The sequence below is a fragment of the Echeneis naucrates genome, chromosome 13 (genome assembly GCF_900963305.1).
Source record: "Echeneis naucrates chromosome 13, fEcheNa1.1, whole genome shotgun sequence".
In the NCBI taxonomy this organism is placed as follows: Eukaryota; Metazoa; Chordata; class Actinopteri; order Carangiformes; family Echeneidae; genus Echeneis; species Echeneis naucrates.
The window spans coordinates 18,701,687-18,821,176 of record NC_042523.1 but is presented as its reverse complement, the minus strand read 5'-3'; the positions used below and the strand labels follow the sequence as shown (position 1 = coordinate 18,821,176).

General features: G+C 41.6%; 1 protein-coding gene across 2 annotated transcripts; it reads right to left on the bottom strand.

Moving 5' to 3' along the window:
• Positions 1 to 10,369: 10,369 nt before the first annotated feature.
• On the bottom strand, positions 10,370 to 113,800 carry dscamb (Down syndrome cell adhesion molecule b). 2 transcript variants are annotated; one of them, XM_029516940.1, is made up of 35 exons: positions 113,373 to 113,800; positions 97,684 to 98,001; positions 97,127 to 97,273; positions 50,093 to 50,239; positions 49,476 to 49,754; positions 49,036 to 49,311; positions 47,934 to 48,230; positions 46,659 to 46,931; positions 44,612 to 44,890; positions 44,293 to 44,412; positions 41,354 to 41,533; positions 32,868 to 33,064; positions 32,269 to 32,365; positions 31,789 to 31,917; positions 31,528 to 31,695; positions 30,796 to 30,866; positions 30,306 to 30,549; positions 29,534 to 29,680; positions 28,228 to 28,383; positions 27,866 to 27,999; positions 27,482 to 27,635; positions 26,980 to 27,097; positions 23,092 to 23,258; positions 22,574 to 22,672; positions 21,133 to 21,321; positions 20,652 to 20,942; positions 19,303 to 19,479; positions 18,986 to 19,016; positions 18,628 to 18,743; positions 18,370 to 18,519; positions 16,484 to 16,684; positions 15,809 to 16,111; positions 11,626 to 11,703; positions 11,296 to 11,460; positions 10,370 to 11,238 (listed from the first exon to the last, which is right to left on the bottom strand). In XM_029516940.1, exons 1-35 carry the CDS (start codon positions 113,413 to 113,415, stop codon positions 11,135 to 11,137), a joined length of 6,045 nt encoding a protein of 2,014 aa, XP_029372800.1. In that variant the 5' UTR covers positions 113,416 to 113,800; the 3' UTR covers positions 10,370 to 11,134. The 2 variants fall into 2 exon arrangements, with proteins under 2 accessions (XP_029372800.1, XP_029372801.1); XM_029516941.1 differs by lacking the exon at positions 113,373 to 113,800 and having other exon boundaries at positions 11,284 to 11,460; positions 16,484 to 16,695; positions 18,363 to 18,519; positions 97,684 to 97,994.
• Positions 113,801 to 119,490: the final 5,690 nt, after the last annotated feature.

Sequence of the window (119,490 nt, the reverse complement as noted above, 5' to 3'; positions counted from 1 at the left end):
AGTTATAACAGAAAATGTTAACGCTTCCACACATTTAAGCGAAAACATAACAATAAAACATTGAAACATACGGACTCCCTTCCCCACTTCTATGGCTTGCTCAAGATGATTTATCCGCCCCTGCCTCCATTACATCTCAAAAGTAAATATTGTGATAGTTAACTATACCACAAAATATTTTTTTTTCAGTGTGCTCTCCAACATCAGCATGCATGAGATGACATAAGAAACAACACCAGCACTTGCAAAGTTACTGCAGGATGAGGTATCACTGACTGAAGGTCTGAATTTCAAAGGAATAACATATGAGTACCATGGATCTATGTTCGCTGGGTTCCCCTGACAAAACCACATATTATGTGCTATTTGGACGAGCTAATATTTGGGATTGCTAGTGGCAAAGTTTTTTTTTTTAAGCCAACATTGTCTGTGAGTCATTCAATCACATTGATCTGCACTGAAAAATCTCAGCAACTACTGCACATGAAATTCGACATAGACATTAAAAGGTAACGCCTGTTCTTTAAAAATAAATGAATAGTTTGTTTTTTTGTTTTCTTTTTTAGTAACAACTAGAACAACCAGCACAAATCTCAGCACAGTACGAATCCTTCACACTAAACCGTATCAAAAGTTATCCGTCTGCTATCATTTTGAGGTTGACGTGTGTGACTTTTGGGTGTAATATCTTGAAAACATTGGCATGAATATTTCCTTCAGGCTTTTACAGTATATTCCCCGCAGGATGAAGTGAACAGTAATCTAATTTGGATGAAGTTATTTTACACTTTACAAAATCCTGAACGATGACAGGAATTTAAACGGTTAGAGGTTAAGATGGTCAGGATCATGACACACCATGTGAACTGTACTACCACATGGTCAGAGGTGAACTTTGCACTGCAGGAAACTGATCCTCAAGGGAGATCATCTTTGTAATCCTGAGAAGATTAAACTGCCAAGGCATGTGCACCCGATTCCTTCATATCCATATGGTTTACAGTGCAAAACAGAGCGATGAAGAAGAGCTTCAGCATCCATCGCAAGTCGTGCTTCGCCCTACATATTCCCATAAAATGTCTCAGTGAGTTCTGCTTCTGCTTTATTTTCCTGCTAAGAAATGAGCACACAGGAGGTTTTGTGCCACAGTTTTACTTCCTAAATGGCAACAGTGCAGTGACCTTTATATTTCCAGTGAAGGTCACAGTCTCATGGAAATAAAAGACTCACTGCAGCTGCTTGTTTATTTGCTTGCTTCCTTTATTTTCCACCCAGATGCCTGTTAAATAGGATCTTGCCATGTCATCCCGAGGCCCACAGAGAATAACAGTCTACCCTCTTATCGAGGCTCTGCTGTTTTGTTTTTGTTGTTGTGTTGTGACAGAATTTAAGTTGAAATTAACATGGATTTTTTTTTTTTTCTGATCTGTTATGATGATAAGCTTTTCTCTCTCTCCTCCTCCTCGATGAGAGGCAGAGTACGATGCTGACAGTGAAGTGTGTCATCACTTCTGGGTGTTCACAGGAATTCGTTTTTTTTTTGTTTTTTTTACATAGAAATTGGAGATAAGATTACATCATCATGGTCTCAAGACACAGCTGTTCTATTTTGAAGTCCATGTTTATGGATTTAAGTCACCAGAGACACCTTTCCTTATCCTCTAGGTACAACAAAACAGCACTCATACATCTAGTCAGAGTAAATACTCTGGGGGCATACTGGTCTATTTTTGGGATGGATATCAACCCCGTTGGAGATAAATATATGTTGATGCATGCAGTGAAACTGTGTTATGGCAATAATTTCCACATGCACTGAGAATAGGACTGTGAAATTCATTGCACAGCTTCTGTTCCACCAAAAGAGAAGAACATCAATTTGACTTCACAAGAAATCCTTAATTTCCTAATAACCGGAGGTGGCAGATGGCGTACTTTCTTTCAGAATCAATAAAAGCCACGTACAAGGAGCACCGGTTAGGGCCTCCGCTGTCAAAAGCGCCTTAGGCTTTCTATGTGCGGACTCCACAAGGAGTTGATGTTCCCTTGAGATTCACATTCATTTTTACATGACTGCATTACTTCACTACTGCAGATTTGTCTGCTGCACATTCAAGATGCCAATATCCTTTTCTAAAACATCCAAAAGGTGTTCTGCTGGATTCAGATGTGGTGACTGAGGAGGTCACTGAAGTTCAATAAGCTCACTGTCATGTTCAACAAGTTTCAGATGACATTCGCTTTGTAATTAGGCCATTATCCTGCTGGAAGTAACCATTAGAAGACAAGAAACTGAAGCCGTACCAGCTCTGCTGGCACCAACAATCCAAGGCCATGGTCAAAGTCAATCAGATCAAATATTTTCCTCTTTTCTGACCTCAACTGAAGCTCCTGACCTGATTCTGCATGATTGGCTTGTGGATTCATTAAATGAAAAATGTAGGTGTTCCTAGTAAATTGCTCGCTGAGCGTATAAAGCAGATGCTCATACACAGTTCCCCTACCACAGCAAACAAAGATGACTTTCTGAGTTTATAGTTTATTCAATTTCTATTTTCTTTTTTTTTTTTTTTTTACTCGTTTCTGCACATCACCAGAAATTAAAATTCACACACTGTGGATACTGATGGAAATGAACCATCCATGAGCTGAAGGAGTCTGGCACTTTTACACACTGCTGCACACAACCGCTTACATATGCATTTGAATGTGTTTTCTTGAAAATAAGTGTTTGTACAGATGCTATAGAAAAACGGAGACTGGCCGTCATGCGCATCCTTGAATTTTCTGCATCATGTGACTGGTTGGTTAGAGCTGTGAGTGTTTCCTGCAAGCCTATGCACAAATGGTCGATGAAGATGTGGAAAAAGACAATTCCACTGGATATGATGAGCTGATTCGTGAAATTAGCATTTGGCCATTACTTTTCTTTGACACAGATAGGAACTTGTACTAATCAAAATGTACAAGCGTGAGCCTGTGAGCTGAGGGTGAGGGAATTCACCGTCAAATATAACAGTCCTTCACATCATCATGCCCGATCAGTGAAAAGCTTGATTTGAGTTCAGATAGCATCAAATCACCCTCCTGTCTGTTGGCAAAATGCATCATTTATTTATACCGACTTTGTGCTTTTGTGTTGGTGCATGAAAGCAAAACTTGCTTTTCATGGCTGAGAACAAAGCAAAACATGCAAGTCTGAAAGACTGACTAAAACCTCATACATGCATCCTTTTTGCCTGAGGAGTCATGAAAATATACCTTTGTGCTGCTTCCCTCAAAAGAAGGAACTCAGACAGCAACAGAAGCTCTGTGTAATACTGTAGCAATGAAATAGCTCTGATACTTTTCAACCTAACTGTAATTGTCATAAATGCATAAAGACAGCACTTATATTAGCTGGCAAGTTGCCACAGAAGAGGCTAGACAGAAATATATATTTATATTCCATCCTGTTTTAAGCATTTAAGCAGAATTATGACAGATATATTCCTTCTGAATCTGACAAGGCAACACTTCCATTAAAACAGATGAATAAAAAGGAATGAATAGGTGGCACATTGCTGTGTATGAGGCCTCACTACTCACCCACATATGGATATAATGGGCAGCAAGTTCAGTCTGGAAACCAAACTACAGGTCATCCTGCGCAATCACACGCGTACATGGACACTATGCAGCACATTTATTATTAGTCACATCATTAAACCTGTTTACAGAAGGATTACTAGGCCAGAATAATCTCTGTGAAGTAAGGGAAGGAAGCCGATACTTTTTTTTTTTTTTGGTCCTGTTATTTTACCTGCTGAGCAATAATCTTTAATCCTGCGAACAGCTCATGGCATTTTCATCAGTAAGATCTTGAGCCTCAGGGTGAAGGTAATGTTCAGAAGCTCCTGAGTGCCATTGACCCATGGCTGTAAGTGCAGACACAGGAGAGATACAGATGTAGCTGCTTTAGTGCATAACGAGTGAGCAGTGTAAAGCCTGCAGAATAGGCAGATGATTCAAGGAGCGGGGTAAAGATCAGGTCACTTCCTCCTCTTCCTCAGTGGCTCTGGCTGGCAGGATGTTATATCAAAGAACAAATACAGATCAGAAGGACTTAACATCCTCAGTCAGATGCTGAGAGCTTCTGGGAGACGTTGCAGTAGTGGGAATATAAACATAAATGCTGCAAGGCGATAACATGATAGGTCAAAAGATCCTGAGCCAGAAGAACGAACCCCCAGCAAACACAAAGAAACCTTCGAGGGGCATTGCTTCGGTGTCAGCTCATTCTGTGAGAGATCCCAGCTGTTAAAAAAAGAATAATGATAATTTTCACTGTTTTCATCTTTCTGCCTTCTCATTCCGACACTGCTCATCGTGGAATTTATTTTCTCATCTTCATAGTTGGAACACTGTCCTAGAAACCTTACCCCCTGGCAGTACCGCTGCTCTACTAACCTTGTGATTGTGAAGTAACCCCAGAAACCAGCTGCTATTTTTACCTGCTGTTCTGCCTGTCTAATGAGACCTCACCTTCACAGCTACAAATCCCTTTTCGAAGAATTTTATTTTTTTTTTTTTTAAACTCATATAACTTCATGAAACCATATTCTTTCCTATGTGCCTCATGACAGTCTTTCATTCAAGCTTTTCATCTGTCTTTTATCCCAGCTTCATTAGAGGGAAAAACGTCATACAGAGCGAAATGTTCTGATAGAAGAGGATATGAGATAGAAGATCTCAAGGGCAGCACAGGTCCTTAGTGTTTTATTTAGCAGTTGTAGTTCTGAGGGGTTTCATTTTAACTGAAGGGTGCTTGTATCAACGTATTGAACTGTAATGATGGATTATTGTGTATTTTACAATTTTCAGGGCCTGTCAGGTCCACTGTAGTTCTACGTTTAGCTTTATATAGAAACCAAGACGCACATCATGTTTTCAGCGGGTCTTGCATAGTAAGAATAGTACAGGTGTCATCTTTCTCCAAATCCTTTCTTTTACTTAATATTTAATAAACAGACAAAAATCAAAGCGACAAAATTGAGCTTTTTGTGTCTGTTGCACAGCAACCGCTGCACAGAACATGCAGGAAGCCAGGAGGACTTAATTTTTTTGTATAATTAAAAATGTGTATTGATAAAAAAAAAGATGTTTCCATTATTTTTACTTTTGAATCAACCAACACATTGCTGAATATAATTTTAGGAGGTAAAACTGGGCCCTCCGAATTATATATTTGAAAGAGCACTGCAGTTTCAGGATTTTTGGACTACAATGAGGGACATGAAATATCATTTCCAGACAGTCTCCTATTTCCCTCCATCACTGATTAGAAAATACAACGCACAGTCACATAAGGACACAAATGACTGTTGAAAGAGTCCAAAGGAAAGTGCAGGTAAAATTGCATCCATCTCTATTGTTTTTATGGATGTAAAATTCTCATTAGCATTACAGCTGCAACACAACAGTTACAACTGCCTGGGGCTGATACTGTATTTTGATAGATTAAAACAAATAGCAACGGCGCAGGTAAGAGCTATTTGACCAAGCTGCTTTGGGAACTGCTACTGCTAATTATGTCAGAAGGATCGAAGAAACCACCTTCGGTTGTTGGTAGTAATTTCTTTTTTCTTCTCTTTATGTTTGATGGCTGCTGTTTCTGTAACGGCATCTTTTAGATGTTTTGCGTAATTCTGTTTAATTAATTAACCACTATGATTGCTACTGCCGTACAAATTTCTGAACGGAGTGTAATGTGTTATCTTATCCACCCGCTTTAACAGCTCAGGAGCTCAAACACGTCAAACACAATGAGCAAGAGAGCAGATCACTGAGCAGATAATGTGCAAAATCCATCTTTGTTGAATAATGAAATATAATGGTATGCCCGGAAAGATTGACTGCAATCTGGTTCGCTACTATTACAGTCCTGCTGGAAAGTCCAAAATGACAACAGGGCAGGTGACTTAATCTTTGAGAGACCAGCTTCAGTGGCTGCTTCTGATAAGTCTCTGTGTTGACAGCTGGAGTCCAAATCCGATCAGTTATGCGAGCAACACATAAATGAGGCAGTTGGTGGAAGCTTATCTAGAGCACATTACAATACCCGGAATGGACGAAGCATCTCCACTGAGATTCAAACCCCAGACACTGGTCAGATTAGTGCTCGGCTCCACACACGGCTTTATTAAAGATCAAAAGCTGACTCTTTATGTGGCCCGCTGCAATATTCCTCTGCAATACAAAGCATTCATTAGACTCCTGGTCTGTGCCCAACCATCTATGACCAATTACAAATATAATTAAAAGGCTTTTTGGACATCAGTCTCTCTTCATAAGGCTTTCTATCATTTAATTGTAGTCATTAACTTGGGACACATTTGCATGTTGTGTCAATCACAAAACAGATAAATGTATTTCTTGTGTAAAAGCGAGACGCGTTAGCAGCAGGGCTATGAAACGATTGCTTTGCTTTGCTTTAATTCCCACTAATTGCGAAATTTCAATCGATTCTAAGTGCAATTATTCCGATGTTTTATTGCGTGTTTAAAATTCGGTTATTTTGCATTTCATTTTTAACCACTGTACATGGACTGGGAATCAAACAAGGAAGGGCGAGGACGCAGAAAGGCCTTACACCTGGGAGTCGAACACAGAACCCCCCTCGCTGTGAGGAAACGGCACTAACCGCCGTGGCTCCGCTGCCTCGTGCAGCACATGAATGAAAAAGGAAGAAGAAATACTTCTCAAAGAAAAACGCACCGTTCAGAAGCGCGTCGGCGTCGTTCACCTCCATGACGTACACAACAGGTAGCTGCTGACGGATTGGCGACAAAGTAAGGGTGCCGCGAAGGGACAAAACAGCGGCAAACGACCCCCGCGTTTTCTCTGACAGCTCTTATTACTGGGAAAGGGAAAGAAAGGGCTTCTATCTTAATGATTTAGAGCCCAAACCATCACTTCTTCGTTTACAATGCAACAGTGGCTTTATTTTTCTGAACATTCATCAAATTAATTCCCAAATTAAATTTAAAACTGCATCAGCAATTTAAGAAGAAGGAGAAGAAGAAGAAAACCTAATTCATGTCATTATATAATCTGAATGTATTCGACACCATAACGGCTGTGAGTTTATCATGGGACGTGACTCCACCCTGGGCAGAAATACACAGAAAAAAAAAAAAAAATAATAAGTTGGTGGTGAAAACGTGTCAAGGGAAATAATTTTACAAGTCGGAAACACCTTGTCCTCTTCCAAGTCCTTCGCTGAGGACAAGGACAGGTGAGCTGCCAGATCAATACGGTGATGTGAGACAGACAGAGAGGGAGGTCAAAGCAGAGGAGAAAAATAATGGGTCTGAAAGAGAGGTAAACACAATGAAGCACGACGTCAAGGAAACGAAGGAGAGCCGTGCTCGTGCGGCCGCAGAGACAGAAGTCAGTCTGTGACTGATTAGGGGAGTGTTGTATGAACTCTGGGGGAAAGTCCTTCCGTTTTGTGCTCTCTAAATTGCCCTCCTGTCTGCTGCCAACTCTTCAGGCACCTCATTATGAACCACAGTCGGGAGAGCACTAGTCTATTTCTAACCTGCCTCTGTAAACTGACAGCGCTTGTCACGCACTGTGCTCAGTCAAAAGAAAAATGCTCATGAAAATCTTCCCAGTCTCAGATGAGAACTTTTCCCGGGTTATCATTTGGCTAAGATATAGATTGCTGATTAAATTTGAAAAAAAAAAAAAAATTAAAATCAGTATTTCCTTACATATCCACAATAGTTGCTGGTTAACAGCTTAAATAATAAGAAAGATAAATGGAGTGGGCGTGTCATTTAAATAATAATGTTAAATTGAAATTTAAATAGTTCAGTAGGAAAAATGGAAAAAAAAATGGAGGAGAACTCATAAAATACATATATCTATAGATATGTATAGATAGATAAAGGGATAAAAGATCCAATCATATCTGTAACCTGAAAATCAATGTAAACACAACGTGATGGCTCGTGTTGCTAACGGGGTACTTGAGCTCATCTGACAGAACTGTGGGGGCGAATTAGAAAGAGGAGGTTGGGGAGTACTAGACAATCTTATTAGACTTGGAAACTTCCCTTCCCCTAAAACCAGAGTTTCCCCTCTCTGGCTGCTTATCGCTTTGGGAGGTGTGATAATGGCTTGCAGCCAGGAGTCGCACACTAACACTCAAATCCTGCCTCTTCCTAATGTACGAGGGCAGCTGCAGAGTCATAAAGTATTCTCAGGGTGCAGGTGGGCCATCCATCTTCATTATGCTACCACACACCAGTGAGGGCAATGTACACCTTTATAAAAGATACCTCAATTATTTCTCCACCCACAGTCAATTTTGCCTCCAGTGCCACCATTTTCTTGGAATCTCTTTTTAATAAACACATTCAATTTTTCTGGTTCATCAGCAGGTCGACATCACATGTGTATTCAAACATGCAGAAAATGATTCTGGGGCAGTTTATCTTTAGCACTGGATAAAACAATGGATTATATGTTTTTGTTTTTGTTTTTTTTTCCTGCTGTACAACAGAAATACTTAAATCTGCATCAGTGGAGTTAATTTCCCTGAGGGCTACTATAGGACGTGTGTGTGTGTGTGTGTGTCCATATGCATATGTAAATACGTGCACGCAGTCTCGCTCCTTGCGGCTGCTGTCCCACCCACATTCACATTCTCTGGTTGCTGAGGCACTCAGCATGACAGTGTAAACCTGATCGACGTCCCAGTGTCAGCGCAGGTATGAATAATTCAGTGTGTCCAGGTTGGTGTTTTCCTGCAGACACACACAGGAAGACGCAGGCAGCAGGGGCCTGCTGGGTTGCCCTTGATGTCTCTCTCCAGGTTGTCACACACAGTTTTGGTGCTGAACCATCCCCTTTCCTCAACTAACTCCTTCACGGTAACAAATGGACTCAGTTCAGTGACTGCACAGCGCCATCTGTTGATCAGGCGCAGCTGCATCAACAACAACTTGTAAACACAATGTTTGTGCTGTGTCAAAGTTTTTCTTTAGCTTTTCATCTTGGTGTGTGGACACAGCCAGCAGGGTCGCAGAAATCCTCTCCTGCTAATTTTACTTTAGATGAAACCCATTTAAATAAGCTAGTAACTCATAGATATGAATAATCCTTCTTAGTAAAGATGAAAGAATTGTTTTTTTTGTGTATGTGTATTTGGGTGCTTGAGCTAGATTTGTGTAGTACCTCAAGAAATAATAAAATGTTCCCTCTACAGCGAAAGAAATAATAGTCTTAAATTTATCCCATCAAACAACTAATCTCTGAAGCTTTGGGCCAAGTATTTTTTTTATTTATTTTGATTAAAATTTAACCTAACTTCTTTTTTTTTTTTTGTATTGCACATAGCGTTCCAAGAAAAGTTTTTGTGTTGGAATTGCAAAGTGTGACATGGATGGTGAACCTCCCATAATGCAGCTCAGTTGCCTCTTTCATTCATATTTTCCTGCCCGACAAGCGCTTTTTGGGTCCAGTGTCGCTAGAAACAACACGGCGACAGCAACAGGATTATTTTCTGACTTGACAAAGCTCCTTCAAAGCCAACATCAGTAGCCCCCGTCATGATTAGTAGATTTATGATTTGCCATACTTACCATACTCCAACAAATTTGCCTTAGTAGAATAACACCACAAATTACACTTTTTGACGCTTGCGATGCTCAATCATTGACATTTTAGGTGCTGCATTTGGTGGTGGGATCTCACGTAATGAATATATTGGATTGTGCTTTCGGCCTTTTTAGCAGTTTGACCCTTTGACCACACAGTCTTCAGGACAGAAGGTCAACATTGTCTGACAGGTCACAGTGGGGAGCATTTCAGCACTTAAGTGTAGTTGTTTGTCAGCTCTATCAGGGTAATGAGATAAGATTAAAGTGAAACGTGTGAGGTGGAATGGAGGGGAAACAATGAGTTAAATGGAAAAAAAATGCACTGATGTACTTTGGCCCTAAACCACAATGAAAAAAGTGTCAAATCCAGTTTTCAGAAAGTTTTTTTGATGGTGACTGAAACCGCGAATAATCAGGTTTCAATTAGAAAAAAATATTACCAACCATGAAACCTGGGGTTTTTCTGTAAATGCCAGGTCTCTGTAAAAAGTATACGATAAAAATATATTGGTTATTTAAAACAGTCCAAAGGAGCGCAGAAAGAAAGGACAGGGAAGGAGGAGAGAAAAAGTTGAGAGCGTCTTGACACACATGAATCAGAGTCCGATGTGTGCAAACATGACTAAGGACTTTATTAACCAAATCATTTTCCCCGTAATATCCACAAATAAAAGTGATCTCTTTATATATATTCACATTGTATAATTTCATAGTGTGACAAAAATTCTCTCTTTTTTTTTTTTTTTTTTTTTTTGGGATTTCCAGCCATTCCTATTAATTGTCATTTGTTCAGTCGCCATGCAGTCATCAGAAAGGTTGAAAAACATTACGATTGGTCAGCATTGGCGGCCGTGTCTGGCATCACTCTTCTTCTCCTCTACTGGTTCTTCATAGTGCTAAAAACCCACTCGGTAAACCAACCACAGATTTCATCACACTGCGACAATAAAATAAAAATAAATTAAGAAAGCAATGTTCTTCTGCAGAGTGCTCCAGAGTCCTCCTCCCTTTCCCTTCTTGTTTTTTAGATATTTTCTGTTTTTATATAATAATAATAGTAATAGTAATAATGACTATAATTGTCCTTGATATAAATTCAATAGTATTTTTTCTCTTTCTCAAATTTAAATAAATCATTTTGGCAATCCTCATATGTTGTCACTTCAGAATAAAAGAATACTCAAGTACAAAATAAAAACTGTGAGAGAAAATTCATCAGAAGAGGAGCGAGGGGTGAGAGAATGAAATGAAGTGTGAAAGCAACAGATAAGAGCGACAGAGGAAAGAAAGAAAAGAGAGAAAGAAAGAAAGACAGACTCAAAGAAAAGCATCCACTTCAGACGCATGTCAGAAACGGCTCTATATACAACACTTTCTGTTGTGGAAAACTGTCCATCCTGTGCCTGCTGTCTGTCTCTTGTCCTTCCTCCTCCGGCGTCTGCAGTAGTCCTGTTGTCTGAAGCAGTCCATTGTGTGTCCCAGTGTTATACCAGAGTGTAAGACTTGGCATAGGGGTTGTTGCTCTGTTTCAGATGTCCTCTGGAGTCCAGCAGTGACTCCTGGGAGGTGCTGAGCTTGGTAGCCTGTGCTTGGGCAAGGTCACCTGAGGAGGTGACCTCTGCCCGGACCTCACCCCGGGCCTCACCCCTCTCCCGGACATCCCTGTGGGGGAGAGTGGAGGCAGTTCCTGGCTGCCACTGTTGCACCTCCCTTGGTGAGGGAACTTCCATGGGGGTGGGCTCCATGGGAGGTGGCCTCTTCAGGGTACGGCTCCTCTGGGGTTCCAGGCAGGTCTGGCCCATGGCTCCTCCTCCTCCTCCTCCACCTCGTGTTTCCCCTGTAGCACCTGCACCAACTCCACTTGCCCCTGCTCCTCCTCCTCCTCCTCCACCACCAACACCACCACCACCACCTCCTCCTCCTCCTCCTCCTCCTCCACTGCTGCTGCTGCCACTGCTGCTGCTGACTCCTCCACCTCGGGCTGCCAGTGGCACACCGCGGTTCAACAGGAAGTCCATACGGAGGTAAGGCGGCAAGTGGACCAGCTCTCCCCCTTGGAAGGAAGGCAAAGGACAGAAGCAGGTGTCAGTCAAAGCAGGGGCACATCGCAGTGTCTTCTCCATGCACAATAATATCACGTTGTTTTATAATAATCGCATTAGTTGATTTTTTTTTATTCGGCTTTTTATTGATACCTGAAAGAGACAAAAATTGCTGAACCAAGACAAAGAGTATAAAGACTACATGTCAGGTGATCATTTAGTTGTCTCTCTCTTTCTGAACATAATGTCCTTTGAGCAATTGTTGATGCAAAAAATACGATCATTTTATTTTATTGATTCAATTTTGAAAGGCAGCTTTTTTCTGCATGTAATTGACCATAACAAACAAAATTATTATTCATTTTAGAAAATGTATTATTTCTTTCAAAGAAATAATGCATATTTCTTTGAACAAAGAATATGATTGCGGCACCCACGTCACATTTGAAGAATTATCATAGGATGGATATTTTTTTTTTATTCTGCACAATCACTAATGAATTAACAACATATACTGGAAGACTATCAACAGCAAGGAGCATTTGTACAACAAAATCGCAAATGTGGTGAAATGATGATATTCACTCAATAGCAGTTCCTATACTGTATGTGCGTCCTGACTTGTCTCCACCAACTCCATCACTTCTCCTTCCACTTTAAATAACCGAATAGACAGCTAAACTATCTATATTTAATTCACATTCTCACTGTTACATTTGCTCAGCTCGGCCCTTCCTTGGAAAATGATTGGCATAACTATTATTTTAATAAAATACCAGTCTCCTCTAACAGTGAATCTATTTGAATTAATAATTGCTTTCTGTAAAAAAAAACAAAAACAAAAAAACAACAAAAAGCTGTGCAGGGCATAATCCAATAGGAAGCTGAATAGTACAGTGTTATCTTAATATCTATAATTATCAGGACCTGAAGCAAATATCTTTTCTTCAAGGCACAATGTCTCTAATATTCTGCACATGTGACTATTCTTAAACTCTCCAGCATGAAAACACAAAACTAATAAATACTGTAATTGAGTGATAAAGCGTGATTAAAAGCTGTCTCTTCAATCTCTCAATAATTGTGTGAGGTATTGGATAAGAGCGAGGGACAGGCACGGGGAGACACTTTGATTCGGCTCAATGAGTTAATAGTACCTCCACTGTAATTGTATCTCTTTTACTGCTTGGATTACATATTGAAATTAGCAAATTGGCCCATAAGAAAAGGGTGTTGAATTGCTAGATCCAGTGGGCTGCACTGGAGACAATTTGGTTTAGTGATGGCTGTAGGCTCCTTCCTCACATTCATCTTGAAAAGGTCCAGAGATCAACAGTTGTTTAGAGAAGTATGATTCATAGCTAAAATCAGTTTTCATTAAACGTTCTCTCTCCCACACGTGCCGACACACTCACATGTTCACAGCCCACACATGCACAGAGAAATGCAACTGTATGTAGACACACACACTTCCAGCCACTCAGTGTTAATGCCAGCCAAAGATAAGGCTTTCTCTGCAGATTATTTCCAACATGTAACATTAAAGAATGGATTTCTGGGTTCAACAGGGAAATGAATAATTTACTGTGTTTTATAATAAGCCCTATAAGTGCCAGCAAAGATGATGAATGGCTGGGGTTGTTAATTGAATTAAATATAGATTTAAGTGGTTCTGTGGGAGCTCATTAGAAATGTAGTTTGAAAATTCATCAGCCTGTAAATTGCAGAGCGTACAGTAATGAGACCAGAATTTAACAGCTACTCTGCCTCGCCATTAATCTGAACAAATGTCTGTTGCATCCTCGTCACAGTCCACTGTGTTGTGGAGGTTAATGGTTTAATATTTTCTGATGCACTTCTCTATGTTGTGCATGACGTTGAGTGACAGGCGCACACAGAAAATATTTATTCACTTACTGATCATAAGTAAGATTGTCTGTTGCTATTTAATTACCAGAACAAATTTTGAGGTCTACGTGTTTATACGTGCCAGCAAACATACTGTAATAGGACATAGGGCGATCTGCTGTTACTATATCATCCCACAGAATAAAAGCACAAACAGACAGACTCTGTTAGGTGAGGACAAGTAAAGTGAAATGAGATGAGAGAGTGAAAGAGAGAGAGATGAGCGAGAAGCTGTCTGGCTGCCTTCAACCTTTACGAAGGACCGGTGAGGTCAGCTCGGGTCACGTCCATGTAATAGAGACAGAGATGGGGTTGGAGTTGGGTCATGCGCCAGCTGTCAGTCAAACCGGGTTTGGATTTTAATGGACTGACTACGTTGAAATTACAAGTTTGGAGAGAACATTTTAATATCCTACTTTTAATAAAGTTTATAAAGGTGAAAAGTGATTGATAGTAATAACAGTGTTCTGAAAAACCGGGGAATGTCACTTTTCTGTACTACCTTTCCAGTTTTAAAACTACACTGTCGTTGTTCATCTGGTAGGCGCCTAACTGATGCTCCTGTAATAGGAAGTAAATCCCTGGAGCCTGCTTCCAAAAAAAGGGAAGCCATCCTATATGACATTTGGTTTTGAATTAAGGTGTTCAAGCGGCGGTGTGATATCGTTCGTCCAGCCCCAAAGTTTATCAGCCAACATTTTCATGTGTGGAAACAAATTGTTACAATAAAACTTAACATTGGCTAGAAACAGCTTATCATCACTTAAGCCATTAAATCCTGTGATTATAATATCTGTACATTCAACTATCCAACATTTTATCGGACAGCTTCAGGTTTGTGTGACTGCATACCTCTCAGAAAATCTTGTTCTTATTACAGTTAGCTGAAATATAGAGAATTTTACTTTTACTTTATGAATTTATACTGTTTGTGTTATGTAACGTCAAAACACAACTTTCTACATGCGATGACCTAGCAGGAAACTCTAGAGGCGATTCAACTGTAACAGACACCGGAGCCTAGCAGCCTAAGAGGCTGGGATTACACTGAACAGTCTCCACTGTGGCAGCAAAATGCTGTTTTGTACTGAGTGACAATAGCTTCAGGTTGGGCTGACAGATGGCCTTTAGCTGCCCTCTCTCCTTGGTGAACTTGCGATATGAGTCTGCCGTTCTGTGTACAAACGTTCAAAGCATAATGAGGCCGGAAACATTAGATGCAGATCTAATGGCTGCAACTCTTGTCTGGTCAAACCAAGTGTATGTTTCCACATGTCCACACATAAACACACACACACACACACACACACACACACACACACACAGGCAGGCAGACCTACATCTCTGGTGTTTGGACAGGACACCTCCAACAATGCTTATTATTAGTGTCCCCAGACACAGTATAACATGACAGGAGATGGAATGATGGATGCGGTGTGCACATGTATCAGGGAGACGGATGTCTTTTTAAATGCCTGTACTTTTGGTTTGGTCAGCAGAAATTCAGCATGCTCTGCCAGACCTTGTAATAGATCTGCAGGGCTAGTTGAAGGAGGAGAGGGTCAGGTAAGGTAAGACTACAACCTGAGAGGAGACCGCACAGGCAGCAAGTTTCCTCAACTTACTGATGCAAGGTATGAGTCAGAGACTCCATGTTGTTGGAAAATAACATAATTTACTCATAAGATGTTTTCTAATAATAAATGGCCTCTCTGGCGGTGGTAATGCAACTGCATTACATAATCCTAATCATGATGTGTGATGGGTTTGCTTATTGTGTTAAGGCTCTAAGGTTTGACAATACACAATGAGCAGCTTCTGCTCAAGTCCTACAGAGACACAAACTATACATCATATTTAGCAGCATATCTGCCAAGATGCCCTCCTGGATTAAAAGATGATGAAAGCTGAATTTGAGGGATCATTGAAAGAGAGACCTTCATAAACAACAAACTGTCTAACTGGTCTGAAATTGTTAATTAATTTAAATGAAATTATAAGACTATATATAGTGCACCTTTATAGTGTGTAAGTTCTAATACTACTACTGTTGCATTAGTAGTGAAACTAAATGTGACTAATCACAGATGGATAATTTTGTTCTCTGATGGGCGTTGGAGAAAGGGATCTCGAATTTTTTTTCCCCAGTATAACACACAGCTGAATCAGTGGGGTAAATGCTTCGTGTGGTAAATTGTACTTCCTCACCAGGTCTGTGTGCCTTGGGCACGGCCATGTTCATGACCCGGCTGACATCCTGAGGTTTGGGCGGTGAAGCGGTAAAGCGGCAGATGCCTGACTCAGATGGTGTGCTGGAAGTCAGGCTGTCGGTGTAATCGTTGGTCCCTGCTGTCATCTGCTCAGATGAGGTGTCAGAGATGAAGCACTCGGTGATGGTGAATTTGGCGTGGCGGAGCTGCTCTTCCATCTTTGCGTGCTCATAGGCTCTGGCCAGCTCCTCATAGGTGGAGGAAGCGCTCTCTGTTGATACCATACTGCTCCGCGCTCGATCTGATGATTACAAGTTAGATTGTGGTATAAATTGTGTGCAGTTTATTTTTTTTTTTTATGATTTTGGACTGTTTAAGTTTCATTTACAGGTTGATATGTTGTTGCTTTGTCTTGGATTCACACCCTGGAAGCTTCAGCCAAGAGTAAACCCAAAAATTGCACGTTTAAATGGAATCAGGGGGGAAAAAAGAAAACTGCAGCCAAAAATGTTTTGTTTTGCATAAAAGCCAATGTGAAGCTCTCACACTTGACATTCTCACAAAGGCAACATGATTTCTGTCACACTTCCAAACTTTTTAATCTAATTTCAAAAGAGGCTGTGCCGTTCCTGGCTAGGTGTGATGGCCACCATCTTCCCTGCTCTCCTCTTACCTGTGTCCTGTGAGGGACTAACACTGTAGCTGTCACTCTCCTTATCCACAGATCCAGTCGCACGTGGCGTGGGGAGTCTCCAGTCGGTGGTCAGGGTGTGTGAGGAGCTTGTGGGGTGTGGCCTGTTCAGGGTCCACTGGCTGGCATAGCGGCTCCGTGCTGCGGCAGGACCAGCTTTGGCAGTGCGTCTGGCAGTGGGATCTAGAAGGGACAGAGGGGAAAATTGTTTGTGAAGTGAGGAAATAAACAGAAAGTCTATTTCTGTTCTCTTAGTTTTTTTGTTTTTTTCTGTTAAAACACCCAGACACAACATTAAGTAGCTCTTTGGTCCGACCTTGTCTGATGAATTTGTTTTAATTCAATAGCTGCCAAATTAGGGAAAAAGGAGGTTTTTATATTTAGATTGGAACTCATTCAAGTATTCCGTGAATACATAGATGTTAGTAATTGCATTCCATTGGGAATTTGATAGTATAAATTGCATTCTGTCAAATGCATCTTTGTGAGAATTATGCTCATTTCAAACAGTCTCATTCATTTCCAAATTACTCATAACCCATAATTACCCATAATTCAGCATTGTACAGAATTGATATTGATACTGCCAATCAAACAAAGACATTGAATCCAATAGGGAGACTATTTGCCTTCACCAGCTGTGGTTAGATCTCTTGAGAGACACGGAACATTTTCATCTTTTATTGCAGGAAAAAGTTTACATTAAAGAGTTTACATTATTTTCTATCGTTCATGCAGTCAGAACACACTGATAATGCCAATAATTGTTGTTTTGGCCCATCACTGACCAAGAGTACATGATCAGTTGCATTACAGGGAGAAAAGCCTCTGATCCTGCCTATGTTGTGGCACAAATCTCCTTCTTCTGTGACCGCTGAACATTATCATCCATCTGGAGCTCAAACTGTCTACACATAGACATATAAATAGTATCATATTCAGCCTGACCCAGACAGGCTGCTGCTGTATGCACTGCTGGGCCAAATCAGAACAAGACCCTTTAGAAACAGCATGGATTAGATGCACAGAGAAGAATAGAGCTGGTAATTGTAGTAGGTCAGACATTTATTCCATCAGCAGGGATGGAGGGATGAAATGATGGAGGTGTTGGGTCAACAGTCGGGAGAAACACAGTGGCTGAGTCAGCAAAGCAAGTCCATGCCCCTCTGGCCACATTAAATGAACCATTCACATATGTCCGCTTGTGCTTTAATGCTTGTGTTTGAGAGAGAGATTGACCGAACAGAACATTTAAGCCATTAAGATAGGCTTCATGTCTTTCTTTACTATTAGTATGAAACTATATTAGCAAATCTTGAGGGCAGGATTAATCCAATATTTGCAGTGTATGAAGATAAATGATTTCACTGCATCATTAATCTGTGTGTATGTGCCCAAATCTCTATGTACATGTGTGCAGCGGCCCAACTGGCCAGTTGGAGCAGGGCAATCAGGTGAGGACGTGTCAAGAAAAAGCAGGGAAATTGCTTCTCTTCATCAGTTCTGCTCCAGTGGAGCCAGAAGCCCAGAGGTTGCCATGCAGAGCTACTGCTGGGTCTCTATAATCTCACTGCTGGAAGGCGGCTCACATGCCATACGATGGAGGTCTATGGTTAAATTAAGAGAAGGTGGAAAAGCTATTTGCCCTGCATGTACTTCGGATCAACGTGCAATTTATACTTTTATGGTACTCAGGAACATTTTCTTTGCAGTAAGATACATGGCCGCAGAGGGATTGAACAAAAGCTTTAGCCACAAAACACTTTCAACAGTATGTTAACATTAACATAAGCAGCAGCTAAGCAGTTAGGCAACAATGTTAGCAGTGAAGGAAATAAATGTTGAGCACTGACGGTGGTGGGACTCACTGGTTCCAGGCCTGGCATCGGACACATCCACCAATGGCCCGGTGGCCTGGGACAAAGACTGGTAGTGGACTGTGTGGGTCACTGTGGAGGATTTTTGCTTGTTGGTCTCTCCAAAGTCGTTGTCTGTCAACAGCACAGTGGACCTGTCATCTGTGAGTCAGAAAAGTAGAAAGAAGCAGAATAATGCAAGTCAGAAAAGAAAGAAGTCGTCATACAGTGCTTAACAATGAACACTAGGTTTCATTTTGAATGTCCCACCGATTGTCTCCATGGTGTCCCGCTCTTCGATGAGCAGCTGGGCTCTGGGGATGTCAATGTGCATTCTCAACGTCTGCTGCTGCTTGTTCACTGTGTCTGGCGTCCGTGTGTTCTTGCTGAGATTAATGAGAAAAATTCATGACTTTTCAGCTATGTGATTTTGCCTTGTATCGCAAAAATGCTAATTCAATCCCATTTAGGTTGATAAGGGGCCCTAAGTAGGCGAGAGGGACAGCATTTCCTGTGCGTAATATATTTGATTTTTACCGATAGGTGCTGTAACTCTTGGCTGCGCTGTGATTTATATCCAGTGCTTTAAGGAAAGTGGCGAGCATAAATTGAAATTAAGTGCACATACCTCATCAGCATTTCTGCCAGGCTTTTGGCATCTGTGAAGTCAGCAAAGACTTAGTTAATACAGTATAACAGTGTCATGGTTCGTACGATACAGCAGTTGAAATACATTATGATCAGTCCCCTCTTAGAAAAAAGAAAAGAAAGCATGTTGAGTTTGAAATGTCAACTTGGCTGTGTCTAGCCTGAGGAGATAAATACTTAAGTTTCTTAATCACAGATGTAAATCTCCCTAATCTGACTCAGCTGCACATGAACATGGAAAGATTTGAATTTCATCTGTGTGCTTTTGGAAAACCTGAAACAGACTCTACAACTCACCTCTGAGTCTCTTGAGCCTCTGCTCCCTTCGTCTCCTCTTTAGCACCATAAGCATGATGAAGACCAATACGGCCACCACAAGAATAGAGGTGATGGTCACCACCATCTTTAGACCGCCGCTGCCTGACATGTTGTCTGAGATGGGGTCTCCTGTTTTTAGCAGGGGAGGAATGGTGCCTTGAAGGGAATAAAAACACATTTGCTTTGTTAGGAATGAATGATCAGACTCCAAGGAGGCTTCATCTGAAAATTATTTCTCTGAAAGACAGTATGAGATTTTCAGGAAAAAATGCTTGGCAGTTAAATTCTGAAAACAGTTTTTTTTTTTTGCATGAATACTTTTTGTTTGCAGACCTGTGTAATTCTTGTACTCTAGCTATATGCATCAATTCAGAATTGAAATATAAATTTTTTCTGTGGTCAGTTTTGAAAAGTCTGTAGCTGATTGAGGTTGGGACACCGGGGTTGTTGGCAACTGTAATGAGCTGTTAGTCTGCTGGGCTACTGCTCAGCAGCAGAGATGAGCTATACAACCTCTGTGAAACTGACAATAGCGTCGACACACACACACACACACACTGCACATCCACTAACAATATCCTGACAGGCAGCTTACACGTCTCAGCAAAACCCTTCAAAGAAAATTAATGAGTAGTCTTCAGCGCACCACAGAGCTCTCACCACATCCTATCCTTCTTTAGAGCTTATGCCTTTCCTTTGTGTGTGACTGACGCAATCTGTAGCCTGTGGCAGATGAAGCTACAGCAGAGCCTGTGGAGCATCTGAACACCGTCCCAGTTTTCTTACACAGCTCAGGATACCTGTCAATTTGCTCAAAGGCCGATAAAAAGGCTGACAACTGTGTCCGATTCATAAATAATCTTAAGCACATAGTGTACTGCAGGCAGGTATACAAATTGGAAAAATGTGATGGTGAAATACTGTATTTCCACAGAGGAGCAGTAGAGGGCGCTCATGGTTTTAACTGTGGGTGTAATTATGCTATTGTTAAGAGCAACAGGAAAGTTTCCCAAAAACTTTCTTTATGGCCTACAAACAACTACTACTATTAATTTGAAACAGGTTAGAGCTTGTATCAAAGAACATTAAAAGATGAAGAAACTGGCCTCAAGACCTTGTCTGTTGTCTTTCTGCTCGTTTACTATTCCCTTTTGTTTTCTGTAGACTAAATTAAATTGTCATGTTTAGTTACATTTCACTTTGAAACTACATCTTATTACATTTTGACAAATTCCTACACGGCCCGTGTCAGTACCACTCGTTACTTTTAATCTATCCTGAATCCATGATCCTTGAAATCTGTGCAACTCTGTTCAATCCAAACTCACTTCCATCAGCATTAAGAGTAGCAAAGGTGATCCTCTTTTCTGCTGAGCCGGCGCTGTTGGTGACCTTCATCTGCAGTTCATACCAGGTTGCCTCCTGCAAGTCGTACAGGATGTAGCTCTTGGTCAGCGATGTGCGCTGGGCCGTAGTCCAGGTGGCCGAGTCCACCGCTCGGTACTCCAGTATGAATGAGGTGATTGGACAGCCACCATTGTTCCAGCCAACCAGGTTGAGCCTGGCCCTGGTGGAGTTGATGCTGGTGAAGAGTTCATGTTCTTTGGCAAACTGGGGTTCTGCAGGGAAGACGGGCAATAGAGTAAAACTACTACATTTTTTTAATGTAAAATAACTGCATAAGGATGTTTACCTTAATTTGTTCTATATTTTAGCATTTATGAGGTGTTTTGTAATAGAAATAAACTTTATGACAAGAAGGAGAACATGAGAACTCAGATAGTAGTTCTTAAGTGGGACGCTCTTTACCTTTCCCATGTGTCTTGGCTTCAATTATCTCACTAATGCGCCCTGGTCCCACTGCATTCTGGGCTGTAAGGGTGAATTTGTACCAGGTACCACACTTGAGGTTCTCCAGACGGTATGAGCGCTCACTCGGGCTGATCGGGAAACTGCCCCACTGTTCACTGTTGTCTTCAGAATACTGCAAGATGTAACCTGGGAGGGGAAGGGATAAATTGGGTAAGGAAAACATGGCCAAACAATTGTTCACATTATGTGTTTGCCCACTATTGGATGGGCAGTAAATACGGTTTTTATCTCTGTCGATAACCCTATTTGGATGCGATCACATTTGGATGTGAGAAAACATTTTGTGTGAAGCCTGAAGAGCGAATAACAGGAGTAAAAGTCGATACCAAAATTTTTGGCCCAGCAAAACTGTAATCCAACTAAATGCTGTTTACCAGATTACAACAATAAAATATTACTCTGATCTAAAACCATGATGTAATTATGAGTGAAAATGTATGCAAACAAAAATGTAAAGCAACAATCACAGATGACTGTCATCAATTTAAATCCATTAATCAAGGTAATGACACTTAAATGTTTGTTCAATTTTTGTAAATTCTTAGACAAGTCTTCCTTTCATATAATTTTAGCTGAAAAGTATATAAGTTACTTGTGGAAACCCTCATTATCTTTTACTTCTGCTAACAGCACTATGGTCATTAGTTAAGATTAGACTTGTCAGTAGGAGCACTAAATGAAAAGCCAGAACTCATTATCGTCATTAAGATGAATAAATTCATCCTCTGGCCAGCATTAATATTTGTTTCATGGGAGATTGAGCCAATAGTTATCCATTTATAGCTGTCTGGGCAAATGTGTTGTGGTGACAGTCTGAGAGCAGACTGACAGCGTTTCCATCCCCACAGCACGCCACCAGTCTCATTAAAAATATACAATTGTAAGATGAAGTGTGTGTATTTTGGTGATGGATGATGGCCTGAGCAAGGAAACAAAACAAATATCACAGAGAAGCAATCACGAGCAGCTTTTATGGTGACTACAACTCCAAAGAAAGGAGCTCCGTGATTAGAAGCAATGATAAATCGCCACAAATAGTCTCACTCTGATTGTGCTTTCTTTAAGATGGAGCACTTTAATCTCCCACTTAAACAGCCCTAATCTTCCCTGCTGCTTTTTAATCTACCCTTCAGGACTCGGGTATCCAACCTTACCGGCACTTAATGAGAAACAGGGACAAGAACAGACATGTTAGACCACAGTGAAGGAGGGTGTGACATTGCTTATCATAGGTAGGTGAGAGGAGGTGATTGTTTCTATATGAAAGGTAATGCATGTAGTTGAAACGTATTTGTCCACGTGTACGTCACCTGTAGCTGGAATGAAAATGTTCGCTGTGGTGTTACGAACTCATTTGTTGTACGTCTGTCGCACTCACCTCTGATTGAGCTCCCTCCGTTGTCTCCAGGTATCCATGACAATGTGATTGACGTGGTGGTCGTCTTGGTAACCGTGAGGCGAGGCTGGTCAGGAGGAACTGTGGATATGAGACACAAAAATTTCATTGCATGGTTGTGCGTACAGAGTTATGCTGGTAGCCAAAAAGAATGAAAATAGAAGGCCATTTATTACATAACCTGGGAGCTGCTCAGTCTACAAACACAAATAGTAAATGACGTGTTAATTTGACTGTACTTATTGCGCTGAGCTAGTAGAGCAGTACATGTAGGATGAGGTCAATTATTGCTCTAATCTCTCTCTGAGTCATTCTTAAAAAAACTAAACAAAACATAAAACACTAATATAACATTTTCCCCTCAAATTGCAGCTTCCTTAGAAAATTGCAGGATTTCACCGTGATATAGTTTCAAAGCTGTGGGAGTCTCACTGAGATATTTGAGCCTTGTTTTGCGTAACCATCAACTGTCCAGTATCTTCTGCGGTACGACAACTTGCCTTGGACCTGCAGGTTAAGTGTGATCTCATCGGACCCCCAGTTGTTGCTGGCCACACAGCTATAGTTGCCAGAATCCTCTGCCTTCACCGTGCGGATGATGAAGCTGCCATTGCTGTGCACGCTTCGGCGACCGTCCACCAGCACAGGGGTCGGAGTCCCATTGGTGCTGGAGGAAAAGAGACGATAAACTGAGATATTTCTGCAGGTGAAAACAATATGCTGTCTGAATGTGTGCCATCCCAGCTGTACTGAGCAGCGGTGGTGGACAGTGACAAAGTCAATTCACTTGAGTGCTGTACTTAAGCATAGTTTTTGAGTATCTGTACTTTACTTGAGTATTATTTTTGGGGGATACTTTTACTTTTTACTCCACTACATTTCTATCGATGCTCTCGTTACTAGTCGGCCATTACCCGTTCATTGTTTTTAATTGTAATCGTTTTTTTTTTTTTTTTTTTTGTAATCGTCCAGGTCAGAATATGGCCACGATGTGTAATCCTCATCCTACCTGGGATTAGGGTTAGGTGTAAAATGTCTATCACCAACTCAGCACGTAGCCATGTTGTGTTGCGTGTTTGTCCCTCTCTCCGGTGAATGGTGTGAGTAGTCACGCCAGAAGTATAGTCAGTGTGAAGAAACTCATAAAAGCACTGTGTTGTGATGTCTGAAGGATAAAATAAAATAAAAAAATAACTGAATGAAGCCGGTGTGTCAACCGATTTGGTTCCCCCTAAATTCCTGTTCCCCTTTACGCTGATTTACTGCTGAGTCGTGCGTAGTTGCTAAGTTACCGTGCGTACTTAAAGAAGAAACGCAAATAGAAACACAGCTGGGTGTACGGAAAGCGACATGGAACAAGCCAATGTGTAGGTTACTGGTATGGTATTTATTATATAACAAAATAAATTGAGAATGCATTTGTTCGGCCATTCATTGTCAATCTTTGTGTAAATGGATGCCAGCTAGCCTAGCTGTGCGAGAGTAGCCTACGTTAAGTAAACCTCACTGCCAGATCATTTACACTAGTTAGTCGCTTCGAAATGGACTGCTAGCTAACTAGTTAGCTAACTAGTTAGCATGCTCGACTGACGGATTGATGACATTATTTTTGACATATAACGTTACTATTGCTTCCCGTTCATTTGGAAACGGACAGAGCGCCTGGGAATGACACATTTCTGCTCCTCGGAAACACCCACCGGATAGTGTCCGTATGTTTCATAATTCACGAACTCGTTGAACACAAGTTTGTCCATTTTAAGAACATACACTCACATGACAAACGCTCATCTTGGCCTCCCGAATGTATCGACTTTGCGCCCTTTGGGAAACTGTGTTGGGAATTAGTTTATGTCCTGGGTTAGTTTCAAGTAAGGGCATGATTTATACGAAAGTCAATGATCCATTCACTGAACACTTCAAATATTTTCTCCCTGAAAGCCTACACATTATCTGTTATATCTTGCACGACATGCCCATAAAATAGGCTATAGGTCTACATAATGATCATTGATCGATCAACCAGTTAAACTGGAGCATATACACAAGAAAAATTCTGCAACAAAGCATGGTATTTATTTACTCATAAAAAAATTATGAACAAGTCAACAGGCGTGGACTCGGAGCTAGGAAGAAGAGGTCACGTGGGATGCTGGAGCCAATCGCAGCCCCCTCTGGGTGGCACGTCATCACGGTTAGGTCAGGTGACGTAAATGTGAAATGGTGAAGTAGCGCAAATGTTTGCTACAACTCGAGCAGCGCTGTGGCGCAGCGGTAACGCTGCCGCCCCGCACCTAGGTGGGAGGGGTTCGATTCCGATATGGGTTCGTACATTGTAAATGTACAATGTAATATTAATGTGTATGATGTAATGTAATGATGATTGTATGACTTAGTGTAACCCTAACTATATAAATGTAATGTATGTATGTAATGTGTATATATATGTAAAATATATATGAATATAAATGTAATGTATATGTATGTAATGGTCCATTCCCGGTGTGGGCACCTGAACGTGTCTACGGAGTTAATTGGTTGCGAGTAATGGACTGGGCTAATGCAGATACGGCGCCCCCCCAGGACCTAGGCCGAACCAGACCAGACCGGTCTGGCACCCCTCCAGGAACGGACCGAGACTAGACAGGATACGTCCACAGACTAGACCAGTAAAGCGAACAAGTCACCCACTGAGATGAACTATTTTAGTGAAAGATTATGTATATTAAATGTTATTGTTTGTTGTTATATGTTAATGTTAAATGTAAATTAAATGTTTTCTTGCTACCATCCCCCCACAACAAATGGTTTGGCCACCGATCCTTCGCTAAGCCCCGCCCCCATCGGTTACTGTTGCTATGCTAGCCTGTTGTCTGAAGTTCGGTAGGAAAATGTCCAAACCCGAGTTGCAGCATAATTTTGCTCTACTTCCCCATTTCACATTTACGTCACCTGACCTAATCGCGATGACGTACCACCCAGAGGGGGCTGCGATTGGCTCCAGCATCCCAAGTGACTTCTTAGCTCCGAGTCCACGCTTGTTGACTTGTTCATAATTTTTTATGAGTAAATAAATACCATGCTTTGTTGCAGAATTTTTCTTGTGTATATGCTACAGTTTAACTGGTTGATCGATCAATGATAATTATGTAGACCTATAGCCTATTTTATGGGCATGTCGTGCAAGAGATAACATATAATGTGTAGGCTTTCAGGGAAAAAATATTTGAAGTGTTCAGTGAATGGATCATTGACTTTCGTATAAATCATGCCCTTACTTGAAACTAACCCAGGACATAAACTAATTCCCAACACAGTTTCCCAAAGGGCGCAAAGTCGATACATTCGGGAGGCCAAGATGAGCGTTTGTCATGTGTGTATGTTCTTAAAATGGTAAACTTGTGTTCAACGAGTTCGTGAATTATGAAACATACGGACACTATCCTGTGGGTGTTTCCGAGGAGCAGAAATGTTTCATTCCCAGGCGCTCTGCCCGTTTCCAAATGAACGGTAAGCATTAGTGACGTTATACGTCAAAAATAATGTCATCAGTTCGTCAGTCTAGCATGCTAACCAGTTAGCTAACTAGTTAGCTAGCAGTCCATTTCGAAGTGACTAACTAGTGTATGCGATCTGGCAGTGAGGTTTACTTAACGTAGGCTACTCTCGCACAGCTAGGCTAGCTGGCGTCCATTTACACAAAGATTGACAATGAATGGCCGAACAAATAAATTCTCAATTTATTTTGTTATATAATAAATACCATACCAGTAACCTACACATTGGCTTGTTCCATTTTGCTTTCCGTACACCCAGCTGTGTTTCTATTTGTGTTTCTTCCTTAAGTACGCACGGTAACTTAGCAACTACGCACGACTCAGCAGTAAATCAGCGTTAGGGGAACAGGAACTTAGGGGGAACCAAATCGGTTGACACACCGGTCCATGTGTCCAATTACTCCGCCTCTCCTCTTCCGGGTGTGGGAAATTAGCCCGGACTGCTAGTTACCATGGTTACCAGCGTCCACGAGCCAAGCTAATAGCTAGCTACACTAGCATAAGCTGAGCTAGCTAACGTGCGGAGCCGCGACTCTGAACTCACTAATTCTCGTCTCCATTTTTTGCCGTCATCCTGAATCTATGACAAGAAGTAAAATCAAAAAAGGAGGCAAAGGAGGAACTGGACATGGAGCACATTAATCAAGGTGAATAGTAAAGACAGCAAGACGAGGTAACACACAGCTCAACCGGCACAGACCGGGCCACAGAAAACCGACGAAGCTACTTTTACTTGTATTGGAGTAATATTTGACAAGCAGTATCTGTACTTTTACTGAAATAGTTCGGTTGTGTACTCTGTCCACACTTGTTTTTGTGGGTGTAACTTACTTTCCTTTGAGCCACTTGATGGTGGGGGGAGGATCTCCAACAGCCTTGCATGGTAAAACAATATCTTTCATCCAGGGAGTGGTGACGGTTCCATTGAAGGTCAAAATCCTGGCTGGAGCTAAAAATAACACAACCACAAGAACATGAGACTCACTGGGTGCTGCTAATAGATGGTGATTTAGGCACAAGGTTACAAATTCATAAAAAGTCTCCTTGAAAAAACAAACAAACATGCATCATTCATTAGCGTATGATACATATCTTTGTTTTTTTGGTTAAAAGGGTGCCCTACATAGTTTGCGTACAAACTTAGGTTAGTGAATAATTTAGTTTTAACTATTTGTATCAAAAGCAATGTCCTTGTATTATTAATTAAGATTCAGTTGAGCAGTGATATGTCCTGGAAATTCTACATTAAACATAATATATTATATAAAAATATATATAAATATAAAAAAATATGAGCGGAAATTAGAAGCCCATCTTAGATATGATGATGCACCTTTGGCTAGAGGCTCCACTGTAATTTTCTCACTGTTGTTGCCGTGACCAGCAGCAGTCACAGCCACCACCCAGATACTGTACTGTCTGTTCCGAGCCAAGTTTGGGATCCGATAGAAATATACATCCGGAGACGCCTCAAACTCACTCATCACCTGTAAAGTGGAAAAAGGGGAAAGATTAATGTATCATTGGGCGATATCTTTGTTCAGAGTACAGACATGCAAAACGGCCCTCTTTCGTATACCGGGTTTAACCCAGAGCATCCTGTGGAGGCCTGAACGCACAGATTCAAGCTTAAGTGGTGTTTATGTTATCAAACCTCAGAATTCTTGGACTGACTCAGACAAATCTTGACAGTCTTGTGGAATACAAATGCTATTACCATCGGGTGCAGGTTAGAGCAGAAAACGATGTATTTCCTGATGATGCCGTTGAGTTTGAGAGGAGGCAGCCAGGAGACAAACACCACTGAACTGCTGGAGGCCGCAGCCTTCACCCCTGCTGGAGGACCAGGAACTAACGGAAAAGAAAACACGTCCGTATTCAGGGGCACACAAACATACAATGTGCAATGTGGTTTGGTGAAGAAAAGCACAGCTGATTAAAAATATGTTTTATGATTTCGATGAGATCATGACAAAATGTTCTTATCTTGACTTTACTGTTCAGTTTTAGTTCAGTGTTTTTTTTTCTTTGGCAACTGAACTGCACTGAATAGTGGAAATGGGATTATGTTTCATGTACCATCTTCTTTTGTGCGCACGTAGATCTGCTCACTCCGGACACCATCTCCAGCGTTGGTGAAGGCTAAGACCTGAATGCTGTAGTTGGTGTACTTCTCCAAGCCATCCAGCTCCAGGGACGGTTGATTCGTAGTCACATTCCTGATCTCTCCCAGTTCTAACATAAGAGGAGAGTCATGTTACAAAAATTAGGCACACTGTAATGATATGGTGCAGCTTACGTAGATAAATATGTATACTAATACCGACAACAATTCATTTAGCACCATAAAGAAATGGCAATTCTGGTCTCCTGTGATTGTTATTGATCTGAAATTTTGCTCAAAGTTGCCTCAAGTTCCCGTTAGGTACTGTTCACTGCTAATCTTAATTTCTCATCTCATTTTATCCGAAAGCTAATTTTCTTCAAGTCTTCTGAGAAAATCAACCAAAAATGTTTTGATTATACAGTATAGTTAATGTGTGTCGAGCACTGGTGTGCTTTATGTGTCCAGAACCAATAAAAGTGGCATCATGGGATTCCACTTTTCATTTTGCTCCAATTTTTGCTCTCCTTGCCTCCACCCTTTTTGTGTCCTGCCACTCAAAGCTGAGACAACGGTCTGGCTAGAGTTATTGCATTGTGAATTATTGATGGGACAAGCCAGACTGCAGGCCGGATCACTGCTATAAAGCATGGTATACATTCAAGGGAAAAACACAGCCACGAATACTCCCTCTGTGCAATGCAGACTTAGTATATTTATTGTTGATCAGCGTTTTCTCTCATATTGTAATTTGGTAAAAAAAAAATGTATGCAAATCATATAATCAATGTTGAATGATGAAAATCAGTATATACCTTTTAGATGGATACTGTTAAACTACCTGAGATCAAAAATGTATGTTTAAAGTGAAAATTATTGGGGTTTGAAAACTACATTGTGAGACAGGTGGGTGAAATCTGCAGTACACAGAGTTATGACTACAACTGTCTAAGGCCAGCTGCTGTCGGTCAATAATCAGGAAATAGCTGGGTACATCTAAAAATTCTGGGAAACATTTCATGAAAGAAGAAAATACGCACACACACACACAAAACATATCTTCAATTATTTAGATTAGAAAACCTCTGTAACATGCACAACAGCGCACAACAGCATGACAATACCACAGCCTCCCCTAGTGGATGAACCATAGCAACAAGCAATGGAAAACAAAAGACAAAATGAAAGACAAATCAGGTAACTTTCCATTATTGAATTAAATGGTAATTAGGCTGCACTGATCGAAAAATCATTAGTGTTTGAATGCTAAAATGCTGATACCTCCATCAGGCAGGTTGGCCCAGTAGATGACTCTGTAGCCCTGTAGGTTTCCATTGAGAGCCTCTCTGGGCAGCGGCATCCAGGACAGTGAGATGACCTCTGGAGACTTGGCCACAGCCAGCACATTTTCAGGAGGCCGTGATGGCACTACCCAAGACACAGCAGGAGAAAATATAAAAGGAGTTGAAGGTTTTTAAGTGGCACTACAAGGAATTGTTAAGTCAAGCACCTTCGTGTATCCAGAGTACACAAAAAGCTCAGTTTAGACATATGAACAATAAAACATCAGTTACACAGATTTTCTTGAGCAGTGAAAGAATCCCTTTTGTACAATCACTGCAACCTCTATCAAAGTTGCATCATGTTTTATAAATGATGAAAGCGACATCCCGAAACTCCTTGATGACTATTGCAAATAACACACATTGTATTTTCATGATGCAGACTGATCTAATGGAGGATATCATTAAAAAACAAAGAACAAAAATAACAATATCATCCAAAACAAAACAGTTCAACGTATTATTTTTGGATGAATGGGGTTGTTTTTAGAGGCGCAAAAACAAGGACTCGGCAGGGGGCATAAGATGACGTTCATCATATGATGTAGTTAAAATCACATCCAGTAGATGGTAGCCTTTACACAATAATGTGCCTAAAAGGCCAGGGTGTGATGTGTGTGTGTGTGTGTGTGTGTGTCTAAAATGGAGAAATGGACTTCAACACGTGTGTGATGCACGATATACCAAATCGATCCTCATCCTCTGCTTACCGTCCTCAAGAGTTTTGGTGACGACCTGCTGGGAGGACGGCCCTGTGCCTGCCCTGTTTGCAGCCTGCACCACCACACTGTACTGAGTAAACTTCTTCAGGTTGTCCAGCACAATGCTCTCCGTGGTGTCTCCTGTTGTGTCCACACTGATGATGCTGAACTGGTGGCTCCCACCGGGGCTGTACTCCCTGTAGCCCACCTGGTAGCCGCGGATCACACCGTTTTGCAGTTGCTTCTGAGGAGGCTGCAAAATGGGAAAGTGGTTAGTAAGCCTCGCAACTCATGACGTAAGGTTGCCATTTCTAGTCACATTTATCTGGCTGCAAAAATCTTTTATTTATTATTTGTTGAAATCCTCATTATCTTGCACATGTATTGTTGCTGTTGACAGCTAAAAAGAAAAAAAAAAAAACACCCCAAAAGAAAACAGTAGAATCTGGTGGTCTATCTCCTTCAGCGCCTCAGCTCATTTAAAACATGGGGACTGCACCTTCCATGAAACTTTGATGCTCTGCGGGGAGGTGGACTCCAGAGTGACATCTTGCGGCGGGCCATCAGGAGCTGTAACAAAGCACATCATTCACTATTACTGCACGCCTGTATTTAAATTGGAGATGATCTACCACAGAGGAAGCAACCCGTGTTTCATCTCTCTAGATTTCACAAGATGGTGCTATTGAGTTAAGAATACATTTTTACCTCACGCTCTTGCTCGTTTATGCACTTTACAGTTTCAACCTCAGCTTAGTAATGATTTCTTTGGGGGGGGGGCAACAAAAAAATGTGTTATCATCCACTTTAACCTTTAAAATTATGTTACAAATGATACATGTTTTATCTAATTGGAAGTTTATGACTTTATTTTAGCAATGAATCCAGTAAAATGGGCCAATTTAATGGCTGGTATGCCTGTGGGGGGATCAGTATGAGCAATAGAAGATAAGTGAAGACTGATAGAGCAGACTAATGGCAAGAATTGAACTGATGTGTTTTTCCTGGATATAAAACATGATGGCTTCTATTTAAAACAACCATAAAATAATTTTGTGAAAGAAACAGTTTGAGGATCAGGAGGTAATGGACACTAGATCCAAGAAATTCGTTTGACTATTTATACTTTGGAATATGAATATCACTCTATAATTATACCCTCTCATGTAAAATAGCGAGGCGGGAGGCTTTCCACAGGACTTCGTATCACCCTCAAGAGGAGCTCGCTAACCTGCTTCATCCGTAGTAATAGTGAGTTCGTTGCTGGGGTTGCTATTGCCGATGATGTTCTTGGCGACCATGCGGATGTTGTAAGTGGAGGAAGGGTGAAGGTCAATAATTGTGGCCTGGTTAAGCTGCGGTGACACATCTTTGGTTACCTGGGCTGATAGCCAAGAGGCTGGAAGAAACGATGAGAGAAAGTGGATAGATTGTCAGCACCTGATAACGTTTCTTATTTTTCTTTTCACTGTTTTTCAGAATTTGTGTCTACCTGATTTGTTCTTGCACTCTATATCATATCCTGTTATGGGGCTGTTGCCATCGAAGCCCATAGTCCAACGGAGAGCGATGGTGCGATCTTTAACCTCCCGGATCTCCACCTCTGGAGGGTCTGGTGGTTCTGAGGCAACATGTGGACACAGCAGAGGGTGTGAGAAACAGACAGAGAGAGAAGCAAAGCCGGACTCTGGAGTAATAGTCCTGAAATACCACTGGATGGAAGGCAGACCAGACAGATGTATCGCTTTTTTTTTCCCCATATCTGATTTCCCTGGTGAGATTTCATGAATAAGTCTACAAAGAGCGGGAGTCCCACTGTACAACAATTAAATTAATAAATGAATGACTTAAATAATAAATGACGGAAAGCTTTACTGCTCCCAGAGTGGATTTTGTCTTCCTGCGAAATTATCAACTGAGAAAGAAGCTCCCACCGTGGGCTGAGCTGAGTTTGAAGTGCGAGGGGGCTTACCTTGCACTGTCAGCTGTATGATGCCTCTGTCCTCGCCAAAGGAGTTGATGGCATGACAGGAGAAGAACCCTGAGTCCTCACGAACTGTAGGCATAATCTACAGAGACACACACCACATGCAACATCTTTCAACCGGTCAAAGAATGAGACTACCCATCAGAAATGTTACAACGTTGTATCATCCCGTGTAATTCTCAGCCAGTGTACTCAAGTCCATACTTTTCATCTTTTTACTAGAGATACAGCAGCAAAAGCAATGAACCTCCATCCTAAACCCTGTGGGACGCTTAACTACTCAATTATCTCAAGGCACATATTCCTTGCAATCTTACAATAATCCACTACACGTGTACTCATTCATACCGTGTTTAAATCACCATTAAATTTAACCAGAAGGTAGCGCTTTAATATTTCATGCTCCACTTGAATATTTTGTGAACGTATTTCAATCTGAGTAATTTTCTCTCCCCTTCCTCCCGCAGTCTTCCTCTTGCTCCGCTTTCATTCTCTCTGAACAGAGAGAAGTGATTCAAGTCTGCTGCTCTCCTCCAAAATTAGATTCAAGGGACATTTGATGTAAAGTGAAAGTGAGCACCCACCACCAGCGTAGAGATGACTTCGTCTGCCACCTCTTTGACGGTGACCACGTATCGGCTGGTCTCGGGGTTGATGATGCGTTCTTCTTTCTCCCAGCGCACCATGATGGGCTTCTCTCCATGAGCTATACAGCTCATCCTCTTTTCTTCGCCCTGTGTGGCCAGAGTGGTGTTGGGGTAGGAGGTGATCATGGCTGGGACTGGATGAGTGAGTGAGAATGGAGAGAAGAGGGGAAAATAATTATTCATAATTCATTTGAACTAATAGCGATTTTTTTTTTTTTTCCATTTTATGCAGATATGACGTATATGAAGATGCGGCATTAAAGCATTCTCTGTAAATCGGTCCTATCTTGAGGAAACCTGTTAGAGAAAATATTTTTCTCTGACAATTATGAGAACTATTCAAACCCTCCAGGGAAGTCATGTGTGAGTCTACGAGAGACCCGCATGACTTGATAACGGAGCTTCCAGGTAACTCTGTACCTGCTTTGATAACGACAGTGAACGGAAACTCGCTGCTATCTGAGGATGAGACGGAGGAACCGAAGAAGAAAGTAGTGACTCTTGACTGAACTCCCATCGGTCTGAGCATGGAGCCGGTCTGGCTCTATGCCGTAACCACACACCAGGCCCATTATGAACACATTTAGCCTGTCTGCGTGTGTGTGTGTGTGTGTGTGTTTGCCATTCAGCAAAGTGATTATGTTTTGAACGTCTCTCATCCAGGCTACTGACTAAGTCTGTACTCTTACTCACACTATTCTGTTACTCATTTACTTTTATTCTGTCCTTTTCTCTATAGTTCCATGAATCCATCTTCTGATTATAACACTCTCACAGACTTTCAGGTGCTATTCACAGAATAATGATCTATAAAGTGTGAAGCTCTGAATTGGATTATACCGTAATAACTTTTGCGGTTCTGAGCAGAATGAATGAATATACCAATCTTTATCAGTATGGACTTTATAGGCACCATCTTAATTATTTTTACAGATTCTATAATGTAGGTAATGTGAATGAGAGCCGGAGTGTAATGAAATTTATGCAAGAAAATGATCATGGATATCCATTCAAAGCTTCACACATGGAGCCCAGTACTTCTGTAGCAAAGTGATAAGTTTCATTATCATTTATTCTGCTGATTGGTTTTTCTGATTTAAAAAAAAAAAAAAAAACTTCATGATTTTATGTCCCCACTTGGTGTTTTATGTATAAATTGTCAGAATACAACGTAAAAACATCAATTGCCCAGAGAAGAGAAAAATCTACAGTCCAATACTTTAGGATATTCGTTTCATCACGAGCTTACCTTTTTTTTCTTTTGCGATAAATTGAATAAGCCTGCATTGATTGATGTTTTGGCTGCTTGGGGGCAATGGAATTATGTTGATATGGCAAATGTGTAAGCGGAGAGCTTCTTATTCACAGGGAAACGTTATTATTTATTTGATGTCATATTTGTGTCTACCTGATAAATGCGGGCATAATATTCACTCAGATTTGATTTCCTCCAGCTCATCAGGGAATTGTTTATTTCTTCAGCTGTTAAATGCTCCACTATGTTCACCAGCTAGTTGCTCACTCTGTATGTAGATTAATGTTTGGCCGATAGTGTACAGTGAGTTTTTAGAGCTTTTTCACCGAAAACAGCTTCCTGTTGAGAGTGAACTAAAACAATATAGAAAACAATCGGTTGAAAGATGCTAAAGTTCTCCGCAGAGCTTAAGAACTGCAGAGTCAGGCGATTCTCTGACAATTTCACACACGCACTTTGGAATGAGTTGCATTATTTATATAAAATATCGATTGCAGCACCATCAGATAGATATACATTTTTCTGTTAGAGACTAAGTGTTTTATCATCATTTACATTAGATGGGCCAGCTTTTCAGACTACATATTTATTCTGAGTTGTTGTTTTTTTTTTTTTTTGTAGGGTTAAACATGCTGCAGTAAACAATGTGTCAGTGGAAAGCACAGTAATGGCAGCTACATGTGGCAGATACCAGCAGCAACGGTTGGAGGCCCTCTCCTCCAAGAATAGATGCAACGAGTGTGCTCAAGTTACTGTGCGAATGTCTGCACACTCCTGAATAATGTGTCCGTGTGCATGTGTACGAGTGTTTTACTGTGAGTGCATATGTATGAAAGTGTGTGTATGAGCGAGGCTGTGTCTTGGGAAGCTAAGTGGGCGAGCACGGAGAGCAGAAAAGACTTGTGCTCATGACACATCTCAGCCACGCTACACGATGGAGGAGAGAGAGAGCATGTACCCCTGCAGCGCTAGCTATGATCCCTCTCTCTCTCCTTCGCTCTCTCACTCCATCTCCCTCCTCAGGCTCCCACCAGGACAGTGATGATTTAATGATGAGAGAGACCACTTTGATTATTCATACACAGCAGACAAGTCCGCTGGTCGTGCTGCTGTCTCACACAGACAGACTTGCATTCGAACATCTACAGACATGCACGAACAACAAAACACACACACACCCACATTCAGAGATGCACAGATAAAAACAAATATAGAGATAGTGGCCTAGCACATGTGTACTGTATGCAAGCGGAGACAGATTGGTGCGATTAAAAATCAGGGGGTTGAACATTCCTGCAAAAACTGAAGCAATGCCACACAGACGGGGTTTAGGTACACACATTTCCCTACACAAACAGAAAGAGTAGATAGATATCTCAGCAGATAACTAATCTACTAATTTAGTCATTTGTTTTGGCGCCACACAGGCACCAGATTTGGGAGGGGTGGGGGGGGTGGCAGGAAGGTTAATCAATTAAAGCCCTTAAACTCATGATGACTCACGTATTACATAGTCCTCATGTGAATGTCAATTTTCCCCAACATGGCTTTAATTGCCCTGATGTGCACCAAATTTTTCTAAATCAGGGGACACCATGAACGTCTATTCAGTATTTTGTGCCAGTCCATCCAACACGTCGTGTGATTACAGTGTTTTATCTCAATCGTGCCTTGGAAATATCTTTCTGTTGTTAGTAGTGTATCTGTGAAGCTTGTATTTGCCTATGATTTCACCCATGCTGCTGTGTCAGTGAGGCTCTGATTTGTACACTGTAAATTGAAAATCAAGCGCGTTAACAAGCGCACACAAACACAAATCCCTCTAGTCTCTGCACACAAATAACTAAACAAAAATACACACAGACTCCTTCAACATGATTCTCAGATTATTTTTTCCCCCCTCACAGTACATTTCCTCCTTTGAAGAAGCCAACAAAAATCAAAAGGGGGAACTGCTTGCATGTGTTTGCGTGCATGTACAGTTGTGCATGTTGGCCTATGTGCCTGCGTGGGTGCGAGTGTTTATATATGTGTGTGTGTGTGTGAGAGAGAGTGCGTGCACCCTCAACCCCCATCAAGCCTCGACATGATGGAATGTGTCAGACTTGGGACTGCCGACGTTTAAACCTCATTTCTCATTCACTCGCAGCCCGGCCCTCCCCTTCGCTCCCCACACCATCATCCCCTTTCCCACTGCGCCCGCGTAGGAAATCGCTGATTTATTTTGCATAGCAACTATGAATTTTAAGTGAGTCCTGTTAAGAGAGTCTCCTCAGCCCCTTCTCTAAATGTTATTGCTCCTTAACAGGGGCTATTTTCTCCATCTAAATCTGTGGTCTTGGCAGTGCAAGTTAGCATTGATGAAGCTTGTGTTTGCCCATTCAAAGACACAGAGAAAAGGGGACACAATGACAAACCACAAGGCTTTGTTTGTTTGTGTGTGTGTGTGTGTGCAAGCTTCTGCATGAAATCATGGATGCATCAGAAGATCCACCATTCATGTTTGTACACAAACACATGCTTTTGCATGTAGGTGTGTGCACAGTATTCTCTAGTATAAGATTATACATGTATGAGTACATTTGAATGCGCTTTGAAAGGTCACAATCTTACTGTGACCCTATGTGTGTGTGTGTGTGTGTATCTACAGTATGAATGAGGCATGTGAAGCAGACAGCAGTATTGAAAATGTTCGACAGCACTGTGTGTTAGTGGTCCAAGCTGAGGTGAGGCTACTCACCTGCTTCCTCATCTCATCTCATCTCATCTCTATGCATCTACCGTGCAGCGCTTGCAGGGCCCCAGGCTAAACCTATTCTTTTTGATAGCCCATAATTGCTGGGTTGATGTATATTTTTTAATATCCAGTGATATTACAGGGGCCTGGTAATAAAACATGGGTGGGTAGAGGAGAAAGTGTGAGTGGGAATAGGGGAGACAAGGGAGAACAAGAAAGAGAGGGAGGAGAAAGAGGGAACAAAGAGAGCAAGGTGCAGGGAGAAACAGAGGAAGGTATGACTCGGAGCAAAAAAGGTGGCCTTTTTGCCACTGAGCAGTGTGGAAAAGGTTTTATTCTCTCCCAGATTTGTCTTCAGAGGGAAGTAAACAGGCTAAATGCTGCATATAATGCAACAATAAGCATGATTTGTATCAACCACGGCCTCACAGACCAGTTTACTACGGAAACTGGAACTTCTCAACAACTAAAGCACTTCAAACAGGAACGGAATGAAAACAACTGGCCGTGCAATTTACGAGATGAAAACTATCTGGTATGACTGGCGATGAAAAATTTTTAAGTAAGTGCCAAATATGTTGGTATGTTAGTCAAGTTTGCAATTCTGTACAGCCCTAAATGTACTTTACAGTTCTACAATAACTGTAGCTCATTTACCAGACTAGAATACTTTTTTTTTTTAGATGTTTTTAAACAAGTAATTCCAGAGATAGAGAAAAGCAGCATCTCGTTTCTGAGACTATCAATTATGCCGAGTAAAAACAAACACTGTCACCATCAGATTTCAGGAAATAGCTAAAGAGTTAACAGTGACTCCAATAATGCTCGAATACAACGTTCCCCCTTACGTTTTCCTGCTAACTTGATTTAAAGTGACAGGTTAGCCCAGCGTGCAAACGCGTGGAGCTTGGGTTACTCTAATTCAAATACTTCTATCGGCCAATAGAGAGGAACATGCAACTGTTGCAGACTAAAAAGCAAAGCTGAGATATTAAATGGGTTTGGGTTGTAGAGTTAAGGTTAGGCTAAGCTGGACCGACATACTATTTAATCCTTTCAATTTTGTTCTTAGTTTTGGCGGGGGTAAATGAAAAACCCCGCCTTTCTGGCTGGTGAGCGTCCTTCTTACTGCAGCCCCATTCAGGCCTACAACTCAGCATGTAGTGAAAGTGAAGTTATTATTGGACAGCTGCCTCTCTAAGGAGGGGGCACGATCAAGATACAATACTTTTCTTATATTATATTAATAGATTAGTCAACTAAATGAACAGCAAATCTACCCAACAAACATTAAAAAGTGGTGCGTTAGATTGAATGGCTGATTACTTCAGATTAAGGAACACCTTACTGATCACCATATTGAGGCTTTATTAGAATCAAAAGCATCAAAAGCCAGAGAAATTCTCCTTTTAATGTGATGTATTATTTGGATATTCATCGAGTATTAAAACAATTTTGTTAATGGTCTGATTCAATGAGGCTGAACAACGACGATCTGTAAATGTTAAATAAATGTATACTTTGTTGTAGTAATGGGCGATTTAGACACTGAGGACACGCACAGCAGCCAGCAAACAAACAAGGGTATAAAAACTGAACAAATAATGCATTATTTATCTTTTCAATCTTTTCCTTATGGTTGGAAGAAACAAAGACAGAGCAAGAGTGCAAATAAAGCCAAGAAACATGCAGACTGCTCTTCCCTTGTGCCCTTTCGACGGCTTCTAATTGAAGTATTGACGGATTTAAATGAAGCAGAAATGCACTCAGGAGTTCTAGCATCTAATAACACACGTACACACACAAGCACACACAAGCACAGCATCATGCTGTGGTAGAAGTAGAAGAGCTAGACAAAAGTAGACATGACAACAGACATGAAAGTAGTAAAAAATACTTATAGTACATATGCCAACAAACAAATCACTGCTTAAAAATGGAGAGAAATGCATAATTATGCACAAGCACTGAGCTGCAGAGAAGATGGCATTGTTGAACTCAAGCAACAGTAATGGCCTCCCTTTTTCAAACCACTCATGCAAATAAGTACACTTTTACAGAAAGCATCTGGAGTGTAAGAGCACAGTTTGGGGTTTAAAGGGCATGAAATGTGATCGGTTGATGACTGACAGGCGTGCACCTGAGCCTGCATTGAATGTCTGAGCAGCCAAAGGCAGCAGAGAGAATCATCACAGGTCCAAAGAACTTAGCGCCACATTCTGAGAATTATTCTAGCTACGAAGCTGACAATGCCAATGCTAACTGAATCACAAATGACTGAGAAGTTTTAAATGACACCGTAAGAGAAATAATTCAGTAGTAAATGGTCAGAGTGGAAGAAGAAAATCGGACCCACAGCTCATGTGATTCTAATGATGCAATATGTGCATTTTGACTGACCCATTTCAAAGTAATACCGTGTGCTTGAGCTGTGTCTGTATAGCTTTCTGGAGATATGAACATGCTACCAAATCACTCAACCAGCTACCTAGTGTAAAAAAACCAAAAAAAAAAAAAAAAAAAACCCAAAACAAAAACAGAGCACTTTCCCTATAGTCATTAATTGAAAACCATTTATTATTTCCACTTGCTCATTTGGTTTTTTTCAAAACCATCATCAACTTTTTGGTAAGAAAAAAAAATATGTAAATGAAAACTGAATCATATAACAAAAAAAATTGATCTAAATAATAAAAAAGCTGTAAATAAGGTTATCATATTCCAGTTCATGTTAATTAAACTACCGTTTTACATTATTCAGCACTGAAGCATAAAGCAAAAGAAGGTACAAAGTACTTGGCTGCTCACATTATCGAAACACACACGGGGGTGTGAAAAGTGTGAGTGAAATAACTTATCTTCTTAATCTTAAACTGTTCGTACACACCGCAGTCACAACACCAGGTGTATACATTTACATTTCTGGTACTGTCGTCCTTCAGGGACATATCGGAGGAAAAAAAAAACAAAACACGTATGTGATGAGAGAGGACGGAAGGGAAGAAGAGCTGCATTGTAGTTCAATGCAACAAGAGCCGTGATTGGATTACCAATCTATATCATCTCACTGTAACCCGTTTATGGTAGGCCATCTCTTTGACTCTCAAAGAGACATATTAATATAATGGAGTCCAGGAGATAATGCACGAGTATATCATGAACAAATGAGCTCCAATTTATTACCCGTATTTTTCGTCATATGACAGAAGAGATCATGAGCTTCTTTAGTTTAAACAAATTGCGCAGAAATATATGTTTATATAAATAAATGTAGAGTTTGATGTGCAACTGAGAGTCGAATCCTCTGTAGACAGCCACAGAGTTTGTTCTCTACATGGCAGAAAACGGAGGCAAAAAAAAAAAAAAAAAAGGTTAGTACAGCCATAGGTCAACTTGCTGCATAGCAACTGGCTGCTACAGTCAGCAAGCTGACCTCCGAAAACACAAAGAACATGTTGGTCTCAGAGCATGCTGCTGTAGTGCTGACAGCTTCACACAGCGGTGCTTCGAAAGCCTTGTACACTGCGAGGCTTAATTACAGCGACATCTGAATATCCAAGACATGCTGCTGATGTTAATGATTAAAAAAATTTAAAATAAAAAAACAGGGGGGGGGGGGGGGGTTCTACAGCAAAAAAAAATTTGGGCTGCCCTCCCACAGAGAGGTTAGAGATTAAGGTTAGATAAACAACTTTGTGAAGACTTTAAAGTAAACTTCTACTGTTGTACCAAATCAGACTCATATTACAAGTTCAGGTGATTGAATTCATATTCTCATATGCAGCAGTAGCTTGGATTACAGTACTGATGACAGTAAACACAGAACCACATCTTTCTGAACTTTGGGTGTACACATACCAGACTTTGGGCAGGTGAGGTGACAGAAAAGAGTCACAGAGATAAAGAGGACTGCCCATCAGCAGGACTCCTCGTGCTCCAGTTTGATAACAGCGGTGAAGGGAAAATAAGGACATATCTAAGGACCATGAAAATGAGGAGGCACTCGCTGCTCGTAGCTCTGCAGGGTGGCTACAGTACATGCTAATGCTTACAGTAAGCAGGAGACCTGTAGTTGGTGACACTGAACAGTGTGCACATGCATACACACAAATACACACAGTGGAAGGAAGGAGGGCATGAGCTGTCTGCAGGGGGGTTTGTGCAGCAAACCACTCCATACTGTAACTCCGGGTCCTTCAGTGTTACAGGGAGCACAGGAATGAGTCCAACCTACTGCAACAGATCTCTAAGTGTCAAGTTTTAGCCATCCTCCCTTTTCATCTTTTGTAGCGCATCTTTAAATTTACCGAACGGAAAGACATGATCGTGACAATTCCGGTGTGTTTTGCTACATCTGGATATCCCTCTTTCACATCTGCTAAAATAAACATTGATTGCTGCCCATCAGCTGCTATTGACGCAGACTCTTACTTTTGACGGTGAGGTACATGGACTTGCTGACATCAGCTCCCACGTCGTTGCTGACCTTACACAGGTAGAAGCCGCTGTCATCCTCCAATACATGTTTGATCAGCAGCGAACCGTTGCTCAGCAGCTGGATGCGAGAGCCGCTGTTCAGGAGGATGGGCTGAAACTGGGGGACGCCGGCACCTGGGGAAAGAAGGGAGAGAAACGACAAAAGGAAGAGTGAGAGACAGAGCCACGGTGCATTTAAATAACGAGGGGAAAAAACATTAAGATATAATATCCGACTGTTTGTAAAGTTCACATATACATACAAATTTATACAGTTTGTATGTGGAAATACACAAAATGCCTAAATGTATGTCAAATTCAGTGGAGAAAATATGCAAACAAGATGACCTCTAGTTTACCAGTGTGGTCTGTGTGTGTGTGCATTCATTTAGACATGTCTCTGTGTTTGCTGATCTGATAACAAAGCCTGTCAGTTTTACAGAGGATTGGAAACATGTTTCTTTAAAACCAAACCTAAATCCTTAAACCACCAAACAGCTGCTGAGCTGAGTGAAGTGGACCAAGCTGATTCAGTCACAAGAGGCATAATGCCCATGTTTAACAAGACAGCAGATTGGTGCAGGGGAACAACGGGCCTAGCATGGCTGCTGGCCTTCAGTTGGCCAGCGAGAAGTTTGTTTCCTGCAGCTAGACAAGGATTTTTTCTGACTCTTCATTCCCCTATATCAGCTCTCCGGGTTTATTCTTTGCATTTTTTGCTGGTTGAATTAGGATCCGGGAGAACGTGTACACACACACACACACACACACACACACACAGATGGCCTTAAAACACATTTTGATGTGATCTAAGCCGAGGACAGACTCTTCCTAAAGGCATGGATTGGTCCGGTTTGAGAGCAAGCAGAGGAACACTTTGCATATATCTACCCACATTTCTCACAAGTCCAGTAAGAATGACATTTGAAGTCCATCACAGAAGCACTGTTAAAATGATTCAACTCCGCGTCTTTGACATCTTCTTGCTTGCTGCCTGCATGTAATTAATATCTGTCTTTGTTAATAGAAAATGAATTAATGTCTCTTTTCCTATTGTTATATAACTCTGCAATGGCTGCAGGAAATGTCACTGACACTGAATTGTAAGTCTACCGTCTTCCGATCCGTCTTCTCTTATCGTAATGAAAGCACTGTATTCCACCATGCTCATGTAGTATTAAACACGTGTGAACTGAGGCAGACGTTGCAATAGCTCGTGTTCAAGTTAGCGTGTAGAGATTAGGCCATTTAGTGAGCTGTGGGTTTTTGCTTTTTAATTAAAATGCAGTCAAGTGGCAGTGGCAAGCAAAGGGTCAAGTGGTGACTTTGTTCGTGCTCCCCTGGCTCGAAGAGGGAGGGCGAGAGAGCAAAATGTGTTCTTCCTTGAATTATGGATCTTGCATATCCAAACAGTGCGAGTCGTTATGCTAATAGCAGATGACCTTTACTTACTGTTCCATATCTCCCAGAGACACTCATCTGGCTCTAAGCTACTTCTGTTGCAGTAAAAGCATGCCAGATAGTCATTCTCCAGACAAACTGCACTCTGGTTTACAACAAATGAAATGATGGTTTCCACAGACACTTATCCTGGATACATATTTTCCAAGGGGGCGTCCACTGCCATTCTACTAACATGCCAAAAGGAAACACGGAAGATATGAAGTAAGTATATGTGACCAACGTGAAAAAACAAACAAAAAAAACAAAACACAAGGCCAAGTCACAGTCTGGCAAAGCGAACCATCTGGTGTTTTCCTCTGGATTGGAAAAGCTTGTTTCAGGGACTACAAGTTAGTTGACACACAGCTAAGCCTGTTCTCTCCATACTGATCAGGAATGGCCAGACAGTGCTCATTAGGCATGAGCCCTGCATGACACACACACACACACACACACACACACGCACGCACGCACGCACGCACGCACGCACGCACGCACGCACGCACGCACGCACGCACGCACGCACGCACGCACGCACGCACGCACGCACACAAATCGCATCAAAGGGTAAAGCGAAACAAACAAACAAACAAAAACAACAAAAAAAGCACAAATCAGATTCTTTCATTCCTTTGATCATGGGGCATAGTACACGTACACACACACACACGCAACACTCCTGATTGGTTGTTGTCCTTCTGTTGCTGAAGCTTTCATCCCTGGTTATATGGATGATGAAGCAAACACCTGGGGCCCCTCTTCATCTGCCCCTGCTCAAGTGGCTGAACTCACCTGCTGCCTTCCTGCCTGTCTGTCTGCTCTGCTCTGTCTGACTCCATATATCTGTCTTTTTGTGCGTTTTTTTTTTTTTTTGTTTTGGGTTTTTTTTTTTTTTTATATTATTGTCTGTCTTGCTCTAATGATGCAGCTGTAAACCCTGTAAGCCCCCAGCCAGTGTTTTCATTGCAGATGGCTGCATTTGTGCATGTGTGTGTGTGTGTGTGTGTGTGTGTGTACGCATTCACACAAACTGTAAGTGCTGGCTGTGGATAAAGCAAATAGAAGTCATTCACCTTAAAAACAATTCTACTGCCATATTAGCACTTGCCTTCAAACACAGCTGCTTTACGATACACAACCTAAGGTGTGGCCCAGCTAGCTGCGCACAATGCTGTACTGTCGGAGGCAAAATGATCTCTGCGTCTCTGTCGAACCCTAAAGACAGTTAAGTGATTGCAGTTTGTTGAGGTTTGCTGAGGTTAACTACAGCAAATAATCGTTGGCATGCTACATACAGAAAACGGTTGTTTCCAGCTTCATCCTGGTCACTGTTCTCTTATTTTGTGAGCTTGAACTGAAAAATGGGATTTGTTTTTAATTTATGATCAAGCTTCACTATTGCTTCTGGCAGCTCCACTTGAGGCAGGTAAGACACTTTCTGCTTATTTTACCTTTGGAGTGCTCCCATACAATGGTGGGCGGTGGGTAGCCTTCAGCGGAGCAGTTGAGAGTCACAGTTTTCCCATAGATCCCATCCTGATCTTCAGGCTGAACCACAAATTGAGGGGGGACTGTACCGAGACACAAACATGGACACAAGTGACATGCATGAAATCGAGTGGCTTATGTGGAGCACCAGCATGCAGTCAAGGACTAATTTGAGGAAGACATTTGAGATTGATTAAAATGAAAGTCAGTTGACATAATATGGATTGTATTCATCTACTCAACAGGTGCTGACATCCAGTCTGTTCCTCTCCGCTTACTCACCTCTAACGATGAGCTGACTCTGGTGCTCCACTGCGGCAGCCTCGTTGCGGGCGATGCAAGTGTAGTTGCCGTTGTGGTCGGGTGTCAGGTTGGAGATTCGCAGTGAGCTGGTGAAGTCGATGTTGTCCACTGTCACGCCAAGGCTGGCTGGGATTGGCCGTCCATCTTTCTGCCATGTGATGTCCAGTGGCCGGTCACCCGACATGACCACACAGGGGATGAAGACACGCTGACCGATGGTGAAACGCTGGAACTCGAATGGTTGGATGTAAGGAGGGACTAGAGACGTAAGCGGAAAAAAAGACAGAGAAACAAGGATTAAGTGTGATTTCAGTCTTGAGTTTCAAAGACCATCTTAATTCCCTGGATTTTGTGATGGGTGCTGTGTCCTTTTTTCAGACTACTCCTACAATCTAACCATCTCCTTTTAAAGAGGTCACTGAAGGAATATAGAATACCTGAATAGAGAAGAATTCTGCAATAAGTCCCCATCATTCTCAGACGGGAACATTTTGTTCTGTCTAAAAAGAAGATGCAAGTTTGCACAAACGCTGAGAAATAACTTTGAGAAAAAAGAAATAAATCTGACAGAACCTGAACACTTTCCGTCTGCCAATCAATGGTCATCTATTAATCTCACAATCTAAATATTTCCAGAACTGACATTCAATTTCAATCAAATTTAATCCATTTATCTAAAATCCTAATTGCAACAAGAGCTCGTACCCAGAAAAAAAAAAACAAGTGTTCAAAATCTACGTAGCTGCATAATACAATCACACAGTTTTACAATAAGATGTATTCAAATTGCCTGCGCTGTAGTCTCTGGGAAATCTCCAGTCATCACACAAGTCATCTGTAGTTGAGTGTCCAGTGAGTTCAAATAACTGTGAAATAAGCAGCACTTTAGCAGCTTATTTAATTCACAACAAAGTGGAGATAATGGACTCCAGGGATCCCCAAAGACACTTCCGCATTTTAAGCATGAGCAGGGTAAATTAACAAATGCACTCACTCACCATAGCACCACTGGGAAGTGTTGCTTTATATCATCTCTCTTTTCGTTCTCACTCTCTCTCACCCTCTACTTCCCTCGCTCCATGGAAAGGGTAATACAGTGACAACAATCTAACATACTGCACGGAGGCAGGGAAATGGGACATAATGGGGAAGCTCTTTTTGGTATTACCTATTACAGGCTGCAAGATCTCAATTGAGATCAGTCACTCAGCTCTTTAATATCACTGATGCAGTCATCGTAAACTACGCTGATGTACTGAGGAATATCAGGTAGATTAATTTAGTCTGGTGAGATCTATTTATACGCACATCTATCTTTCTGTGTGTGAGCGCGTGTATTTCATCTGACTAATTATGGGCTTTTCCAGCGGGGCCATGTTGAGATACACATGCAGGCAGGGGGTGCATCAGAATGAGCTTTGCATTTCCCGGTTTAAAGTTTCTGTCAAATTGAGCTTAATTATAACACAGAATATAGAAACCACTGAGTTTTCTTCATCAACAAATAACAGAAAGACAAAATTGGGACAGCATATCGAGAAATATGCTTATTTGCTCTCACGAGAAACATTCAATGAAAAGATTAGCGTAAGTCTCTGTTAGCTTAGCATAAAGACTGCAAACACAATGAGACACCCAGCATACATATATATATATATATATATATGTATATATATAAAAAGGTAATGGCAGTTGGGTGTTGCTTTTGCATCTGTTGAAAAGACAAACAAACTTGCAATTACTTCTTTGAGTCACTGATTTATAATGAGCAATGTAGCAATGAAATTTGATGCAAAGAATATGTAAACTAATATATGTGTCTGTCTCAAGCTGTGAACTAGAATAAACAATGGAAAAAAACTTTAAATGTAACAATAAGTTTAAATATTCATCTTCAGCAGTACATGAAAAAAAAAAAGAAAAAAAAAATTATTTCCAGCAAGTTTTTAAAGATTGTGCTCAAAATGCAATGGGTTAGGGTTAGATTTTGCAGAACACTCAGTCCAAACACATTAATGGGATTTACCTCTCACACGAACATGGACACTCTGAGAGTCCATCTTGTTGGGTTGCACCATCACCTTACAGTTATACTCGCCAGCGTCCACCTGCTGAACATTGCTCAGCTTCAGTGTGCCGTTGTTCTCAAAGGCTCGCTGTCGGTGGTTAAATGGGAGCAGGGCCGAGTTTTTGTACCATTTTATGGAGTAGTAAGGGTAGCCAATCACGCGGCAGTGAACAAAGGCATCCCGTCCAGCAATGGCTGTGATGTTTTTCATTGGACGAATGCTGGCGCGGCCTAAAAAGTGGCAGAGAATAAGAGAGGAGACTTATACAAAGACGTGTCACGGATGGTGGCGTTGACATAAAATCACAAGTGTGATTTGTGGAGTGGAATTATTCTATTTGTGTTGTTCTTGTAAATGAAATGGCACAATTTAGACTCATGACTTGACAAATATTATCAGCTCTTGGGAAACAGAGAACATTTCTCTCTTTTATCTCTCAACTTCACATATAGTATCTGCAAATATTAGTGAATCTGCTGCTTTAGGCTTTTGTGGTTTGTTTAACCAGATCTTCAGCTTAATTCTGAGTAGAGATTAAAGTTTGCAAACCACCTGAAGGAAAACAGTGTTTAAATGACACTGACACTCATAACTCAGCTGTAGCTGCTCACCCACTTAACTGTTGCACATCCTGCGTCTCATAAAATTGAAACAGGGTAATCACTTTAACATCTGATCGTGAAGAGCTGAATTGGCTGCTTGAGTAAATAAACGCAGATCCAGACACCCATGAACACACATACACAAGCAAACCACAGATACATTTACTCATGCAACGAAAAGAAAAATATTTTTCTTCTGGCTGTTTACAAACCAGCCCATTTTGGAACCAGAGATCCAGATATGCTTGTGTGCAGCAAACCAGGATAATTCATTTGGGCTAAAAATACAGGCACGTAGGAGAGGCGCAGTAGTAATTTGGAAAGAAAATGACGAAGCTGCAAAATCATACGAAGACCAGCGAAAGAGAAAATAATATATAAAATCGAACAGAAAAAAATCGAGGTCAAATCTATAACTGGAAAACAGCCTCGACAGAAATGTAAATGTTATTAAAAATAAAAACAAAACAAAAAACAACCCAATAACCAGCGCTCTTGTTCTGCCGATGCCAGACAGCTAACTGGGCAGAGAGACAGACAGACAGACACACGCGCACACACACACACACACACACACAGAAAGACAAGTATGTGTATTGTTGTTCTTGGAGGAGCTGATTTGACAAGCACCTCTTACGTTTATTCGAGCCTGGTGGTACACGACCCCGGCCGAGTTGCTGCATGTGCACCGGTACACCCCACCGTCCGTCACCTGGGTGTGCGTCACGTTCAGCTGGCTGACCACGTGGCCCTCGTGGGTTTCGTAGTGGCCCAGGTGATGATGGCTGTCTTTGATGACGGGGTCGTCGTCCAGCGACCAGGTGCACCTGGGGGGCGGCGTGCCCTTGACGTTGCAGACCAGGAAGACGGGCTCGTTTGGGTTCACCACCTTCTCGCTGAAGGAGGACAAGATCTTTGGAGTACCATCTGTATTGGAGGAGAAGGCAGAACATGGTAGGGGACAGAAACACAGTGGTGAATGAATTAAAATGAGACCGCATGGTGCAGGTGATCATCGGCCTAAGGACCAATTTTATTTTAATTTTATTTCCATGGCAGTCTTTCGTGTACTTGCTGTTGTTGCTTCCAACAGGATTTGTGAGTGCACTCTTTGCTCTCCGCTGTGTACTTTTCTCTTTTCCGGGATAATAATTACTCTAAGTATAAAACCAGTCAAGTAAATTAAAGGTTATGTGTTTTTTCAAGACTTCACCATTTTGTAGTTTATGTTTAATTTTTGACACTTTGCCAGAGCCACTATGTAGAAATGAAATGTAGATTTCATAATGAACTGAGATTCAGGAGCTTTCCTCACAGACGCAGAGGCCGGTTGGCTTTTGAAATGTCTGTGTCTGCCTGCTGCTTCTGCTGCTGCTCTCTGATAATCTAGGTCTGCTCCACATGATTATAGATTATCAATATCTTCTTTTTACAGCTCCCTGGCCACAGGAGACAGTTGCCTGAGCAACGCTGCCAAGGTAAGCCATTGCAATGCAAGAGTGTGTGTGCATGTGTTATGTGTTTGTGAAGTCTGGGATGATCATACTAATGGCAGACTAGAGCTGAGAGCCACAGCAGGATGCCATTAACACCTAAACCCAGTATTGATCTTCAAGGCCTGAGCCCGTCTGTGCTAACTCATTGATTATGCATAAGACAGCTACCACGGCGTAGCTTCTGGTCAGCATATGTGTGCGTGCTCCACCCTGCCAATGACATGGACACATTTTACCTTCAAGGATGACTTGTACAAAGTCCTGCGCAGACATCTTGCCCTTCCTGGCGAAGCACTGGTAGGCTCCACCGTCACTCTTCGACATTCCCTCCATGATGAGGTTCTCCCGGTTGAGCCCAGTAAAACGAACATTGTTTCCAGGGTAGATTATCTCTCCGTTGCGGTACCACGACAGCTCATACTCGTCCGAGCCACTCACGCTACAGGACAGAGACACCTTGCTACCCACGCTGCCTTTCACCTTCCGAGGGCTGACCACTGCCTTCAAGGGCTCTAAGTAATGTATAAAAAAATTGCAAAAATAAGAGAAACGCACTTTAATAAGGACTTCTCAGTGAGACAGAGAGGATAATACAGAGGACGGAAGACAGAAAAAGGAAACCTAGACTGGGTCTGACCCGATCTGACATCTGAGGTAAGGTAAGGTGAAGACTTACGTTTGACGTACAAGCGCCCCATGACCTCAGCATTGCCATAACTGTTCCAAACTTCACAAACATACGTCCCGGAGTCACTGGGCTGTGTGCTCTCTATCAGCAGCCCCGTGACAGTCTGGCGGAAACGGCTGTCTGGCTCCAAAGGGCTGTTGTCCTTAAGCCAGCGGTATTTGGGCGTTGGGTAGCCTGAAGCTTTGCAGGGCAGCTCCACCCGATGATTAATCATCACCTCACGGTGGTCAAACCCATCCAAGATGCCTGGCTCAGCATTGGTGGGGTCTGTAAGGAGCAGAGGATTTAGTGTTAATTAGTGGCAAGTGTTGCCAGGAGCTTGATAGTATAATCCAATATTGATTCTTGAGGTCAAGATTCAGTTCTATAAACTATATATTTTCTTATGTGAGGCAGAGCAGAGAAAAACAGACTGAGCTCCTTGAATTTCAGACAGGATTTTATTGTGAAAAAAGAAAATGTAAAAAGATACTACAACTTAATTCTTGTCTGTCAGTCAGCCAGTTATGTATGCACCATTTGGCTCATGTTTGAATGTTCAGTCAGTACAGAAGAAGCGATGCTTTCTGCAGATAGACTGATTCCAGTTCGAAGGCAATACTGACCTGACACAATGAGACGTGCGCTGTTGCTCTGGCGCGTCTCGCCCGTGTAGCGGTGGCGCGTGGTGCAGCGATAGTTATTCAGCCCATCCTCAGGCAGGACGTCCAGAATATACAAGGCTCCCGTGGATGTGATGAGATATCTTTGTCCTGAAGCAGATGACAAGAACAAGTGGAAACACATGAAAGGCCAGACTTGTGCAGTTATGTGAATATCAGAACTATTTCTCCAGTATAAAGAATTTATTCACTGCAGCACAACTGAAAGAAGGATTTCTTTGTCAGGTGCTGCTGAAAAATCTCAAGTTTCAAAGAAAAAAAACAAACAAAAAAAACTTTTCTAAGTTATTTCCTATTTCTACATGAGATTACTGAATTCTCTGGAGCAAAATGAATAAGTAATCATTTTTCTAATGTGAATAAGCAACAATAGAAGATATTTCAAAGAAAGAAAGATATGTACCACAGTTAACTCACAAATACTAGTTGGCTCAGTAAAATCTGTGCCACATAATGGGACACATAGTCCATATCTATAAATTTCAAAAATCAAATCTTTGACCTCCAACAGTTCGTGTTGTCTCTAACTTATTGCTATTGTGGAAACCACACTGGCGGCGATGTCTGGAATACAAAAGCCAATCTCTCTTTGGCTGTCACAGCCCGTTCTGTATGTACAGTAATATTATGTTAATTCTGCAGATCAAACCAGGCTGAGTGGGCTTGTCAACATCCATAAGGAATGAAACCTTCCTCTCTGCCATCACATGAATGCCCACATTCCCATGGGAGCAGATTGATGTCAAAACTGATCGAAAAAGCAATTTACAGGAGACTGTCTTCACTGTGCAGTGGTGGGCATGCTGAATCAGAGGCAGCAAAGGAAGCCTTTGAGACCGAAGGCTCTGGGGAATATCGACGGGGTCAAGAAGAAAAACAATGTACACCCCCGTTATGGGGTTAAGGAAAATACCGACACACATATTAGAGGTGGGGACGTTAAAAAGTGTTCATCGCCTCAGCATCTCTCCCTTCTGATTTTGTCATACGCCGTTCGTGTAAATAGAAAGCGTGAAAATATTCACAGCAAAAATATTTATATGTCATAACATCACACGACAAATATTTTCCTCCTTTTAAATTACCTGCTTGCTAATCTAATAAAAGAAGGTGTCTTGGCTGTGACATTATAGTTTGTAAGGTGCCATGTTTCATTAGAGATTATTTCCTGGAAGGGGTTTCTACTTCTTCTTGCGGGCGAGCTTGTATATGTGTGCCATTTGACTGACAGTCAAGAGAATGGAACATAATGTGTGTATTAATGTGAAGACTTGGCACTAAGTAATAACAATGATGAGGGAAACTAAGACAAAAACAAATTAAGGCCATGTACTTCTTGTGATAGAACATCAAGCTTGGGAAATACACGTGCGTTAAGATGTTTTGCAAATTATACAGTACCAGCGCGAATGACAGAAAGTGGCTTGTTATGAAGAATCTAACTTCTCTGGCCGTTTATGGGTCCTGGGTGACTGATTATGGTTACATTTTCACATTATTTTTGGACTGCTTAGATTAGCAAAAAAAAAAATGTAATTAAATAAAAAATTGCACTGTATATTTGATTTTGATTGCAGCCCATGTCTGAAGGCAGTCATATCAGCGATTTATCCAAAAGTAGAGCGAACTGGGGCTGAGTGGGAGCTGCTAAACCAGATTAGCGGTGGGTAATTCATTTAAGTTGAATCAGGGAAGCTGTGGGGTTTGCTGTGATTTTTCTCTAAAACGGAGTATAAAGCATGTATAGTATGTTTTAGTTTGTTGTTGTTGTTGTTGTTTTTTTTTTTAAATATATATATGATAAAAAACAGTTGGTGGTCTGCCAAATGAATGCAAGAATTAGCCAAAATCTGAAACGAATTTCACATATTTCTGTAAATTTCAAGTAGATTGGTGCAGTTTTAATATTCACTGCTGTGGGTGAGAAAGGCCTTCCAAATAGATGTTTTAAAATCCTGTCTAAAAAAAAATGCATGGGTCAGGGTTTCTCCTTTCTATGTAGGTTAACAAATCAGACGCCACGTTCCTTCGGTGACATAACATTATCCCCTATAGACCCGAGAGAAAAGAGCAGTTTGTCACAATATAATTGTGCTGTTGTCTCCACATTTGATGTTGTTGGGCTACAAGCAGAGATGTTTTAATGGTTACACAATCCAAAGCTATTAGTGTAAAACCTACTAACCCAGATATAATATGTTACACTATGATTAAAATCTGCATGTTTTAATATTCCATTTGAGACCAATTTCAATGAAAGACGCAAAGCATTTTTTAATATGCTTACATTTTATACATGCAGAGAAAAATCAACCTTGTGGGGTGAACAAAAGTGGGAGGGGGGGGGGCATACATTAAGAAAAAAATTGCACTGCTATTGTAGGCATTGACCTAGATAGGACCGACAACAGATTCCACGGATTTGATGTCCTGAAGGGGTTTCACTGGTTTACATACAGGGCTGTTAGATGGGCAACCAGCAAGTGGAATCCATAAAGAGAGGGAGGGAGGAAGGGTGTGACTGCGTGTAAGATTATGTGTGTGTGTGGGGATGCCGGCAGCCATGCATGCATGTCAGTATGCGAGACGATTGGTGGGAGGAAATCCTCTCAGAGGTTGAGGAGGCCAGATGAAAAAAAGAAGAAGAAGAAAAAACAAAACAAACCCCAATGTTTTCGCCTTTTAGCTCAATTTCCACAGAGGAGTTTATTTTTTTAATTTAATTTCAGCCCTTGCATGGCTTTGCATTTCGGCATAATTCGGTAATAAATGCTTCTTTGTATTAACCTGTTTTTTGCTACTGGTCACATGTGGCTTTTTTTGATCACTATAAAAAAAGAGAGAGACTGGGAATATTTCAGCAATAAATAACAATGTGAAGAAGGTGAAATCCCTGGAGACGACATATTACCACACTGCAACAAAAACAAAATTCAGACATCTCCTCAGAAGCTGTCCACTCCACACACTCACACTGCCTTGTTCCCTTTTTTCTCTCCTCCCATCTGGCTTCTCCATTTTGATTCTGTACTGGTCCTCTGAAATCTCACTGTGGAATCCATCTTGAGTGAGACAAAATGGTATTTCACTCCAGCCGCTGTGAGATGCTGCAATTTTCTCTTCAAGCACCTCTATGCTCCTGCAATGCCTTTTAAGACGTCAGAGCTCAGTTATTGTGTTATGACAGACTGAAGAACAGGCAGAGGGGACGTTCCAGTGGGGAGGGGATACAAAATGAGAGCTATTGTGTTGAAATGTATTGTCTTGTGTTTCTTCTTTGCCCACCGCTTGCCTTTAATTTCCCTGCGTTGTCTTTAACTCGCTCAGTACATCAGCATTTATGAGTAATTCCTTTGCACAAAATCAGTATGTCAAGGAAGAAATTATTAGCGATGTCCTCTTAAGCATTGGCTTCCATTCATCCAGCCACTGCTACTGTAAAGTGAAAAAGTGCTTCACTCCACCAAAAACACTTTATCTAATCATCCCCACTTTGAAGGAGACAGAATCTAATACGAACAGCAGGCTCTCACTCTCAGCAGCCTAAATAAGCCTTGACGTACAGATGAGCTAGTGTCACAGCATCCTTGCTGCAAGCAGACGCTCCGCGGCTCTGTGTGATTTAAATGAGAGCCGAGCTGGTCACATCTTAGCTGACAATCTGCAACTCAGTATCTAGGATGAATTAGTGAGAAACTGCTACTGGGTTTATTCAAATGGAGAATGCAAAATCATTTTTTTGTTCGTTTTTTTTTTTTTTTTTTTTTTCTCCCCCCCTGCCTGAAAAAGAGAATTTATGTCTTATCGATGTCGTATATACAAAAACGAATGAAATCACAGAAGCTCATTGGTTCCAGTGGTCAAAAACTGCACACGATACCTTAAATTTTCTGGGAATTCTGTCAAACGTGTCCACACAATCTCAAATGTATATTCTGTCTGCGTACAAAGAATATAACTCATTTCAGATTATAACGTGACTGTAAATAACTCGACACCAATTAACAATATTACACTAATGACATGATACATGATGCGGTGGTGTACATGAGCTGTTCCGGTTCAAAGTACATAGACTAATCTTTTCTGTGAAGGGTGAGTCGGTGAGTGAGGAGGGTGGGACTGGCTCTCAGTACACCGTGAGTCATACATTGAGGAGGGACCCACTTCTAGTCGGGTCAGCAGAGATGGAACGATGATAAATGGTCTTATGAATGTTCTACGCCTGCGTGCTAACTTCTCCGGTCCACTTCGACTCTCCTGAGTCACTTCAGACGTTATATTAAAATTAAAAACAGATAGCTGTCTATCATGGGCTTTCTGAACACTGTACCTGTGCAAAAATGCAGCACTTATCCAATTATTTTACAGTTCAAATATTACTTTAAATGGACTTGGTGTGCTGCTAACCTGGATAGACAGCCTCTTTACAGCTCCATCGTTTTTCTCAATTAATTCGAAAGTGATGGACTCTCGCACTACTACGGTTTTATCTTTCCACAGACCATGATACACCACTACAGGAACATTAGAGAGGAAACGCTGCACTCACTGCTGCGGTGGTAATATCAGAGGAGTGAATGTTGAATTCTCAAACTAATTTTCTGTCTGCTCAGAGTCGGGGGTACGTTGCATCGCGAAACAGGGCACGGGGGGCCAGACATCAGATCACAGCTTTAATCTGAGCTGATTGAGGTCAGATTGCAGGACTGAACTCTCCAACGCAGAGCTCCTCAGGGCTCCGTGGCTACATGCAGAGAAACTGAAATGAGTACCAGGACTACTCTGCAGATCCAACAACCCCCCCCAAAAAAAACCAACGCCAATAAATAAATAAATGAACTACGTTTAATCTATCAGACTGTCTGGATGTTTAGATTAGTATTTACTTAAAATTGAAAAAGTGTTATATCAAAATGCTGTAACCACCATGTTAGTGCACATAGCAGACCAGCAGGTGACTGCAGACACTCTGGCTCTCTCCAGGAGCCGTTTAATTAACACAATGACTCTGAAATCAATAAAAGACATGCTAATGGTCAAAGTACTGCAACACTCTTTACATCAGTGGACAACTGTGATGCCACAGCACAGTCAAGGAAGGGCAACATGACACAAAAGTGAAACCTGATGAGCTAGTAACAGTACTTTTGGTGAAATGACAAGGGACTGGGAATTAAAGTCAAACCTCAATGACATGTTTTCTTGTTATAGTGACTTGCAATAACAAGCTTCCTCTCTGTGCCGGCGCTCAGTTAATCAGCGGGTAATTTAGAGCACCAGTTAGTCAGGTTACTATGTATTTCTTGGCTTGAAGCTGTAATTTATTGGAGTCTTCCCTTGTCAGGTACCTCCAACCAGGAGAACCAAGTCTTTCACATGACTGCCCAATGAAAACTGTGATTTGGTGCTTTTACACATTGGGGTGTGTCATTTTATACCAAATTAAATATGTTAATTCATACATTTTTGAGACGCTTTTTCTTTTTTCTTTTCCCACCTTTGGACACAGTAAATCTAGTTTAAGGGTTTGTGTTAAGCTCAGCTAAGAGCAAAATACGATATTTACATGTCGATAATCCCAAATCTGTGATCATCTCTGGGAAAGGTTTCTAGCAGTTTAAAGTGAAGGAAAGGACCTGGCTTCGTCTTAAGCTAACGTCAATCCCAAATTTCTACACATCCCGCAGATACAATAGGTCGCAACTTCCAACGATTCTGGGGCTGTACAATATGGGGCAAACTCCCACCGGGGCAAATGAAAAGGCAGCTAGGCTAATGCTATTGAAATCAGGACAAGTCTTCAGCACGTGTAAAAGTCACCTATAAAAATCTCTTTCTCTCAATGCACCTGCTGTGTGAATAGATTTTGGAGATACAAGTAAATGACAGAGCTGCCATTGAAGCCCCAGTGAAGAAGGCATCCTTGGTTCAGTGAAAGTTTTGGCATCAGAGCTGGAATGCTAAGAGATCCTCTGTCTCTTATTCAGCCTCAAAAACCTCTGTGTTCCTGTTTGGCTCATTCTACTTCCTCTCCTGCTTCTTTTCTCTCCCCACTGCTTGGTCTCCCCTTTTCTCCCCCCCGCTCTGCCTCTCCCTCTGTGTCCTGAATGCTAAAATAGTGTTTTGCTGTGTCGGTACACCGCAATGAAATCCTGCAGTCTCAAACGCCCACCTCCAGTAAACACCTACATTTACCTGGACGCTGACCTATCCTGACCCCAAAGCTATATTTCAAGACTGATGCTGCGGACACATGAGACAGCTTTTGAAAGGACCAAGAATACACAATAACAGACTGCTTTTAGTAGATTTCTGTATGACGACCGATAGACCGGAGGTTGCACGCCTGATTAGGGATCACAGACGACATGATTTGTGAAGTCCAACTGGACACATCAAATTCTTGTGCAAACTCTCAGATGGTTGACAGTTTAACGGGTGAACAACAAAACTAGAGGAAGGAGTAAACAAACATGGTCGCCAATCTCTCGCCCTCTCTATTTGCCACCATTGTTTTGATATTCCTACGACTTCCTGTTGTCTTCTGATGCTGCTTCCTGCCTCTTTTTCATTGGCTGAAGGCACTTGGGTCAATAATCAGTCGACATTACCTGACTGGGTCTGTTCCTCTCACACACTGTCGTCCACTACTGCAGACGAGTTCAGACTTTGGGAATGATGGGTAAAATCTGGCAAAAAAAATCTTGTCGTGTGTAGTCAGCTTTAGTTGCATAATCTAAAAAAAATCCTCAAGATATTAAAATTACTGCTGTTCATATAATAGATTAATTCAAGGAATGCTGAGAAAGAAGTGTGAAATGAATCTTACTGCAAAAGAAATCAAAAGGGAAACCGAAATAAAAAAAATATGGCGTGACAATAAAATTCATCATCGTAAAATGTTAACTAAAGGGCGCATTGTATGTAAAGATATGTTGACACTTTTATGTTTTAGTAGAAATGTGAGATATGTGATTGTTGCCATTGGGGGCTGTTTGTATCAAAAACAGAAAGAAAGAAAGAGTGTTGTATCACTGTATATTTAAACACCCCCCAAATTTCTGTTCAGTTACCGAATGTGTAAAAACAACTGGAGTATCGACAGCAAGTATGAATTTAGGCCTAATGGTTTGTATTGTCTTTGCTTCACATCACTCCCTGATGTTACAGCTACAACAAATCACCATTCAGAGCCACGAGCCTCTTCCATTTCATGTGTTGAAATAATGCTTAAACGCCATCCAGCTCAGTCTTACAAAAATGTGTTTCTTTCTTTATTTTTCCCCGAACGTATTTCCAAAAAAGAAACGGTTATATAAAAGAGGGCAGGAGGAGTGAAATGCAGGGACTGCAGTGGATGCAGCAGTGTTACACCGCCGTTGTTTTAAAAATGTATTTTCTTTCAACATAAATAATTGATACATTGTAATCCATGCAAAAAATGTCCAACTGCCATGTGATGAACAATTCATATTTAATAAACAACCGAACAAGCGAAAGATGCCATTTTAATAAATCATGGGGACCCCACAATAAGACTATTTGCTATCTCTGGTCAGATTTCTCCACTCTTTACTGATGCTGTGGCAGGAGGATCACATTATCGTACACAATAGAATGAAAGAATGATTAACAGAAATAAACAATTTAGAAGGACTTTCTAAAAAAGGATCCAGTTGGTGAGAGAGGTTTCATTTTCTTAGTTATTTCAATTAGAAGTTGAATTAACATATTTGGGGATGTTGAAAAATGTTTTTATGTAAAATTATTAGTAAATAAATACACATTGAGGTGTAACAAATTGGATGTTATTGCTATAACTGTGTCATAATGTGGAACATCTTCTCAAGCCTTTTAAATATAGTTTTGTTAATACTGCCACACACCACTGAAGACTGAAATTTGGGAAAAGAGTGTAAAATGAGGAATTATACTTATAGATGATAGCCCTGCAACGCACGCTGCCAATAACAACACCAGACTGAACATGGCGTCCACGGCCACAGGCTACACAGACGTTTTCTATTGTTTCGGGGATATAAACAAGATTACACTTTAATGGCGCAGCTAATAGCGAAGCAACGCTACACCTGTGTGAATAGGAGGTTAAAGTCACGACAGGAGAGCAGCCCCCTACGAAGATACATGGACAGAGGATTAATTTTACATTAGTGTACAGTAGCTTGCTGAGCTTTGCTGCAAGCATGCCCTTGCACACACACACACACACACACATCGCAAAACTGCTGAAAAGGAGAGTCAGGTCTCTGAGGTTAAAGAGTCTGGGGGTCGTTGATGTCTGTGATGCGGTTAGCGATCCGGCAATCTCTGCTGAAGCCCAGAGCCATTAAACAGCACGTTGCTATGCAGGTCTGTGCATCGCAGAACATCAAGACAGGGCAGACATCAGACAAGGCATCATAACAACAGCACAAGTTTGAAGTGGTTTCTCAGTCAGGCAGCAGGACAGGCAGTTTGTTGTCTGAGGCGATGGTCCAAAGTCCAAACGAGGTGGGGCTTTTTTTTTTTTTCCCCGGAAAACATGTTTGATCTGCCTCCACATGCTTTTTTCTTATCAAAATGCTTTGAATAACATTTACACCTAAGAATGCACAAGACAGGAAAGAACATTTCATTTAATATCACTGATGATTAAAGCAAGGTTATCTAACACCCAAACGGTTAAGAGAGAAAACAAGTGAGAGAGAAAATTATGAATCATCAAGGTACAATAGAAGGTATTATCTCCACTACCTCCTACAGCTTCAGACACTGGTGGACAATTTAATGTAGATTTTATTTTTATGTATGTTTTCTCATCTCCCAGCAGTTTCATAAATTCCAAATGTGCATGTTTTTCTAATTTAAAGCCATCAATTACTTTTTTTTTTTCCACACCAATTTTAATTGAAAGTGGATAATACTGTGTATGTATAATTATATCTGTTTATGAGATTCGTTGCTGCTGGAGCCTATTTGGGATGTTTGTGGCTATTCAATACAGTACATTGTGAAAAGGAAGACACATACTGTTGGTCAGTAGGCAGACTGAAACAGGCCTGATGAGAAATATTTCAGTTCTGATACTGCGGTGAGGCGTGCTATTTAAAGGGTATGTCCAAGTTAGTCCATTACCATCATTGTTTCTCCGTCGAAAGAAGAAATCTCACGATAAAGATCCCAGCTCATGTTATATTCACTTTTATCCTCCTGCTCCTTGTTTTGTCACCACATGCATTCCTACATTTCCACAGCCGAACTGTGACTAGCAAGCTACCCATTTACTTAGTGCTACTAGATTAGAGCATACTCCAATTTTGAAAATAGCATCTCTCTTACCCATAGCAGGAGAAACTCTTATCAGGTGAGGCACTGCGTGTATGACTCTGTCTGGAAAATAATACTCACAGATGGATAGTAAAATGAGTAATTAAATCTAACTTCTATTTCCATGGTGGAGAGAGGATGTTGGCTTTGGGCTGCTCTGTTGCGTGTGTGTTTGTCTGTGTGTGTGTGTGTGTGTGTGTGTGTGTGCACATGCAACATGTGTAGCAGTCTGCCATCATAACCTAATTATTGCACCAGCTTAACAACAGCAATTAGCACATTTCCATCAGACGACACTAATTTGTGAATTCCATTCCAGCACCATTCAGGACCCAACACACTGAGAAAGAGAGAGACTTAATTCACTGTTGAGCTACTGGCAATGCTAAATCCATATCAACAGAGCTGTGAAAATTGCTTATGGTAATTGCAGTTATTGTAAAACTAGGCTGAAGCTTTTAATGAAATTTCAAGTTTTAATCATTTGTTGTTGGGGTTTTTTTGTTTGTTTGTTTTGTACAGTCCACATTTACTGATTTTTTACTGATTTTACTGACAATGTTTCCCCATCTGACGTCCCAATAAAACTCCTCTGCCCGACAGCTCCCCAAGATAAATGAAATTGTTTTATCAAACAACAATTTCCTCTCGCTCTGGGGGGGGGGATCCTAGTTTGGGTATATATACATCATTAAGTATAAAGCTTTCTAGTCCAGTTTCTGCACGTTCTGCTCATAGATCAATTAAAACAGGTCCAGTGTGAGCAAATACCAACTGGAGCCTGCAAAACACAAACTGTACAACACAACCTTTTAAAACGTGTTCGCAGTTTCTTATCCTCAATATACTTCAATAAGTTACTTCGTCTTGGCATGGCAATCACCCAATATTCTCTGTGACATCTTCACTCTCTTCACAAAGATTGCTGACACAAACAATATTTGCCATTTCGTAAGTAATTACTGCTATTTCAGGCTGTTATATCCATTCATTGCTTCTAATTCCAGTTGAAGTTTTAGTTTAAGAAAGTCTGAACTCTCCTCCGATGACACGCTCCCTCGCTTCACCGCCCCCACTCCCACCCCCCCCCATTTCGCCATCTTCCTCTCTCCGCCTCCCTCCACCCTGTACCCCTCCTTACTTCCTACGCAGAGATGCATGTTGAGTGATAGGCCTGTGGATGAGTCTGGACAGTGCGTCTGAGGCCCTGGTTTTTAATAGGGTTCTGTTCCCAGTAATTATGCTGACACAATTTGATCAGCGCGGGGCTAAGTATCTTCATCTGAGGGAGATCGGGGGGAATTAACGTTGATGTAATAAGTACAATTTGTCACTATTAAGACGGAGGTGTTGACAGGCGCTGGTGTTGTCAGGGCAACTGATGGCGCTCCCTTGCTACAGTATGTATTCTACTGCATCCGGAGAGCAGGGCTGTCAGGCCCCCTCAATAATCGATTCCTTGGGTTGCTCTGCACCGGCGAAAGCACACTAGACTATGACATACGGATATACACATACACAATATAATAAAGATAGACGACACCTGGGTGTGCTGTGGTGTTACACACTGACATGCAAATACTCACTATAGACGCTTAAGGCATATATATATATATATATATATGCCTTCTTGTCATTTGTTGCTGATATGTTTGCTTTTGTTGTATATATATATATATAAAACAAAAGCAAACATATCAGCAACAAGTTTTGTCCAGAAGCTAATGTACATTAGTGCCATGACTCAGAACTGCCACCCACTGAGACGCAGACTAGTGGACACTCACACACCTTAGTTTTACACTGACACAACTGAATCGCTGTCATTATATAAATTCTGCAGAGGTGCAGGGCAACATGGGTATAAAAAAAAAAAAAAAAGAAGAAATAATGCACTAATGACAAAGGACTTCAAGCCACACTCGTTACCGAGGAGACAACTAATGCCAGGATCGTGACCCATAATCCATTTCACTAAGTATTTTTATGAAAGATATCCACATTTACACAAGACGTAGCTTTGCAGAGTAAGCCAGCCTACCTCAGGGAGATCTAAGCTTCTAACCACAATTGTATTTTTAGTGGAGTAATGTTTGCTATACAGTGAGCATTTTAGGACTGTATGAAAGCCTAAGCTGTGTGCTTTAGACCAAAGTGGTCACATTTTTCTCTTAGTTGGATGAGAACCACTGTTGCTCTATTGTTCTCTATCCTTTAGTCCTGGTTGAACACATGGCAAGTGTGTTATTATTTGTGCCCAAATTCTGTCTGAGATGACAAACGTATCGAGCACCAAAGCAATCAGCCAGGGAACAAGAGCAAGTTCTCCTATGTGATGTTTATTTATCCAAATTAAACTAACGGGTAAAACTAAGATCAACAATTGGGTCAACATTGAGCTGATAATTGAGCACTGTCTTCCATATAATGATTATGTGTTCTGGCTTTCATCTCATGGTTACTTCAAATACATGATTCCTTCGTGGAAACCGCCAACGTCAGCAGTAACAAATATATGATCCGAAAATTGTTATCTTTCAATTGAAGTCAAAGTCTAAGTTGTTCATGTGTGCTAACCCTAACGTATAAAATAAATGTGAAAATCAACTAAATATCTCAGCGCATGTCTGACAGTAATTTACTCATTTTGGACTATTGGTGGATGCAGCTCCCCAACATAAACGGCATGCTTTTTGTTCATTAGTATTCCCTCCCTGTAAAGTTTAGAGCCCTCTCTCTCCTTCAGGCTTCACAAAAACATGTCGGTTGAGCCAACCTGTCAGCAAGAAGGGATTCAGTGTGGAGACATCTTGGTCTTTATTCACATACACGCACGCACGCACGCACGCACACACACACACACACACACACACGTCATACCCTGAGAGTCTGCCCCAAGGTACAACAATACCACAATACCATCGATCCGTTCACATACTCTGCTCAAATATCTCCTGTATCAAGCTGTGGGTCAATTGCAGGCAATATACAACACAATTGCCGATGCATTCTTCCATTACTTTCAAATCCATATGAACAAAAGACAATAACGGAAAATAGTTTGAGTCTACAGTGAGTAAGATGCTGTCCTGTGTCAGATAGCTGGTAGGTGGATAAATTATTCGACCCGGTCTCCATAAAACACAAAATCGCTAAACAATATAGAATTTTAAGTTGTGATGGGTTTCCCTTCCTTTACAGCTTCACCACAAAGTGCCTTAAAGTACATTAAGTACAAGAACGGTATATCAATCGATCTATTGACTGTTTCACTGAGAAAAGACATGCTACCGAAAATATTAACAGCATTTGTCCTGAATTAAGATGAGATTGGAGAACACAGTGTTATTGATGTGTGACCTTTCAAAAGCTTTCGGAAAAGGTCAGCATGTAAACAATCAAAGCAAACAAACCCCTCTAAGATGTGCTAATAACAATTATTATGTTACAGATAAATTAATATATTCGTTATATTTATTATAATAGACGTTATAATAGACGAGAATATAGTTTTATCACAATGAATCACAACACTGGTACAAATTATATGTAGTTTGTTTGTTTTTCTTCTTATTTAATTTATAAATCTTCATTGTTGGATGAAATAAAAAGACACAAAAAAATCATTCAGTAACATTCATCTTTTTCAATATCTTGATAAAGATTTGGGGTAAAATCTGGCCTACACTAAATGCCAAGGTCACATAAACGTTACTGCACAGCACCCCACTGACAGATATGGCCTCCAGCAAAATCATCACGTCTACGCTTCAATATTAAGCAACAGATGCAATGAGAAAATCCATTTCACGATGCAGGTCTGTTGTTCTTTATGAGAAATGACTCAATGAAGCATGTAAAAACTTACTCCACATTACAGACTTGCCTCAGGCCCTCATTTGCCCGAGAAAGCAGGTCACTGGGATGCCAGAGGAAGGGGCACACGGGGGGAGCGAGCATTACTTTGTTTGTATGCAGAATTTAATAAAAGTGTTTACAGTGGGAGGGAGACAAGAAAGAAAGCAAGAAAAGAAGACGGAACAGAAAACAGGGGCCGAAGTATCAGAGCTGGAGGTAACAGATGACACGCCATGTTCAGGATTTCACAACAGCAACTCAACTTGTAGCCCGAGGGATATCAGTGTACAACAGGAAGTCTCTATGTCTTGCACAGATAGGCCTACTGTATCCACATAACACACAGAAGGTGGACGGTTTCATGTTTTTCTCTGTTTTCTACCCTACTTCACCGTTTAAACGTCAAAACATGATAGAAATTTTAACTGTTTGTTTCCTAGTTAAAGCAAACAAGGCAACGCACCCAGCTGGCCATATTCCGCCACAGAGACGCTGCAGAACGACCCGGTAAAACATGCCAGGTTTGTACAGAACTGGTTGTTAGATCAAGCCATCGGTGATTGCCACGCAGAAATTGCTCTATGAGTAAATTGTTCTTTCATTCCACTGACAGCTGAGCGAAATTAGCTAATTTCATCAGGGATGCAACAACAGCAATTAACCTTGCTTCTTGAAAATGTTTCATTAAAGATCCGTCCATGTAAGCGGTGCACTTTGAAAAATGGCAAAGTGAAGTTCAGCTCTAAACTCATGTCCACCTTGGCCGCATCTCCTCTTCCTGCCTGCTGTCTCTTCATCAAAAGTTTTCAAGTTTCAAATATTAATGCAGTTTTTGCGCGCTTGTGCATCTCAGTAGATCTTGTGGTTTCCATTTTGTTCACCAAACATGTTCAAAGGCTTCTGCAACTTTAATAATGGAGGCCTTTTCTCTCCGCTATCACACGGACTGACGTTTCCGTGAAAGAGATGCGAATCAAGGCGAAGAAAATCAAAAATCTGCGAGATGCAGGATGTTCAAACTCGTACGTGGGTTTTTGATGGAGAGCAAATCACCCCCCCCCCCCCCACAGTCTGTGATCTCTGGGGTGAGCACAGTCAACTACTGCTGCTTGTGCCCTTTTTCCTTCAAAATCACTCACAAGGATAATTAATGTTGCCCCACTGCTCCTACATATCCTTGATGAGGCCCTGTATTCCTCTGTGAAGGAGGAACAAAAAGTCACTAAAGATTCCTGTCATGTCACGTTGTCATCCGGGGGTGACATAAAAGCCTGTGACGTCTGACATTAAGCAAAGGTCGCATGTAGACTCTTTCCACCGCCGCCATAGCTCTGAGCCTCAAAGGGATACAAACCGTCGTCCCATAACACTGGCGGACAGGGTGGGTGGGGGGTTGGAGTGGGCATACAGGAAGTGATACACTCCATGCAGTGTAGATCTCTTTCTCGATTGGACAGTGCTTTGACATGATCGCCTCTGGCGGCTCAATTCTGGATCTGGACGCTGAGGGCTCACGCTGATGAAAAAATGTTGGGTTGCTTTATTTGACAAGGAGCTTGTTATCATCGCAAATATGCGCTCATTTGGGAACGTGACAAGAGAACGATGGTGTGAATTGCCGAGGATACGGAGTGACAGCACGGACAAGAATTGTGCTACCCGGCTATGGGATCTGATGGGGCATCTGTTAGCTCTTTCTTTGCGACATGTACACGTGCATAAGCGCTAACACACACACACACACACACGCACACACTTGCTTGATATGCTGCGATGTACAATTTTCAATGTCTTGGCAGGCGTTTCTCTGTGCGTGTGTACGTGCGCGCATGCTTAGGGCTCAGTCAGCACTTCCACAGTGTGCTGTCCAGCTGATGTCAGGAGGGCAAGAGCTACTGTACCAGTCATCCACACAGCGCTGTCAAACGCTGGATCTATGCATCCATATGGCTCTTTCAGTCCGCTCTTCAGCTGATATCAGCGCACATTGTTTGCTTCTTTCTCTCTGTCTCCTACATCTCATATACCCCCCTCCTTTTCCACCACCTAGGCCCGTCTCTTATTTTCTTATATACTTGTCATTCTTGCTGTGCCTTCCTCTCCGGCCTCTTGTCATTCTCTCCTTACTTCTTCCCCTTTCCCTCTGTCTCTCTGCATCTGTTTCCATCGCTCGCTCTGTGCATCCCTTCCTCCCTCCTTCCTCTCCTTCTCAAAGCAAACAGAGTCTCTCCTTGTCCACTGTGAAAGGCTCTCTTCTGTCCTCTATCCACTGTTTTGGAGAGTCACTGCAGGGCTGCCGCTCAGTATGCACAGTGGCCACGTGGCCCGACAATGGCTCATTTCAACCTCAATTTCCCCCGAAATGAATGGGAGCCCACCCCGGTGCACGCGGCATGCCTTTTAATTGACCCAAGTTAGATTCAAACCATTAAACCACTGATGTCGACACATCTCTGCCGCGCCCATTGGCCTCTCCCCCACCACCCCATCCTCCCACCCTCATTCTCACACACACAGACGCACACACACACAGACACACTCTTTCCCTCTCTGGCTGCCACAACATAAACGTCTTATCTCTCGGCCCCAACCGAGCACAGACACCATGAATATTCAGCAGCTTCCATCTCCGTTTCGGCAGACAACAGTGAGCGCGTGCACACAATCGCTTCCAAACACACACACACACACACGCGCAGAGGAAAACACACAAACACATATACACACAGACAGAGCTTTTCTCCTGCGCCCACTGTTTTAAAATGAGCATTGTTTACGCTTTGCTGAGTTTAGCTCGTTTGTCTCTTTCCCCTCATTTGCTACAGTATGAGCAGAGTATATCTGAGAGATATTGATCAAAAGCTACAGCAGAACCACCGGTAAAGATATTGGCCTATTCTGCAGACACCAAATCAAGATTTTTCCCTTTATAATATCAGTAAGGCTTACCTGTATCCAGAGGAGGCAGGCACAAAACAGGAAGAGAGAGAGAGACAGGTTTAGAATTGTGCTCTGCAGTACCAAAATGTTACAAGACCATACTGTTTACTGCGTCTGCAAAGGCATCTCATTACTATGTGCTCGACATCTGTCAAAACTAATGAGGCTAAATGTACAGGATGTGGCCTTTGACACTGAGATCAGTTCATCAAAAGTCCGATTAACATGAATTGTTCTTCACAGGATCTTCAAAACAAATAACGCGGATAAATATTAAAGGCTGAGCCGAGACAAAAAGGGATGACGGAGACAAGTTCATTTCAAAACAAAAGGCCGGCTAGGAATTTGTTTGAGCTTTGTTATCTGCTACTATCAGTCAGTCGTTAAATAAAGACCAGATTAATCAGCGAGCGCCCGTGGCATCGGCTACAAAACCTCTAATCGGAGGCGAGGCTGGGAACCAGGTGTGTTTCATCTCTCTGAAACACAGCCTGAGCCCAGCCAAGGAGCCCAGCCCCAGCTCTACTCCAACGCCCCCTTTGAAATATTTCACTCCAAATTCACAATAGCCCAATCCCCCAGTGGATGTTGTCAAAGATGAAAGAGGCAGCGTGCACTGTTGCTCTGTCCGCACTGCTCTCTCTTTCTCTCTGTGTTTGTTCTCTCTGGAATACAGAGAAAAAAGAAAGTGAATACTCAAGCAGCTCCTGCACTCTTCAACCATTTTAGACTACCTGCTTTGATCTCCTTACAGCATGCCGCCGTCATAGTAACGAATCAAAATCTCCGCGTCTTTGTATTAGAAGCTTTTCTCCCTCTTTTACGTTAGTTTGACTCGCATGTATTTATTTGCTTGTCTCCTTCTCCTTCTCTCTGTCTGTCTACCTCTCTCACCCTCCAGTTGCTAGGAGGGTTTTCCTCCTCGTTTAGCTCGTTAGTGTGCGGTGGTAGCCGGCAGGATCAATTACGAAGGAATGTGAGCTTGCGTCTCGATATCATTATCCAGCAAAAACTATATTAGTTCACTCTGAGGGGAACACATGGGCAGAAGACGGTCTGATTATTATAACAGCCTGCCAGCCAGTCAGCTACTGTTCCCATTCTCTGGCAGCATCTGCTACTGTTCTCCAGCCGGTGCTAGTATTGCACACTCCTCTATTATATTCTGAGTGAGAAGAGGATATCATGTTTACTTTGATCACTATAAAAAAGGGAAATTTCCCGGTGACAGGACGGAGCGCCAACACTCATGCTCAAGCTTCATGAAGATGTGTGTTATAATTGGACTTTCTAAGGAAGAGGTTTTGTACGTCGTTACTGACAAGCAGGTTTCAAAGACAACACCACTTTGCATACAGAGCAGAAGGAGACCAGAAAAGCATGTGCATATTTGTATTCACAATTTAGGTGCCTCCCTGAAGTTTATCATTAGAACATTGATTTTTGGTGCACAAAGTGACTAACTGGCTTTTGAATGGACCGCGATGCGGCCGACTGCTGTTTCCAGATTGATTCGATGGCTATTGCAGAAGTAAAGTCCTGCTAATATCCTGGTGAAAAAACACACATTTTCTGTAACAAGTAACCCAATGATGAATAAACTGAAGGAATTTTTTTTACACATCATCTTCTGCTGGGTTGATTTGATGATTTTCTATCTCTCCTGTCTGATGTCTGTTTCTGATGTCCTGATCTTGTTCTTTCTCTTTCTACCTTCATCTCAGTAACTTACATGTTTCTCTTGTGTTCTCTGCTGCTTTCCTTGTCTTTGCCTGCCCAAATCTCACAATCTTCATCCGTCTCCTTCTCTGTCCGCATTTCAATCTCCATTTCTATTTACTTCTCTTTCTCAAACTCTTTTCTGCTCCACCTCACCTCTACCTCAAAGGGCAGACTGTACAGTATAATCCAGCCTCTTAGACAGCTGCACATCACCAGCAGTCTGAGAAAGCAGCATACTCTCTCCCTCCTCTTCCTCTGCCTGCCTCCCTTCCTCCTTTCTTGTGTAGCTCCCCTCTCGCCTCTCCTGGCTCATCTGAATACTCAGAGTGGGTTCAGCCAGATGCAGCCCGTCACTGATGTCAGATTGTGACACAAATTGCCTCTATTTGATTTGTAATTGGAAACATTTAGTGTCAAACAGGGATTCCACTAATACACAAGGAGGAAAAGATTTTACATCAGTCCAAAATATAAAACCAAATGTGACTTAATAGGCAGACTTATGTTCTACATAAAAAAGACAAAAAACTAAACATATCCATGAAAAAACAACAATATAATGGTGTTGTATCACTGAAAGCAAAAAAAAAAAAAAAAAAGAAGTCTATTTTATCTCCCTAAATACAGAAATATTGATGTTAATGTACTGCAGTACTGATGAAATGATTTGCACTGTCTTGTAACAAACCTTACAGACTACTAAGATTGCTGTTGTGGCCGTTGCTCAGCTATACAAAATCAACAGATGGGTTTTACCCTGCAACACATGAATATGTGTGATGCAGAAAAAATACAGAAGACCCCCTTGATCCGCGTTGCACAGTTGGTAATGCACCATTTAATGTTTGGAGATAATCCAAGTTACCCAATTAACAACGGCCAATTGTTTTATGGGATGGGATTACAGGAGAGCAAAAAACAGTCACCAAAACAAAAAAAGAGCTTCCTCTATAAATGAATGAGGAGTAAATGCAAAGCATGTATAACAGATTACAGACCCCTACATGTTGTGTAAATTTACTAATCATATCAATGGCATACTTCAGACTCCGTATTACCAAAGGAAATTAAATGTAATCCAGGATTATTAGTGCCAGCAGCACATAGGTGCCTCTGTGTTTAAATTTCTGTTCCTAAAGTCGCATCACATTGTCCCAGGGCTTGGTGTGAAATCTTATCATTGATTATGGGATCTAAGAAATTCAGAAATGTCATTATTTGGAAAATGGTTATAAATCTTTCTTTTCACTTGAAAACTTTTAAAATGGCGCACAGAAAAACACCGACGACGGCTAGGACTGATCTTCATAGCAACTGCCCTTCCCAAATCCACTTATCCCCTCATAACTGTCAGTCATGGCTGTGTGTGCGCTCTGTCTGTAGCCCTACATTTGTGCATTTCTCAAGTGTGGTGGGAGGACAAAAGGATGGGGAGAGGAGAGAGCGGGAAGAGAGGACGGGCAGGGGCATTATAAGGCAGAAAGGAGACTCTGGCTGGAATTTTAATGACAAAGTGGATGGGACTGGTGAGAGAAATCCACCCAGCACAAGGTCATGCTTTTCTTTTGCCAAGGCATATTAATTAAACACTCCTTTCTAGGATAGTGTACATGAAGCAAGGTCATGTTGCACTGGCTTGTTGCAACCACAATGTCACACGCAGGGGTGAGAAGTGGTGTGACAGATTCGGGACTTTGTTGAAGTTTTAGTGTCCTGAGGAAAACTAGTTAAAATGCCACTCACAGTCTAACAGTTGGCTCAGTTCTATCAGATTCTGGCTTTTTATCTACACTGAAGTCAAGAGTGTGTAGATGTTAGTGTAGATGTGTGCCCCTTTGTGTTTGTGGTGTAGATTTGGCCACACATTACTGGGGTCTCTTGCCACTGACTACCTGTATCTGTTAATATGAATTTATCTTAAAAGCTTAGGTAATTTTTCAGGTAATTTTTTAGGGTCATGTGTTGGTTCACTCTCATCATTCTAATTTCCAAACACATCAAGTCCAAGATAATAGTTACTCTAAGCCCAACGTTCATATTCACTCACATTCAAAAAAGAATGTCTGAACTGAAAGGAACCTCCTGGGAGTTCATTAGTCCCAGTGTGGGTTGGTACATATTCAGGCTGAAGACTTCACCAGGATATATATATATATATGTGCACACACACGCACAGAAAGTGGAGATTAGTCACGACTCACTGGGAAGTTACACAGCTAGTCAAACACTTAACCAGTCTAATAGGGGTGATTTCCAGTGTAAGATTTCATTTAGCGACTGATGACAAGCGTCATGTAACTCCTCCCGGCAGAAATAAGGGAGACAGAGACATTGTTGCCACAGAGACCGGCAAACGAGACACTCCGGGATTTGCATAAGGCTTAATTTGATCTACTTGAGATTGCAACTTCCTTCCACTTGATGTAATTAAACCAAGAGATGTGACTAATTAAGTTGACGGTGAGAATTGAGAGCACAGCAAAGGCTGCAGATGAAAGTGCCAAGGCAGATGACAGTAAATATTGACAAGGGAAGTTGACTGGGAGCGAACAGTATCACAGACTGAGGACGGTAATGGTTAAAGCAATGTCGGGTAGTCATCATTCATCACACTGATGATGTGAATGTGTGAGCTGGTGTTGTGTGTGTGTGTGTGTGTGTGAGAGAGAGTGTGTGTAGTTGTTGGTACATTTCAGAGACCATTTGCCAATTAGTCTGTTGTTGAGGAGGGGAAGAAACAAATCATTTTTGCTTCAGACAAATGTGTCAGTAACATACTGTAAGACTGTGAGATAAAATATAATCTAGAGCAGGTTATTATGAAACCTAAAACATGAATGTGATTATTGCTGGAGTATATTTAAGTACCGTGTGCTTAGTGCATCGTCCAAGCTTCATGCTACACTCTAATTTGGAAATGTAACACAGAAAGCCAATAGAAATGTCAGAAAGCTTCTAAGCTGCATCTGCATGACTATATTTGATCTGCACAGAAACAGAAACAGACTTTGGAAGCAAACACGATTTGCCTGTTCTAGAGATTGTCACTGTCACTGTCGCAGAGAACAAACACCCTTGTTGGGTCACTGCTGTTCCACCAAAACAGTACAATTCAGAGCAGCATTTAAAACTGTGAACCTTAGAGAGGCTTAAGTAAATCCATCCAAATCTTTTGCATAAGGCTAAACTTTGGTGACATGAAAATTTGTTCAACAGTAAACCAACAGTAAACCTTATGTGCAGTAGAGGCATTTGAAGGAGGTGACGATGGAGTGTCTGAAACAGACAGTGTGCATCACCTTGCCTGAACATAAACCACTCCAGTGAGGAGGAATACTCAGAGTGTATTTCACTTAACACCTCAGTAAAGCGCGTGGTTAACTTATTGTCTCAATAGCAATCAAAGTGAACAACTATGAAGACAGCATGCTCCAACACAAGCACATTTAGGTCAGGAAGCCTGTTAGTAGTCACCTCTCCAATGATACTGGTTCACCAAACAGTACTAACTATGTCACCAAGCCAAGGGTGCATGGACGAACTTTGCTTTGGCACTTCCTGGTGGGACCAGTTGTTTAGGAAGAGAAGCTAACCTCCACCCAAAAAGGCACTGCAACCCCAGACTAGTATTTGCACTTTATCCTGACTGATCACCCAAGCTTATGCTCAGATCCAAGTGGGGCAGTGGAGAGAGGATTTATGTGAAGACATCTGAAACATTAAGAATAGATGGCAGTCCTCTCCTGAGAAGTAGCCTAATCAGCCACTGCAAATGAAAACAGCTTTAAATGCCACTCAAGCCCCGAACATCGTTCAGGTTGGATGTGAAACTATTTGACTGATGAACAAACTCTTCTAACGACCATCGCAGAGAGAGGCTTGGCAATGACACAAACAATTAGAGCCACGAGCAAATGGCTGAAGTGGGGATAATCAATATTGACAGCCAATGAAACATCAAAAAATATGTATAGGCACCTCAGTGTTAGTCCTCAGATGAAGGCTCACATCATCTGCTTGATAAGACTGTGCACAAACACACACTGTCTATTTGCTCCCAGCCAAACACACACACATTCCACGTTCAGCGAGGAGTTTTTAACCTGTTGCATACACTCCAATCTAAGAGGTTCTGCATATTAACATTTGGCAGATTTGTTTTCCCAGATGAAATTCTCAGGTCTGAACCACTAAAGGTCTCCTGAAATGTTGAGGTGTGTAATTGCCAATCTGTGTTGAGCCCAGGGGCCTCGTTCACTTCGTTTAGGCCTTTTATGGTGCCGCGGCAGACGGAGACTTTAAAAGTACATAGGAACAGATGTGAACATCTTACTGATGGTCTGCTCTGCCGTGTTCTCTCTCTCTCCTCATATCTATACGCTGTACCCGTATTTGTTTGTCATCCTTGATGTGCGACTGGGATCACCGTTATTTTAATTTTGCTCACATTAACTGAATGCATATTTTCACTCTCATGACATGGCATACGTAGCCTACATTAGATATAATCACCGCACGTGATTTATTGGGTTTAAATGGAGTCACTCAGCAAAGCAGAACAGGCAGCACCCATGCACACTTTTACCTTTAATTGAATTTTAATCTGTGTTTGCAGTAACAAATCATGCAGTGCAGGGTAATTATCTATTAATGTTAATGTTATTGGATTTATATGGAAATGTCCCAGCAGGAGAGAGAACCTGGAGTGGAGACTGGCTGGAAGGACAGTGTTTTGTGTTTTTGTTTTGTTTGTTTCTAGAAGGATCCAAAGAAGGTTTCTGGTTTGCAAAGAGCAGCTACAAGACAATGGCAATTCTCCACGCTGCCTATCGCCTCTGTGATAGATCTCTGCTTTTCTCTGTCTGCATGCCCCCCACCTCCCCGCTGCTCTCCCTCCCTCTGTCCTCCAGTGGTTTCATTAGGGCGGGACTGTAAAGGAAAGGTAAGATGGTTACTGTGACAACAGCAGGGAATGACGGGCAGAATGGCAGAGAGGTTTCTGTGCGCTTGTGTTTATATGTATGTGCAGATGTGTGATTACAAAGAGCAATCCCCCAGTATTCATTATCATAGATTGTACAGTGTATATTTCTATTTTACGCCAATTCTCCATGCTCAATAAAGTCATGAAAGTGGGGAAGATAACAGACATCCTCTTTACTGATGCAAAGATAATGTCAGTTAAGATGATGCACTTTATGTTTTCAGGGAAGAGGCGACGAGAAGAGAAAACAGGACAGTACAGAGGGGTGTAGTACGGAGCATCACAGCAAACCACATGACACAAGAAAACAAAACATCATTGCATAATTGAGTAGGCCCACCATTAAAGTCCTTATCTATTTCAGGGGAATTAGGCATAGAGAATCTGCTCAGTGCGCCACTGTGCCAGGAAATGATGGGCAGCACTGAGAGGCAGAGCTAAGATTAGACCAGAATGATTGACAGGTTGATAGAGCCAACTGGAAGACTGCCATTCCTCCCTTAAGATAGTCCTTACAGTAATGAAGCAGAGAGAACCAGCTCTACATGAGGGCACAAGCAGCCAAGGAGATAATGAGGAAGTTGAGGACATTCCATGCAATCCGTCCTCTCTGTCTGTCCGACTCCCTCTGCGTCTCTGCTTGTTGATCAGGGACAGGAATAAAGAAGAGGAAACGTCATTGCAGCCACCGACCTTTGACCTCGACAGTCCCCTCGCTCGTGAAAACTCACACTGAAAACACAGGGAAAATAAATAAATAAAAGAGGATGAAGAGCAAACAGCGGCGTGGGGAGTCTGCAGTGTGGATGCTGCCTCCTGTGGCGTGGACGACCTTTCCAACGCCACGCAGCTCTGCAAGTCTCTGAAGACCAGCTGGGAGGTGACAAAATGCCCTTGTGGTGGGCATAATACACACGGGTAATACACAGAGAGGCAACCAGCTGGCCTAGAAATATAGTTTGACTGAGGTCAGTGGTCCACTTTCCGTTTCCGACAGCAGGGTGTATTCTAGGTCAGACAAGGCAACTAAAAAGGTAGTTAGCATTCGATCTATGATATCCTGTGCCAGTGCTTCGGTTTGCTTTTGAGGAAAAGTCATCAGCATGCACAATGCACTGGTGATAATGTTTTACAAGGCAGAAATAGTCAAAGAACTGAATTGTATGAGCTTGTACATTAAATCTGGATACATGCATGCATCAACTGAGCAGGAAAAAGAAATTATGCTGCTGAAAGGACAGAACTTTAAAAAAAATAAAATTAATGCATCAGAAATGAGATTCTGGATGTAACAAGATGGCCCCAAAGGACGGCCAAAAAGCATTTGGAGAACTTGCTAAAAAATGTCCTTTTCAACATTAATTAGCTTCAGAGGATTCAACAAGAGTTGGAGAGCGAGAGGAGGAATATGGAAAACGAAAGATAAAAGGAAAAGATGAGAGGGTTGCTGTGCCCACATTAAATGGAGCAGAATATGTAAAAGCACAGCGTGTGTGACACACTGACATGCTACAGTTACTTTTAAGTTCTGCTGTTCTGGTTCAGATACCTTCGTGGAACCCACCTGCAGCTGTACCTTATGCACATATATGAACACACGCACACGGCCAAACACAAAGGGGCAGTGACCCCGTCGTTGGGCCTCAGGCACCCAAGTCACGGAGGCGGTAAGAAAATCGGAAGTAATGATTGTGTTCGCCTCACATTTCATGACAAGACCCCCAATACTGAACACCAGGTCAAATGACCACACAATAACACACACACACACACACACAAACATGCCCAAATTATAGCAGTAGTAATCTGATTATGTAGCAGCTGTCACAGACGGCCTGCATTGCCGTGGTTTATGAGTCACTACACACACACACGCAAGTACGCAGATACACACACTCCATGTTACATTCCCTCATAATTACATTCACACAAGCATATGTTCTGTATAAGTATGAAATGGGAGGTCAATCGGACTGTCATCGTGTTCAACTCCTTCCCTTTTCTTTTCAGTATTCTGAAACTCAATCACATCCCTTCAATGCTTCCAATTATTCCAAACGATTTGAGCTCACTGGGAAACAGAAGTGGGATTTTATTGCTGTGTGGCTTTCCATCTGTGCGTTTTGATTTCTTCCCATAATCTCAATACATAAGTGTAAGTTTGGACACTTTAAATGTTTGAGCATAGTATTATCAAATGTTATAAACAAAAATCTAAATAACACATCAAGAATTTGTAGTAAGTTATCTGACCATAATGAAGTTTATGTCAATTTCAGGCCTGAAAGACAGATGCAAAGGAGAGGGGAAGCTTAAAAAATATTCCAAGCCTGAAAATTGAATGTGCAAATCAGGCTGGAGCTCAATATCAGCAACTTGCTCAGGATCCATTCTACGCTGATTGCACATTATAGACAAGTGCAACAAGATAGATAGAACTTAGTCACTAAAGCTGAACCAGACTGGATAGTTGGTCTCTCTTCCATTTGAAAAACTGGAATCCATGGTCTCATACATATACATACTTTATCACTTGACTGGCCTATTTTTTTTTCTTTTCTTTTTTTTCCCTCATAACTCATCATTTTCTTTCTTCCCGTATCAGAGCTAATGGGTAGAAATGGAAATGTGCCCGTCAGTCAGACAGTGTTATTGGTGATATCAGGAGAGAGGGTTCCCTTTTTCACAAGGACCAAAACGTATCATCTGCTGACAGAGGAGTCAGGCCGGCTGTCAGTTAGTCAGTCTGCAGACAGCAAGTCAATCAGTCAGTCATCAGAGAGTCAGGAATTTAGTTAATTAGTGAGTTAGTGAGCCGGCCTTGTGGCTTTGTTAGTTAGTAAGCCGGTCAGCCAGCCAGTTGGTAAGTCTCCACTTAAGTCAGTCATTTAGATGGCCAGCCAGACAGTCAGTTAGAGTCAATATGTTAATCAGTGATTGCTGTCAGCCAGCCAGTCAGTATTATAATGATGAACCACCAGTTCATGAAGGATAATGACAGTAAAGTCTCACACAGGCAGATGTTTCTCTATAGCTCATTTTAGATTATGACAACATGGGAAAATATTCAGCCCAAAGAAACTGTCAACTGGGAATACAGACAGAAAGGCCCACGATATTGGTTAAATTATCCTCTATTTCGCCTAAATCAGACAAAACATTAACAAGGAAAGGATGGGAGGAGGTCCTGGTTGACCCTCCATTAACACTGGAGATGAAAGTCACCATTTTCCTGGAAAACACCTGCTAGCCAGACTAACAGATCAAGAATTAGCAAGCAGCTGGGAACTGTTTGCTCCTATCTACTGTGAGTGTTTCCCGTTACAGCAGGGGGGGATATAACAGACTGCATAATGCTGAGAAAGAGAAAGAGAGAGAGAGAATGGCAATGTGAGGCCTCTCTGATCACATCCATGCTGCACATCAAAAATAAGAGGCAGAAAATGTTCACTTTCATCATCTGAGAGTCGTTTGCTGAGGGGAATTGCACTTTGTCGTTGTCTTTGACTGAGACAGGAAAATTGTGTCTGTAGTATGTGCTTGCATGTGTGTCTGAATATGAGTCTTCATGAGTGTAGGCGTGTATATGTGCGTGTGTGATGTGTGTATTTAAGGGGGAGGGGGAGGGGGGGGGCACTTACAAACAGAATAGCATCTGGTGCTTTGCTTTTTGGCAATCACAAATGACAAGTGAGCAGGAAAATCAACAGTGAATGCAGGGTGTGTTGAACGGTTGGGGGGTAGCAATGGGAGGGTTTTGCTTAATGATCTCATCTCTGTGTGTGTGTGTGTGTGTGTGTGTGTGTGTTCATGTCTATTTCCACCTCAAGGCAATTCAGTGCTGCTTTATGTAGATGAATGTGGAACAGGTCTCACGGTTTAGCTGAGTTACATAAATACATTATAACAATACAGAGGAGGGCCTCAGCACAGAGCTGCTCTGATCGCAATGTCAACAGTTGCCTCGGGGCACGTTTTTCTTCCTTACTGCATTCAGATTGCAAGATGAAAATGTTTCACACAGTCCTACCAACCCTCTACCCCCCTCCGCCGCTGCCCTTACACACAAACATAGACCCCATGAGGCAGCAGGCTATTGGAAAAATGTCCATTTGCTGTGTGGTGTCTCCTGGGCTTGAAAATGTTTGACTGGACTACTAAACCACACTAAAAAAAGCACCTTGCTTTTCGTCCAGGTAATTTGCTTTTATAAGTCAGCACTGTTTCAAATGTCCAATCTGAGTGAAAACTTTCTTATATTATAGATGTGGGTTGCTGATGTACAACCCACATCTATGTCAGATTCAACAAACCATATCGATTTTAAACCATCTCTCGAGTGACGAGGGGCTCATGCGGCATCATTCTTACGCGCGACTTTCTAACTTAAGTGCAATTTTCCAGTTTGGCTCAGTTCATCATCTAAACTTCGCATGCTCAGGTTAGTGCTGCTTTCAGCAGTCAGTTTACTGACCATCATCCCTTTGCTCTGATGCAGAGTGGCTGATGTGGACTATACGTCCAAGCATCACTTTCCAAAAAGACCTGGAGGTCATAAAGATTAACAAGTGATGCTAAGGTGCTAATCCTGATCATGTTCTGTAAGTACTGTAGTTAGTCAGAGTTTACTGGGGCCAAACAGAGAACTTCCTTCATCTGTCTTCAAAGTGGACAACACTATAAACAGCCATCTCCAAAGAAGAAAGAAAAAGACTAGACAGGAAAAAAATTATTGGATTTATGAGTTTTTTTCTGCTAAACAAATACTTCCTCAGACTTCAGATAATTGTATTAATTTAGAAAAAAAAAAAAGTAGGGCAGCTTTAATTCAGATTAGCCTGCAATATAACCCTCTGTTCACTCCAGCAGGGCTCAGAGTAATGCAAAGAGAATTATATTAGCTAGCGTTTGCAAAATGACAGCTATTGTGGCTCTTGATGTGCTTGGCCGCCATGCTGATTGCTGCCTCGCTGTCCGTGGCCCTGGCCTCCTGAATAATAGGTGACTATTTTTAGAGCAGGGGGTGTGGGTGGGATGAGAGGGTGGGTGGTGGGGTTAAGAAGAATAGGGATGCAGCGGAGAGCCAGAAAAGGAGGCAAGAGAGAAAGGGAGATTGCATTGACAATCGTGCAACGCTGAAGTAGCGGAGGGAAGACAGGAAAATGTTATGGGCAACCAAGCAACTAATAAGCTTGAACCTCAGCACTCTGCATAATGCGACAGCTCATTACCGCCCAATTAGGCATTACAATGCCTTGCTTACTGAGGTTTATTGATGCAAATCAACCAGGAAAAGATACCCTGGTGCCAAAAAACAGGAGGTGAAATTGGATGAGAATTTGTCGAAAGTACAGACTCTGTGGCAGTTCAATCAATTTACAAAGTCTCTGTGGGAGAGGTTATCCAAATTAGTATGTGATTCTGACAATGTGGTGCTGATTTTTTTTTTTTTTTTTTTTATCCACTCATTATCAAAAGGCTAAGGCTTCTGATGATATTATGGTGACCCTTTTTACAGCATAAGGCAACCGCTCTGTTTCCAGTGATGTCATTAATTACACCATCTGTCTGATACTCATCTATTTGGCGTGCAACATACTGCAACTCTTCCTTCATCCTCGGTGCAGAACATACACACAGCCGTTCAAACAGGAATGCAGAAAATCTCCCATCAGTATTACAGACCATCTCAAATCATTCCACTCCTCCGACACACACACATGGATGTACGTGCTCATAGATGAACACAAATTCCTAATAGCACACTCTTGACCTAATATTCCCTCTTGCAGACCTGCAGACAGACAACAGGACACTTTAATTTCTTTATTTTCTTCAGGACTTCTAATTCCCCTCCTCCCATATGCTGCCTACATGGATTATCACATGCTACTAAACTCAGTCTGGATCAACCCTGAGGTAATTACTTTAAATACATAATACTGCGTGAGTGTGTGTGTGTGTGTGTGTGTCTTTAGCCCACTACACGGATGTTTAAGTGAATCAACACTGCTGTATATTTAATGAATATACACAACTGTCTTCCGCAGGTTAAATCAGTTGACATAAAAAAATGCATGTTGGGGAAAAAAAGCATAATTAAAAAAAAACAACAAAAAAACACATATTAAAATTTAGACAGCCCAAGAAATTAGGAGTTGGTGTCTAATCTTTAGCCAAAAATAACATCTGGCTAAGCTCAAATGTAACACATTTGTTAAAATGGCTACTAAGGAAGAGCAAAAAATGTTTGCTAGCAACATAATCAGATTTCATAATGCAATAACTTTGCGAAATTTGTTTTTCCAGTTTAAGCTCAGTAAGAAAATTAACTATGCTGATGATCTGGTCTTAGTCCATCCCAATTACACCCCTCAGATCAAGCTGCCTCTTGCCAACGCTAAAACATGCAAATCAAAGCGTCCAAGACCAAAGAATTTTTTTATTTGGTTTTTTCCCCCCATAAAACAAAATGTGAAAATGGAGTACGTTTCCCTTGATGGTCAACATGTTGAATCTGTGGAAATGTTTAAATACCTCAGGTACATTTCTAAGCTCCCAGCTGAGGTTCTCTGAAAATACAGAGGATATCTTGAAAAAGATGCTCGCACCAACTTTATTTTCTTAAAAAACTCAGCCGTCTCTGCACATTTTAGAACTACAGAGCAAAACTATATTAGAGTGTTTTAACTTTGCACCTTCCTGCCTGGTACAGTTGCATGAACATCAGAGTTATTCTGGGATTGTGCCAATGCCGAGCAAAACAGTTGGCAAGCCCCCAAAACCTTTGACTGATTATTTTTTGCCATACATGTTACTATCAAAAAACATGGCTCAGAACCACGGCTCAAAGAAGCACCTGTTTTGACTGCAGGATGCAAAGTTTTGGACTGAACCATTTTTAAGGCTGAGTAACTTTACAGCAGGGTTCTACAAATAACGTATATATATATTTAAAAAATAAAACCTACACTTCCCATTTATTGTTGAAGCATTGGTACGTTTGAGTCATGCTGTCTTTGCGTCTTCTTGAAACTCAAAAACAGTGCTGTAAAAATAGGCAACCTTTCTGTCCACCCTGAATAAATCACTCACAAAGACCTGAGAAATATATGAAAAGATTGACAATCACTAATTAATAGATTGATATAATTCTCCTGTTATTGTTTTGCTTTTCACTGACATGCTGCCATGTCATATTTCACTTATTTTCTACTCAATTCAGCTTTCCAGCTGTAAAAGTTAAAAAGCTAACATTAATAGGATGCTCTGTTCTCTCTAATAATGCCACCTTTGTAATTTAATCTATAACAGTTTTATTCGCTACGACTTAAAAAGGAATTGTTATTATTATTATTTTTTTTTTAGAAAAAGAATTAACTACACTGTAACAGATACAGCCCACAACTATCTGTTCATGTAAACGTACAGTATTCATTGTGCCTGAGTGTGTTAAGACTGTGTTAAATCACGCAACACCGCCACGTTCACACTCAAATAAAGCTCATACAATATGTATTTTTCAATATCTACCGTGTGTTAGATTGCTTTAATATTGCCAGCAATTACAAACATATCCAACATTGAGGTGTTTACATCGGCCCCTTTTTAAATTAAGAAGCTGAGCATCAGGCTTGGTTTGTTCATGTTCCCTGCTGATGTGTGGCCTCAACACCAATTGCAGCTGTTTGTATTTAAATAATTTAACAGCCAATTACTACAGCCACATATCTGGGAGTGTAATGCTTAAAATGATGGATCAAATTCAGTCTCACCAAAGCTATAGATGTGGAGGGACCTGAATTTCTTTGCCACATCGTTTTGAGAGGAGAGATAGAAAGCGAGGAAAAGACCAGTCTCCATTTTGTTTCTCTCCCAAGGACACAGAGAGGAAGACACTTGCACAATATTTCTTCCTAAACACGTCCAATTCAGTGGGAGATATTGCACATCAGTCAGACCCACACACACACACACAATGCACACAAGCGGTAATAAACACTGACATTCAATATACTCATAGAGAAAAAAAAAAAAAAAAAAAAAAAAAAAGAGCACACACCCTCAGCCTGGGTCGAGCTAATATTCACGCGTGTCAGGTGGAACGGTCCATTCAGGGTGAGAAAAGAGGGGTGCTGGTGTGCAACCAGGTCTAGTCTGGCTGATTTTAATGGACCAGTGGTGTAGTCCGATAAAGGGCAGCCATCTATCTGCACCCACCCAGTCAACTCTGACACTGTTTCCAAGGAAACGGCACCCGCGGGAGCCAGAAAGGGAGGGTGGGACCTTGAGGGAGCATATTCTCCTGTGCTGTCGGAGCGCCAGGAGGAAGGAGAACAGGGATGGAGTGACAGAAGTGTGGAGGAGTGGAGGGAGAAGGGAAGGAGACACATAAGGGGGATGGGAGATAGAGGAAGGGTGCACCAGCAGCCTCACAGGGGTTAACTTTAATCAGACATGACACACATGCACCCCCGGAAAAAAGAGTGACAAATGCAACTAGAATCACACACACTCGCATAGATACACTTTCACTGGGAGAGACGGACTGTCACACACATACTGTATGCACAAATAACATACAGCCAGACACACTGTGTGCACATGTGTGCAGGCAGGCATCATTTTCCAGCACACAGGCATTGCAGAGCCCTTTGCAAAATGTGTAGCAAACACAGAAACACACACACACACACACACAAAAACGACATATCATATTTCATTTTTTTTCTCCAGACTGGTGGAGAGAGAGAACGGCCTCCAATGATCGCCTTCCCGTCGCAAGGCCTACTGCATCATCATCCAGAGACCAGATCACACTGTCACCTCTAATAACGTCACACATTAACAACTTCATCATTCATCATATGGGCTGTGTCAGGTATTTGTTCAGCTTGAATCATTCACATGCAAAGTATACCACTACAGCTTAAAAAAAAAAAAAAAAGACAAAAACAGAGACAAGAGCTTAAGTGAGGGATCCAACTTTTGTGTTGATCTACAGTTTGTGTTCTACAAACAGCCGGGAAACAAATCTATGTATGTTGTGGTACAAACAGAAATGTTTGTAAGCTAATCAGACACCGTATGCATATTCATAGAGCTTACAGCACAGAAACACAAAGAAAAGGAGTATTCAGGAACAAATTTATGTTTGTAACTGTAACAAATGCTGCTCAGCACGTGACATTTCTTTAAAAACGTATCAAAATTCAAGAGAGAAATATCTACTCAGTATATATTTTAAAGCTCATGTGGAAGGGAGATTAGATATGTTAGATCATCAACAGATTATCCTGGTACTTGAAAAAAAATAAAAAAAATTGACCACTAGTCATGACAATAAATATATTACGTATAATGTGTGTTTATAATATGATATAATCATTTCTTCACTGAGAAAGAAACCAACATAGCTTACAAACACCGTCTCTAAAAATGAGAGATTTAATACTCAACATTTAGTTAAATTTGGTGGGAAAATAATGACTAATGGGAACAATTATCCATTCAGTTGAGTCTCTCCTGATCGCATCTACTCATACTTTATGCGCTCTAGTACACTCCACTGCCATATAAACATACCGTTCTAAAGTCATTATCATCGTTATTACAAATCCTCACTACATAAAAACCAGTCTACACAGCACTAAACTACATTGAACTACACCGGCCCACAGCCGCTAGCACCAATTAGAAGGTGTAATCTCTGCACATCTATCTGCCAGGAGGCTTGGGCACAAATGCTGAGCAAAGAGAGAGAGAGAGGCAGAGAGTGGAGGAGAAAATAACCATTATTATTAGCAGACAGGGCTGTCGGCACTAGAGGCCTGATCACCTTCTCTCTCCACACACACACACACACACACACACACACACACCTCCTATTTGCCTTGTAATTTTGACTTTATACAGACATTTAAGAGCACCACTGCTTTTGTTAAGTCTGTCGGTGTACTGTAATTGGGAAGTTGTAAAAGCGGAGGATTTTTCATCCATCTCTGTCCTAATGCTGTCATCCCCCTTTTGCCTGGCTGCTGATTACAGTCTGTGTAGTGTCTAGCTGTGTAACACTGACTTAATGTTATTTTGCATGAGCAGAGCCGTTGCAGCGACCCAGATGTCCATATACTATAATCTAATCTAAAATGATTCTGGCTCTGGATTGGCTAATCCAACACCAGCCCTCCTAATCTGACATCTAATAGACAACATCTGGACAAGACAACACAGACAACACGGCCCAGAGACAATTTGACTGAGTTGTTTTGGAACAGTAATCTTGTCTGCGCAGTAACTTTGTTCACATGAGCACCAATGTCTCTGCAAGTTAACCACAAAAAGATAAAGAAAAAAAAAAAAAATCTTATCTCTATTTTAATCCGACATTTAGTGTTTTGATCAAATGACTTTACTTAGTTTAATAAAGTGAATTTGTGTTGCTTGTTTATCATTTTAACATACAAGTTGAATAAGTTTGTCCTTTAATTTGGAATTTTGTGAGTAAATAATTAAATTGCAAATGAAATAGTTCATAAATAGTTCAAAGACACTCCTCATGTGCACCTCTTCTTTTGCCAGATAGCATGTGTCTCACTGCATTCACAGCTCTGCCTAAAAAGAAATGAATAAGTACAGACTCTATTTCTGCTGGTGTCAACACGTTCCTTTGAGTGTATAATGGATCAAATCATCAATAATCAATTGAATGTGTCACCTAGCGGAGGCAGCTCCCCTTATTTCAACAGCTCTTTTTCTTTCCGTCCAACTGTGGAGGTGTGATACGACCCCTGAGTGGATCCTCCCTGGCTTTTTCAGGCTGCAGGAGACCTTCTCAAAGAGCATAGCAACAGACCCCTTAAAAATAGGATTGGCTTCTCTGAAGCTGACTTGACGCCTCAGATACAACACACACACTACACTTCATTGATTATGCACCCAAAGCCCTGAGAGTCCGGCTATACAAGAGATGTCTTCCACTCTGTGCCTTGCCCGCTGTCCTCATAGCTCCCATTGTCACCCTTTCACTCAGATTTAGGGCCATTTACCCCACAACTACATCAATATTTCATCTCTCCTGGATGCGGGGACTCTGCTTTCTGGTACATTTCTATTGTTTCCCCTGGATAATGAAATGTTAATGCTATTTGGGCATTAGAGACATGTTGTAAATGCAGGCCGAAGACAATCATGGCAGCCATGCTGTGAAAATTAGGAAAACTAACATCCACACAGCCTTATTGTCTGCTTTTTTTATGTCTACAATTTCTTAATAGTTATAGTAAGTACAGTAGCAATTACAATTTAGGGCTGAGCAAATTTAGGAATACCAATGCTTCCCATGAATCGCATGAAAGCACTGAAACCAGCTAAGTATTGCCTGTGGAAACAAATGTTGATGTTTCTTATTCCTGCGGCTTACGACTCAATTTTTGTCCAAAAACTATTTAAACTCACTCCCACATTCACCACCCCGCTGTTGTAAATACTCAAGAGTGCAACAAACTCGAGTTACTCCTGAAAATAGTCCTGAACAAAAGAACCATTCCCCACAGTTCTCGAAAGTCTACACTTCCCAACTGTTAATTAGCCTTTAAAAGTTAATCAACAAATAAAACAATATATTTGCGATTGATTCCATTTTTTTTTTAGAAGAAATGGCTCGAGACCACAAACAAGGTGCGAAAAAGGAGCCGGAGGACATTTTAACCGTTGCCTATTCACTATCATGTATTTTTGGGGGGATGTGGTGGATCTACGTTTTGGATTGTAAATATATGTCAATATTCCACGCTTGTTGTTTCATTACATTTTTTTTTTTTTTTTTTTTTTTTTTTTGGGGGCGTTGGAGACATGACAGCTAAGTTTATTAAACAATATGGCGTCCACACAAGGTACTATGCTGGTATTTCATGCTTTCAGCAGCTATCTATTAGCATCCAATAACACATTGAGAGAAGTAGAAAATGCAAGCGCCAGGGCAGAGGAGGCTGAGCAAACAAACACACTGAGAGGTGGGGAGAGAATGGACAGATGTATTGAAAGCTGCAGAGTGATGTGTTTTTTTCGTTATTGCAGTGCACACTGTTGACTGAGGGAAAAGGAAAGAGGAATATGCAGCTGAGAAGGAGAGAGAGAGAGAGAGGAAGGGAGGGAGGTGTTTCGGAAAGAATAAAATCCTTTCATATGGATGTCAAGCAAAACAAGGCCAGACTGCACTGCACTGCATGACCATGAGTACATTTCTCACGAAAGGGCTTCTCTCTGAAATTAATTTGCCATCGGTCGTGCAGCGGCGAATCTTTGAGTCACAATTTAATGGTCAATACTAACACGCAAAAGTAAATCAAGCATGATTTCTTATGTCAGAGTGGCTCAAACGCTGGAGTTATTTTTGGGTGAACCAAATTTTCCAAACAGTATGTTCTCATTAATGGCTCCTCACCACATCTATTTGGGCAGGATTTTAAAGAACTCAGATTATGGGTTATCCTGGATTATGCAAAGGACCTTGTGCACAAACACTTATCAGTTTCATTTCTTTGTCCTCCCAATGATATTCATGCCAAATCCCACAGCGCCGTATCTTTGCTCACAGCTGGCAAGTGTAACTAAAGGATTATGCAAGCAGCTTCTACAAGCAAATAGATTTCTCCCTACTTCAGAGGAAACTGCTAGTTATGCAGAGCCTATCTGTCCGCCAGGCATGCACAAAAACATGTCTCCCATTTTCTTTTTTTCACTTATTTCAACAGTGCATTTCAGAGGGGAGATGGAGAAGGAAGAGAAAGCAGGAGCGTAAACAAAACAAGCACCAAACCAGCTGGTCTCACATATTTATACTGTAGTCTGCATCATCCGGCTGAATACAGAGGTGGTGACAGATGTACAGTATGTCCGCACTGCTGCATTCAGGTGTTTCACTGGAAAGTGCCTGTGAAAGAAGCGGCTGGCTGAACTTCATCTGAACTAGATTTTCATTACAGCACATGATTAGACGGGGTATCCCCCCCCCCCCCCCCCCCCCCCCACACACACACACACACACCTAACCAATTAGAATACAAGAACACCATTGGACAAAGACAGATTATTCATTTGGCGCCCGTGGATGAACCTTAGTTTATGACCGAGCGCTCCAAATATCTCTGTTTAACTCTCTCTCTCGGCCGTGGTAAATACATGAGTTGAAGTTTCACTTATTTCCTGTCTGTAGATATTTCTTAAGGTTTTATTTCCTGTATATAGGCCAGATTAAACGCAGCCCATGACGGCCCTTCCTGATTGTCTGCACAGCCTCCCCACTGTCCCTGAGGGAGATGTGTATTAATTAGCATTGATCTGGAGCAAGAAAACACACAGCAGATTGGGACAGGTCCAAGGCTATCGCAGATACAGGAGCTCCTTTGAAATACGGCACAGAATACATTTACATTTTACATTTTGAGCAGGCGACTGACATCCCGTTTCTGCGAAATTAACAAATAGAACAATTTTTGGATTAAAAACCTCCTCTCACGTTAGAAAAATATCTTTCCATATTTTCTTATTATTTGAGTAATGTTAATATTCTGAATATTCAAATTTAATTTTGTTATGAACAAGTATATTGTGTTACTAATTAGTCACGTTGCTGATCTTGACTGGATTCTTTTGACCATTTTTTCTGTAATGACCTGAAAGCCAGAATGGAAATGTTTCTAGATCAGCAGGCCCAAGAGCCCATTCTGTCTCTTCTTGATGAGCAGGCAAGGCCTCTGTTTGGACTCCAGACAGCTGTGAATGCTTTGTTATGTGCACAGTAGTGTATAACTGCAGTCAGAGAGAGCGAGACAGCGACAGAGGGAAATATCGAAATCAAATTAATAATAAGAAAAAGGGGGGGGGGGTCCACCAGATCTATTTGCATGTGAAGCAAACTCAATTTAAGATTATTCTGTCCTTCTCGTTTTCTTTCTGCCATTCTCTGTCTCTGTCAGCCAGGAGGCCTCATTTAAAATCTGTTCTTCCACACATATTTTGTGCTTACAATCCAATCCCTGCAAAAGTTGTGACACAGCGCTTTTTCATTGATTATTCTCCAACTTCTGCAATCCAGGTTTATTGAAACTAAAACAGATTTCTGCAGTATCATTATCTTTGATCTAATAAGCCCTGTCTGTGACTTCTGAAATGATCATGTGCCTGAGACCATTTTTCAAATCCTCAACTTAATATTGTCCACGTCTTCGTCATTACATTTGCTCATTTGGATTTGCCGGGACAATATGCGCATGGCACTTTATGAGAATGTGATTCAGCAGATGCTGTGCTTTGATATTCACCCTGGAACAACAGCGACATTTTATTTTGTGACTGCAGTAATTTTTTGTAGCATAGGTCTCAAAAAAACACTGTAAATATCAATATAGTAATGAATAATCAGCATCATTAAACAAGAGAAGCATATTATCTTGTCTTAAATTATAATAATCTGGCTGGATGAACCAATATTCTGATTCTGCTGTTTGAGCAGCCCATCATAAAGGCCGAACAACTCATTTACTGATTGTGAAAATTTCTAATAATAATAATAACATATTATTATTGTTGTTGTTATTATTAATGATAAAAATTCCAACTTGAATAAAGAAGACAAAGCTACAGCCTCTACAATAGTTCCTTATTTTTTCTGTCCAATTGGTTGGATTAACATAAACTTTATCAATAATGCCCATTCGTGGTAAACATGAAGCTCTGCTGTGCTTTTTCAACTCGTGAAACTGCTCAGTACTGTCTCAGTCTGCTGCAAAAGTCCAGTGAAGAATCTCATCTAGCCCACATTTCCGTTGTTAAGAGAAAATAGACAGAGGAAAGAAAGGAGAGTAAGAGAGAGAGAGAGCGGTGGAGAGTTTGGCCGGGAGAACCAGACAACAATTACACTTGCCCTAGGAGGCCGAGAGAACCTGACCATGTTGCTATGGTAACTCAAGTACAGCAGAAAGTAACAGGAAAATCAATTCAGATTGAGCTTATCTCTCCCTCTCTATCTTTCCCTTCTCATTTCACAAGGGCTACAAAGCACATTTCCATCCTGAATAACATTTTAACTATTGCCAGGCTGATGCAGCACTAATCAGGAGAAACTGTGATTTTTCTTTTCATTCGCCTTAAATGACAAATGCGGATTACAGTTTCCAGCGAAATACGTCTTCAAACGCACAACTCTGAAATTGCATGAAAGAAAGATTGGAGCGTGAATGTGCTACAACACAAACACAAATCACCCTCTGTCTCAGGCACACCATTCATCTGTGCTCTTTCTTTTCTCTTCCCTCCACCCTCTCCACTCCACTCGCTCCCTCAGAGGGGCAACAGCAGCTGTACGCAGGTGATAAGCGTGTGCGGTGATGGGCGCTCGGCTCTGATTGGCTTGCTCAACTCCTACGCTGATGTGAAGATTGCAGGCTGCGTCTGTCAAAAAGGCCACTCTGCTCGCGGTTGTCACCTTGTGATGTCACTACCGCAAATGAAAGCTCAGCTGGCCACATCATTCCTTTCACGTTTCTTCGTGACGCACCCACTTACATTTAAGAAAAAGACATAAGACAGGCTGCAGGACGTGGCTTCTATGCTTGCTATGTAATAACATAACAATGTGACCGCAAATGTATCAAACATAAAGCCTGACGCACACACACACACACACGCACACACTGACATGAGCACACAGCTCTGATCAACTAACAGACAGTGAGGTTATGACAGGAACTGACTGCCTGTCGCCCATCCAGCTCCCCTTGTTTTCACCACAGCCACTTAGCAGCAGCCTGAAGGGACTTTGGGTGTTGTTTAGATCTTAGTTGTTGGCTGTACAATGGCAAGGTGAGGTCAAAGACAGGCTGCAAGTATACTGAGATTGTGTGTTTGTGTGCATGCGTGTTCTCAAGGCTCATGCCAAAGAAGAGGCAAGAGGAGAGAAAACGAGCCTTGAAGAAAAATAATGAGCCTTGATGCCTCATACATCAAGAAAAAAGATTGAGGGTCACCTTGCAGTGAAGCCAGCTGGTCATTTGCTACTGAGGGATTCAATTTGGGGAACAGTTTGTCAAAATCACATAAGAAGTCGAGTGAAACTGATATGATGCAGTGGGTACGTAGCGCTTTGATGGATTTGACGATTATATATGTGTGATTACGCTCATGTGTACTGTCTTACATCAAAGAAAGGAAAAATGTTCTTCAATATTGTAATTGTGATTTCAGCCACCTCATATAGCTCGACGGTCATATGAGTGTTTTTCACATAGAAAGACAAGTGATGTAAGGGGACATAATAATCAATTCAGTTGAACTATTGGTTAATTATATTATATAGTAATATAATAATGGAAAAATACGGACTGACGGTACATTACTATCTACTTTTACCGTTATGAAAACTCTGCAATCCCAGCTCATAAAAGCCATCTTTTCTTCTTTCTTTTTTTTTTTTGGCATAGGCAAGTCAGACTCTGACTTGTGTCCAGCAGGTTCCCTATGACCGTGATCATGTCTAATCAGTGTCACAGATACTCAGCATGGGGCCACAGGCACCAAGGCTCTGTGTGAAAGTTTAAGGAGGCTCAATGTGATTTACTGTATTTCTCCAGATTTGCCACCCTGGCAGCAGAATAAGACCATGTATTAATCCTTGATTAGATGGGGAAAAATGGAGTGAAAAATCCGTATTAGGTCAGCCGAGTGATTTGAGTTATTAAGTGCCTTTTTTTACTTAATCAGTCACTTTTAAGATGGGATCAGACACTGTTGCATTGTGGGATGTGATTGAGCACCACCAGTATGTCTCTGCCTCCCTGAGCGCTTCAGCTGGGGAACATATGGACAGACCAACCACACCACCTGTCACTAATACACGCACGTACAGACAAGGACGCAGGGAGTTTGCACCTACGCATCCATAGTCAACCCACAGCCAGGAGAGTTTATAAACAGAAATTAATTGCTTGTTCCGGCTGTAATTAGCTCACACCATGCTTATTACTAATCCGTGTCCTGGCTTGATGCCAGGCTGCCTCTGGCCTGGTTCCAGTCCATTTTCAACAGTGTTGTTCTACAGTAATCCATAAGCTCTGGCAGGATGGACCCGTTCCACTAACTGAGCTTCACTCAGCTCGACACACACTAACTTTTCTATGAGCAAATCATTTCATTAGCCTATTACTGTACTGTACTATAAATATACAGTCCAGTAACGCCTCCAACAAACTAAGCGAGATCGGCGATAAAGTAAAACGGGTAGTCTTTGTCGAAATGGATTTCAGAAATGTGACAGCTGTATGATACATGTGCTGTGAAAACGCAGGACATCACCGTAAACCCGGTTCTTGTGCTGTAATAACAGCACACTCCACCAAAACATTGCTGATTTAAGCCTCTGTCTTCAATCCAAGTTGAAAACAAAGGGGCATCCCCATCACAGAAAGCCAAATTGCCTATTAAAGATGAGAGCATGTTCAGTCTCCCAATGCGCCGAGCCATCACCACCCTAATCATTCCCTGCCTAAACAGCCTAATGGCTGCCATATTGCTAGTGTTTATTATTAAACACTGATGGAAGAGTGCCCGCTTCACCAGTTGTTGATTTTGTGTATCCGTATGGAGTATCAGCTGGGAATCGCAGCCACCGTGCCAAAATGTTGTCTGCTGTTCAGTCTCCCGTCACTAAACAGATTGCTTTATTGTTTTATGTGTGTCGTGATTAGAATGTCAGTGGATGGCTTCAGATAATGCAGAAACATTAGATAAAACATCGAGTAAATTTGAGAGGAGAGAACTGACCTTCTTCTGGTAATTCCACTTTACTCAGTTTTTCCGCACATGAAAGAGAATGTGAAAGTGAGCGAGAATTAAAATTTGCATTGTATTTCAGCACAAACTACAAGTCTGAGCCAGACGGACACTCTGACGATGACCTTAGGTTTAAGATGCTTTTGGGAAGCTCATTCCAAGATCGATTTCCCTACATCTCTGTCTCGGTAGCCCTGCTATTGATCCTTATCAAATATGTATCACGTCCTCAAGCCTTCACCACAGCTAAGATGGAGACTTCAAACAACACCAGCTCAAAGAGAAAGTCAGAGGAGCGCAAGGTTTTCTACTTTCAAAATGGAAATTCTTATAGCTGGAGGAAGATGTGAAACAAATGTAAAAAAGACCAAAAAAATTCATCCTATCAAAGCTTTAAGTAATAATGTAATCATGGCCATTTAAAAATCTGTAACGTCAACAATGGATGAATGCAGTCTTGAAGTGATCTTTAGAAAAAACAACAGGTGAAGTAACAGTCAGACATGCTGTTCATACAGCGCATAAAGAAAACAACCCCCAACTATCTCTGCACTAACCTCGCTTCTCACTAAAAGGGTCTTGTCTTGTCCTTTTCCAATTCCCCAAACTCCCCTTCATGAAACACTCATATGTTGCAAATGCACAAAATGCATCCTTCAGCTCATGTTCCCATAATTCTCTGTGGCAGCCGCGTGATTAATGCACACAACTATTGATTTTTTTTTTCCTTTGCTCCTTCTTTTTTTATTTTTTCTTTTTCTTAGAACAGCAACCAACCCCAAGCCCAAACACTTCCTACTTGGCAGCATCACACATTGCACACGTTTGTTCACATGTATTGGCTGTACAATTCAATGAAGATAAAATCACCTTTGCAGCGACACGTAGCACGGAAACCATAAGCACCCTTTCTCCCTCTGTTTTCAAGCGGCTGTGTGTGTGAGTGGACTGGGAAAAGGGGTGCAGCGAAAGACAAGGGTCAGCATTTCACTAACTGCTGATCTGTGTGGGAGGAGGGGGCGGGGGGCAAAATGATGGGCTGTATTGTTTTCATAGGACTTCACTGCAGGATGGGAGGAGTAGCATGCAAAAAAAATAAAATAAAATAAAATAAAAAACAACAACAAAAGAAAAAGAAACACATCCGTGCACCAAAAAACACGAACTCAGACCAATGCATAGATGGTACATTTCCACTCATGTGCACGCACACATACATGTTTATCTGGAGCCTCCTGTGAATTGATATGTGCTTACATGCAGGGATCATGTGCTCCTACTTGAGCCATGACCCATTTTCCAGCCCCCCCCCCCCAACAACGAGATCAACAAACCACATTTTTGTGAGAAAGACAGATAGAAAACTGTGGAGAGATGAAGAATCGGAAAGAGGGGAGGACTGAAGGAGGAGGAGGAGGAGGAAAGGATCATGTGTCTAATGTGATGCTGTCCCGTATTTACCAAAGAAAAAGCCTCACCCACCCTCCTCCTCTCTACCTTTTAAATCTCCTCCTTGCTCCCTTGTTTCCCCACCTCTCTTCTCTAATCTGCCTCTCCATTCCTACACATTTCTTTGCATCTTCTTTCCTCCCGAGCTCATTTCTGCGACAGTGCCCTCTTTCCAAGGTTGGCCTGACTTTGGGTGTGCTGAATTTACAGCCCCGTCTCCGCCTGCCTCTCGGTGCCCTCACTGTCAGTCTCACTGAAAAATGGAGGTGGTGGCACATCACTGGCATGATAAATTCCCACCAAGCATTGATCCTGTAAACCAAACAGCTACAGTTGCCCCTTTGAACACATCCCTCACATTCGAACGACTGAGCTGGTGGCTGGTTAAGACTGTGATTCTATTAGCAAGCAAACTGTTTAATTAGCTTCTATAAGCACTCACAAGAACCCATGAGAGAGGAGTGAGCAGAATGCAAGAGTGCCAAGGCACTTTCATCACTTAAATGCTAAACGCACAGTTGGGAGGCGGCCGACGTGAATGTGACTGAAAAATGTAAGTAGAGATTTTTTTTTTTTTTTTACTGATGCCATGAGTATTGGATGGGCTCATTTGCATAAAGGAAATAAAAAAAAAAAAAAAAACCTGCATTTTCCACATGGGAGAAAATTGACTGGGGCTCCGTGCCAAAGAAATTATGCAATGAGATGAGAATGAGAGGAAAGAAGGCCAATAGTGGAGAAGTGGAGGTTTAGAGAAGAGAAGAGAAGAGTAAGCCTAAAAAAATAAAGGAGGCAGTTAAAGGAGAGAATGAGAAGTGGAATAGGTGTCAAATCAGCATCTGATGATGTTGTTTGAAGGCTCCATCACAAAATAAGGAATCCTATGTACTGTATACACGAAAACACAAGATCAAATTAAATTAAATTCTCTGGAAAACCCATTATGAAATTGCTCACATGCAAAATCAGCTGACTAAACAATATCAGGTTCCTTTTTATGATCAATCAATCTCCAGATTATTTTCTGAATTAAACATTGAATATTTCTGTCTCGAAAATGTTCAAAAGTAATAAACACTTCTATTATTATAATTTGTCATATCCCAAAGTGACAGTAAATGGAATAAATTAAATGTATGTCTTTTCGTTGATTGTTGAATGTCAGGACTCCTCCAACAGGCAGGAGTGACTCATGGAGTCATGCCTCTCCACTAGCCTCTCACTGAGTCGGTGTCTTAAGGCCGAACAAAGATTCCCATCCGCCATCTCTTGTCTAATCTCCAGCCTGAAACGATGAAAGGCCTGCATGTTTGTCTCAAGCACGACAGCGTATCTCTCCGAGGCAGTGGAGACTCCTCTATCTCTTTCTTCCCTCCTTTTTTTCTCCCCATCGTACCTCACCTCTCCTTACCTTTCCCCTCTTTCCCCCCGTCCCCTCCTGGGGTGTTATACAGGCTGTCTATCTGGCCTGCACTTCCTTATCTGTTGCCATGTCGGGCTTCCTACTGGATGAAGTTGTTGGTGTGACGCTGCCTTAACCTTGGCAGGGTTACATTTGCCCAGTTGTTATTTGCCATTTACAAAATGAATCAAATTGTGGGTTCTCTGAAACACGAGGGGCCTTATTGTTGATCAACTGATTTTTTTTTTTTTTTTTTGGAACTATATATTGTTTTTATTCTACAGAAGCAAACTAAATGCACCTATCACAACACCCAGGGTGATGTATCCAAACCCAGATGATTTCTACTTTCACATGCTACACCTTTGGCTAAAAATTATTTGTTAAAATGCTTTCAAATTGCAGATAAATCAATAAGCTCCAGAAAAGTTTGCAACAGGTCTTTCAGCAATTAAGGTATCATACGAAAGTGCAAGAGATACTTTTTATAAATAAACAAATTATGATAATAACTTAAATGAATAAATGGGATGTGCTTATCTTAATAATACCTAATTTTTAAAAATATGTCTGAATGATCTTTGGTTTGATTATGACTCACCCTGTTATAAATTATCTTCTCTAAATGATTTAGACTTTACATTTAAATGCATGCTAGAGTCAATGCACACATGTAAAGTGCACACAATTTGCAACAGAGACTGTGTTGAATTTAAGCCAAGGTTAGCCCAACATGCACGTGTGTGTATCTTAAAGGGGAGTGCTAAGTCTCAGTAACAGCACATTGTCTGCAGCTCACTCAGTATCCGAGCAGTGGCTTTGCAGATGCTCTTGTCTGCAACCAAGGCCACCCAGCTTATTATGCTCCCTCAGATAATGAAAGATGAGAGACAAAACAGTAGGTCGACATACAAACAAAACAAAACACACAACCATCCCAGCTCCTTCGTTTTCAAAAGCATGGCCACTCGACAGGCAAAACAGTGGAGCATGCCTATCTGGCTTTTAAAAGAAAAACACTGAATACATATCAACATGATCCATGTAGCAACTGCGGTGTGCATATGTGTTAAATAAAGGTCTACCATATAAAATCCGGGCAGCAACACAGTAGGACACAACTCAACTCCTCCCCTACCTGTTCTACTTCCTTTTTTGGCCTCTTTCATCTCTGTATTAACTCTGTCAATTGTTTCTCAAAAGCAGCGAGGAGGCGACTGGAGCCAGGCATTTGAAAGCGCGTGCTGCGAGATCCATTTTAAAATTCATGACGGGTTAATGGTATGTTAGTGGCAACATTAGGACCCAGTGAGCCTGCGTCGTGTTCATTCACATTGAAAACAGGCTGCTTCAAATGACTACTAAGCAGTCCTCATTCTGAGAGGTAATTCATATTGTAATTAACTTTTCAATCACAGCTGATTAATTAAGACAGGCCCTAGTCTGTAATTATGCATCTATTTTTGACCCTAATGTGGATCACTAGATAGTCAAAGATTTTGCAGCCACGATTTAAACCGGTTTTCTCTCTAGATGCAAGTTTCTGGATCTAAAAAGACATCAGACGATATCGAACAAGTGTTGCCAATATACAGTCGTCAGTGTGAAGTGGTTGGTGTTGGCCAGCATTAACTTAGTAAACAATGAAGTGGCATCATTATCCAAACTTCTTATTACCGAATTACCGGCACGCTCTCCTCCTGGTTATTTTGTGTCTCCGGTAAGAGAAATATCTGAAGCCTCGACTGCTCAGAGTTTGATGTACAATACGGTGGTAGGAAAGTGTGCCTGATGTTACCATTCCAAACAAAAACCTGAGATTAATAATTCAGTGTGGCTGCGGGATAGCTTTGTTTTGTGTCCACTGAGACCAAGTCTTCTTTCATGAAAAGAAAAAAAGAAAAGAAAAAGAACAGAAAGAGGGGCTATGGGAGGAGGAAAACTAGGGAGGGTCAAACTGCACCCGGTTGCCATTGTCAGGCCCTGTTGGGGCTTTTCGTTCAAGCACAAACACACTCGCACACACATCCTGCTAACCCTCGCTCCTAGAGTAAACATACCCTCTCCATAACAGTGCGAAGTGAATCCGCTCATGCATCAGGATCTACCATCAAATATTTATCACGGAGCAGCAGTGATTTTGACCGTGTGCTCATGCTTTTGACAGCACTCGCCTGCTGCAATACTTAATGGAGTAAACACGGACAATCCAATATCGTTGTTCTTTTTGAATGCCTGCAAAAGAACTCAAAAGAACACAGGGCATACAATATAATGCATCAAAACTTCACTGCATGTTCTACAGGCTGCCAGACCTGCTGGAAATAAAAGGAAAGCTGATTTTAAAGCGATGACATGGATATTTAAAATTCATATTACACCCAACACCTCTTGGCAAATCATCGCAAAGCTTAAATTTTGACTAATTTGACTAATTTCAGCTGGAGATGCATCTTCCAGCATTTCATCTTCATAACAGACGAGTTTTACAACCACAGGTGAGATAAACATCCTCCCAGAGTCTTGTCTACATGATTCATTTCATTTACAGAACCTAATCACACCTGCATGCTGCACATTTGCCTGCTCTCTGTGATATTAGGCAATGATCCTCAACTGGCAGCTCGCAGCGAGCAACTTGAGTAACATCGAGTAAATAAGTCATTGGCATGGATCAGAAGACACATCTTCATGCTTGAGCAGACACATTTAAAATGCCACCAAAACACCGTCCCAGATTCTGCCCTCAGTCAAATGACATCAAGTGCTCACTTACAGGTCCCTAAACGCACCAGTATGAAGCAAAATCAGCCAGCGGGCAGTACATGGAGCAATCAAAGAGATAAGCATCCCATTTAACTTGAGTAAAAATCCAGCCCACAGCACATTCTGGTGTGTCTTGCGTTATCATGCTGCGCCACTGGATTCAGACAAGGAGGGTAACTAGGTCAATGATGCTATGTAAACTGTTCCACTTTACCCCTTGCTGAACTCAAAATGGAGTTGGCTGAGGTGAAGTGTGTCTAGGAGAGGGAGGCTCAACTCGAGAAACGTCAACATCCTCTGGCTACCGAGCGGACAGGCCTGTACAGAGCCGCAGAGCCCAGTAACGCCAGTAAACAGTAAACAGGTGAGAAGATGACTCACGGTGAAACAGAACATAGTGTCCAAAGAGCGCAGAGCAGAGCAGAGCGGGGAGGGGAGGGGGCTCAGATAAACAGTTAAAAAAAAAAGAAAAAAAAAGAAAAAGGCACACATCTTTCTCCATCAAACATTTAATCTCACAAATGTAGCCGACCAAATGGCTTTACTTTGTGATCTTTAATGACTGATTTCTTTTGGCATTTAACCATTAAGCTCAGGCTATTTTGTGTAGCTGCCGCGTCGACACAAAGCTGTTTGTGTTAAAAAAAAAAAAAAAACATTTCGGGACTCCAAGTTCCAAATGTATTTCTCATCTTACCTGAGCTGAGTGAAACTGTGTCTTTCTCCCATGATACAACAGTGACGTAGGCCTCGACAGAAGCAGGGATAATGCACTTGAAGACGGCTACACTGCCTCTCATAGCCTTCTGGTCAGCCACTCTGACCGTGTAGGGTTCACGTGACACTAATAAAGAAGCAAAAGACACGATAAATTTGATTAAAACAAATCAGATTTGCTTGTGTATTCTTTGTTTTATTTTTAGGTGAGTGTCTAGATTTGGGCCCATAGATGAAGTTTGCATATCAACAAGATTCAAACATGCTGATGTGTAACGGCGTAATGAAAAGATTTTTCAAACAGGCAGTTAATTCGCTTGTAAAACCAATTCATACACTCACATTAATTTTTCTTTCAAGTGTTTGACCCAGTGAGCTATTACAACAACTACTCCCACGTTTACTGTAACGATGATTTTCATCCCTTCTTCGACTGGTGCAGCTGACACAAATGTTATCTCTCACCACAACATCTTTCACCACTCTGCCCATTAGAAGTAGCCCTGCTACACTTCTGCTTCTCGTCGACAGACTCACCAGCTTTGATGTGGACATCCTGACTCCTGATCTTGCCAGAAGGGTTCTCGGCAGTGCAGTAGTATGTGTTGTCGTGGATCAGCTTGCTGAAGCTGGATGGCAGGAAGTTGAAGATCTGGAGGGTTCCATTTGGATGGACGTGACGGATGCCGGGGACATCGTAGATCTCCTCGCCGGTAGCCAGATACCAGCGCAGCGAGGCGGGCGGCGCACCCCCAGCAGGACAGGGCACTGAGGTCCCTGTGGTGCTGGCAAATACTACCTCTTGCAGAGATGCATTGACAAAGTATAAGCTGGAATGTAGGTCCTCACTGAAAACTGCAAGAGAGATGACACAAGACAACAGTTTTGATTATTAACAACCCATTCATAATCACACTCATCTGGATCACTTGAAGCAACACCTGAAACAACACCTGAGATGACATTTGAGAACGCAAATTAGTATTCCTCAAAGTCATTCACTGGGAATGTTTCTATTTATGCAACATGATTCATTCGCTGTATTCCTACCGCTGGGACTTTGGAAACATTAAATTAACAAAATGAAATAAGGTCAGCTGCTTTGATCGCTTCACAGCTTGAACTTAAGTCAACATCACAGTCGAGAATGACGTTAAATGCATTCTCTGGGGGACGGGATGAGGGTAATAAATGTCTACGCTGGAACACTTCGCTTCAGAGTAGCCTACAGATGCTTGATTTCTGACTGAAGAAGCCAGCAGATGTTCGCTATCTCAGGTTCTGTAATTATGAAAGATTGTCAGAATTTTGATTTTCCAAGCAAAAACTAATGCATGTACGGCGGGCCTATTGGTGCATGTGCATCTCGCCTGCCATCTCAGCCTGGTGATGAGCCCAGAGGCTCTAAATGGCTTATAGTGGCACTGGCAGCTGGCTTGGAACCTCCCAGGGGAGAAAACATTTTAGCACTTCATAAATTCCTAACAAGGTTTCAAATTGCAGACGATTCTGTGCATTTCTCTGCTCCAGCAGCTCTCGCCCATCAATGAGACAGTCCAGTGACTTGCTCATGTATATCTACCCGCCCAACCGCATTTGTTGTTACAAATGAGGAATACTTCTTCAAAATTATTAGCACACTAAAGATCAATACTGCAGCATTTTTTTTCCCCACCAGACTTTGTTGACATATTGGAGGACTGGCCAATCGCAACCTCTCTCAAATCCAAATACGCCTCCGTTCACTGTGTATATGCATTGGTGCATATATTTGAGCACTTCAGATAATGTTAACTGTCCACATTACCAGGGATGACAATAGAAAACATTATTAATTCATTTTGTGATTATTATTGTGTAAAATGTCGATGAAAACATTTACATGGTTTCTTTCATCGGGTATTTTTGTGTGCCTCATTCTTGTGAATTAGCAGATATGCACATACAGTATAATGTGATAAATGCGGATTAAATTTGTCTGATAGAGAGAAATAGGTGAAAACACGTGTAAGGCGGCTGCTGTTGCTTCACGTTTATGCTTCATGCTTCTTGTGTATAACAGCTAAGGTTAGAGTTGGGAGTTATTATTATAGTTGCGTCCCACTGAATGCATTTTGAATAGGATATCTGCTTTCAGATGCTGGAAATGAGAGCACATCTCAGGCAAATGTTTGCTTGTCCCATAAATGCAGTTGTACAGACTTTTGAGTGCAGTAACAAGATAACATTATTGGGTGGCCAGGCAAATAGGTCAAAAACGCAAAGGACAATATGGATGTGAAACACAGACTTAAAAGAAAAAGTTTTATTCGTAGCCAGTGATCCGGATATATCCTGCTGTTGTCCGAGAAATTCCAGTGACAAGTAAATGAAAGCATAACCTTCTTGGCAGATAATGAGTACATAGTCTGCAGCCTGCGGACACTACAGCATGGTCAGTGGCTGCACACAGTTAGGGGGCGCCAGGTCTGAAAATGTACGCTAGAATACAAAGTCCAGCCAACACTACAAGTAATCATCCTCATTTGTGCTGCCGGTACATAATTACAAAATGGGGATGATCAAATATAGGATGATATTTTAGAAAATTTGCTACTGGAACAATCTTCTCCAACATTAGACCTGGGACGTTGCCTGTTGGGGAGCCTGCAACAAGCAAATACATACTGATGACTGAATCCAGCATTTGTTTACCTGCCAATGCCCTCTATTTCTGTATGTATGCTGATTTCATCTGTGAATGCTAACAATGCACATTCCCAACTCACGGCTGTACAGAACTGTTTGTTACTTCAGTTGTACAAGGTGATAACTAACAATGCACCTCTGTCTCTGCACATATTTCTGTGTATATGTTAGGTTCTCAGTCGCCGGATAGAAAACTGCAAACAGCCATTGTTTATCAGACAGCATGCATTTCAGTTTTTTCGTACAAAATGACAAATACTGACAAATCAGATTTGGTCTGGCTGTCTGTCCATCCATCCATTTGAATAGTTTTACAATTTGGGGTCAAGGTACATTTGTGAATTATTCTGATATTGTTATAATATATATGATTTAAATATATGACTATCTTTCTTCTTCCTTAAAGGGTGCAATTTGACCCTCATCCTTGTTTAAAGGAGAGATATTTATAGTATGCTTTATCTTTGCAAGACAGATTCAAGTTGCATACCGCAATGAAATATTGATTCTCTAATTGAATGAGTAAAGTAGAATGTAAAGAAGCACAGCAGACACTGTGTGCTCTCAGCAGAGGAACTCCGGTATCCTGTGCAGTCTCTTACATCGAAAAGTTTTAGGCAATTTGAATCTGTTTAAATGCGATGGGATAGGGTGCTGGGTTTTCACTGCGTCTGTGGCATCGGCCAAGATGAAAATAATACATCAAAGTCATATTAAATTCTGATTTGTTCTCTTTTTTATTTTCCAGCTGGCACAGGGAGTATCAATCTTCACAGCGCTCTGTTGATAATACAGACTGGAGCCATGAGGGGGTGAGGAGGTGGGTGGGTTCAAAACCCCACCTGTTCACAGACAGTGTTGAAGGTTAGTGACAAGGAGAGGACAATCAGTCATTTACGCACACTGAAACAAGACGATCATTTCTCCTTATTTACACAACAAAAAAGGGGAGGATGGCGGAAATAACAGGCGCATATCAACGTTTTCAGAAAATGCCATTTAGGTACTTAGTTAATTGATACTTGGAAAGTTACAGAGCTACAATAGCAAATGTCTGCAGAGAAGTAGATCAAAGAAGTGTGCGGTTGCTTGGAAAGCTTCTATTCTGCGCAAGCATCGGAGAAATTGGATTAGGATTTATGTCATGGCTGTTTTGATATTCGGCTATTTCATATATGAAAAGTATGTGAGAGCAACTCAATTTAGACTGGCTGAGTGATAGTGAGATTGATTTAATTAAAAAAAAAAGAAAAAAGAAATGGACTCGTATCACTGCTCGAGTCGTTTTCCTAATTGACTAAGCTTAGGAGCCAGACCACAAATGGTCCAGTGATGCAGGTACACCATCCCTTCAGACCTCACGAAGAGCACCATGTCATGCCCCAACAAACGGCCTCGGGGCCCAACCATTTACTACATTGCCCGAGAGGAAATCAGTAATTGGCATAATTTTTCATGAGCTCAACCGTAAAGGTGAAATAAATGACACTGTTCAATAATGCATAATATGCATCTATAATTGACTATGAATTTTTTTTTTTTGGCCAATGGGATATCTTCGGGGAGGTGGGAAGAAGGAAAAGAGCCGTTGAATTGAAACTATTTCTGTTTCTGAACCAGAAAAAGAGTACGAATGCATGATTCCCCCCATTTAATCTTTTTGAGTGTTTGTTTTTTTTTTTCTGGGCTTTTTGTCGTAGGGTTAGGGTTAGGTAGCATATCTAAGAAAGTTAACACAGATTACAGCTGATAAAGGGCATTAAAAATAATTACAATGGTAATAACTTTTAATATTTAGGGCTTTTACATGTGTTGGGCTGCTTCTGTTTTACAGGTTTTTCAGTGAAGAGGTGAGAATCAAGACTTCAGGAGTCACACGGTGACAACATTGATATATTTTAAAATGATGTGACAACCATTTGTTTTTAATTTGTTTTAATTTGCTCCAGCTCTGACTTGGTCTCTGTCATATAATAAAGGGAAACACCAACTTAGCTGCTAAACGGTTGCAATATGTTTGCCAATGTATTGCTTCCTATATCTGCACCAATATTCAGTGGTTCTAGCAGAATCATCTGTAGTTTTTAGGCCTCAACCTCAACAACAGTGAATCTAAATTGTGTAAATCTAAATTTTATGGCATGAAGCTGCAACACCAGATCATATTTAATATTGGAGTAAATAAACCAAACACTTTCTTTAGTCCAACATCCACTTGTACTCTTTTTGTAGACAACAATGTTCAGTACAATCCTTTTCTTTAAATGCATATTGTGACTGCTTGGCAACAGAAATGTTTTCAGAATATGGTGGATTTTATTGTATTTTGTTTCAGCTCTACTGAACTGTTTTCATACGCGTTCACATCTTCTGTGTTATTTAGCATGTGGTCTGGGGGAAGCTGCTGCAGTATGGCTCCCGTGGAGTTACTGTACAATATGACAAACAACTCTGTGGTTCAGCATCATCACAGGACTGCGATCCTTCTCACAATGGAGCTGATCAGTTGACAGGGTGTAACCAACCATGACGGTGTGTTTTCGGAGCCACTGGGGCGCTTCATTTAAGTAAATGTGCAATCAATGCCAATGGGAGCAAACAGCAGGTATAAATGAATTATCTTACTGACTCTCTGCTGAATCACAAGAAAGACTTTTTCCGCACGATCACATTTCCAATTTTGCAACCGCAGATCTTTATAGGAGCTGCCACTCAGACGCCTGAACGAGTCATGTAAAGATGGTTGCGATCATCACCCTCCTATGTGCCAACAGTGTGAATGGACCCATTCCCACATGGGAAACAGGTGAAAACCTATTTAACTCTCACTTCATAGTTACATGTTCTGTCTTTCATTCAGCCTCTGGCTGCCCCCTCCCCCCCCAATGAACACTTTCTGACATGGGAAGAAGAAAGAACAGCAGAGAGCAAACAAGTGGAGGCAAAGAGATGATCATAGAGACAGTGGGGATTGATTCAGCTTCCCATATTTCAGAAGGCACTTGTGTTGGATTTGTTGAGCGAGAAAAGCCATTGTCTGAGTTGTCATAGCCGCCACAGCGTATGTGTGGTTGGGGGGAGGGGGGCTCAGCACTGCGCGGCAGCATGGCACTGGCGCTTCACGGTGACAACGTGACAGCAAGAACCCTGGGTAATTAAAGCAGCTCTCTGCTCCGTGCCCTCAGGGTAAGTCTGCCTGGGCCGTGGAGATCATACCTGGCTTGCTCAAATTCAAGAATCACAGTCACCAGAGAGCAATTTTTCCTCTTTAACAAATTCCTCTGGTATAATGTATGCAGTGCTAAAGTATGCAACCAATTTGTGTTAACAGCTACTAAAAATAAGACTCTGACCTCTAAGTGACCCAAAATTCAAATACAGGGTAGAGCTGTACCGTCTCTTCTTTAAATCTTTCTGTGTATCAAAGACCTACAGCTATCGTACAGTAGCTCAAAGTTCTGAGACAGGCGAGCAGCAGCCACTGGCTGCCGTGCGGTCCGGTGTGAGTAAGCATTCCCACAGATCTGATCTGCCCAGAGGCAATACACCATGCACAAAGTTAAATGACCGTCTTGCAATTTGCTCTCATGAATATTAAGCAGCGCCGTGACAGTAGAAAGGGCTGGCTGTACACAGGTTGCTGATCTGCACCGACAGATCTGTCCTCTGATGTCTGGGAGAGGCGGGCAGCACTAAAATGAAGCCCCCCCACGGCAGATGAGCCTCCTCCTCCACAGTCTATTTTCATGGTTTAAATGGACCAGGGGGGCTGCCTCTGCCATCAGGGGGGAAGCCAGGGACCCCGGACTGTTTCTCAGTTAGCAAAACCGGGCGATAAAGACACTGATGACTAAATTATGTTGCTGCTCCTGCTGATGATGATGATGAGTGCATGAGAGAGGCTCCGACGAGGGATCACACTGTAGCAAACTATAGCAGCTCCCTCTGGTGCTGCTGATGATGCATAAAAACTTCAACAAAATCTAATATTGCTATTTAATGTAAGAAGCCGCAATAGAAGGCGAAGGGAATCCTGTGTCTGTAATAAAGTGAAAAACACGGAGATTATATTTTAAGTGTCACCAGACGCTTACAGTGAAGAGGGAAACTTATTGCAGATTATTTGAATTCAACACCTGAAATCTTACCTATTAATTAAAATATTTCTCCAATCCTACAAAGAGCTGAGGGGAGCAGTTCTGCCTGACGCTGGCTCTCCTCAACCTAATTAACAAAAACTATGTATTTATAGAAAGCTAATGCTAATCCTTTTGACGAACGGGCCGAGGCAAATATATTTGAAAAAATATTTTTATAGATTTATTCAAATGGGGTGCAACACTGATGGGTTGCCGCGTAAAGTCTCACAGATACTGCCAAAGAGAAGCTTTAGAAAAATTTACTGATCTGTATATGACGACTATCGTGAAAAGCTATTTTTTAGGTAATTTATTCCATATGTAAGATCAGAACGTATTTGGTGAAGTCATGTTAAACAAACTGATGGGGATATTGGGGTTTGTTGTCAAACGTGACGTGCGAAATCTGAAATGGTCACACCCCCACTAAAAACTGAATAGACAGTAACGCAGAGTCATTGTCAAACCCAAACGGTGTGGGATGAGGATGAATGCAGGGTAAATGTAAGTGTCATCTACTGCTGAATGGACAAAATTTTGAATAGATATTTTAAAAACGATATCCCAGTCAACAATAGGCACTAGAAACAAGAGTTGCTGCCCACTCATGGTCTCATTTATGCAGTAATTCTCTTTTCAATACAGCCATGAACGAGCTGTCCGGTTCTTGGGACGAGCAAACAGATAAATGCTAAAAACATTCTCACACGATTCTGTAACTAACTTACAACCACACACTGAATGGTAACAATAAGATACACCAGATTCTTTAATTAACGATATATTTCAGTTGCCTCTGTGATAGTTTGCAGGTATGGAGTCTGAACACGATTATACTTAAATATGTCTCAATGAGACCAGAATGGATTTAATCTAATAAACTCCCCACTAAACTAATGGTCAGCATATGTTGTTTTTTCGTGATAATGTGATTAAATGACAGGCTTCCTTTTGTAGAGAGCTTTGTTGGCAGAAGCCGTATCTCAGTTTGACAAGTAGCCGTCGCACAACTGGACAAACCAACCTTATTATGTCACCAAAAATTAAGGATACGGGGATTCAAAAGGGCCACTGTTGATGTGTTTACATTGCTGCTGTCCATGTGCGTAGCCGGCTATAGTAACACAATATCAATGATTTCAGTGTCCGTGGAAGCATCTGTATACACAAGCTCTGATGTGAAGCGAATGACACTGACCGACTTTGGCCCCTCGAGAATCTTTTTTCACTCAAAGCTGCCATGGCACGCTGTCCTGAACGGGTAGTCATAATTCATTTCCCTAAATGCTTATGAGACAATACCTGAATTCATGAAAACAAGATACATTCCATTTCTATTCTTCTCTCAATTAGTGAGAAACCAATCGAAACGACAGCTGAGATGTATATGTACATTAACCAAGATAGTCTTTTCTCTGACCTGAGCTCTCATCTGTAAGGCCCTGAATATAAACATGACAAACGTTAACTATACTCTAATTGCGATGAGAAGATTGGATTGCAACATTGGTTATTGTTAAATATGTTGTCGGTCGAAAGTTGAACTTGGTGTAAAGATGTTGTGAGTCGTCATGTGATAAAGTCATCAAAAGTGTTTCCTGATTTAGTCCTCCATCATTTTATTCATTTGGGCCTCCTTTCATTCTTGCTGATTTCTGTTTTATATATGTATGTATGTGTGTATATATATATATATATATATATATACATATATATATATATCAATACTTGTAAAGTACGAGTGCCACACAAATACGCTGCTTTCGTTGTTACTGTTACATTCATAATAATGTTGCTAAAAAGCCATGGCAGACCTCTGAAACTACACTACTGTCCCTGTTTTGTCCACAAAACGTCTGTGACCAGCAGCTGGTGGAGTGTGTTAATGTTGATGTCACAGCAGCTGGCTGCTCTCATCCTGTTAGCTCTGCCTGCCATTATCAGCCCCCCCCCCCCCCCCCACCCACCGCCACATCACCACCACCCCGTCCTCCTCCTCCTCCTTTAAAGCTGCTACTGCTGCTGCTGCTGCTGCTGCTGCTGCGTGCCATGCTCATTTTAATACTCCAGACTCATTTGACCGTCTTTATGGACTTATCATATTAAACATTTATCGCAGCCATTTCCCTAAACCAAGCATGTTTATTCAACACTTAGGGGACCACAGCACGGCTCCTTTCAGCACCACCCCACACACACGCACACACACACACAAACACAGACGTCCTTATTTTTTCCTTTTCCACATTTCTCTGCTTCTCTCCCACTCTTTCCCTCAGCCCCCTGGCTTGCTTTATTACAACCCTGCTTCTCTATGTGCCCCTTGCCTGAATTTAAAAAAAAAAAAAAAAAGAAGAGGTATTTCTCTAAACGCTCTTTCCTTTCCTCTCCGGTCATCCTTTCCTCCAGCGACTGGGATATCAGGGGACTTGTGCTGCGTGAAGCCAGGCAGACAAGCAGACACAAATGTATTCTGAGCATTTAGTACTTTGGATGAATCGAGTTTTAATTTAATCATTTGATCAAACATTAATTAGCATAATCACTTGTGGGGATGGATGGTCTAGATAGAGAGACACAGAGCAACACATAATAGAGTTCATCCTGGCAACAGTCTACGGGGACACTTAGCAACACATAAACAGCTACATGCTTCCAGGGACCGAAGCGGATCTGTCCAAATTACCTCCCTTTGTATGAACAATACATCCAATTCTCCATTTCCACCAACAGCTCGTCCACTGCAGAATGATCTATTAACTGCCACACTACCCTGCAATCAAATGCATTGCTGCCAGGTCTTGTGCCCTCTTATTTGATCTTGGACAAGATGGCTTACTGCAGCATCACACCTTGGTCTGAGCGGTGGAGGTCTGGGAATTCTAGGAATACCACAAAGTGCTAAGATTATTGACAGTGCACTCAGTCTCATGTCGGGCCGGGGCCGGGGGGGGGGGGGGGGGGATCGATGAGTGGTTGGAAGAGCATAAATCAGACTCCTGTGGCTCCACGCCATGTCACACCCTAACCCACCCACCCAGCTCCCCTAATTGAACACACACACACACACACATACATACAAAGTGCACATGCACACAAGGACACACACTTTGTAAAACACAGGCCTATGTGTTGGAGCTTGCGTTTGCATACACACACACCAGCAAATACACAAATAAAGCCATCACTTTTTACACATCACACACACACATGAACGCATTTTATACACTTTACCTCAACTCCAACAAGATGACAGCGCTTTAGAAATGGCCTGCTAAAAATAACTGCCACTAACTTGGTCTTAAATCTTAGCATCTGTGCCAGGTTTAAAAATAAAGAGCACTGTCAAGAAACCAAGCTGGACCCATTTGTCTTTCTGTCGCTCTGTCTATCCAGCTCTGCCTCCACCATTATCCCTTAGCCTACTTTAATATTCGGACTGTGGCGCATCAGACACATGGGCAGACATGATGGTGAAATATCTCCTGGAAATGCAGACTTGGGTAATCTGATTTAGATTGGGGATTTCAAATACACAGCCAAGATGGCGTGGTTGGAAAAGTGCAAAAAAGGTCGAAGAGACACGCAGTGTGACATTTGTTCGGAACAAAAAATAAAGGTTAGCCTCCAAAATCCATGAAATATGAAAGGAGAAAGCATAGCTCAAAGGCAGTGAAACAGAGACAGAGGACGCCAAGTAGTAGATACGTTAGTGAGCCACAGTACATCGGGCACATGCATCATGCCGTGGCCAGAGTTGTGGGGATCAATTCAGCCTCGGGCCTCAGCGTGTGGCGAGTTCAAAGCCCGGCCCTGCTATGTGGAGGACTGGATTAAGAGGCAGTATTTATGAGGTCCAGTGTGAATGTTTGTCTTGGTGGGTGATGGATAGCGAACTCATCACACCTCTGCCACCTGTCTTCCACAATGAACAAAAGCTTTTGTGGGCGTCTCACACCACAAGCACTGCAGGCCGAGTTTATTGGCTCCAACACACACACACACACACACACAGAGCCCAGGGTAAACTGCGCGGACCCAAGGCTCTTGTGGGCATGTGCCAACTCGCTATGGATTTAATTTTAGACTATTTCAATCGCTAGATAAAATGCTAATTTTGTCCGAATCATTGGTCCTGTACATCTATCGCCAATGCTGTCAACACAAGCTGATATGGTATATATTTTCAGTGGGAACGTCGCTGCTGATTAGATTTTGTTCAGCAGCAGTGGAAGAATGTAGCGCCACATGCAGGTGCGCTGCCAAATTTATTTGTAGTTGCTGAGCAGAGGATGGTGATCTTAAAACCTGTGGACGTGGACACCAGGGTTTGCATTTTAAATCCCGTATGTAGTTAGCCTAGATCTCTTTTAAGCATCGCTTTTATTATTATTATTAAAACATGAACAAGCTCTTTCCCTCAACCAAGTGCTGAAAGACTTAATGTGAGCAAAGTAATTGATGCGAGAAAACAAATACATTATGCCAGCGAAAGATGAGTTCATATTATCTCAGGCATTAATTAACAGCTTTTGTAAACTCCAGTTCAGGGCATGGTGCAATTACACCAACACACCTGCAGATGTGGCTCAGACGATTCGGCCACCTGGGAGGCTGACGTGAAGTAACTGTTTCCTCTTTTAGAGTTGCCCAGCTCTGCTCGAGTGATATAACAAAATACACAGCGTGAAGCAAAATATGACTGTCACCTGTGGCACATGTCGTTCAGACCAGCGCAGCTATCCCGCTCAAAATGTCTACCTGTACGTACGTTCTCAACTGAAGATTGAAAATTTATTTTCTCAGAATACAACATATATTTGTAGGAATTGGAAAAAAGCAACCAAGCATTGGCACCTCAAGATTAATATTATATGGAGGATGGTTGGTACGCGAGGTTGCCGTCTGACTCTTCGCTGGATCAGCTCTAGGCTCAACGTCTTGACTTTCTGGTCATGGAAGAAGTTGAGGGGCTGTTGTACAGAAAGTTGCAGGTCAACATCTTGCAGTTTCAAAACTCCCGAGCTCTTCTTTCTAAAATCTTGCAAGTCTTGAAAGAAGCACTTCTGCAAAGGAGAAGTGCAGAAGTGCCTCTTTCTTGACTTCGACTGTTTTAAACTGTCAAATAAACCTTTTACACCGGTTCCTCTGCTGAAGTACCTGTGCAGCGCAGCACAGTAATATAACATGTCACTTTGACAGGTGCTCAGTGAATTACTACAACCCCACTTTGCACGCATGATCAAACACCTACATCTGGGTGCTGAGGGTTTTCTGCTCTTCCCTGCAAATGCTAAATGATATCGTTAACATTTTAATGCTGAAGACATTTACACGCGGGCTTGCACAATTACACCTCTGAGTCACTGGAATCCAGACAGACACAGTGTGATCGGTAATTAGATTTCACATTGGGTGAGACGCAGCACAACATACATACATTTATACACAAATACACATGCAACGGTCACAAAAGCTTGCACCTAATTAGACAGCTAGACAGGCTCAAGTAGGTACAGGACAGTGAAGTAGCCCCCATTATCCAGTTAGGATGTGTGAACTAGAGGATATCTATTATGATCACATGTCAGGATATCCATTACCCAACATTAGCAGTCCCTTCAACCAGAATCACACACAGAGTTCAAAATGTAAACCAACAATCCCTCTTCTAGCTCGCACAAGTGAGTGCGAGTTAAGTGGGTTTGTAAACTTAATTTAGCCTATTATATATTCATATCAGAGTAAGATTGTACAAGATGATCTATCACTTCACTGTATGCGCTGTGTTTTCATGGGGTAATTTAATTTCATGAGTGGTGATACCACTTCTGCAGTCAAACCCTAATTGGTAATTAGTAAACAGACTAATGGATGCGAGTACAGCTGTAAGACTGGTCAGGTTTCAGTTCTCGTGCTTCGTGCACGGCAACTGTGGTCACTGGGAGGCCGCGGAGCTCTGGACGTTTTTACACAGGCCAGCGCATCCCCACCAGCATGTGGGACTCTCAGCAGTGCTCAACCTTCATTGCTTTCATGTAGATTTATTGCAATGCAAACACCAGCATCCCTCTTTCTACTCACAGCCAAGTTCAATCCGTCGACCCACGCCAGTCCCTTTAACGTTTTCATACACAGTTTCAGGTTGCTAATAATGTGGGGTCATGCGAAATTGGCAGGCTAAACTGGTGTTGGCAGCTATTTACTGCGCTGTAAGCTACACTGGGCTAGATGGTCTGGAAGAGCTTCTTTATATCAAAGTGGATCTGCGTTTACCCCCAGGAAAGGTCACAGCTAATTGAAATCAAAATTTGATGATGTGATCTCTTGATCTGTTTGCAAAATGTTCACATTTTTTAAGCTACGGGCATCGGGTTAAGCTGTGTATATTTCTACAAACCATGCAAGAAGCCCTGTCTTATTACAATTTTGCCATGAGAATTTGAATAGGCCAGTTTAGCTGGCTATGGTTTTGCCTAGAGGCAGCTTTCAGGCAGAAATATTTAATATATTTCCTCGCCTGTATTGATGACTGAATTTATAGATTTCACTTGGATCGGAACAGAAAATAGGAAAAGCATGTATGCATCATGTATGCAATATATATACAAATGAAATACTTTCAGATGGGGACTGTCTTTTCTTTCCTTAAATATAAATTTATCAATTTGGTGTTCTGTGAACGATTCTGCGGATATGCCTTTTTTTTTTTTTTTTTGCCCCTTTTTCACAAATCTGTTACTAGGCTCATAAAGCTGACATTAATAAAGTGAAGTGAAAATAACACAAAAGGAGGACCCTGAAGTCAGTGAAGGGCTTGTTCGCCATCAGCCCACTTATCACCTGAAGACACAGTAATATGACAGGATGTGATTAACTCCTAATCAAGTACTTCTAGGTCAGATCAGTGTGTGACAGGAGACAAAGTCCCAGTTGGATGTCTCGGATCATTTGCTATATATGGGGCCACTATTTCCTGGGTCTGCCATTTTGTAGTTGTGTCCAATTCATCTTCGAAGCATTCTCATACCTTCGAGAGTGCCCCCCCCCACACCACAAAGAAAAACAAACAAACAAAAAAAAAAAAACCTCAACAACCAGAATTTGACTCTTAGTCATCTTGTTTTTTTGGGGTTTTTTTTTAATGCCACAAGATAAGAACACACTATCTAGTTTTCTACCCCATACAGTGAAGAGTGAATGAGTGAATGTTTCCGGACGCAGCCCCTGACACCCATTACGCAGGTTACCATAGAGACAGGCCAGTGAGCATGTGATAGGCCTAACTCTAAAGCAGGAAGAATTGTCTGGTATCCAATAGCTGTGCTGGTTTATATCCACAAGGTCATTCATTCATTCATTCATTCATTCATTCTGACAACGCCTGCTCAGCCGATGAAAAACTCATTTTCATGATAATCGACAAAACACCCAGCCACAGAGGACGAATCTTATAGCCGGGCTCCTTTACAGTCACGGAGAAATCAAATAAAAATGACAATGCCGAGAGCGAGTAAAAGCACGTTCTTCAAAACAAAATGTATTTCCCTGCAAATGAAGAACACAAAAAGTCTAATGTCTGCGCTCAACGCCATCTACTGCTTAATCCCTATCAGTTGTTTGCCAGGCCTCCTCAATAATCCCTTATGCAATAAACGGACACAATCTTGCATGGCAGTTGATCTAATGTCAGAGTCAGACGATTATGATTAATGAGGACTCCTTATTGTTCCTTTATGAGTTTCAGCACAAGCTGGGCTGAGGGAGATACCATTTTATAGTCAATGTCAATAAACCGTACAGACTGAGGGTTGCCTCAGCACTGAAAGCGCGACGGCACAGAAACAAAAATCCATTTCGGAGCCTTATTTTATCATCCTGGTCAAAAGGGAAAACCCATTTTGGGGACGCTCTATATTGTATCAGAGCTCCATGATGTGGCCAAACAGATTCATACCTGTAAGTTGATACTTCCTCAATTTTTTGTTTTGTGAATTCAGGCTTTCTTAACCCTTTGATACAAAACCAACCGACCGTGGGCTTGATTTTGTTTCAGTGTGTGAACACTCCCCATCTTGACACCTCGATGTGTTTCCTTATAGCTATGTTTTTCTTTTCGTCTCCCTCGCTTTCTTCGACTATCTCTTTTTCTTCCCTGTTTTCGTACACACCCAGTCAGCCATAATCCCTCCCTGTAGAAGGGGCTCTGGCCAATAAGTGAATGCAATAAACTGTATCAATTTTCTGCAATTGATTATGGATACACTATATGAGCACACAAATATGCATGCACGTTGACAGCCGCATGCATGTGAGCAGTGGTGCACACAAACTCACGCAAGCACACGTGTACATGAAAGCACAGACAAGACGCACAACCAAATCTATCTGTTTGAATGAAGAATGAGGTTATTAGCTATTTAAATGGGGAATTTATTCAGCAATTTTTGTGTGTATTTGCAAAGTACTTGTGTATTTCCTGAACAAAATGTGACCTCTGTGGGACGGGTCTCATCAACATTGAATTTTTTTTTTTTTTCTACATTTATTAACTTCCAACGTAAACATTTTGTACTAATGTTCATTCTTTTATTAAAAATTTGATTCTAAGGTTAATGAAACTGAGTTGTGTGAGATGTGTGAATAAACAGAGAGAAGCTGGAAACATTCAGAGAGCCATATGTGCAACTGAATATTTTACTTCAAATACATTTCAGGAAATATAATAATTATTTATAATAATAATTATAATATAGAATAGTATCAATTGATGGTTTCAACCTGTAATTTTTTGCATTTAAGCCATTTTGAACTTCAAAAATCTGCTCACTGTGGGGGGAGGGGGAAGGGGTTAAACCAAATGTCCATTATATCAAATACGTCACTTATTACTAAGGGCCACATTGGAGCAGGGTTGTGACAGAATAAGTGTCCTTAGGCATCAAATAAAAATGAAAACAAACCAAATTAATTGGATGAAAATGAAACATTAATTAAAAGTTGAAACTGTGAAATCACATTTTAACCAACACAATCAGCACAGGGCCCAAACAAACGTAATTTGCCCGAATAATTTCATCCTGCTCAGCATGTATGTGTGAAGGCCAGAGATGTGTCTGATGGTTTTTTATGAGAGCCTGAAGGATTTAAAAGTCAATTCATGCCTCGCCCGTCTCTCTCCCTCTATCAGTGGGTGTCAGCCCTTTGACAACCACATAAAATCCATTTCATATGGGTCACAGGTGACCTCCGTCCTCCCTCTCCAGTCACTTAGCTGTCCACCAGTCATTTGCCTTTCTGCAATAGGAAATGGGCAGACACACACACACACACACACACACACACACACACACACACACACACACACACAGACAGAAAGGATGAGCCGGTGAAACTTACCATTCAAGATGCTCTGGGAAAAGATAAAAGCCAATATCCACATGCCCTGCTCCGTTCAATCCCCCCCAAGCTATGCTTTCTCTTCTCCCTCCGACCGGTGCCTCCCTGGGTCTCTGTTCTGTGCGCTTGGGGTAAGGTTAAACATTTGCCTCAGTCTTGAAGCAAACCGGTCCAAGTCTCTACTTTTAATTTCTCCTTCCTACTTTTTCGTGACACTATTTTTTTTTCTTAGCCCCCTCTTTGCGCCTGGAACATAAATGAGGCTCTGATTGTCTTGGGAGAGAGCTGTGCTCAGACTCTCCTCCTCTGCTCCGCGTCTTGCTGCTTCTCCCTGTTATTCAAAAGGATGCTGAAGGGGTGAAGCCCAGGTGTGTGTGATGCTGAGTCAGAGCGGATCCTGAAATAAAAAATAAATTAAAAATAAAACAGTAAAGTGGCTAAACTAAATCTTTAAAAAAAAAAAAGAAAAAAGAAAAAAAGGAAAAAGAAAGAAAAATGTCAAAAGCTCCGATTTTCTAAATTAAAGGCTGACTGGCGGATCATCCTTGGAGGTGGGAAGGGGAGGCGGGAAGGGGAGGGGAGGGGGGGAGAGGAAGGTTAAGATTTTAGAAAATTAAAATAACTAAAAGAGCAAAGAAGCAAACAAGGGGGGAGAGGGTGGCTGAATAAGAACGAAAAACAGGTTTTTTTCTGAGACTCCAAAGTCAGATCATCTTCATCGCCCCTGTGCGTCCAGCAAGAGGCGAGCAAGCGCATCTTCCCCGCTGCCGCTCTCTAATCGCGCCACGCTGACTCTCTGAGCATTGCACAGAATAACCCTCTCGCCTGCCCCTGCAGACGCTTTAATTCCTCATTGCCTTAAAGGAGCAGAGGCGGCTACCAGTCGGTCCTGTGGGCAAGGTAGGAGTGGAGGTGAGAGTGTGAGAGCAGGCGGTGTGTGTCTGTGTGTGTGTGTGTGTGAGGGGTGGGGGCGCATTTGCATTAAGGAAATGAGCTGCACCTGACGCACCTAGGATAACATTTTTACGCACGGAAATGTACCGTGCTGGAGCAGAAAGCGCTGTCTGCCGGCGTGCAGGTGCACTCGGCGCAACGCATGATAACCCAGATGTGACTTGAATTAAGTCAATAGGTTATATCTGTCATGGAAAAGACCAGGGGAGAATTTCCTGCGGTACTGGAGATGTGCAAGGACGTCCAATGACGCACGTTTTGTGTTCACCTGAGTGCATGCATGTGGAGGGAAAACGTATTGAATTATATGACAATTTTAGTGTTAAGTAATTCAATTGGTTTGGTGATTGCATGAAGAGAAAATAGACTGAAAACATTTTGTCAGTGGTTGAAGGAAAATAGAGGATTAAACTAAAGCATCCCCCACCCCAAAGGCAAGCACACACATACATGCTCCATACCGCCTCCCTCAAACCCATAATGCACCCACCACTAGCAGCACCATCACCCCTCCATTTTAATACTTGCCTTGAAGTCAAGGGTGTAGCTGTAGCAGACTTTGGAAGCCTGTGGGCCTGTCCACAGAGCGGGGTTACACTGAATGTGATAACCAGCAGGGCAGTCTGCATCTCATTCTCTATCCCACATGACAGAATATACTGAAAGTGAAATCCTGTTTATTCACCCCAGGATACTCATTTTCTCTCCTTATATCAGGAGCGAGGGGAGAATCTTTACAATTCTGAACATGTGCAGAAGAAAAATAAATATAAAATATTGAAATAATAATATATGGGAATTTTTCTTGGTGATGTAAATGCTCGTAGCTGTGTATCTGTCACTGAGATGTCAATAGCCCAGTTTCCTTGGCTTAGTTTTGGAAGGATGAAGGCATGCCTCTGCAATATGCAGAGATTTTTTTGCTCGGGCCGTTTTGCTATTGTCTAGTTTCTTCCAGCACATGTTGGTCTTCAGTATCTATGCTCTTTTCTGCCTGTCTCTCCTCTAGCCAGTCCAGTGCAGCAAACACTGCTCTGCATTTGCTCAACTCTGTACCAGACCACACTGTCACAAAACTCTCCTTTTGCCTGTTTATTTTGTGTTAGTTTGGTTTGACTTGTATAAAATTTCAATGTCCTCTTCATGTATTATTGTTTCATCGAAATGTACGTTTACTTAAGAGGATAATTTGACTTACTTTTCTCCCTAAGCTCTAAGATAAACTAAAACAAAGTCAAAAGTCTGTGGCACTGAGGTGGAAACAGGGGCGAATCGGGGCAGTGGGTTGGAGATCCTGCCTGTAATTTATAGTGGATTAAGAGCATCGTGCTGGCATTTCAGCTCTGGATTCTTGGCATGGATGAGCAAATAAGTTGACTAGCAGCCGCAAATTCTGATCATTTAAGGAGGAGGATACAATACTAGCTTCACTGCCAATAGATTGGACCCTTCTGTTCCCTCGCAAGATGCAAATTCTGCCTCTCAGCATGTCTTTGGTGCACTTTGTTATATGCCACAAAGTGACATTACAAAGTTTGCTCGAAGTGCCTTGCTCAGTGGCACCTCTGTATTTTTAATTTTCCTACCAACTTCAAAGACTGCATGTCTGTATGATGCCACAAAAAAGCTTACTGACATACAGGTAATAAACCAGACCAGTGTTTCGTGTAGGTTTCCTTGGTCTAGCCTTCAGCAATGTTAAATGATAAACATTTCCCCCCCCCCAATCACTGAAGGTGACATCAACAGCCTGCAGAGACAAACAAAAGAAGGGAGTGAAAAATGATGATCCCACTGCGGGCTCAAGGAAGAGGGAGAGAAGGGGATCCATGGCACTAGAGGATGCTATCTGACATTTTAGGGGCAATGAGGCATTGGCGTAATCTAGCTCAGCAAACAGGATTTTATGAGAAGCCGAAATTAAAAATGTGGGAAAAGAAATGTAATAAATAACATATTTCAAATCAAAAGGTAATATCTGTTTGCGTGGAATGAAAAAAAAAAACAAACAAAAAAAAAAAAACTAATTCTGACGGATATGGAACAATCAAATCAGGTGTCAGGTAAGCAGAGAAGAGAGCTGATCTCCACCCCAGAGCATAGGTCAGGGTGACGTTTGAAGGGGACGGGCTATGTATTGTGTGTACAGTATATACAGACTCACGCCTCTGTGCCCGCACGCACGTTATATGTGGGAGTTTCCCATTGCAAGCACGGTTTCATAATGTGTGTTTGACAGCAAACAAGCACAAATAGTAACATCAACAACGACTGAAAGACCTTACAGCTACCAAAGGACAGCAGGTATGTCTGTGGTAAGTCGTGTGTGTGTGTGTATATATATATATATAAAGAGAGATAATTGGGGCTGATTAAATACAATGGTTGAGGTAAGACTCATATTTGATCCCCATAATATGATGTCTAACATTTGGCTTGTGATGACTAATTGCCCTTTCACTTTAAAAACTGTAATTAAAAAATAATTGCCTGTATTCAAAAATACCCAACTCTCTGATGAAAGCTTTTAATACCACATTCACTGAGGTACCATTTAATATGCATATGGGAATGCCAGAGACAACAACTCTTAGTTATTACAGCACAGCTCAATATCAGAGTGCGCTCAGCTGTAATTTTGGAGATACACAAAGATCACATTTAGCTGAGTGTGGCAATATATACAGATCAGGTTTTTCTGTTGGTGGCACACAGGCTCTTCCATCCTCATGGAAAACAGGTGCTAGTGTTTATCACTTACACCACACAGACAGCTGTACGACGGAACAGGCTACTTGGGATGTGAAAGACAATACTTTGATTTTCCCTAAAGACAAGAGCCGTGACCTTGTGACCAGATGGGCTAATGTATTCAGTAAAGTAAGCATGCAGGCATTCAGTGGTGAGACATGTTTTTGTAACATCAAAGCCTATAGTAACTTCCTTCAACAGCAAAAGTCAGTTATTAGAAATTACAAAGTAGAGTCAAAGCTGAAGCTCCCAATTTTTTTTTTCTTTTTATTATTATATATGAGGAGAAATGTTGGTCCGGTCAGTGTGGGTTTTACAACAACAGCTGATGGATTAAACATAAATATGTGGCCTAAAGTGTTTACATAATGCCATATGATATAGAAACAAAACATTATGAAGCACATCAACATTCAGGAAATGAGCAAAGAAGGAGTTTGGTGGGTTGGAGTTTACTATGTGTATTTTGGGGGGGTTCATTTTAGCCCACCAGGCTTGACGCCTAAACAGTGGTAAGCAAACATGACAATGAGGCCCACAGACAGTCCTGGCCTTGCTGTGTGGTCATGCATGTGTGTGTTTACATGTGCCACCATGTCTGTGTGCACACAAGGAGGGAACTAGAGCACACATGAGACTACTCAAGGTCGTGACTCCTCAGACTGTAGTAACTACACAGGCTTGGGCATTGTACTCAGTGCTCTTTATTTGAGCTGCCAACTTAATCACGGGAGATAGAATAAGGTTAGAGTTATTAATAAAAGTTGAGGCAGCAGTTACACCACCGTAACTTACATTATTTCAATGTATTAGCAAGGATCTATACTGTGTGTTTTCTGAATTTGTTAAATCAGTCATTTTAAGAGTTATTGATGACCGTGCGTCGTCTTATGAATCCAGGAAAAGGTCATTATCTTATTCATTTGTTTCTTTTATTAAAAAAAAATTACATGGGAGCACGATGATGTTGACAGATGGGATGAGAGTTGTTGAATTGAAAAAGTACTTCAGTGGTGGTCTGTGAAAAAGAAGCTGAAATTCAACATGAAGTAAAATTATATGCTTGAACCTGTAGCACTGAGTTTTTTGTGTTTTCCTCTATGTCACATTTTTGGAATCTGTAACACAGCACCAGTAAACTTTTCCCAGTCTGTGTAAAATCAGATTTAGTGTTTATGGATTTTTTCAACAATGACATTGTATAGTTTAGTTATTTATTTTCTAAAATATGTATAAAAATTAAGTCTTCAAAAATATGAATGAGTGTAGAAAAAGACACAGCCAAAGCAAAAAAATAACATATTAGATAGTTGGTACATGAATCGTGTCAAGTGTTTGAATTTACCATTTGTTCATTTCTGTAGAACAGATGTCCACGGGACAACTTTTTTTTTTTTTTTTTACTGTCAACTGGACTCAAAGACTAGTATCGGAGGTGATGAGTGATGTTTCCAGAAAGCTGCAGAAAGCCTATACTCCCCAGCGCACCTTAATCAACTCAGCATTGTTTGTGCATTGCATTGTGTTAAGTGTTAATGCCATCATCTCAGCAACAAAGGTGATGAGTAAGCTGTTATCTTTGCAAATAGTCAGGATGGACAAAAGTACGAGGATGACCTAACTTGGCAAAAATAGAAATTCACTGATAATGGTTCTGGCCATTTGTTTTCCCTTAAGTGAATGCAAAAGTAAAAATGTGTAAAACTCTGGTGCCGTGCCTTCTCCACTCTTCATCCTAATATTTATTTTCTAACTAATGAATTAAGATCTGGTAGGTAACATTTTATAGTGCACTTCAACGGCAATGATGATTACATCATGTGTACATTAAAGCAAGTGTTTCTTTTGATTTGTTTTACTGAAGCATATTACTCATGCGGTCTACATACAACCCCTGTATTTACCACTGCAAAGGGCAAATATTACTGATGATGGGAAGATGGAGCAAGTTCTCCTTCAGTTATGCCTCCTCTTCTCTGCAGGGCACTCTCACACACCACACGCGTTCGTTCACTCAAGAGTCCCCCCGCCTCTCAGTGTCCCTCTGGCCGACCCAGTCCCTGGCGTGTGCGCAGACAGGCTCGGTAATCCCTCAGGATGGGGCCTCTTGTTTTGACAACTCCTGTGAAGCCCAGTGTCTCTTACAACAAAACACAGACTGGCCTATCATCAGCAAAATGTCAGCCCTCAGCGCGCTCCTTCATCACCCAAAGGAGGATCAGGTTGCCTTTACACTATGCGATCCATTAACTCAGAATAGAAACATTCTCAGCGCCAGTATAATGATCCCTCTGTTTTCAAATGACAATGACACTGATAGGAGACAAGATGCACTCGTGGCTCCTGATAGAAGGGAGTATAAGGTTACATGTTGGTTGGGCCGGGGTGATGTGGCTCCTACACAGAGTTCAGA

Bases quoted from the DNA above. Each gene is read 5' to 3' on its own strand.
- dscamb (XM_029516940.1), bottom strand. From the start codon at position 113,415: ATGTGGATATTGGCTTTTATCTTTTCCCAGAGCATCTTGAATG. The intron at 48,231-49,035 runs GTAAAATGTGTC...CCTCCAATACAG, and splicing joins TGTACAAGTCATCCTTGAAG to ATGGTACTCCAAAGATCTTG. The intron at 20,943-21,132 runs GTAAAGAGCGTC...TCTTCCCTGCAG, and splicing joins AGCCAAGACACATGGGAAAG to AACCCCAGTTTGCCAAAGAA.